General features: G+C 42.2%; 2 protein-coding genes across 2 annotated transcripts; both read left to right on the top strand.

The window, feature by feature from the left end:
• Positions 1 to 16,874: 16,874 nt before the first annotated feature.
• Positions 16,875 to 77,032, top strand: LOC135552350 (probable ATP-dependent RNA helicase ddx6). Its single transcript, XM_064983917.1, has 14 exons — positions 16,875 to 17,419; positions 18,400 to 19,332; positions 19,502 to 19,565; positions 19,681 to 19,785; positions 20,141 to 20,270; positions 22,010 to 22,156; positions 25,425 to 25,519; positions 25,818 to 25,940; positions 30,678 to 30,806; positions 55,721 to 55,837; positions 69,809 to 69,872; positions 71,969 to 72,070; positions 72,211 to 72,438; positions 72,796 to 77,032. Exons 2-13 carry the CDS (start codon positions 19,145 to 19,147, stop codon positions 72,423 to 72,425), a joined length of 1,479 nt encoding a protein of 492 aa, XP_064839989.1. The 5' UTR covers positions 16,875 to 17,419; positions 18,400 to 19,144; the 3' UTR covers positions 72,426 to 72,438; positions 72,796 to 77,032.
• A 7,261-nt stretch (positions 77,033 to 84,293) lies between these two features.
• Positions 84,294 to 97,619, top strand: LOC135552349 (mitochondrial import receptor subunit TOM40 homolog). The gene is made up of 10 exons (XM_064983916.1): positions 84,294 to 84,381; positions 85,224 to 85,441; positions 88,586 to 88,653; positions 90,874 to 90,966; positions 91,469 to 91,570; positions 91,779 to 91,884; positions 91,983 to 92,105; positions 94,304 to 94,380; positions 94,478 to 94,580; positions 96,202 to 97,619. The coding sequence occupies exons 2-10, from the start codon at positions 85,225 to 85,227 to the stop codon at positions 96,339 to 96,341; spliced, it is 1,029 nt and encodes a 342-aa protein (XP_064839988.1). The 5' UTR covers positions 84,294 to 84,381; position 85,224; the 3' UTR covers positions 96,342 to 97,619.
• The last annotated feature ends 10,622 nt before the right edge of the window (positions 97,620 to 108,241 follow it).

Raw genomic sequence — 108,241 nt, 5'->3', positions numbered from 1 at the left:
ATAACCTGAAAGGCCGCTCAGCAAGGAAGAAGCCACTGCTCCAAAACTGCCATAAAAAAAGCCAGGCTACGGGTTGCAACTGCACATGGGAACAAATGAGAAATGTCCCCTGGTCTGATGAAACAAAAATAGAACTGTTTGGCCATAATGACCATCGCTATGTTTGGAGGAAAAAGGAGAAGGCTTGCAAGCCGAAGAACACCATCCCAACCGTGAAGCATGGGGGTGGCAGCATCATTTTGAAGCAACATCTCCAGACCTCATTCAGGAAGTTAAAGCTTGGTCGCAAATGGGTCTTCCAAATGGACAATGACCCCAAGCATACTTCCAATGTTGTGGCCAGATGCTTTAAGGACAACAAAGTCAAGGTTTGAGTGGTCATCACAAAGCCCTGACCTCAATCCAATAGAAGATTTGTTGGCAGAACTGAAAAATCTTGTGCAAGCAAGGAGGCCTACAAACCTGACTCAGTTACACCAGCTCTGTCAGGATGAATGGGCCAAAATTCACCCAACTTATTGTGGGAAGCTTTTGGAAGGCTACCTGAAGCGTTTTACCCAAGTCAAACAATTTAAAGGCAATGCTAACAAATACCTATTGAGTGTATGTAAACATCTGACCCACTGGGAATGTGATGAAAGAAATAAAAGCTGAAATAAATCATTCTTTCTACTATTATTCTAACATTTCACATTCTTAAAAATAAAGTGGTGTTCCTAACTGACCTAAGACTAGAATTAAATGTCAGGAATTGTGAAAAATTGTGAAAAACTAAGTTGGTTAAGGTGTATGTAAACCTCCGACTTCAACTGTAGGCCTAAGAACGAGAAAAAGATGACACAGAGGCAGAATAATTTCAACCACACCTGCGTTTCATCTGTCCTGTGAGAGCAACATCTGTCCTGTGAAGTCCACAAAGCACATTGCATGTAATAAACAGTTATATGACCAACTATAGATTTAGAACCATGGAGAGTTAGGCATGTTGCAAAGAAAACAGGTGATGCCTCTAATATTCTAACGGCATTTCAACTTTAACATTTCATAATTATCAACTCATCTATGCTTAGTCTAATACAGTGACAGCGAAAAGATACCAAAAAACAATTGAGTCCAGTCAGTGTAAGCTACATACTTAAGCTGCATCTTGCTACATATTGAACTTCCATCCTCTCAGGCAAGAATAGCCGTCAGAATTATCATTGGCCAGTACAGAAAATTAAGTAAAACCACAAGTCTAAATCCATATCTCCATCCATGGCTAATTTAGGAAAGGGCCTATTTTGGCTAGCTATCCAGCCACCGGAGGACAACCTCACAATGAAATGCAACAATTCAAGTTCTGTCAATGACGTTTGGTTTTTGATGTGATGTGATTAGAGAGAAGCCAAATCCAAACGGGCTTCCCATCAGACTTTTTTTTTGCCAGGACCATTCACTTTTTCAGACTTTTTTTGCGCCAGGACCATTCACAGTTGAGCTCGCTGAATTTAGCTCAACGCTGATTGGCTATTATTATAATATTTTTTTTTATCAAGGGAGGCCAAATGCTCGCTGGCTTCCATTATATTCAATGCTACGGGCGGCAACAATATCATACTCTTTTTGACAAGACAGCATCAGATAGATGGGCTACACATACAGAGACAGAAGGGTGTTATTTCACTCAATCCGATGCTTTCTCCAATGAGATGCATTCAGCCTCTTATGAATTGAAGGAAAATTATGAAACACAGAGAGGAAAAATAAGTATTTTTTTCCTTTTTCCTTGGTAGATTTTCTGGGCAAGCCTGGATTCTCAACCATTGTGGAAGAAGAAATGTATGTGTGTGTGTGTCTAAAGTAAGAGAATCCTTAACCTATGTTTGAACCTACCCGGCTATAACTCTGTGGAGATAGAATAAGAGCGAGAGCCCCTCCAGGTTTTCTGTATCTGGGGGGACTGGAACTGTCAGCTAAGTGGTAATAAACTGTGGTGAGACTTCAGGAGATAAACCAGATATAGTGTGTAATGTATGTGCGCTAGTGGGTTGGAATGGACTTTAGAAGCAGCTTTGTCCTTGTCGAAGAAAAGGAGGGGCTATGAGGAAATGTGTGGAATATAAACCAATGTACGTGGTATTATGATCAGCGCTCTCGAGAATAAACGCTATTGGCTAATTTCAGTTGACTGGTCTATGTCTATTTTATGCAAATAAGGATCTTACAAATTCTTAGAAACGGACCGAGTGTTTTCATTTGAATTGGTTAATGAACACATAAGAACTAAATTAATCTACCAGTATGTTTCCCAATCAGAGGCAGCTGTCAATCGTTGACTCTGATTGGGAATCATACTTAGGCAGCCTGTTTTCCACCATAGTTTGTTGGAATCTTGTTTTCTGTTTAGTCATGAACACTTTCCACGCTGCGCCTTGGTCTACTCTTTCTACCACCAACGAGAGCCATTACAGCGATATCCCTGTGTGGATACAACACCCTGTTGTGGGACCACTTATTAGGCAATATTTTGATAATGGTATGGGTTTCCCTGTTCATATAGACAGGGTTTTGAAATCTAAGAACGGCACTAACTGGTTTTCCTTGTCTGTCTCATTCCCCTGTTTTTTGTTTGTGTTTTCTGTGACTGTGATACGAGAGTGGGTGAGTATGGAAATAAGATATAGAAATTTGCATAATAAGATGATTGAAATTTGGATAATGTGTTTTGATACAACGTTATCTTGGTGTTCCGTCCATCACTGCCCATCATAGAACATCTCGGGGTGGTATTGAGAGCGGGATTTTAGCAGCTAGTCTATAGAAGACTTTGCCATAGTTTCTGGGAGGATAGAGAACCATGTAGGATCCCATGACCGGGCGAGGCAGTTTCCCGGAAACTACAGTTTTTTTCTGCTGGAGAATGTTTGCTGAGCCAATGGATTGGTTGATAGTCTAACAGGCACACCGTGACAGAGAAAATAATTATATTACAGGAACACTACAGACAAGACAGAACTGTCCAATCTGAACAGCCATTCAGTGGTCCTGGTAGTCTGGGTAGAATAAGAACAGAAGAGAACATGAGCAAAATTGAAAAAACCGACAATAGTATATGTGAAATACTTAACATAATAAAGAAATAAAACGATGATGAGATTGGTAACAACATAATATACTTATACCAACCTATTCTGTATATTATAGCCTAGTGGTTAGAGTGTTGGACTAGTAACTGGAAGGTTGCAAGTTTAACCTCTTGAAACTCCCCATCCCGGATCCGGGATTGTGACTAAGCCTCAGGCTCATTAGCATAACGCAACGTTAACGATTTCTGAAAATCGCAAATAAAATTAAAATAATGCGTTTGCTCTCAAGCTTAGCCTTTTCTTAACAACACTGTCATCTCAGATTTTCAAAATATGCTTTTGAACCATAGAAATTAACTAATTTGTGTAAGAGTATGCTAAGCTAGCATAGCATTTTGTGTAGCATGTAGCACGCAACATTTTCACAAAAGCCAGATAACCAAATAAATAAAATCATTTACCTTTGAAGAGCTTTTGATGTTTTCAATGAGGAGACTCCCAGCCACATACCAGATGCGCAGTGTTTCCTGAAAGCGTCTGTGTGTAGGAGAAATCGTTCCGTTTTCTACATTGCGCCTGGCTACCGAAACGAACCGAAAATGCAGTCACCTACAACGTGAAACTTTTTCCGGATTAACTACATAATATCGACCGAAACATGGCAAACGTTGTTTGGAATCAATCCTCAAGGTGTTTTTTCACATATCTCTTCATTGACATGCAGTTCGTGGAAGCTTGCTTCTCTCTCTGTGCCCCATGGAAAAATACTGGCAGGTGACTTTTGCGCACCAATTTCGGCGCAGGACACCGGGCGGACATGTGGTAAATGTGGTCTCTTATGGTCAATCTTCCAATGATCTGCCTACAAATACGTCACAATGCTGCAGACACCTTGGGGAAACGACAGAAAGGGCAGACTCATTCCTCTTGCGTTCACAGCCATATAAGGAGATCATGAAAGACAGAGCCTCAAAAATCCTTGTCATTTCCTGGATGCCAAGTCATCTTGGTTTTGCCTGAAGCTCACGTTAAAGGGCACGCACAGAGAAGATATTTGTATTTCTGGACACGTCAGAGTGTTTTCTTTCGAACAGTAGCAATTATATGCATAGTCGAGCATCTTTTTGTGACAAAATATCTTGTTTAAAACGGGAATGTTTTTCTTCCAAAAATGAAATAGCGCCACCATAGGTGTAAGAGGTTAAACCCCTGAGCTGACAAGGTACAAATATGTTGTTCTGCCCCTGAACAGGCAGTTAACCAACTGTTCCTAGGCCATCATTGAAAATAAGAATTTGTTCTTAACTGACTTGCCTAGTTAAATAAAGGTAAAATAAAAAAAATATTTCTCAGAAGAATGTATCTTCTTCAGGATTGCTCTGTCTTTGGTCAGCTTCTCCATGAACTCCTGGCAGGGGAGGTTGAAGTTTGTCTTCACAATAAGCATGGCCTTGATGGTAGGAACAGTGAACCTATTTCTTGCTGCTGTCCATATATCATTCATTTGGGAGAACACTCTCTCGACTGGTGCATTACTTCCAGGTAAGCACATGACAACAGAGGCTAATCTAGACAGGTTAGTGTATGGGATGTCGTTCTCTTTGAAGTGGGTAACTGCTGTGCTCCATCTCTGACTAAGCGGTGTCTCAGATGTTTTCCATTCTTCAAGCGATGCCCCCCCTTTAGGAACTCTTGCTGGCCAGTAACCTCATCAAACAATGCATCCTCATTGATGGTCACATTGGGGCATATTGCCTGCAGTGTGCCTGCTGCCTTCTGGATCTCTTCACTCTGAGGTTTCCTTTTAAAAAGGAGACAATGTAAAAATTTTAGATTATATGTGTGCTTTCCCCATGCTTGCAAGTAGTTCACAACCGTAGTGATGAATGATTGGGATGTTTTAAGAAAGCCCTCTTTAGACATTGCTCCATTTTCCTCTAGCTCTCTCAGAAGTCCTCTGACTAAAACTGGAATGAAGTTGTCATCACATCTTGCAGTCAATTTTGCCTCAATGTTTCTCAGAATTGCAGCTGACTCCACAGCACAGTGGTCCTGGCCTTCAAGCATCTTGATCGTGTCACTGAATACGGTCAAGTTTCCATGGACAAAGGCCAGTCAATGTTCAGTCAGTGGATCTTCAAACATTGTTTGCAGGACAACAGGGCATTTGTCTTTAGAAAGAAAAAAGGATTTCAATGGCACATACATTTCGTTGGACAGCCAGCAAACATTGCTATGTCCTAAAATGTTATTGTACTCCTGGCCAACAAACTTTCAAAAGCTCTTCAGTCTTTATACTCTGACGGTGAAAATATCCAAATATCTTTGTGAGCAGGTACTCAACATCAAGGGGAATCATAACCAAAGCTGTTCTGGCCGTGTCATGAATGATGTGGGCAGGACAACCTAAGCCAATCACCTCCAGATGCAGAGCATTTTAAACTTTGGTATGGACATTGACCCTCCCCAGCCTATTCAGTCTTCCAAAGTTGGTATTTGTTGTCGGCAGAGAAAGCTACGACTTTGTTTTCCAGGTTACATTTTTGGATGACCACCAGGACCTCAGCTGCAATTTCCTCTGCTTGTTTCTCCTTCCAATTCAACAAAATCAAGCAGTTTTGTTTCCACAGATGTGTTGCCACCATATATCTTACAATATCTGACTACTATTGGCAGCAGCTTTACATGTCCATGATTGGACACATCAATGGACAGGGACACAAAATCAACCTGGTCTAGGTCCTGTGTTACCAAAGTAGTTGCCCATGATTCTAACACGTTACTCACTATGGCTTCACATTTTGTCCTAGCACATGTAAACTTTGGCTCATAAAGCTTTCGTGTCAGTTGTGCTGTGCAGCCCATAGATCTGTAACTATGATTGTGTCACATAGTGTGGTATCTTGGGAAGGCTCTACCTTCTTGAAGAATGTGGTGACAGAGGGCATACCAACACGGGCAATCAGAGAGGCTTTATGCTTTTTTGTCTGTTGATGTTCTACCACTGCCGTTCTTCCCCCTGCTGCCAATTGAAAAAGAGGAATTACAAAGGGTGCAGTGAACCATTCTATCGTCTTGACCTGAGCGTATAAACGGAAATTCTCTCATGTTGTTATTAAAATGGTATTTTGGTTTCTTGGAAAGAGCCATTGTACCTCCTCTGTCTGCTCTTCTTCACTCTCCTTGTGTAACTCTTCTAACTCTCTTAACTTTTACTTCTCCAATCTTTCTCCTCTTTTCTTCAATTGTCTTTCTGCTCTTTCTTCCTTTCCGTCTCTTTACCTTTCCACCTCACTCTTCCACACTCTCCTCGCTTCACTCTTTTTACTCCCTTAATTGTTCCTTCTCCTTCTTCTCCAATCTTTAATAATAAATGGTACACTATTAGATAAAATACTTTGGTTAACAGATTCCCATTGCTTGCCTCATTTTTGTATTTTATCTCAAAAACATTGATTGGAATAATAAATTGGCAGGCTCTGTAATCATATCTTTACCTTTCCCTCTCTCTCTTTCACTCTTCTTCCTATTCAGCCTTATTCCTCTCCTTCCTCTCCACTCTCTAACAGAAAACATTATGCTAATGATATCCATGAAATTTCAAAATATATTTTGACACTACTTATTATAATGCTAAAACACAAAAATTGTAAACTACAAATAAATATTGTCATAATACATTGTGCATTAATTTAATATAATCATATTTTCAAAACATCCCGTCCACTGCATGTTTACATGTGAATTTTTTTTAAATTCCATGTACAGTCGTGGCCATAATTTGAGAATGACACAAATATTAATTTTCACAAAGTCTGCTGCCTCAGTTTGTATGATAGCAATTTGCATATACTCCAGAATGTTATGAAGAGTGATCAGATGAATTGCAATTAATTGCAAAGTCCCTCTTTGCCATGCAAATGAACTGAATCCCCCCAAAACATTTCCACTGCATTTCAGTCCTGCCGCAAAAGGACCAGCTAACATCATGTCAGTGATTCTCTCATTAACACAGGTGTGAGTGTGGCCTCCCGGGTTGCGCAGTGGTTAAGGGCGCTGTACTGCAGCGCCAGCTGTGCCATCAGAGACTCTGGGTTCGAGCCCAGGCTCTGTCGTAACCGGCCCTGACCGGGAGGTTCAAATGTTGTGAAGAAGGGGTAAAGTCATTTTCTCTGATGAATCCCCTTTCCGATCGTGTGGGGCATCCGGGAAAAAGCTTGTCCGGAGAAGACCAGGTGAGCGCTACTATCAGTCCTCTGTGATGCCAACAGTAAAGCATATGGAAAACAGAGACCAGTCATATAATATATGGTAGTGAATTGTTAGATACAGTTGAAGTCGGAAAGATTACATACACTTTTGCCAAATACATTTAAACTCAGTTTTTCACAATTCCTGACATTTAATCCCAGTAAAAATTCCCTGTTTTAGGTCAGTTAGGATCACCACTTAATTTTAACAATGTGAAATGTCAGAATAATAGTAGAGAGAATGATTTATGTCAGCTTTTATTTCCTTCATCACATTCCCAGTGGGTCAGAAGTTTACATACACTCAAATAGTATTTGGTAGCAATGCCTTTAAATTGTTTAACTTGGGTCAAACGTTTTGGGTAGTCTTCCACAAGCTTCCCACCATAAGTTGGGTGAATTTTGACCCATTCCTCCTGACAGAGCTGGTGTAACTGAGTCAGGCTTGTAGGCCTCCTTGCTCGCACAAGCTTTGCGAGCAAGTGATGGCCACTCCAATACCTTGACTGTGTTGTCCTTAAGCCATTTTGCCACAACTTTGGCAGTATGCTTGGGGTCATTGTCCATTTGGAAGACCCATTTGCAACCAAGCTTTAACTTCCTGACTGATGTCTTGAGATGTTGTTTCTGTATATCAACATAATTTTCCTGCCTCATGAAGCCAACTATTTTGTGAAGTGCACCAGTCCTTCCTGCAGCAAAGCAACATAATGCTGCCATCCTCGTGCTTCACGGTTGAGATGGTGTTCTTCAGCTTGCAAGCCTCCCCCTTTTTCCTCCAAACATAACAATGGTCATTAGGGCCAAACAGTTCTATTTTTATTTAATCAGACCAGAGGATATTTATCCAAAAAGTACAATCTTTGTCCCCATGTGCAGTTGCAAACCACATTCTGGCTTTTTTATGGCAGTTTTGGAGCAGTGGCTTCTTCTTTGCTGAGCGGCCTTTCAGGTTATGTCGATATAGGACTCGTTTTACTGTGGAAATAGATACTTTTGTACCTGTTTCCTCCAGCATCTTCACAAGGTCCTTTGCTGTTGTTCTGGGATTGATTTGCACATTTCACACCAAAGTACTTCATCTCTAGGAGACAAAACGCGACTCCTTCTTGAGCGGTATGACAGCTGCGTGTTCCCATGGTGTTTATACTTGCGTACTATTGTTTGTACAGATGAACGTGGTACCTTCAGGCATTTGAAATTACTCCAAAGGATGAACCAGACTTGTGGAGGTGTACAACTTTTTTCCTGAGGTCTTGGCTGATTTCTTTTAATTTTCCCATGATGTCAAGCAAAGAGGCACTGAGTTTGAAGGTAGGCCTTGAAATACATCTACAGGTACACCTCCTATTGACTCAAATTATGTCAATGAGCCTATCAGTAACTTCTAAAGCCATGAAAACATTTTCTGGATTTTTCCAAGCTGTTTAATGGCACAGTCAGCTTAGTGTATGTAAACTTCTGACCCACTGGAATTGTAATACAGTGAATTATAAGTGAAATATTCTGTCTATAAACAATTGTTGGAAAAATTACTTGTGTCATGCACAAAGTAGATATCCTAACCGACTTGCCAAAACTGTAGTTTGTTAACAAGAAATTTGTGGAGTGTTGAAAAACGGATTTTAATGACTCCAACCTAAGTGTATGTAAACTTTGACTTCAACTGTGCATGTTGCCGTGTCAAAGGGTAGCGCATTGTAAATTAAGCACACATAACGTTGGAGTTCGTTAAAACAAACAATTAATGATTTGAGGGAGTACAGTAGCCTTATTATTATCGTGTTTTGTTTGTAGTTTAAAACCTTTGGCTTGCTGATTATGATATTAGTATAGTATAGTGAATGCTAAAGAAATGTACAGTTTCCTTTCCTGTAAAAATGGGGTAGTCATTTGATCTCTCTTTGGGAGAGCAGTTCTGCAATGTCGTTAGAAGAAAGGTATGCAGATTAGGCCGTAAACTATCAAATTATGGCCAATTTTGTTTGTATTTGACGTATTGTTTGCAGGCACCCACACACAACACACTTGAATATTATGAATATTTGTTTGTGTTTTTTAGATACTATGTCTGATTTATTGTGACCTTTCTATTTCATTTGGGGGTAGTGGGTTTCCCATTTGTCTTAGTGCCAAGGTATCCTAAAGGGTACACACACACACACACATGGAATTTTCGGAAGTTTCTGAGTTTTAATTGAACACATTAATTATTTTTATAAAAAATGTCCTGAAGAAACTTACTGTGAACCTGGAAATTGAAATGTATAGAATATTTGACTATTTTTTACATAATTCATTAAAACAGTAATACACACTTATTTGAAAGGTTTGAATGAACTCTGACCTCTGTCCTGACTTTCTAGTGTGGTTTGATCGCCCCCACTGGAAAGCCGAGACATTGGATGATGAAATGAAGCTCATTTGTAATACTGATAATTACGAAGAGGTTTATAGTTCATAGCACTATTTGTGATTTGATCCACATGGGAAAGAGAGGGCTGCCCTTGAATAAGGGGAGGCTGTCTAAAGTCTGTTTTTACAATGAAGTTATGGATACAAATGTTCTTTATGGTGTGATTATGGGTAGTGATTGTAATTCGATTTTGTTATTTTAAGTTGTTTTGTTTCATTTTTTAACCAGTAGTGTTGTTGTTTTTACACATTAGTCATGTGTCAAAATGGGGGAATTACCAGTCTTTTGAGGTTTTTGGATTGAAGTTTACACACCTTGAGTGATATGCAGGGATGTATTGAGTGATATATGAAGTAGTGTATTGTTGCGTTGTTTGTTCTGTTTTGCCAGCTTGGGTCTGCTGGATGACCGGGATAATTTCCTGATCTTATGACTCTGCGATGAGCTTGACAGTGTGATAAGGGGAGTAAGCTAATTTGGAAAAATTATTTCAATGGAATGTGTTGTTATTCTTTCTTTACTTTTGTTTTAGAAATTTGTATTAATAAAATTGCTCAATATTAGTAATAATTTGTCATATAGTCAATTCTTGTCTGTATTTCCTGATTCAGAAGTGAACTAAACTGTTGTTCTTATTTGTCCTTTCTCGAGATTATGGAGAGATGGCTACAGTTGGTATCTAAATGCATCCAAGGGTTATTTGACCAAATGGTGTGGACCTCAAAACACCTCTAACCGGCTGAAGAAATGGCGTTCACTACAGCCTTGTCCTGCACCACTTCTATCGAGAGACCTGAGTCCGAGCCAGCAACCAGTGTACAGCATCCAGTTGAAGCTATCGACATCCTTTTCTCTCATGCCTTTTCAATCAGGTGTACAACAGAAGTCCACGTGCAGTGAGAATGGAGAAGGATCCGTTCCAAAACATCTCATGTTGCTGGTGTACTGGTTGGCAAATGGACATAGTAGGAGTTGAGGTGGGGCTCAGGTGAGACATTGAAAACGGGACATTGTCATGGGCCATACACTTTGAACTGTGAAGCTATCTGAAGAAAAATTAATAAATGCCAGAAGATTACCAGGGGGTAATCAGGGGGTAATCAACAGTGCCTGTAATTGATTTAGACTGAAATTGTTAGTTGGGGTATCAGTTTGATTGAGGAGGTTTACACACTGCTACATTTATAGTAATTTAGGCTAAGAATGCATTGAGATACTGATCTGTATTTATAACCCTGATGAGATAGTTAATTGGGTTAATTATAAGGTGAATATATTGTATGTTAATATAAATGTACATTCACCCAGTGCTGATGTGTGTTAAGTTGAGGGTGTTAATTTTGAGGGACAGAACCAATGTGAATCACTGAGCAATGTCATTCTAAATGTTGGTAGGATAATTCGTTGGGTTTTAATTATGATTTGGAAGCTGAATGATTTTTCAGACTGACTGATTGATTTGAGTAAGTTTTAGTATGTTAATCGGATTGTTTTGATTATTGTTATGCTAATGTTGACATGGGTAAAGAAGTTGTGTACTATCAATCAATCAAATTTATTTATAAAGCCCTTCTTACATCAGCTGATGTCACAAAGTGCTGAACAGAAACCCATCCTAAAACAGCAAGCAATACAGATGTAGATGCACGGTGGCTTGGAAAAACTCCCTAGAAAGCCCAAAACCTAGGAAGAAACCTAGAGATGAACCAGGCTCTGAGGGGTGGCCAGTCCTCTTCTGGCTGTGCCGGGAGAGATTATAACAGAACATGGCCAAGATGTTCAAATGTTCATAGATGACCAGCAGGGTCAGATAATAATAACCAAGGTGGATGCAGAGGGTGCAACAAGTCAGCACCTCAGGAGTAAATGTAATTTGACTTTTCATAGCCTATTATTCAGAGTTAGGGACAGCAGGTGCGGAAGACAGAGAGTCCAAAACAGCAGGTCCGGGACAAGGTAGCACGTCCAGTGAACAGGTCAGGGTTCCATAGCCGCAGACAGAACAGTTGAGACTGGAGCAGCAGCACGGGCCAGGTAACCTGGTGGACTGGGGACAGCAAGGAGTCATCAGGCCAGGTAGTCCTGAGGCATGGTCCTAGGGCTCAGATTCCACCGAAAGAAGAGAGAGAGAGAGAAAGAGAGAGCGAGAAAGAGAGAGAATTACAGGGAGCATACTTAAATTCACACAGGACACCGGATTTAAACATGAGAAATACTCCAGATATAACAGACTGACCCTAGCCCCCCGACACATAAACTATCGCAGCATAAATACTGGAGGCTGAGACAGGAGGGGTCGTTTTAGACTATTCTCAGCATGCCTTGGTGAAATAGAGAGGGAGAACTCCGGTCCTGAGAGTGAAACTGATCCTAATCTATTTGATTTATATCCATTGCCAAATTGCAATTTTTGATGATAATAATAATACTCAGGAACTATAGCAGTCCATAGGCATTGCCTTATACATAGTGGGATCATGATGCTTGTCCTGGGTCATGTTCATTAGGCACTAAACAGAAAGAAATGTTACTTAAACAGGGAGTCTACCTGTATTTGTCCAACAAGATGTGCTCATTTGAGTATTTACAGATGGTGCTATGGGGATGGAAATAGTTATTTCTACCATGCTGACCAATGGGGTATGCTCAGTGTCGACATTATGATTTTTTTTGTACTGATGTAAAATGTACTCTGATTTAGATGGCTGAGAATTTCTTAAATTATAGTTTAATGTTCATACCAACACTGTTGAGTTGGCCGGTTTCATTATTGCAATAATTAATCGATATTAAATAAAGATCATGGTTTGAAGAAATGACCAAGTCTCTCTCAGTACTGAATTTCCACGACAAACTCCACTGAGTAGTAAACATGGGCATGATGTCCTCTAGTTGATGCTATCATAAAGATCATTCATTATATTTTAACTATGATTATTGCACTATTCTAGTGTAATGGCTTCAATATCTTAGCAAGAACAGAAAAACTATTATTGACCAACTATCCTGAAAATTACATTCATCAACCCCGATGCTACGGATGAGGACACCAACGTGTACAAGAAGTCCTGCTACAACCTCCACAGAGCAAACAGGAAAAATTACAATATAGGACAAGGTGGAATCCTATTACACTGGCTCCAACACTCAACACATGTGGCAAGGGCTACAGTACATTACAGTAGACCTAGCCGTTCTCCATCACTGTGCCTCTACTAGATGAAGTCAATGCAATTTATGTACGCTTCGACAAAAACAACACCGAGCAGTGCACGAGGGGCTCCGCCATCCCAGAGGACTGGGTGATCTCATTCTCCGTCAACACTTGCAAGGCCACAGAGCCATTAAGGTATTCCAGGGTGCATTCTCAGAGCATGAGATAGACTCACACTCATTTTTGACTGCTCCTTGTCTAAGTCTGTAATCCCCACGTCTCAAGCTGACCCCCATCATTCCTGTTCCCAAGAACTCTAAGACTACCTGCCACAATGACTACCGCCATGTAGCACTAACATCTGTAATCATGAGGTCCTTTGAAAGGCTGGTCATGCCACACATCACCTTCATTAAGCCATTTTAAGTCAAAACTCTAACTAGGCCACCTCGGAACATTGAATGTTGTCTTTGTAAGCAACCAGTGTATATTTGGCCTTGTGTTTTAAGTCATTGTCCTGCTGAAGGGTGAATTTGTCTCCCAGTGTCTGTTGGAAGCAGACTGAACCAGGTTTTCCTCTAGGATTTTGGATGTGCTTAGCTCTCGTCCATTTATTGGTATCCTAAAAAACTCCCTAGTTCTTGCTGATGACATAACACGATGCAGCCACCACCATGCTTGAAAATATGAAGAGTGGTACTCAGTGATGTGTTGTGTTGGATTTGCCCCAAACGTAACGCTTTGTATTCAGGACATGAAGTTAATTTCATTGCAGTTTTACTTTAGTGCCTAATTGTAAACAGGATGCATGTTTTGGAATATTATCCTTCATTTCACTCTGTCATTTAGCTTAGTATTGTGGAATAAATACCATGTTGTTGATCCATCCTCAGTTTTCTCTTATCACAGCCATTAAACTCTGTAACTCTTTTAAAGTCCCCATTGGCATCTTAGTGAAATCTCAAATGAGTTAGGAAAGACACCTGTAGCTTTGTAGTGACTGGGTGTATTGCTACACCATTCAAAGTGTAATTAATAACTTTAAAATTTCTCAAATTTGTATTCAATGTCTGCTGTTTTTTTATACCCATCTACCAATAGGTGCCCTTGTTTGCGAGGTATTGGAAAACCTCCCTTCTCTTTGTGGTTGAATCATTGTTTGAAATTCACTGCTCGACTGAGAGACCTTACAGATAATTGTATGTGTGGGGTACAGAGATGAGGTAGTCATTCAAAAAAACATTTTAAACACTATTGTTGTCCACAGAGTAAGTACATGCAACTTATTATGTGACCTCTTATTAAGAATCTATGGGATCGGTGTCCCTATACCGGAACGGTTGTTGCTAACGTGTGTAATGTGACGAGGATGGTGTTGTAAGTAACAGCAAACTTTCCAGGACATAGTGTCACGACTTCCGCCGAAGTTGGTCCCTCTCCTTGTTCTGCCAGTGTTCGGAGGTCGACGTCACCAGTTTTCTAGCCGCCACCGATCCACGTTTCATTTTCCATTTGTTTTGTCTTCATTGTACACACCTGGTTTCCATTCCCATAATTAATTGTTCTTTATTTAACCTTCTGTTTCCACCATGGTTTTGTGAGTGTTTATTCATTGTAAGTTGGTCTCATTTGTGAGCTTGAGTATTTTCCTTCGTGGAATATTTGTTGTTATGAGTAAAGTTACGTTTATTACTCATCTCTGTGTCCTGCGCCTGACTCCACTTTACCTGCTACACTTAGACGCCTTACAGAAAGACATGTCTTATATGGGCAGAACGCTTGCATTCTTGTTAATCTAACTGTAATCTGTCCAATTTACAGTAGCTATTACAGTGAACACGTACCATGCTATTGTTTGAGGAGAGTGCACAACAACAAAACACTTTTATAACGGCAACTGGTTTGATACATTCATCTCTGAAGGTAAATAATGTACTTACATTCAGTAATCTTGCTCTGATTTGCCATCCTGAGGGTCCAAGAGATAAAATTGAATATACACTGCTCAAAAGAATAAAGGGAACACTAAAATAATACATCCTAGATCTGAATGAATGAAATATTCTTATTAAATACTTTTTTCTTTACATAGTTGAATGTGCTGACAACAAAATCACACAAATTATCAATGGAAATCAAATTTATCAACCCATGGAGGTCTGGATTTGGAGTCACACTCAAAATTAAAGTGGAAAACCACACTACAGGCTGATCCAACTTTGATGTAATGTCCTTAAAACAAGTCAAAATGAGGCTCAGTAGTGTGTGTGGCCTCCACGTGCCTGTATGACCTCCCTACAATGCCTGGGAATGCTCTTGATGAGGTGGTCTCCTGAGGGATCTCCTCCCAGACCTGGACTAAAGCATCTGCCAACCCCTGGACAGTCTGTGGTGCAACGTGGCGTTGGTGGATGGAGCGAGACATGATGTCCCAGATGTGCTCAATCGGATTTGGGTCTGGGGAACGGGCGGGCCAGTCCATAGCATCAATGCCTTCCTCTTGCAGGAACTGCTGACACACTCCAGCCACATGAGGTCTAGCATTGTCTTGCATTAGGAGGAACCCAGGGCCAACCGCACCAGCATATGGTCTCACAAGGGGTCTGAGGATCTCATCTCGGTACCTAATGGCAGTCAGGCTACCTCTGGCGAGCACATAGAGGGCTGTGCGGCCCCCCCAAAGAAATACCACCCCACACATGACTGACCCACCGCCAAACCGGTCATGCTGGAGGATGTTGCAGGCAGCAGTACGTTCTCCACGGCTTCTCCAGACTCTGTCACGTCTGTCACGTGCTCAGTGTGAACCTGCTTTTATCTGTGAAGAGCACAGGGCACCAGTGGCGAATTTGCCAATCTTGGTGTTCTCTGGCAAATGCCAAACGTCCTGCACGGTGTTGGGCTGTAAGCACAACCCCCACCTGTGGATGTCGGGCCCTCATACCACCCTCATGGAGTCTGTTTCTGACCGTTTGAGCAGACACATGCATATTTGTGGCCTGCTGGAGGTAATTTTGCAGGGCTCTGGCAGTGCTCCTCCTGCTCCTCCTTGCACAAAGGCGGAGGTAGCGGTCCTGTATCGGAGGACGCATGACTTTCAACCTTTGTCTCTCCCGAGCCCACGAGGTACTGAGTTGTAGTGATGAGACAAGATAGTTGCTATTAAAACAATTGGATACCACGAAATTGGGGAGAAAAAGGGGTCAAAAAATAAATAAAAAATGTCCGGTGAGAGAGAGGCAGGTTGAGGTTTCCAGGGTTAGAGTAGTGCAGAAGTTGTCATATGCTGAGGCAGTGAAGAAAGTAGAGGAAGATGGGTCAAGGGGGAGGGATCCTGAGAGGAGTGGTGTGAGCAGTAGATCTGTACCAGAACAGAGGGATAGGCCAACAAGTGATATATGTTTCAGTATGATTGGATTTTTTGCATTTATAGTAACGGTTATCAACTGTATCAATCAATCAATCAATCAATCAATCAATCAATCGAATGTATTCATAATGCCCTTTTTACATCAGCTGATGTCACAAAGTGCTGTACAGAAACCCAGCCTAAAACCCCAAACAGCAAGCAATGCAGATGTAGAAGCACGGTGAGCTGTACTGCAGGGATGGAACGTAAAGTCGTAGAAAATTGAGGTTGTGGTGGTGCTGCAGAGAGGTATTTGTGTGTGCGAGACTTGGGTGTGTGAGACATCAGAAGAATTTCAGGGTGTGTTAAGTGGTGGTGTCCCATCCATCCAGGTTATTGGCCTGAGGTAGGACTAAATAGATTTTCATAGTGGAGTAGGGTGGTGTTATTTTCATATTATTTTTTATTTTATTTTATGTATTTTTTTGTGTGAGTGTCGTGTTAGATGGTAGGGTATTTGTTTATTTATTTATTTTTCAAGCAAAGTACAAGGGAGTTGTTCTCCAGTCTAGTAGGTGGCAGTAACGCAACATATTGGATGCCAACTGCTGTTAAACCTCATAGAAGAAGAAGAAGAAGAAGAGGAACAACAACAACATTATCATCATCATCATCATTATCAACAACAACAACAGGTTAGGGGAGCCCTGGGATAGAGAAATGTCTTAACTAGGAGATCGGAAATCGTGGCGAGTAGTGCGGACAAAATTGAGAAAAAATGTGGGGAAGCAACAGCTGTGTTGGAATGCTAACAAGATGGGTGTCAGATCTGATGACATGGAGTGGGAGGATGAGGGTCAAGGAATGAATGAAGAAGCAATGTGAAGGTTAAGTGCTGCAATTGGTGGTGTTGGGGATTTATTTGGTTTAGAATTTTATTTTCATGGTAGTACATAGTTGGTCTGATCATGATTGATCGACATTCCAGCACAGTAGGTGGCGGCATTCACTTTAAACGTTGGTTTGTGGCCCGCCATGATACTACAGAAGAAGAAGGCGGCGATGAAGAGAGGATACCATGTTGAATTAGTGTTTTGTATGGAGTGAATTTAATCGAACAGTGACATAAGTAATTGATCTGCCGCAAACATCTATGATATATAACATCAAAGTGAGAGAAAGGTGAGTACTTCGTGGTGTTCTATTCAATTAGTATTATACAGATATGATAAAGTCGACGTTAGCTTGTCAGCTAGATAATATAGCCAGCTAACATTCAGACATGGAAAACGACAGCCCAATGCACAAGCCATCCAAGTTAACTCATCTGACTAGCTAGTTTATAATAACCCCTTTCATCAGTGATGTAACGATACCTAGATGGCTTACTAAATTACTATTTAAATTATTCAGATCGCTTAACTTACTAGCCGACTTGCATGTTTATGTCAAAGCTATGTGGCTAACGTCATTAGATAGCCAGTTAACTTATATTACTAGCTAACTAAATATCTTCCTCTCAAGTTGGCCAGATAAATGGCCTTTTGTAGCGTCAAATCGCTATTCGTCAGGTTTGAATTACTTTTTGCAGTTGGCACAATTGAGATAAGTTGGCTAACAACTGACGTAACATTAGCTGTCTTTTTAAAAAACCTTTATTTGGCCAATAAGGACATCCCTGTTATTCGTTAATGTTAGCTAGCTAGCTAAAGACGGTGACGTGTTTGTTGTCCATACATTTGCAATTCACTTTCATTTAAGTTCAGATGCTTCTAGCTAACGTTAGATAATTTCCTCAAAGTAACTTCAAAGTTCGCAGGTGATTACGGCTATAAAGTAGTCCCACGTTGTTGACGACGTAGCCTAACGTTACTCTCCTGTTGTCTGGGCTTATACTGCTTGTAGTATAGGCAACTCCTATGTGCTCATGCAGTACACCAATGGGTTGGAGTACCTTACAGACTGATCCACCAAGCCAACACTAGAAAAGCAATTTTACCATGTGCCTGCCTGCCAAATACATGTTTGACATGATGTAGTTGGGGATTTGAGTAGAACATTTGTGCATCTATTGTATTATGCGGTTTTAAAGCTAGTCTAGGGCTTATATAGTATTCACTCTGACTTTACTTCTAAAATCAAATTCTCCTTCTTCCTGTCAGGTGGAACAGGTTTGAGTTGCTGAATACACCACCACTCACACACACAGCTACACACGTTGACAAAAGAGCTGAGAGAGGAGGGAGACTCACCTGGAACAGAGGGGACAGACCGAAAGGAGCCCAAGGGGAACTTAAAGCTGCGTTGCTTTTGGACTACAGTTACCCTTGTTTGATTTTCAACATCAGGAAACTACTTTAACACGTGGATGGACATATACAGACAGAGTGGAAAACAAATGTTGAACAATAAGGACATTATTATTTTGATGAAATATTTGTACAAAGGACATCGATGTTGAGCAATTCAAATGGACTTGATGCAAAACAAGGAAATAAAAATATGTAAATGTACATTTGATCAAAGATTATATTACAGATGCTATTTCCCCGCTTCAAATAGCAGTTCTATTGCAGGAATTAAACAATTTGATTCTTGTTCACATATAATGTTCTATATTGTGTGTAGTATATGTATGCATTTGAATGCATATATCTCTTCATTTGGGAGAGCTCTTGTATAAATACTATTTTTTTTCATACGGCAGTAAACTCTGTTGAAGGGGACCGAACTGCACGCACATATATATGTAAAAACGACAGACTTCTGTTGTAAAAGCTTTGGACAAAAAAACAAGAGAATATTTGTTAATGTTTATTAGACTCATCTACTTTTGAAGAGGCTTTTTAAGGGGGCAAAAAAAACAGAAAATATTAATATTTTGAGAATAAAAACAGGAAAGCGGAAATGGCAGCTGCCAGAACAGAGAACCTTGGTCCTGTCGTCATGGGACTGAACAAGCAGAACGGGCAGCTTGGGGGGCCGCCTAAACCGGCTTCACCCCAATCAGGACCCCTCGTCCTGGGCTCTCTGTCAGACGAGGCCACAGGTGCATCCCAGAAAGCGGGTGCTGCCCAGGAGGGAACTGGGATTAGGTACACATTTCTCTCGCACCACGGTTTCACCCAGTGACTGAAACAATTATGTTCTGCTCATAGTTTATTATACCTTCAAACCAGGTTTTAGAAGTGATGACCCAGTAGATTTTGTTTTAGAAATCAGTAGTGCAGGTGTTCTTTTAATTGCTCTCTTCTGCTCTGTCAGGTTTGGAGATGACTGGAAAAAAAGCCTACAGCTCCCTCCCAAAGACACCAGGGTCAGAACCTCTGTAAGTCATGGTACAATGCAGCATGCTTTTTCACTAGCTCATGGATTTTCCCGGTATATCATTTTAATCAAGTCTGTTACTTCTGTTGTCTAACCTCTTTCTTGCTGTGTCCCAGGATGTAACGTCCACTAAGGGAAATGAGTTTGAGGACTACTGTCTGAAACGGGAGCTCCTGATGGGCATCTTTGAGATGGGCTGGGAGAAGCCCTCTCCTATCCAGGTACGACACTCACTGGGAGTGTCTCTGCCCAAAGATGACCTGTTGAAACTGGGGAATTCCCTTGCTGTAAATTGGCTCCTGATTCTGATGCCTATAACCTATAAAGATGCTCCAGAACTTTTGTATAATTTCAGCAGGTAGTTTTGAAAGTGGTGCTCGAGCGTGTGTACTATGTCATCCAATTATCTACTATGTCATCCATTTTGTGTGATGTATTACCTCCCACAAAAATGTGTACAATATGTTGCAAATTTGTTGAGTTTAAGATCCCGGACTGCATCTTGAGTTATAACTGAAGTCTTTGGACTTAGCCTTTGTAGTTTGTCATAGTTAGATATTTTTTTGTCACTTTCAGGAGGAGAGCATTCCCATAGCCCTGTCAGGACGAGACATCCTGGCCCGAGCCAAGAATGGAACAGGGAAGAGTGGGGCCTACCTCATCCCCATGCTGGAGAGAATAGACCTGAAGAAGGACTATATACAGGGTGAGTCAAGGCTCTTCACGTTACTCTTTCCCTCCTTTTTATACTTGACTTGTCTACTACAACAGTAGTCTTATGTCATTCACAGTGCTTTATTAAAGTGTTATAGACTATTGAAAAGGTATTCAAGTTATGTTTCATCTATGTTTAAGCAGGAATGTGTGATTCAAGATATTTTGATGTAGAACGTAATCCAGTTGTTGTCATGCATTTTGGGTTGACAATTAGGCTATTGATACATTTTACTGTTATAGATGAATTTGCGTACACTAATTATAGGCATGTTTTAATTTGGGTCCAATTCACCACAGGAGTAATTGGAAACTCAAAACACATTAGCTAGATAGCTAACTTAAATATAATACCCACTGGTAGTAGCCATATTAAGCTTAACAGTACATTTTAATGTCCTAAAAATAACTTTGCAGTTGTAGCCTACTACCCAATCAGGCCCATGCTCTCGTAATGGCCAATGCAGATTTCGCACACTCCATATCCCAAAGCTTTATAAAATAGTTGCTATAGAGCTAAAAATTGAGAGTTGAGAAATAAAACAAATGCCTACAGAAATCGGAGAACCTCCTCTCTTCAACTGTGACAAGTATATTTTCCTGCAATTGTAGTTTTAAATGTTTTATACAATCAAAATGTATTTTTTTTCCCTAGAGCAAAGTGGGAGAGGTAGGGAGAGTGGGTTGATCAGCACAGCACCAGGCCCCAGGGAAATGGGCAGAGCGTCAGGGCAGACATTTTCATTACAGGAATCAAAAACAATGGAGAAAATGCATCCCATAACATTTTAACATGGAAATAACGGTTCTATCATTCAGCCTACATTAGCAGCAAATCTGTGGTGTTCAATGTTGGCCTACATTCCATGAGTCTTTTGGGGGAAAAACATGCAGGGCTTGACATTAACCTGTTTATCCACTTGTCCTTCAGAGAAGGAGGTGACTGAAAATGTTGTTTAAACCACTTTACAAAATAAAATGCATTATTATTCCCATACCATTATCACAGAGAATCAGACAAATGATGCTACCCTCTGCCTATTGGCTACTTAGCTTATTCAAGCCTGTCTGAAAATACAGCACTGCCCCTTTAAGACAAAACTATTTACCTGACTTGTTTTTCAAAGATGTCTAGAAATGTAAATATTTTGTGCTCTAGTAGGAAGCCATCACTCCACTATCGCTGACTACAAACCATCTATAACTGGGATAATGACTCACTAACTAGAAAATAATATGAACAAAATGTGTACATCTCAAAACAAGCGCATCTATTCACGACTGCTCATGCTGTAAACAGTTCAAGGTAAATGGCGGAGATCCATATATGGCAATAGTCTATTTGCATATAGGCCTAGTGCAGCTCTGATGGTTATACCACACCGGTCTGTGTAGAGTACGGGCTGAGTCTGTCAATGCAATAACATCATACTCCGATATATCCTGCCTACATCAAAATGTCTTGCCTAGTTAGTTTTGCATGTTTGGTATTGCATAGTTCATTTTGTTTCAGTATGTTGATAGTGTTAATGGGGAAAACTCTGGAAAGTTAAGTGAAGTTCAGTCTGGTGCTTAGAGAGAACCTTGACTGGGCAGTTTAGCTCACACAGTCAAGTCAAAGGGTTGCAAAATGCGACTAAATGGTCACTGTTTGGAGCCATACTCCTACTACTCTGTCAAATCACATTTGTCTTACACTTGCCCTATCTATACCTCTCCCCCTCTCCCAAGCCATTGTGATGGTGCCCACTCGTGAGCTGGCCCTGCAGGTTAGCCAGATCAGTATCCAGATCAGTAAGCACCTGGGCGGCGTGAAGGTCATGGCCACCACGGGCGGCACCAACCTGCGAGATGACATCATGCGCCTGGACGAGACTGGTAATTACCCAACAGCAGCATCACATTCCTAAATACCAACAATGGAACCTTGTGATAAATACAGTGCATTTGGAAAGTATTCAGACCCCTTGACATTTTCCACGTTTTGTTACGTTACAGCGTTACTCTACACACAGTACTCCACAATGACAAAGCCAAAATAGGTTTTTAGACATTTTTACGTTTGTGTATTCTACCTTTCAAAAGTTTGAGGTCACTTAGAAATGTCCTTGTTTTTGGAAGAGAAGCTAATTTTTTTGTCCATTTAAAATCACATCAATTTGATCAGAAGTACAGTGTAAACACTGTTAATGTTGTAAATGACTAATGTAAATAGAAACGTCTGATTTTTAATGGAATATCTAAACTCAGCAAAAAAAGAAATGTCCTCTCACTGTCAACTGTGTTGATTTTCAGCAAACTTAACATGTGTAAATATTTGTATGAACATAAGATTCAACAACTGAGACATAAACTGAACAAGTTCCACAAACATGTGACCAACATAAATGGAATAATGTGTCCCTGAATAAAGGGGGGTGGTCAAAAAGAACAGTCAGTATCTGGTGTGGCCACCAGCTGCATTAAGTTTTGCAGTGCATCTCCTCATGGACTGGACCAGATTTGCCAGGTCTTGCTGTGAGATGTTTCCCCACTCTTCCACCAAGGCACCTGCAAGTTCCTGAACATTTCTGCAGGGAGTGGCCCTAGCCCTCACCCTCCGATGATGCAATGACAACAAGCTCAGTCCGCTGATGCTGTGACACACGACAGACTAATCCAAGTTTATAATTTTAAAAGGCTAATTGATCATTAGAAATCCCTTTTGCAATTATGTTCGCATAGCTGAAAACTGTTCTGATTAAATAAGTAATAAAACTGGCCTTCTTTAGACTAGTTGAGTATCTGGAGCATCAGCATTTGTGGGTTCGATTACAGGCTCAAAATGGCCAGAAACAATAACTTTCTTTCTTATTATATAAACTTATTTTTCTACTGTATTATTGACTGTATGTTTGTTTTGCTCCATGTGTAACTCTGTTGTATGTGTCGAACTGCCTTGCTTTATCTTGGCCAGGTCACAATTGTAAATTAACTTGTTCTCAACTTGCCTACCCGGTGAAATAAAATAAATAATGGGACAATGTAGATATTCCATAAAAAATCTGCGGTTTCCAGCTACTATAGTCCTTTACAACATTATTAATGTCTACACTGTATTTTTGATCAATTTGCTGTTATTTTAATGGAGAGACGATTTACTTTTCTTTCAAAAACAAGGACATTTCTAAGTTACCCCAAACTTTTAAACAGTTTGTGTAAGATAAGTGTTCAGACCCTTTGCTATGAGGTGAAATATTGAGCTCAGGTGCATCCTATTTCCATTGATCATCCTTGATGTTTCTACTGCTTGATTGGAGTCCACCTGTGGTAAAATCATTTTATTGTACATGATTTGGAAAGGCACACACCTGTCTATATAAGGTCCCACAGTTGACCGTGCACGTCAGCAAAAACCTATCCATGAGTTCGAAGGAATTATCCGTGAAGCTCCGAGACAGGATTGTGTCGAGGCACACATATGGGGAAGTGTACCAAAACATTTCAGCAGCATTTGAGGTTGCCAAGAACAGTGGCCTCCATCATTCATAAAAAATGGAAGAAGTTTGGAACCACCAAGGCGCGGCCAAACTGAGCAATTGGTGAAGGGCCTTGGTCAGGGAGGTGACCATGAACCCGATGTTCACTGCAGATTGAAACCAAGATGGAACTCTTGGGCCTGGTTACCAAGTGTCGCATCTGGAGGAGAACTCGCACCATCCCTATGGTGAAGCATGGTGGTGGCAGCATCATGCTGTGGGGATGTTATTTACATTTACATTTAAGTCATTTGGCAGACGCTCTTATCCAGAGCAGGAACTGGGACTAGTCAGGATCGAGGGAATGATGAATGGAGCATAGTACAGAGATCCTTGCAGAAAAGCTACTCCAGAGCACTCGGGGCCTCGGACTGGGGCGAAGGTTCACCTTCCAACAGGACAACGGCCCTAAGCACAAAGCCAAGACAACGCACGAGTGGCTTCAGGACAATGTCCTTGAGTGGCCCAGCCAGAGTCCAGACTTGAACCAGATCGAACATCTCTGGAGAGACCTGAAAATAGCTGTGCAGCGACATTCCTTTTCCAACCTGACCGAGCTTGAGGATTTGCAGAGAAGAATGGGAGAAATTTCCCAAATACATGTGTGCTGAGCTTGTAGCATCATACCCTGAATATGTCTGAATACTTATGTAAATGGGATATTTCATCTTTTTTTTTATGTATACATCTGCAAACATTTCTACACCTGTTTTTGCTTTGTCATTATGGGATATTGTGTGGAGGTTGCAAGCTGAAGAATACCATCCCAACCGTGAAGCACAGTGGTGGCAGCATCATGTTGTGGGGAGTGCTTTGTTGCAGGAGGGACTGGTGTACTTCACAAAATTGATGCCATCATGAGGAGGAAAATTACGTGGATATATTGAAGCAACGTCTCGACATCAGTCAGGAAGTCAAAGCTTCGTCGCAAATGGGTCTTCCAAATGGACAATGACCCCAAGCAATACTTCCAAAGTTGTGGCAAAATGGCTTAAGGACAACAAAGTCAAGGTATTGGAGTGGCCATCACAAAGCCTTGACCTAAATCCCATAGAGAATTTGTGGGCAGAACTGAAACGGCGTGTGTGAGCTAGGAGGCCTACAACCCTGACTCGGTTACACTTGCTCTGTCAGGAAGAATGGGCAAATATTCACCCAACTGATTGTGGGAAGCTTGGGGGAGGCTGGCTACCTGAAACATTTAACTTGGGTCAAACAATTGAATGGCAATGCTCCCAAATACTAATTGAGTGTATGTAAACTTCTGACCCATTGGGAATGTGATGAAGGAAATTAAAGCTGAAATAAACCCTTCTCTCTACTATTTTTCTGACATTTCACATTGTTAAAATAAAATGGTGATCCTAACTGACCTAAGATAGGGAATTTTTACTAGGATTAAATGTCAGGAATTGTGAAACTGAGTTTTTAAATCTATTTAAACTTCTGACTTCAACTCTTTATAGCGTAGCTCTGTATTTTGTTTATTTATTTGAAAGTCATTTACTCATCTTCATCGAGGGTGTCAATCATTTCGGACCACACTGTACAATACAAACAAGTCACAAAACCGTAAAGCTGTACACAATGCCATATCTGTAATGATGGTGTTTCTGATTCTTTCTCAGTGCATGTGGTCATAGCCACACCCGGCAGGATCCTAGACTTGATAAAGAAGGGCGTTGCCAAAGTGGATAGAGTCCAAATGATGGTGATGGATGAGGTTAGTGTGTAAATACATGTGGTAGCTGAGTCCATCAACCTCCAGAGAATCAGTCCTCTTGATCTATTTTGTTACGAGCCACTCACTATTCTTCATCAAGGCCTTTCAAATCTCATCTGGTTCATCAACCTACCAAAGAGGTTAAAGGAGCTACATGTAACATTTCCCCGACAACCAGTGCTAAATATCAATTACATACCAGTGGTAGCAAATTTAATAGAAATACATGATTAAAACTGTTTTTTGAGAATACTGTGTGACTCTGCTAATGCTCCATTTGAATGTTTTCTCTTCTCAGGCAGACAAGCTGCTGTCTCAGGACTTTGTAGTGCTCATCGAGGATATCATCAGCTTCCTGGCCAAGGGCCGTCAGATCCTACTCTACTCTGCCACCTTCCCCATCAGCGTGCAGAAGTTCATGGTGAGTAGTGCCACATGTTGGCAGCCATGTGGTATCACTAACAGGCCATTCTGTTCTGCTATTCCATAACTAGAAAATATACTTTATTGTCCATTTACATGGAAATGTTGCTTTTCTTGCTGAACAGTGTTACCCTTATCTCCTTCAGGAGAACAGCAGCTCAAAACATTGGGCAAGATTGTGTGTGGGGTCACCTGATGCGCTTGGCCTTCTCCCTTGCCTGTTTATCAGAGGCCCTGATGCTCCCTGCACTGCAGCCCACAGAGCCTCGACCCCAGGTTCACAGCCTGCTTGAGGTTACCCTTATTAGCCAAAGTCAGCACACTCTAAATGGCATGTGTAGTACATTGAGCACAAATATAAATGCGAAATGCGTTAGTCAGGGCATAACATTTGTTTTTTTTGTCCTTCAGCCGCTCTAAAATGATACCAACAAAACATAAAAAATGGATGGTTCTTTGTAAAGTTCCAAAAACAATTTAATGTATTACTAGTAAGAAGTAATGTTGTGTATTGTTTAAGTTCATGTATTGTGACTTGAGTCTTTAAACCAAAATAGAACAGATGAGACAAATGTTCACCTGCCACTTTAAATGCGGGAGGTTCGTGCCTGTGAGATTGATCCTGACAAGTAGAAGCGTTGTCATCTCTTTCCCAGCAGTTGAAACTCGAGCATAGTAAAACAACCTAGCTTGTGAACAAAATAGTTATTTGACTCTTATGTTTTTATTTATCAGCTATGAAACAAAATGGTGGAAAGACTAAACCGCTACTGTAGCATTTACAGTACCAGTAAAAAGTTTGGACACCTGCTCATTCCAGGGTTTTTTGTTATTTTTACTATTTTTGTACATTGAGTAATAGTAAAGACCAAACTATGAAATAACACACATGGAATCATGTAGGAACCAAAAAAGTGTTAAACAAATCCAAATATATTTGAGATTCTTCAAAGTAGCCACCCTTTGCCTTGATTACAGCTTAGCACACTTTTGGTGTTCTCTCAACCAGCTTCATGAGGTAGTCACCTGGAATTAAAGGTCGACCGATTTTTATGATTTTTCAACGCCAATACCGATTTTATTGGAGGACCAAAACAAGCAGATACTGAATAATTGGCCGGTTTAAAAAAAAAAAAAAAACTTAAAATGTATTTATTTAATATATATATATATATATATATATATATATATATTTATTTATTTATTTATTTTATTTTATTTTATATACACTGCTCAAAAAAATAAAGGGAACACTAAAATAACACATCCTAGATCTGAATGAATGAAATATTCATGTGCCTTTATGACCTCCCTACAACGCCTGGGCATGCTCCTGATGAGGTGGCGGATGGTCTCCTGAGGGATCTCCTCCCAGACCTGGACTAAAGCATCCGCCAACTCCTGGACAGTCTGTGGTGCAACGTGGCGTTGGTGGATGGAGCGAGACATGATGTCCCAGATGTGCTCAATTGGATTCAGGTCTGGGGAATGTGTGGGCCAGTCCATAGCATCAATCAAATCAAATTTATTTAAATAGCCCTTCGTACTTCAGCTGATATCTCAAAGTGCTGTACAGAAACCCAGCCTAAAACCCCAAACAATGCAGGTGTAGAAGCATGGTGGCTAGGAAAAACTCCCTAGAAAGGCCAAAACCTAGGAAGAAACCTAAGAGAGGAACCAGGCTCTGAGGGGTGGCCAGTCCTCTTCTGGCTGTGCCGGGTGGAGATTATAACAGAACATGGCCAAGATGTTCAAATGTTCATAAATGACCAGCATGGTCGAATAATAATAAGGCAGAACAGTTGAAACTGGAGCAGCAGCACGGCCAGGTGGACTGGGGACAGCAAGGAGTCATCATGTCAGGTAGTTCTGGGGCATGGTCCTCAGAGAGAGAGAGAGAAAATAAAAAAATAAATATTAGAATTAGATCAATGCCTTCCTCTTGCAGGAACTGCTGACACACTCCAGCCACATGAGGTCTAGCTTTGTCTTGTATTCGGAGGAACCCAGGGCCAACCGCACCAGCATATGGTCTCACCTCGGTACCTAATGGCAGTCAGGCTACCTCTGGCGAGCACATGGAAATGCCACCCCACACCATGACTGACCCACCGCCAAACCGGTCATGCTGGAGGATGTTGCAGTCAGCAGTACGTTCTCCACGGCGTCTCCAGACTGTCACATGCTCAGTGTGAACCTGCTTTCATCTGTGAAGAGCACAGGGCGCCAGTGGCGAATTTGCCAATCTTGGTGTTCTCTGGCAAATGCCGAACGTCCTGCACGGTGTTGGGCTGTAAGCACAACCCCCACCTGTGGACATTGGGCCCTCATACCACCCTCATGGAGTCTGTTTCTGACCATTTAAGCAGACACATGCATATTTGTGGCCTGCTGGAGGTCATTTTGCAGGGCTCTGGCAGTGCTCCTCCTGCTCCTCCTTGCACAAAGGCGGAGGTAGCGGTCCTGCTGCTGGGTTGTTGCCCTCCTATGGCCTCCTCCACATCTCCTGATGTACTGGCTTGTCTCCTGCTAGCGCCTCCATGCTCTGGACACTACGCTAACAGACACAGTAAACCTTCTTACCACAGCTCGCATTGATGTGTCATCCTGGATGAGCTGCACTACCTGAGCCACTTGTGTGGGTTATAGACTCCGTCTCATGCTACCACTGAAGTTAAAGCACCGCCAGCATTCAAATGTGACCAAAACATCAGCCAGGAAGCATAGGAACTGAGAAGTGGTCTGTGGTCACCACCTGCAGAACCACTCCTTTATTGGGGGTGTCTTGCTAATTGCCTATAATTTCCACCTGTTTTCTATTCCATTTGCAGCGTGTGAAATTTATTGTCAATCAGTGTTGCTTCCTGGAGTTTGATTTCATAGAAGTGTGATTGACTCTGGATAAGAGCGTCTGCTAAATGACTTAAATGTAAAAATTGACTTGGAGTTACATTGTGTTGTTCATGTGTTCCCTTAATTTTTTTGAGCAGCGTATTATGAGTCGGATGGAGGATATTGAGCTTGAAATTAACGTTGCTGATGAAGTGTTCATCTGATTCTGATGTTGACTTCAAGCCTCCAATGCCCGGGCCTCGCTGCAGAAAAACCAGAACAGAGTCAGCTAAGACTGTGATCCCAACTGCCACGGTGAGACCAGTTTGGAACGGATGGCAGGGTTTGGGTAAAAAAAAAGTGAGGAGTTTGAATTACAGGTGTTGCAGCACATCAGAGATTGTACTGTTGCTCATGCGACAGAAAAGGAAACCATACGTGTTACATGTCTATGCACTAACTCAAAGCATTTATTGCACTCTTGTATGTCCGATGTGCATACGACAGAAGAGCATAGTCCGAGTCGAGTTAAAGATGAACAGAGAAAAGCATAGAGAGATCCTTGATGAAAACCTGCTCCAGATTGGGGCAACGATTCACCTTCCAACAGGACAATGTCCCTATGTACACAGCCAAAACAATTCAGGAGTGGGTTCGGGACAGGTCTCAATGTCCTTGAGAGACCTGGACTTGAACCCGCTCGAACATCTCTGGAGAGACCTGAAAATATCTGTGCAGCGACGCTCCCCATCCAACCTAACAGAGCTTGAGAAGAATGGGAGAAACTCCCCAAATACAGGTGTGCCAAGCTAGTAGTGTCAGACCCAATAGGACTCAAGGCTGTAATCGCTGCCAAAGATGCTTCAACAAAATGAATACTTAATTAAGTCATTTCAGTTTTAATACATTTGCAAAAAAATCTTAACCTGTTTTTGTTTGATTATGTGGTATTTTGTGTAGATTGATGGAATAAAGCACAAATGAATCCATTTTAAAATAAGGCTGTAACGTAGCACAATGTGGGAGGGGGGGGGGGGATCAAGGGGTCTGAATACTTTCCGAATGCACTGTATGGGGTGGACTTTTTCCGAGAGACCATGTCACTCAATCGTTTCAGAGAGATTCTGCCACACCAGGTGCACATGAAACGAGGCCCTGTTCAGTGCAACAGTTTTTGTTTGTGGGGCTTGCTCACACAAAGCCACGAAGCTGTGTGCTGACTGTGGGCCAGAAGCATAAAGGGAAGACAACATTGTTTCATGCTAAATACATGCATGCATGTAAGGACCCTACATTTTCCAGTACAATCAACAAATCATTTTGTCATGAATATATTTCCACAAATGCATTTATGCAGTTCATCCTTTACAATTGTTCATGCGCTGGTGGTTTTGTTTAGGATTACGGCAAATAATTTCAGCCGTGAACTTGGCTGGTTATATTAATCTTTTAAGTTTCTACTTTGTCAAAAGAAGCTATAACCGGACTTTATTTATTACTATAACCAGTTACTACAAATAAAGTTGATCAAATGGATTGCGCTAATGTTTTCTTTGCAAGGGGAATGAAATTACGGCTATAGGCCTATGTTTTGTCAAGGATATGTTTTGTATAATTATACAATCTAAACAAATACATTTTTTTGTTTATTTCCTAATTTATTCATGCAATTTATCCTTGACAATAGTTTATGCACTATTTATCAAGCATTGGTGTTCTTGTATGTCCGTTTCGTCGTAAGTTGCTGCAAGGGTCTAGCTGTGTGTGCGCCCATGCACATGTGTAGTTATCCTAGCATTGATTTACTCAGGCACTTGAATAACCCTCTCTCCTCCTTTTTTCTCTTTTCTTGTCCCCCTTTCTGTCATCACGCTCTCCTCCCTTTCTGCTCCCTCTCCACCAGGCCAAGCACCTGCAGAAGCCCTATGAGATCAACCTGATGGAGGAACTGACTCTGAAGGGCATCACCCAGTACTATGCCTACGTCACTGAGAGACAAAAAGTCCACTGTCTCAACACACTCTTCTCGCGGGTAAGCCTTGAAAACATTGGACGCATATACATGAATGTACATGTTGTCTGGTATGTGGGCGCTGATTAGTGTACCACAAAGCCTTTACAGGCAGCCTTTATTACCATCGGTAGTAATGAGTTTGACAATCTTTTAAGGCCGTGGCTGCAGATCCGACTTTTTCTCCCAGGACTAAAGGTCCCGAAGCTTCTGCACGTGTTCGGATCACATTTTCTTTACCTCTACTTTACCCACACATTTTATGGTCTCCTTCACATTTCTCACTGTGAATCGTGACTGAAAATTCTTCAAGTTTAACCTGTGAAAAGTCGTAGCATCCACATACTAAATGGGCTGTAGTGGTGACCGTGTTACCGCCACACCGGCGGTCACGAGTCATGACCACAGTCAAATTCCATGTGACCCGTTTAGTCACGGTAACTAGGCTTCTCCAAAACTGCGCTCTCATGCCGCTGATGCTCATTAGTAGCCTACCAATTGCAGGAGAACCGTTTTAATGGGCTCTATTTTAAAGAGGATCCCATCTTTCTATAGGCTAGGCCTGCTATATTTATTTATCAAATTTCCTAATATTAAGTGCTTTGCTTTATCACAGGGGTAGCCTACCTGCCTGGCATGACAGTTACCCGTGGGAAAAGCATCCTTGATTTGCTATTTAAGTCCATATGGGTGACGTGCTATTGTTCACCTGCCCCTGTTCCCCCAGGAGCCTGATAATGGTCCATTCTAAATCAAAAAGTGGCCAAAAGTTTTGAGAATGACACAAATATTAATTTTCACAAAGTTTGCTGCCTCGGTGTCTTTAGATATTTTTGTCAGATGTTACTATGGAATACTGAAGTATAATTACAAGCATTTCATAAGTGTCAAAGGTTTTTATTGATAGTTTACATGCAGTTGATGCAAAGAGTCAATATCTGCAGTGTTGACCCTTCTTTTTCAAGACCTCTGCAATCCGCTCTGGCATGCTGTCAATTAACTTCTGGGCCACATCCTGCTGGAAAAGGCACTGTTTGTCACCAAACTGTTCCTGGATGGTTGGGAGAAGTTGCTCTCTGAGGATGTGTTGGTACCATTCTTTATTCATGGCTGTGTTCTTAGGCAAAATTGTGAGTGAGCCCACTCCCTTGGCTGAGAAGCAACCTCACACATGAATTGTCTCAGGCTGCTTTACTGTTGGCATGAAACAGGACTGATGGTAGCGCTCACCTTGTCTTCTCCAGACAAGCTTTTTTCCGGATGCCCCAAACAATCGGAAAGGGGATTCATCAGAGAAAATTACTTTACCCCTGTACCTTTCGCAGAATATCAGTCTGTCCCTGATCTTTTTCCTGGAGATAAGTGGCTTCTTTGCTGCCCTTCTTGACACAAGGCCATCCTCAAAGTCTTTGCCTCACTGTGTGTGCAGATGCACTCACACCTGCCTGCTGCCATTCCTGAGCAAGCTCTGTACTGGTGGTGCCCCGATCCCGCAGCTGAATCAACTTTAGGAGACGGTCCTGGCACTCGTTGGACTTGAGCGCCCTGAAGCCTTCTTCGCAACAATTGAACCGCTCTCCTTGAAGTTATTGATGATCCGATAAATGGTTGATTTAGGTGTAATCTTACTGGCAGCAATATCCTTGCCTGTGAAGCTCTTTTTGTGCAAAGCAATATTGACTGCGCGTGTTTCCTTGCAGGTAACCATGGTTGACAGAGGAAGAACAATGATTCCAAGCACCACCCTCCTTTTGAAGCTTCCAGTCTGTTACTCAAACTCAATCAGCATGACTGAGTGATCTCCAGCCTTGTCCTTGTCAACACTCACTCCTGTATTAACAAGATAATCACTGACATGATGTCAGCTGGTCCTTTTGTGGCAGGGCTGAAATGCAGTGGAAATGTTTTTGGGGGATTCAGTTCATTTGCATGGCAAAGAGATTTTGTAATTAATCTGATCACTCTTCATAACATTCTGGAGTATATGCAAATTGCCATCATACAAACTGAGGCAGCAGACTTTGAAAATTAATATTTATAATATTCATTCTCAAAACTTTTAGCCCATGACGGTATATTTAAAGACTAGATTAAATTGACAATAGTCTGATGGTTGACAATATTATTGTTAGTTAATTATGTATTTTCATTTGTGAATTATGCCCAATGTGTGCAGCCTCTAAGGCAAGAAATGGCGCATACTTTTTCAAATCATAGTCGCACACATCTGTCTTTGGCCATAGGCCTGTATGTTTTAATAAGGTTTATATCGCAACTAAAGTGGCAAAATGACTCTAAACAACCTATAGATCTAGGACCCCTGGAACACGGTTGGAGAGCACATAGTGATACTCACACCTACTGACGACAACTATTGACCACGTCCATAATGTAGGCCTCAAAGAACCTGCAACACAACTACTGACAAATTACTAAACCACTATTGATAACGACCACATATAACGACCACTGCTGACCAGAACTACACAACTACTGACCATATCTACTGAACCACACACCTACTGACAACAACCACACTCCTACTGACCACCACACTCCTACTGACCACCACACAACTAATGACCACAACCACACAACTGACAGCACTACTGACCACAGCTACTGAACACACAACCACTCAACTACTGACCTCAACCACACTACTGACCACAATTACTACGGACCAACAACTACTGAACCAAAATCACTCAACTAATTGACCATAACCACACAACTACTGAATAAAACTAATGACTACAAGTACACAACTACTGAACTACTCAACTAATGACCACAAATACTGATGCCACAGCTGAGCAGCTTACCGATTGCTGCAGCTGTACACAGCCCATCTGTAAATATCCCATCCCATTAATTTACTTATTTGCTCTTTTGCACACCAGTATTTCTACTTGCACATCATCATCTGCACATCTATCACTCCAGTGTTAATTTTCTAAATTGTAATTACTTCGCTACTATGGCCTATTTATTGCCTCCTTACTCCATTTGCACACACTGTATATAGATCTTTCTATTGTGTTATTGTCGCCTTCGTCATAGTAATCGGACCAAAGCGCAGCATGGTATGCGTACATTCTCTTTTAATGAATGAACACCGAACAAACCAACAAAATGAACAAGCGAACCGTGAACCGAATCAATAAAGTGCAGACAGGCAACTACACAGTCAAGATCCCACGAAACACAAAGGTGAAATGGCTGCCTAAATATGATCCCCAATCAGAGACAACGATAAACAGCGGTCTCTGATTGGGAACCATATCAGTCCAACAGACATACAAATTCACCTAGATGACCCACCCAAGTCACCATCATGCCCCAACCAACACAGAGAAATAACAGCTTACTATGGTCAGGGCGTGACAGTTATTGACTGCATAAGTTTATCCAATGTGTAATTCTGGGTTTTTTGTTGCACTGCTTTGCTTTATCTTGGCCAAGTCACAGTTGTAAATGAGAACTTGTTCTCAACTAGCCTACCTGGTTAAATAAAGGTTATATAAATAAAAGTGTTCAATTATTTGTGTGATTGGGGTCAGTAATGGTAGTCAGTAGTTGTGGTCAGTAAATGTGTGGTTGTGGTAAGTAGTTGTATTCAGTAGTTTTGGTAGTTATTTGGTTATTAGCTGTGGTCAGTAGTTTTGGTCAGTATTTTTGTTGTGATTTAGTAGGTTTAGTTAGTAGTGATCAGTATTTGTGGGATTGTGTTGCAGATTCTTTAGCCCTACAGCATGGACGTGGTCAGTAGTTATGGTCAGGAGCTTTTTTACATGTATTTTTTATTTCACCTTTATTTAGCTAGGCAAGTCAGTTAAGAACAAGCTCTTATTTACAATGACAGCCTCGGAACAGTGGGTTAGTTTGTTCAGGGGCAGAACGATAGAATTTTGTCAGCTCAGGGATTCGATCTAGCAACGTTTCGGTTACTGGCCCAATGCTCTAACCACTAGGTTACTTACTGCCCCATGCACACAACTGCTGACCACTACTGCCTTCAACTACTGGACACAGCTGCTGACCACAACCACACAGCTGCTGACCACAACCACACAGCTGCTGACCACAACCACACAGCTGCTGGCCCACGCACGCAACTACTGAACACAACCCCACAATTACTGAACACAGCTACTGGCCCCCAGCTAATGAACCGCACAGCTACTGGCCTACAGCTAATGAACCGCACAACTACTGGCCTACAGCTAATGAACCGCACAACTACTGGCCTACAGCTAATGAACCGCACAACTACTGGCCTACAGCTAATGAACCGCACAACTACTGGCCTACAGCTAATGAACCGCACAACTACTGGCCCACAGCTAATGAACCGCACAACTACTGGCCCACAGCTAATGAACCGCACAACTACTGGCCCACAGCTAATGAACCGCACAACTACTGGCCCACAGCTAATGAACCGCACAACTACTGGCCCACAGCTAATGAACCACACAACTACTGACCATGTCCATGCTGTCGTAGCGTTTGCTCTCATTAAATATGAAGACTGTTATATCAGATCCATTCTCTGTGTAACTATTCCTTATTGCCATAACTATTGATTAAACGAATCACGGAATAGTAATTAAGTAAAAAGTCGGGGCACCACGGGAAAATTCTGTTTATAGAGTTGCAATTTCCCAACTAACTATTTTATCTTAACAATACATTAATAGAAGACTAATTGATATCTTATCAGTCTCATTCCTGAACGTCGCAAACCCTTGGATATCTGCACCAACCATAACATAAATCAGGAATCGGCGATAAACCAATTTGTATAATTATTTATTTACTAACTAATCAAATCACATAAACACACACAGTAGGCCATACATTGACTAACATGATACAAAGAAAAAGTCCCTCGTGGACGAAACCGATATGATGTCTTGGTAGACAAAGTAAAGGGGTGGGGACCGATAAGAAAGAGCGGGAGAACAAAATGAACCCACTACATACATGCATACATACAGTTGAATACGTCCATCGTAAATATGGATTTTTAGCACCCTAACAACCGCTCAGTTGGATTTTAGAAATCCAATGTACAATACATATTTTATGAGTGTAAGCCTTTGTTGTCCCTCTGATCGCCGGTCCGTCTGCTGGATAGATTGTCAACAGAAAGTCTTGGGTTTGTCCACCAGAGATCAGTCTTTTGTATTTGTAGCTTGTTATAATGGAGACATCAGAGTACCATTCAGAAATGTTCTTGAGAATGGATCTTTCCGAGTACCATTGTTCTTAGATCAAATGCCTTTACCAGACAAAAGTATTTAAACAGCTGCAGCCTGAATAATTGGTCTTTAGTTTGTAGATTTCTTAACTCTTTCAGTGTGGGGATGATCTCCACGTTCTTTGGTCTTGTCCTTTGGTAGAGTTGCCAACCATTTCAACATGTAGCGATAGCTTCCATGTTTTCTGGTCTAATGTAAATTTCGCTGGAAGTGGTTTTTATACTGGCGTAGAAAAAGGGGCGTTCCATATCGCCGATGTAAATGTCTGTGTTCACGGAGTGGGGTCACTGACGAGTTAAACTTTATTTGAAAAGGCCTTCTCAATGAGAAAATGTTAACATCTTTCATCTTCTCACATAGTTTCATATTTAATCATATACGTTCCACAATATTTAGATGCAAATCTGGGAACTGAGAAATATACACATTCAGAGAAACAGTTATGATGTTCTGTTGTGGTAGTTTGACATGTTTGTTCTTTGAGTACTACCCACAGACAATTTCAACTGGTTGACGACACCACAACCACAGCTGCTGACCAACACCACAACCACAGCTGCTGACCAACACTACTAACCACAACCACAGCTGCTGACCAACACTACTAACCACAACCACAGCTGCTGACCAACACTACCAACCACAACCACAGCTGTTGACCAACACTACTAACCACAACCAGAGCTGCTGACCAACACTACTAACCACAACCACAGCTGCTGACCAATACTACTAACCACAACCACAGCTGCTGACCAATACTACTAACCACAACCACAGCTGCTGACCAACACTACTAACCACAACCACAGCTGCTGACCAACACTACTAACCACAACCACACACCTGCTGACCACCACAACCACACAGCTGCTGACCACCACGACCAACCATACAGCTTCTGTCCACCACTACTAACCACAACCACAGCTGCTGACCACCACAACTAACCACAACTGCTGAAAAACACTACTAACCACAGCCGCTGACCAACACTACTAACCACAACCACACACCTGCTGACCACCACTACTAACCACAACCACACACCTGCTGACCAACACTACTAACCACAACCACACACCTGCTGACCACCACAACCACACAGCTGCTGACCACCACGACCAACCATACAGCTTCTGTCCACCACTACAAACCACAACCACAGCTGCTGACCACCACAACTAACCACAACTGCTGACCAACACTACTAACCACAACTGCTGACCAACACTACTAACCACAACCGCTGACCAACACTACTAACCACAGCCGCTGACCAACACTACTAACCACAACCACACACCTGCTGACCACCACTACTAACCACAACCACACACCTGCTGACCACCACTACTAACCACACAGCTGCCGACCACCACTTCTAACCACACAGCTGCCGACCACCACTTCTAACCACACAGCTGCCGACCACCACTACTAACCACACAGCTGCTGACCACCACTACTAACCACACAGCTGCAGACCACCACTTCTAACCACACAGCTGCCGACCACCACTTCTAACCACACAGCTGCCGACCACCACTTCTAACCACACAGCTGCCGACCACCACTTCTAACCGCAACCACAGCTGACGACCACCACTTCTAACCGCAACCACAGCTGCCGACCACCACTTCTAACCGCAACCACAGCTGCCGACCACCACTACTAACCGCAACCACAGCTGCCGACCACCACTACTAACCGCAACCACAGCTGCCGACCACCACTACTAACCGCAACCACAGCTGCCGACCACCACTACTAACCGCAACCACAGGTGCCGACCACCACTACTAACCGCAACCACAGCTGCCGACCACCACTACTAACCGCAACCACAGCTGCCGACCACCACTTCTAACCGCAACCACAGCTGCCGACCACCACTACTAACCGCAACCACAGCTGCCGACCACCACTACTAACCGCAACCACAGCTGCCGACCACCACTACTAACCGCAACCACAGCTGCCGACCACCACCACTAACCGCAACACCACAGCTGCCGACCACCACCACTAACCGCAACCACAGCTGCCGACCACCACCACTAACCGCAACACCACAGCTGCCGACCACCACTACTAACCGCAACACCACAGCTGCCGACCACCACTACTAACCGCAACACCACAGCCGCCGACCACCACTACTAACCGCAACACCACAGCCGCCGACCACCACTACTAACCGCAACACCACAGCCCCCGACCACCACTACTAACCGCAACACCACAGCCCCCGACCACCACTACTAACCGCAACACCACAGCCGCCGACCACCACTACTAACCGCAACACCACAGCCGCCGACCACCACTACTAACCGCAACACCACAGCCGCCGACCACCACTTCTAACCGCAACCACAGCCGCCGACCACCACTACTAACCGCAACCACAGCCGCCGACCACCACTACTAACCGCAACCACAGCCGCCGACCACCACTACTAACCGCAACCACAGCCGCTGACCACCACTACTAACCGCAACCACAGCTGCCGACCACCACTACTAACCGCAACCACAGCCGCCGACCACCACTACTAACCGCAACACCACAGCCGCCGACCACCACTACTAACCGCAACACCACAGCCGCCGACCACCACTACTAACCGCAACACCACAGCCGCCGACCACCACTTCTAACCGCAACCACAGCCGCCGACCACCACTTCTAACCGCAACCACAGCCGCCGACCACCACTACTAACCGCAACCACAGCCGCCGACCACCACTACTAACCGCAACCACAGCCGCCGACCACCACTACTAACCGCAACACCACAGCCGCCGACCACCACTACTAACCGCAACACCACAGCCGCCGACCACCACTACTAACCGCAACACCACAGCCCCCGACCACCACTACTAACCGCAACACCACAGCCGCCGACCACCACTACTAACCGCAACACCACAGCCGCCGACCACCACTACTAACCGCAACACCACAGCCGCCGACCACCACTACTAACCGCAACACCACAGCCGCCGACCACCACTACTACCCGCAACACCACAGCCGCCGACCACCACTACTACCCGCAACACCACAGCCGCCGACCACCACTACTAACCGCAACACCACAGCCGCCGACCACCACTACTAACCGCAACACCACAGCCGCCGACCACCACTACTAACCGCAACACCACAGCCGCCGACCACCACTACTAACCGCAACACCACAGCCGCCGACCACCACTACTAACCGCAACACCACAGCCGCCGACCACCACTACTAACCGCAACACCACAGCTGCCGACCACCACTACTAACCGCAAGTATTGACATGTCCATACTGTAGGGCCCAAATATCCTGCTACACAACTACTGAACTCAACTGACAAACTACTAAACCACAAGCACTGTTCACAACCACAAAAATTCTGACCAACTCCTGAGCAAAACCACACCACGACTGACCGCCCGCACCCACACGACTGACCACACCCACACGACTGACCGACCACACCACTACTTACCACAACCACACGACTGATGACAATTACTTGACCACAACTTCTGACCGACAACACCACCACAATCGCACAAGTAATTGACCACATGCACACAACTGCTGACCGCTACTGACCAGAACTGTTGACTGCAATACTACTTACCTGACAACTAATGACCACAAGCACTCAACTGCTGACCACAACTACCGACAACAACCTCACAACTAATTAACCACACAACTACTGACAAACGACTTACCACAACTACTGACCTGAACCACAACTACTGACCTGAACCACACAACTACTGAACCACAACTACTGACCACGTCCATACTGTAGGGTGCGTCAAGGATATCTCCCTCGATCCTGACTAGCCCCTCCCGCTGAATAAAATCCCCACAGCATGCTGCTGCCACCACCATTCCTCACCATAGTTAGGTTACCTCCAGACGTGATGCTTGAGATTCAGGCCAAATAGTTTAATCTTGGTTCCATCAGACCAGAGAATCTTGTTTCTCGTGGTCTGAGAGTCCATTAGGTGCCTTTTGGCAAACTCTCAGCGGGCTGTCGTGCCTTTTTACTGAGGAGTGTCTTCCCTCTGGCCATTCTACCATAAAGGCCTGATTGGTGGAGTGCTGCAGAGATGATTGTCCTTCTGGAAGGTTTTCCCATCTCCACAGAGGAACTCTGGAGCTCTGTCAGAGTGACCATCGGGTTCTTGGCCACCTCCCTGACCATGGCCCTTGTCCCCCGATTTGCTCAGGCGGCCAGCTATAGTAAGATTCTTGTTTCGAAACTTGTTGCATTTAAGAATGATGGAGGCCACTATGTTCTTGGGGACCTTGAAATCTGCAGAATTGTTTCTGTACCCTTCCCCAGATCTGTGACTCGACACAGTCCCTTCTCTGAGCTCTTCGGACAATTCCTTCGACCGCAAGGCTTGTTTTTTGCTCTGACATGCACTGTCAACTGTGGGACCGTATATAGACAGGTGTGTGTGCTTTTCCACATGTCCAATCATTTGAATATACCACAGGTGTACTCCAAGTTGTCAAAAGTTGTGATAAATGATCAGATGGTCATGTACAGGTAGAGCTATTGGTGTGCAAAAGAGCAGAAAAGTAAATAAATAAATAAAAACAGTATGGGGATGAGGTAGGTAAAATTGGGTGGACCGATGGACTAGGTACAGCTGCAGCGATCGGTTAGCTGCTCAGATAGCAGATGTTTGAAGTTGGTGAGGGAGATAAAAGTCTCCAACTTCAGTGATTTTTGCAATTCGTTCCAGTCACAGGCAGCAGAGACCTGGAACGAAAAGCGGCCACATGAGGTGTTTGCTTTAGGGATGATCAGTGAGATACACCTGCTGGAGCGCGTGCTACGGGTGGATGTTGCCATCGTGACCAGTGAACTGAGATAAGGCAGAGCTTTACCTAGCATGGACTTGTAGATGACCTGGAACCAGTGGGTCTGGCGACGAATATGTAGCGAGGGCCAGCCGGCTAGAGCATACAGGTCGCAGTGGTGGGTGGTATAAGGTGCTTTAGTGACAAAGCGGATGGCACTGTGATAAACTGCATCCAGTTTGCTGAGTAGAGTGTTGGAAGCTATTTTGTAGATGACGTCACCGAAGTCGAGGATCGGTAGGATAGTCAGTTTTACTAGGGTAAGTTTGGCGGCGTGAGTGAAGGAGGCTTTGTTGCGGAATAGAAAGCCGACTCTAGATTTGATTTTCGATTGGAGATGTTTGATATGAGTCTGGAAGGAGAGTTTACAGTCTAGCCAGACACCTAGGTACTTATAGATGTCCACATTCAAGGTCGGAACAACCAGGGTGGTGATACTAGTCAGGCGTGCAGGTGCAGGCAGCGAACGTTTGAAAAGCATGCATTTGGTTTTACTAGCGTGTAAGAGCAGTTGGAGGCCACGCAAGGAGTGTTGTATGGCATTGAAGCTCGTTTGGAGGTTAGATAGCACAGTGTCCAAGGACGGGCCGGAAGTATACAGAATGGTGTCGTCTGCATAGAGGTGGATCAGGGAATCGCCCGCAGCAAGAGCAACATCATTGATATATACAGAGAAAAGAGTCGGCCCGAGAATTGAACCCTGTGGCACCCCCATAGACTGCCAGAGGACCGGACAACATGCCCTCCGATTTGACACACTGAACTCTGTCTGCAAAGTAGTTGGTGAACCAAGCAAGGCAGTCATCAGAAAAACCGAGGCGACTGAGTCTGCCGATAAGAATATGTGGATTGACAGAGTCGAAAGCCTTGGCAAGGTCGATAAAGACGGCTGCACAGTCTTTTATCGATGGCCGTTATATCGTTTAGTACCTTGAGCGTGGCTGAGGTGCACCCGTGACCGGCTCGGAAACCAGATTGCACAGCGGAGAAGGTACGGTGTGATTCGAGATGGTCAGTGACCTGTTTGTTGACTTGGCTTTCGAAGACCTTAGATAGGCAGGGCAGGATGGATATATGTCTGTAACAGTTTGGGTCCAGGGTGTCTTCCCCTTTGAAGAGGGGGATGACTGCGGCAGCTTTCCAATCCTTGGGGATCTCAGACGATATGAAAGAGAGGTTGAACAGGCTGGTAATAGGGGTTGCGACAATGGCGGCGGATAGTTTCAGAAATAGAGGGTCCAGATTGTCAAGCCCAGCTGGTTTGTACAGGTCCAGGTTTTGCAGCTCTTTCAGAACATCTGCTATCTGGATTTGGTTAAAGGAGAACCTGGGGAGGCTTGGGCGAGTAGCTGCGGGGGGGGGGGGGGAGCTATTGGCCGAGGTTGGAGTAGCCAGGCGGAAGGCATGGCCAGCCGTTGAGAAATGCTTGTTGAGGTTTTCGATAATCATGGATTTATCGGTGGTGACCGTGTTACCTAGCCTCAGTGCAGTGGGCAGCTGGGAGAAGGTGCTCTTGTTCTCCATGGACTTCTCAGTGTCCCAGAACTTTTTGGAGTTGGAGCTACAGGATGCAAATTTCTGCCTGAAGAAGCTGGCCTTAGCTTTCCTGACTGACTGCGTGTATTGGTTCCTGACTTCCCTGAACAGTTGCATATCGCGGGTACTATTCGACGCTATTGCAGTCCGCCACAGGATGTTTTTGTGCTGGTCGAGGGCAGTCAGGTCTGGAGTGAACCAAGGGCTATATCTGTTCTTAGTTCTGCATTTTTTGAACGGAGCATGCTTATCTAAAATGGTGAGGAAGTTACTTTTAAAGAATGACCAGGCATCCTCAACTGACGTGATGAGGTCAATGTCCTTCCAGGATACCCGGCCCAGGTCGACTAGAAAGGCCTGCTCACAGAAGTGTTTTAGGGAGCGTTTGACAGTGATGAGGTGTGGTCGTTTGACTGCGGCTCCGTAGCGGATACAGGCAATGAGGCAGTGATCGCTGAGATCCTGGTTGAAGACGGCGGAGGTGTATTTGGAGGGCCAGTTGGTCAGGATGACGTCTATGAGGGTGCCCTTGTTTACAGATTTAGGGTTGTATCTGGTGGGTTCCTTGATGATTTGTGTGAGATTGAGGGCATCTAGCTTAGATTGTAGGACTGCCGGGGTGTTAAGCATATCCCAGTTTAGGTCACCTAACAGAACAAACTCTGAAGCTCGGTGGGGGGCGATCAATTCACAAATGGTGTCCAGGGCACAGCTGGGAGCTGAGGGGGGTCGGTAGCAGGCAGCAACAGTGAGAGACTTATTTCTGGAGAGAGTAATTTTTAAGATTAGTAGTTTGAACTGTTTGGGTATGGACCTGGAAAGTATGACATTACTTTGCAGGCTATCTCTGCAGTAGACTGCAACTCCTCCCCCTTTGGCAGTTCTATCTTGACGGAAAATGTTATAGTTGGGTATGGAAATCGCAGAATTTTTGGTGGCCTTCTTGAGCCAGATTTCAGACACAGCAAGGACATCAGAGTGTGCTAAAGCAGTGAGTAAAACAAACTTAGGGAGGAGGCTTCTGATGTTTACATGCATGAAACCAAGGCAGAAGTCAACAAATGAGGGTGCCTGGGGACATGCAGGGCCTGGGTTTACCTCCACATCACCCGCGGAACAGAGGAAGAGTAGTATGAGGGTGCGGCTAAAGGCTATCAAAACTGGTCGCCTAGAGCGTTGGGGACAAAGAATAAAAGGAGCAGATTTCTGGGCATGGTAGAATATATTCAGGGCATAATGCGCAGACAGGGGTATGGTGGGGTGCGTGTACAGCGGAGGTAAGCCCAGGCACTGGGTGATGATAAGAGAGGTTGTGTCTCTGGACATGCTGGTTGTAATGGGTGAGGTCACCGCATGTGTGGGAGGTGGGACAAAGGAGGTATCAGGGGTATGAAGAGTGGAACTAGGGGCTCCCATTGTAAACTAAAACAATGATAACTAACCTGAACAACAGTATACAAGGCATATTGACATTTGAGAGAGACATACAGCGAGGCATACATTAATCACAGGTGTTGAATTGGGAGAGCTAGCTAAAACAGTAGGTGAGACAACAACAGCTAATCAGCTAGCACAACAACAGCAGGTAAAATTGCGTTGACTTGGCAGGGAGGGTCAGATTAACTTCACACAGAGCCTGAGTGCGGCTGGGGCCGAAAGATAAAACATTAACAAGCAGAATGGAGTACCGTGATTAATAGACAGTCCAGCATGCATCAGCTATGTAGCCAAGTGATCAGTGTCCAGGGGGCAGTGGTGGATGGGGCAGGGAAGCTAGACTGGCGAGTATTATCCAGGTTAAAAAAAAATGGCTGGCTGTGCAGAAGGTAAAAGCCGCTAGCAGTGGCTAACAATGACTAAATAGCTTGTAGCTGGTTGGCTTCTGGAGGTTCTTGAATGTGTTCTAAAAATTAAAAATAATAGCGATTCCGTATCACATTGGGTGAGGCAGGTTACCGGGAGGTATAATCGAATTAAAAATCAAAAAGAGATTGAAAGTAAATTAAAAGAAATAAGGGGTTAAATACATGTCAAAATTGTAATAGTTTTCTGATATTATGTTACTCAGATATAGGACAGACACTATAGAACAAACTTCCTTCAGTTTTTTTGGTGGGACTGTTTATTAATGTATGAAGCTGTTATTCAATGTTTTTATGGGCTCATAGCAGTAAGGCCAAAATCACTGTTTAAAAAAAAATACATACATACAGTACTGGTCTAAAGTTTGTACACCTACTCATTCAAGAGTTTTTATTTATTTATTTTAATGATTTTTTACATTGTGGAATAATAGTGAAGACATCACTATGAAATAACACACATAGAATCATGTAGTAACCAAAAAAAGTGTTAAACAAATTCAAATATATTTGAGATTGTTTTGCATTGATGACAGCTTTTCACACTCTTGGCATGCTTTCAACCAGCTTCATGAGGTAGTTACCTGGAATGCATTTCAATTAACAGCCTTGTTAAAAGTTATTTTTTGGAATAACTTTCCTTCTTAATGCGTTAGGTAGGGGTGGTATACAGAGGGTAGCCCTATTTGGTAAAAGGTCAAATCCATATTATGGGAAGAACAGCTCAAATAAGCAAAGATAAGTTAACTTATCCTTTGCAGTAGAGGTAACTCTGGGTCATCCTTTCTTATGGTGGAGAGAGACAGTTTTATCATTGCGCTTGATGGTTTTTGCGACTGCACTTGAAGAAACTTTCAAAGTTCTTTAAAATGTTCCGATTGACTGACTTTCATGTCTTGAAGCTTGGGGGCACTATTTTCATTTTTGGAAAAATAACGTGCCCAAAGTAAATGGCCTATTTCTCAGGACCAGATGCTAGAATATGCATATAATTGACAGCTTAGATAGAAAACACTCTAAAGTTTCCAAAACTGTAAAAATATTGTCTGTGAGTATAACAGAACTGATATTGCAGGCGAAAGCCTAAGAAACATCCAATCAGGAAGTGACTCATGTTTTGAAACCGTTGTGTTCCTATGCACCCCTATTGGCCATTGAAAGGGATACCAACCAGATTCCTTTTTCTACGTATTCCCTAAGGTGTCTACAGCATTTTGATGTAGTTTCATGCCTTTATGTTGAAGAATGAGCGTAAACGACTACATTGCGTAAGTGGCCAGCTGAGGGCTCTGAGGGATTCTTGCGTAAAATACATCGAGGTAGTCATTTTTCCTCTCGCTCCTACTGAAAAGCCAATTGTCCCGGTTGATATATTATCAAATAGATATTTGAAAAACACCTTGAGGATTGGTTATAAAAAACATTTGCCATGTTTCTGTTGATATTATGGATATAATTTTGAATTGTTTTCACCGTTGTCGTGACCTCTATTTCCGGTGGATTTCTCAACATAGCGTGACCAACAAACAGAGGTTTTTTGGGTATAAAAATAATCTTTATGGAACAAAAGGAACATTTGCTGTCTAACTGGGAGTCTCGTGAGTGAAAACATCCGAAGCTCATCAAAGGTAAACAATTAATTTGATTGTTTTTCTGATTTTTGTGACCAAGCTTCCTGCTGCTAGCTGGACATAATGCTATGCTAGGCTATCGATAAACTTACACAAACGCTTGTGTTGTTTTGGCTGTAAAGCATATAATATGGAACTGGGCTTTTACCAAAAAGGTATATTTTCTGTATACCTCCCCAACCTTGTCACACACAACTGATCAGCTCAAACGCATTAAGAAAAGAAAGAAATTTGACAAATTAACTTAAAACAACAAACACCTGTTAACACTTTTTGGGGGGGGTTCTACATAATTCTGTTTTAATTCATAGTTTTGATGTATTCACTATTCTACAATGTATAAAATAGTAAAAATCAAGAAAAACCCTTGCATGAGTAGGTGTGCAAACTTCAGACCAGTACTGTGTGTGTATGTTCAAACTTTTGACTGGTACTGTGTATTATTTTTCTTTTTACCTTAACACTAGAACTGCCTTTCAGTATATACAGTGGGGCAAAAAAGTATTTAGTCAGCCACCAATTGTGCAAGTTCTCCCACTTAAAAAGACGAGAGGCCTGTAATTTTCATCATAGGTACACTTCAACTATGACAGACAAAATGAGAAAAAAACATCCAGAAAATCACATTGTAGGATAGTTAATGAATTTATTTGCAAATGATGGTGGAAAATAAGTATTTGGTCACCTACAAACAAGCAAGATTTCTGGCTCTCACAGACCTGTAACTTCTTCTTTATGAGGCTCCTCTGTCCTCCACTCGTTGCCTGTATTAATGGCACCTGTTTGAACTTGTTATCAGTATAAGAGACACCTGTCCACAACCTCAAATAGTCACACTCCAAACTCCACTATGGCCAAGACCAAAGAGCTGTCAAAGGACACCAGAAACAAAATTGTAGACCTGCACCAAGCTGGAAAGACTGAATCTGCAATAGGTAAGCAGCTTGGTTTGAAGAAATCAACTGTGGGAGAAATTATTAGGAAATGGAAGACATACAAGACCACTGATAATCTCCCTCGATCTGGGGCTCCACGCAAGATCTCACCCCGTGGGGTCAAAATTATAACAAGAATGGTGAGCAGAAATCCCAGAACCACACGGGGGGACCTAGTGAATGACCTGCAGAGAGCTGGGACCAAAGTAACAAAGCCTACCATCAGCAAGGGCATTGAAGATGAAATGTGGCTGGGTCTTTCAGCATGACAATGATCCCAAACACACCGCACGGGCAACGAAGGAGTGGCTTCGTAAGAAGCATTTCAGGGTCCTGGAGTGGCCGAGCCAGTCTCCAGATCTCAACCCCATAGAAAATCTTTGAAGGGAGTTGAAAGTCTGTGTTGCCCTGCAACAGCCCTAAAACATCACTGCTCTAGAGGAGATCTGCATGGAGGAATGGGCCAAAATACCAACAACGGTGTGTGAAAACCTTGTGAAGACTTACAGAAAATGTTTGACCTCTGTCATTGCCAAAAAAGGGTCTATAACAAAGTATTGAGAAACTTTTGTTATTGACCAAATACTTATGTTCCACTATAATTTGCAAATAAATAAATTAATCCTACAATGTGATTTTCTGGTTTTTTTTCCCTCATTTTGTCTGTCGTAGTTGAAGTGTTACTAGAGGAGGATACAGATATAGACCCAGACATAACAGAGTTACTGAAGGAGGATGAGGATACAGATGTAGACCCAGACATAACAAAGTTACTGAACGAGGATACAGATATAGACCTATACATAACATAGTTACTGAAGGAGGATGAGGATACAGATATAGAACCAGACATAACATAGTTACTGAAGGAGGATGAGGTTACAGATATAGACCCAGACATATCAGAGTTACTGAAGGAGGATACAGATATAGACCCAGACTTAACAAAGTTACTGAAGGAGGATACAGATATAGAGCCAGACATAACAGAGTGACTGAAGGAGGATGAGGATACAGATATCGAGCCAGGCATAACAGAGTGACTACAGGAGGATGAGGATACAGAAATAGACCCAGAGATAAGAGTTACTGAAGGAGGATACAGATACAGACCCAGACATAACAGAGTTACTGAAGGAGGAAACAGATATAGACCCAGACATAACAGAGTTACTGAAGGAGGAAACAGATATAGACCCAGACATAACAGAGTTACTGAAGGTGGATACAGATATAGACCCAGACATAACAGAGTTACTGAAGGTGGATACAGATATAGAGCCAGACATAAGAGTTACTGAAGGAGGATACAGGTTTAGACCCAGACATAAGAGTTACTGAAAGAGGAAGAGGATACAGATATCGAGCCAGGCATAACATAGTGACTGAAGGAGGATGAGGATACAGATGTAGACCCAGACATAAGAGTTACTGAAGGAGGATACAGATATAGACCCAGACATAACAGAGTTACTGAAGGAGGATGAGGATACAGATATAGACCCAGACATAAGAGTTACTGAAGGAGGATACAGATATAGACCCAGACATAACAAACTTACTGAAGGAGGATACAGATATAGACCCAGACATAACAGAGTTACTGAAGGAGGATGAGGATACAGATATAGACCCAGACATAACATAGTTACTGAAGGAGGATGAGGATACAGATATAGAGCCAGACATAACAGAGTTACCGAAGGAGGATGAGGATACAGATATCGAGCCAGGCATAACAGAGTGACTGAAGGAGGATGAGGATATAGACCCAGACGTAACAGAGTTACTGAAGGAGGATACAGATATAGAACCAGACATAACAGAGTTACTGAAGGAGGATACAGATATAGAACCAGACATAACAGAGTTACTGAAGGAGGATACAGATATAGAACCAGACATAACAGAGTTACTGAAGGAGGATACAGATATAGACCTATACATAACAGTGTTACTGAAGGAGGATACAGATATAGACCCAGACATAACAGAGTTACTGAAGGAGGATAAGGATACAGATATCGAGCCAGACATAAGAGTTACTGAAGGAGGATGGGGATATAGACCCAGACATAACAGAGTTCCTGAAGGAGGATGAGGATACTGATATAGACCCAGACATAACAGAGTTACTGAAGGAGGATACAGATATAGACCCAGACATAACAGAGTTACTGAAGACGAATCTAAGTTTGAGTTGTTCGGGTCACAAAGAAGAACATTCGTGAGATGCAGAAGAAATGAAAAGTTGCTGGAGTCCTTGATGCCATCTGTCAAGCATGGTGGAGGCAATGTGATGGTCTGGGGGTGCTTTGGTGGTGGTAAAGTGGGAGATTTCTACAGGTAAAGTGGGAGATTTCTACAGGACAAAAGGGATCTTGAAGAAGGAAGGCTATCACTCCATTTTGCCATGCCATACCCTGTGGACAGTGCTTATTTGGAGCCAATTTCTTTCTACATCAGGACAATGACCCAAAGCACAGCTCCAAACTATGCAAGAAGTATTTAGGGAAGAAGCAGTCAGCTGGTATTCTGTCTATAATGGAGTGGCCAGCACAGTCACCGGATCTCAACCCTATTGAGCTGTTGTGGGAGCAGCTTGATCGAATGCAACATAAGAAGTGCCCATCAAGCCAATCCAACTTGTGGGAGGTGCAACAGAAGCAGGAGCAGTATAGGTCTGACTCATTCCTGGCTTTCGTTCAAAATAAGTTATTTTTTGGGGCCATTTGGCTACACTTTACAATAGGACTTAACTCTGATTGACTGCAGCATCTATCGGTAGTCTAAACTGTGGCACAAATTGGGAGATTTTTCACACCTTGCCGAACTATTGAATTAACCTTTTGTAAATGAATGGCTCTCCAAGGTCAGGGCTTGTCATATTCAAACAAAATGGTGCAGTTTGATGCCATGTGACGGAGAGTGATGCTGGAGATGGGAGTGTGAGCAGGTGGGTCTGGGCAAGTGTCATGTAATTGTCGTTTGTATGTGTATGTTTTGTATTGTCTAAAAAGAAAATCTTACAAAAAAAATTATTAGGAAAAATGACAAGCTTCCAACGCGCATCTGATTATTCATTATGAATAGAATTTATTTGATTTATTTCGTTTACATTCTTCATTGTAACCACACTGTCACCAATAATTTAACACACACAACATGAGCAGGTTAACTTGGTCAAAGCATTTATTTTATTAAAGACTATCAGAAAGAATGTTGGTACTTATTTTGATCCAAAGCCATGAATGAGTGAGTCACTCAGCTCTATGTTGCAAAATAGCTGACTAAATAGGCCAAGCCTAAATGTATATTTTAAATTGCCTAAATAAACTAGTACATCAATAAATGAAGTAGCTCAGGTCTTGAAAATATGGGTAACCTTTTTCCCCTCTCTGGTCTCTCTTTCATTCAGTTTCTTCTTCACATCAGTGAAGAAGGACTCTGTGTTTCAGAAACTCACTAGATATAGAGGGGCTATCATTCATTCTATATCTAGCTATCACTAGATATAGAGGGGCTATTTAGAATGATTTATTTCTGTTTTTAGAGGGAAAGAAACCCACCGTGCCTATTTTTAGAAAATTGTCAGTCCACATGTCAAGTGTATCTGTGCCATTGTATTTACCCAAGTTCTCTCTCCGGGACCACCCGGCAGCAATTTTTTTGTTGTTGTTGCCTGATGCAGGACTCTAGTGCCAGAGAAGAGAGACTCTCGGAATGAAACATTTATACCTCCATTACTTTACAAGAAGATTGTCACGACTTCTACCGAAGTCGATGCCTCTCCTTCTTCGGGCGGGGCTCGGTGGTCGAAGTCACCAGTCTTCTAGCCATCATTGATCTATGTTTCATTTTCCATTGGTTTTGTCTTGTCTTCCTACACACCTGGTTCCAATCCCATTCATTTATTGTTGTGTATTTAACCCTCTGTTTTCCCTCATGTCCATGTCAGAGATTGTTTATTGTTATGTTCATGTTTTATGGATTCGTGTGCAACTGGTTATTGTACCCACATTTATTTTATTATGGACTTTGGTTTTGTAGTTTATGTTTTAAGTTACTCAAATTATACCAAGTTTAATTCTCCTGCACTTGACTTCCCTGCCACCTATATACACGACGTGACAAAGATTGTCAATTTGTGCCACAGTTTAGATTACCTATAGATCAGCATTCTAACTCTGCCTTGTGATAGTGTGGTGCAATGACAGAATGATACAATTTACCATAATCTGCCACAAAAGGTTGGGGTATAAGCTCTAAACCTTTAATTGAAGAACCACTGTCGAAACACCAAACCAACTTTCACATGTTCAGGCTATCCTAACTTCTAATTCTATTTTTTTAAATTTTATAAATTATAACTGTAAACATTTGCATAAACAATGGACTTTGCGGTAAGCCTTCAAAATAAAAGTATGGCATAATTCTACTATTTGTATTAATTTGCTTCACTGTCAATGACATACTTTTATTTTGAAGTCAAACTGCAAATTCCATTGTTGTGGCTAATCCGTATTGTGGCTAGCTTCACATAGATGGGTCCGACCACCATTAATCAAATAAGAACTGTCTTATAAATTAGGGTTCTCCCCAGACCTGACTGCCCTTAACCAACACAAAAACATCCTATGGCGTTCTGCATTAGCATCGAACAGCCCCCGTGATAAGCAGCTGTTCAGGGAAGCTAGAAACCATTATACACAGGCAGTTAGAAAAGCTAAGGCTAGCTTTTTCAAGCAGGAATTTGCTTCCTGCAACACTAACTCAAAAAAGGTCTGGGACACTGAAAAGTCCATGGAGAATAAGAACACCTCCTACCAGCTTCCCACTGCACTGAAGATAGGAAACACAACTGATCCACAGTCACCACTGATAAATCCACCATAATTGAGAATTTCAATAAGCATTTTTCTACGGTTGGCCATGCTTTCCACCTGGCTACTCCTACCCCGGTCAACAGCACTGCACCCCCCACCGCAACTCGCCCAAGCCTTCCCCATTTCTCCTTCTCCCAAATCCGTTCAGCTGATGTTCTGAAAGAGCTGCAAAATCTGGACCCCTACAAATCAGCCGGGCTAGGCAATCTGGACCCTTTCTTTCTAAAATTATCTGCCAAAATTGTTGCCACCCCTATTACTAGCCTGTTCAACCTCCCTTTCGTGTCGTCTGAGATTCCCAAAGATTGGAAAGCAGCTGCGGTCACTCCCCTCTTCAACGGGGGATGCTACAGACCTATATCTATCCTACCATGCCTTTCTAAGGTCTTCGAAAGCCAAGTCAACAAACAGATTACCGACCATTTCGAATCTCACCATACCTTCTCTGCTATGCAATCTGGTTTCAGAGCTGGTCATGGGTGCACCTCAGCCACGCTCAAGGTCCTAAATGATATCTTAACCGCCATCGATAAGAAACATTACTGTGCAGCCGTATTCATTGATCTGGCCAAGGCTTTCGACTCTGTCAATCACCACATCCTCATCGGCAGACTCGACAGCCTTGATTTCTCAAATGATTGCCTCGCCTGGTTCACCAACTACTTCTCTGATAGAGTTCAGTGTGTCAAATTGGAGGGTTTGCTGTCCGTGCCTCTTGCAGTCTCTATGGGGGTGCCACAGGGTTCAATTCTTGGACCGACTCTCTTCTCTGTATACATCAATGAGGTCGCTCTTGCTGCTGGTGAGTCTCTGATCCACCTCTACGCATACGACACCATTCTGTATACTTCTGGCCCTTCTTTGGACACTGTGTTAACAACCCTCCAGGCAAGCTTCAATGCCATACAACTCTCCTTCCGTGGCCTCCAATTGCTCTTAAATACAAGTAAAACTAAATGCATGCTCTTCAACCGATCGCTACCTGCACCTGCCCGCCTGTCCAACATCACTACTCTGGACGGCTCTGACTTAGAATACGTGGACAACTACAAATACTTAGGTGTCTGGTTAGACTGTAAACTCTCCTTCCAGACCCATATCAAACATCTCCAATCCAAAGTTAAATCTAGAATTGGCTTCCTATTTCGCAACAAAGCATCCTTCACTCATTCTGCCAAACATACCCTTGTAAAACTGACCATCCTACCAATCCTCGACTTTGGCGATGTCATTTACAAAATAGCCTCCAATACCCTACTCAACAAATTGGATGCAGTCTATCACAGTGCAATCCGTTTTGTCACCAAAGCCCCTTATTCTACTCACCATTGCGACCTGTACGCTCTCATTGGCTGGCCCTCGCTTCATATTCATCGCCAAACCCACTGGCTCCATGTCATCTACAAGACCCTGCTAGGTAAAGTCCCCCCTTAACTCGCTGGTCACCATAGCATCTCCCACCTGTAGCACACGCTCCAGCAGGTATATCTCTCTAGTCACCCCCAAAACCAATTCTTTCTTTGGCCGCCTCTCCTTCCAGTTCTCTGCTGCCAATGACTGGAACGAACTACAAAAATCTCTGAAACTGGAAACACTTATCTCCCTCACTAGCTTTAAGCACCAACTGTCAGAGCAGCGCACAGATTACTGCACCTGTACCTAGCCCACCTATAATTTAGCCCAAACAACTACCTCTTTCCCTACTGTATTTAATGTATTTATTTATTTTGCTCCTTTGCATCCCATTATTTTTATTTCTACTTTGCACATTCTACCATTCCAGTGTTTTACCATTCCAGTGTTTTACTTGCTATATTGTATTTACTTTGCCACCATGGCCTTTTTTTGCCTTTACCTCCCTTATCTCACCTCATTTGCTCACCGTATATAGACTTGTTAATACTGTATTATTGACTGTATGTTTGTTTTACTCCATGTGTAACTGTGTCGTTGTATGTGTCGAACTGCTTTGCTTTATCTTGGCCAGGTCGCAATTGTAAACGAGAGCTTGTTCTCAACTTGCCTACCTGGTTAAATAAAGGTGAAAATTTTTTTTTTTTTTTTTTTTTAATGATGACACCAAGCTATATAATGCCTAATCCTTATTGTGGCTTCACAACACATAACCTGGTCCGGTCGAGACTCACTCAGCTATTTATTTTCATGAACTGAAGTTCAATTTCAATAGGTGAAAAACAATTGGCAACCTAGCTAATATTTACATGGATTCCTAAATCATTGCTAAGAATAATGAAAATGACTGCAGTTTCTACTAGTCATTGTTTGAGGCTGGTTGTATTGGTGTTAGCTAGGTACCAAGCTAAAGCTAGCTACCCCAGAAGTTGCGGTCGAACAAATTATGCTTTATTACCAACGCGGTATTGAAAACACTTTGTTTGTGGCTGATGTTTGCTTGTTTGCAGACTTTTTTGTACAGCTTTGACAGTGCTACTGTATCTTTTTTGACATGCAAAGACCCAAACGGAGTTCCATAGTATGCATGTCGTGAAGCTAATAGCAGTGACGCTATTACTGTGTAACTCTGGTAGGGTACCATCTGAAAAATAGCGCACTTAGTAGTGTGTACTGGTGCTCGACCAGTCGGCGAAAGCCAACATCACCCACGACAGAGATGGTTGATTGTCAAGGGCAATGAATTCCATTATCTTGGCTTTAATGGATTTTGCCTTTCATTTGTCTCTCTGAAATGTTCTTACTCCATCAAATGACTGCTCGCCTTGTTGACTGCTCGATCTAGACAGCAGACATTGTAGGCAAAGTTAGGAATACTGTGTTGCACGTGTTGCGCAGAATTTTACGTGCCGTCATTATGTCATGTACCTACGTTTTATAGGTAGCTTTGACATCGGTTTTGCAAATCGGCATTAAACTAGACATCGGGCCGATAACGATGTTGGCCAATTCCGATATGTTCACCGATACCGTGCATCCCTGCTAATTAGGCTATATCATTTTGGCGATTTTAATTCAGTTTACATTAGGTAAAGCTTAGCTTCCCCTAGCCTTATGGACATGCTTGCGTATTAAAAACGTAACTGCACGTAAACTGCATTAGCTCTTCGGGTGTAAGCTAAGGATGGTTTTTGTAACTTTTTCAAATCATCATTAGTTGTTGCATCATGCATCCTTAGAATGTGTTAAAATTCAAACATATGGCCCAACATTTGTATCACAACTAAAGTTACATAAATAACTCTAAATGAAGCATATAGGGGGACATGTTTCTTTGTTAACCGCTCAACACAGAATAACCGCATGTGTGAGGTCCATCGCAAATCATTTGGGGAAAATATCCTTTCTATTTATTCAACTATGTTCAATTGTAGGCCTATTCTTCATACTATACAATAATGCTAAGGTTTTTTTTTTACCTTTATTTAACTAGGCAAGTCAGTTAAGAACAAATTCTTATTTTCAATGACAGCCTAGGAACAGTGGGTTAACTGCGAGTTCAGGGGCAGAATGACAGATTTGTACCTTGTCAGCTCAGGGATTTGAACTTGCAACCTTCCGGATACTAGTCCAACGCTCTAACCATTAGGCTACCCTGCCACCCCTACAGCCCCACTATACAATAATGCTACGTAATTCTAACCTGTCTGCTAAATGAACTAGTGTAGCCCACAGCCATATTGAAAAAGTGGTCAGGTCCTAATGGCACAGGTCTGGCCCTAACTTAAGGACAACTCAGAATCTGCTAGAATCTGGTGTTTGGATCCGCAGCCACTCTGATCTTTCAATCCCACTTCAGAAATGGTTACATTCATGTTAAACCATCGCCTAAGACCTGCCAGAACTCAATATTTTTGTTTTGAGATTCTCATGAAAAACGTTGTATAAAGTGTTTGTTATTGTTTGTTCGTTTTAACATTTCCTTTCTCTTGTGGTTTGTCTTTCACAGCTGCAGATCAATCAGTCCATTATCTTCTGTAACTCCACCCAGAGAGTTGAGCTGCTGGCCAAGAAGATCACCCAGCTGGGCTACTCCTGCTTCTACATCCACGCCAAGATGATGCAGGTGAGCCATTTAGATTCACGCTTATTGTTCTACAAGAGAAAAATCTGCATCTTTCTGAAAAGAGGTTAAACATTATTATCGGGTTGGAACCCGATTCTTTTTTCCCGTTCCACTGTTCCGACCAGAAAAATAAAGTTCTGAATGGTTTCGTACAAAAAAATAAATAACGTTTTTTATCGTTCCTTTATGTTCTTTTTTTATACCTCTGAAATATTTGTATTTTTTTTTTTACATTTACTGTGCCATCAGAAAGTATTCATGCACACACCCACCCACACACACATATTTATTCTCACTGTTAGTAGTTGATGTTATTCCTCAATATCACAGACCCCAAAGCAAATCAGGGGGAAGAAAATAGGTTTATTCAAAGAGGACAAATCATGCTTGGAAGTAGATGGTAGATGGTCATTTCTTCCCTGTCCTCAGGGATTCTCTCCACAGAACAAACCGACAGGGTGTAATTTACAACCCCCAGCCCTAGCCTGTGGTTGACCAATTAGAATTAGAATTATTTTCCGTAAAATATGGCCAATGGCCAAATAACAAGTATCCTGCTCCAGTACAGCCGATTCAGACCAATGAAAACGTGGCACATGTAGCTATGAGTCCAGGACTGACATTCCTACACAGATTCTAAACAGATGTTGAACTGAAAACCAACTATTTCCATTGATAATTCCCTGTTGATCGTTGGTACACTCTTGACCTTTAGTCCTCCTAACCTTTAGTCCTCTCGTCCTTTCCATTGTGTATTTATCTTCAGAATATTCTTACACCATCCACGTAATTTTTGAGTGGTAAAGTGGTATTGCATCCATCTACCCGATTCCAATATTGGGAGTTTCATTTGTCCTTGCATCAACCTTGGATTTGATTAATAATGAAGATACAATTTGTTTTCTATTGGATGATTACAACATAAACTTATTGAAGAGAACCACTCACTGACACCTGACTTGTTGAATATTTTATACTGGATCTATAAGACCACTCACTGACATCTGACTTGTTGAATACTTTAACTGGATCTATAAGACCACTCACTGACACCTGACTTGTTGAATACTTTATACTGGATCTATAAGACCACTCACTGACACCTGACTTGTTGAATACTTTATACTCCCATCTATCTGTGTCCCCTCATCTATAAGACCACAGACTGACCAGTTCACTCTGTATCCCCTCATCTATAAGACCCCAGAATGACCAGTTCATCTGTATCCCCTCATCTATAAGACCACAGACTGACCAGTTCACCTGACTTGTTGAATACTTTATACTCCATCTATCTGTATCTCCTCATCTATAAGACCACAGACTGACCAGTTCATCTGTATCCCCTCATCTATAAGACCACAGACTGACCAGTTCACCAGACTTGTTGAATACTTTATACTCCATCCATCTGTACCTCCGCATCTATAAGACCACAGACTGACCAGTTCATCTGTATCCCCTCATCTATAAGACCACAGACTGACCAGTTCATCTGTATCCCCTCATCTATAAGACCACAGACTGACCAGTTCATCTGTATCCCCTCATCTATAAGACCACAGACTGACCAGTTCATCTGTATCCCCTCATCTATAAGACCACAGACTGACCAGTTCATCTGTATCCCCTCATCTATAAGACTGCAGACTGACCAGTTCGTCTGCCACCCTTATTGATCATATTTTTACTAATTATTTAAATAATGTTGCTAATACAGGTATACTTTATACTGACATTTCTGACCACTTTCCAATTTTCAACTTCTCTTTGGCCGCTGGAAATGAACAGATGGTATTGATTAGTAGCAGTAGATGTAGAATTTTAAACTAAATTAATTGTGAGCGCTTTAAGATCAGCAGCAGCATGATGAGATTGGGGCCTTTTTGGTGAAGTCAGTGTCTTCCTCAATTACTGAGCTTCGCAAACTCGTATTGTTTCTAAATATTTGTCACGCCCTGACCTTCGAGATCCTTTTTGTGTCTCTATTTGGTTTGGTCAAGGTGTGATTTTGGGTGGGTATTCTGTGTTCTATTATTTGTGTTTCTATGTTTTGGCTGGGTAGTGTTCTCAATCAGGGACAGCTGTCTATTGTTGTCTCTGAGAACCATACTTAGGTAGCCCTTTTTCCACCTGTCTTTGTGGGAGGTTGACTTTTTATAGGGCACATAGCCTTTAGCCTCACGGTTTGTTTTGTAGTGTTTATTGTTTTGTTCGGCGTCTTTTCTAATAAAAAGAATATGTACGCTCACAACGCTGCACCTTGGTCCTCTTCATTCAACGGCCGTGACAATATTTGATATTTTACAAATGATTGCCCAATATCTGTACTACCATGTTTTTTTACAGAATCCTTGTAAAATGTGTCTATGAGAATATTGAAACATTTAAATAAACACTGTATTCTATATGAGCTACAAAATGGTTTTGGTAAAAAGATCTATCCAAAGCGTTTGACAAGGTTGATCATGAAATATTACTTTCTAGATTGCAATACTATGGTTTTCATGATTATACATATAATTGGTTATATAATTATGTTTATGATGGAGACCCATTTGTTTATGCAAGGGCCAAGGGCCAAGATATTCTGTGACATGCCACAGCGTTCGATAATTGGACTTTTGTTATCCCCAATCTACTGTGTATCCGGAAAGTATTCAGACCCCTTGACTTTTTGCACATTTTGTTATGTTACTGCCTTATTCTAAAATGGACTAAATATTTTTTTCCCCCATCAATCCACACACAATACCTCATAATGACAAATCAAAAACAGGTTTTAGAAATGTTTGCAAAAAATAAATAAAAATCAAATATAGTATTTACATAAGTATTCATACCGTTTACTCAGTACTTTGTTGAAGCACCTTTGGCAGCGATTACAGCCTCTTCTTGGGTATGACGCTACAAGTTTGGGGAGTTGTATTTGTATTTGTACCTGTATTTGGGGAGTTCCTCCCATTCTTCTCTGCAGATCCCCTCAAACTCTGTCAGGTTGGATGGGGAGCGTCGGTGCACAGCTATTTTCAGGTTTCTCCACAGATGTTAGATCGGGTTCAAGTCCGGCTCTGGCTGGGCCACTCAAGGGCATTTAGAGACTTGTCCCGAAGGCACTGCTGCGTTGACTTGTCTGTGTGCTTAGGGTCATTATTCTGTTGGAAGGTGAACCTTTGCCCTAGTCTGAGGTCCTGAGCGCTCGCTCTGGAGCAGGTTTTCATCAAGGACCTCTCTGTACTTTGCTCCGTTCATCTTTCCCTCGAACCTGACTAGTCTACCAGTCCCTGCCGCTGAAAAACATCCCCACAGCATGGTGCTGCCACCACCATGCTTCACCGTAGGGATGGTGCCAGGTTTCCTCCAGACGTAATGCTTCTGTCTGGCCTGATTGGTGGAGTGCTGCAAACATGGTTGTCCTTCTGGAAGGTTCCCATCTCCACAGAGGTACTCTGTAGCGCTATCAGATTGGCCATGGGGTTCTTGGTCACCTCACTGAGCAAGGGCCTTCTCCCCCGATTGCTCAGTTTGGCCGGGTAGCCAGTTCTAGGAAGGGTATGAGTGGTTCCAAACTTCTTCCATTTAAGAATAATGGAGGTCACTGTGTTCTTGGGGACCTTCAATGCCCAAATAAATATTTTGGTAGTCTTCCCAAGATCTGTGCCTCGACACAGTCCTGTCTCGGAACTCTACGGACAGACTGGGGTCAGCCTGATGAAACGAACTGCTCAGTCATATCCTCCGTATAGCCTATCTCTCACACACACATGCACACACACGTTTAAACAAAACACATTTTTTTCTTGTGATTACTGATCCATTAATTTATGAATAGTAGGTTTTCTTTTTTTTTTCTTTTTGGTACTTAATTACCTCCTACGTTTAATTATTACTCAATTAAATGAATCATGCAACTAATTCATTAGTAATTTGGGGCATCATGGGAAAAGTTTATTTAATGAGTTACAGTTTCCCGAATTAACTCAAGAATATATCGATATACCAGTTATCAATCAATAATTTCCTCATATCAGTCTCATTCTGAACTTCGCAAATATCTTAATCCACAAGAACCTTAGCCTAAGTGATGAATCAGTGACACACAAATTGGCTTAATTGTTTATTTAACCTCTCTGGGCAACCCGACGCGCTAGAGTCCCACCTTGCCAACAATAAATGCAAATGCACTACACCAAATGCTAATAGCACTCGTTAAAACTCAAACGTTCATTAAAACACACATGCAGGGTACTCAATTCAAGCTACACTCGTTGTGAATCTAGCCAACAAGTCAGATTTATAAAATGCTTTTCGGCGAAAGCATGAGAAGCTATTATCTGATAGCATGCAACACCCCGAAATACCTGAAGGGGACATAAACAAAAGAATTAGCGTAGCCGGCGCTACACAAAATGCAGAAATAAAATATAAAACATTCATTACCTTTGACGAGCTTCTTTGTTGGCACTCCTATATGTCCCATAAACATCACAATTGGGTCTTTTTTTTTCAATTAAATCGGTCCTTGTATACCCAAAATGTCCGTTTATGAAGACTGTGTGATCCAGGAAAAACACTGTTTATAAACGCAACGTTATTTTTTTTTATTAAATAAGTTGCCTATAAACTTTGACAAAACACTTCAAACTACTTCTGTAATCCAACTTTAGGTATTAGTAAACGTTAATAAACGATCAAATTGATCACGGAGCGATCTGTATTCAATAGCAACAAGTTTGGAAAACATAGTCCACTTTCCCCCTTCCATTTCTTCCTGCTGTGTACCCGACGAAAGGCTGTGCCTATTACTCATATGACCAAGGATTTAGCTGCATAGAAATCACAACACTGGCGACATCGTGTGGAAGCTGTAGGAACTGTAAGCCCATCGTTATCTATTATACCTTGCAATAGACAATACAGAGACTGGCGGATTGATTTTTTCTTCGTCGATTTTGTGATCAGGTTTCCTTGCGATTTTGACCACGAAACACGTTCTGTTATATTCACAGACATCATTTAACCAGTTTTAGAAACTTCAGAGTGTTTTCTATGCACACATACTAATCATATGCATATACTATATTCCTTGCATGAGTAGCAGGACGTTGAAATGTTGCGCGATTTTTAACAGAATGTTGAAAAAAGTAGCCCGATCTCTAACAGGTTTTAATGGAAGCTTTTCTCATGTCAAACATGTAAATTGTGGTGTACCATAGGGCAGCTCTCTAGGCCCTCTACCCATTTCTATTTTTATCAATGACCTGCCACTGGCATTAAGCAAAGCATGTGTGTCCGTGTATTCTGATGATTCAACTATATACACATCAGCAACCACAGCTAATGAAGTCACTGAAACCTTTAACAAAGATGTGCAGTCTGTTTTGGAATGGGTGGCCAGTAATAAACTGGTCCTGAACATCTCTAGAACTAAGAGCATTTGGTACAAATCATTCCTTAAGTGCTAGACCTCAGTTTTATCTGGTAGTGAATGGTGTGGCTGTTGAACATGTTGAGGAGACTAAATTACTTGGCGTTACCTTAGATTGTAAGCTGTTATTGTCAAAACATATAGATTCAATGGTTGCAAAGATGCTCTTAATTGTAATCTTGAGGACTAATATTCAGTTGAAGTCGGAAGTTTACATACACTTAGGTTGGAGTCATTAACCTTTTGTGACTAGGGGGCAGTATTTTCATTTTTGGAAAAATAACGTTCCCGTAGTAAACGGGATATTTTGTCAGGATCTTCCTTCCATCTCCTATTGCTAAAATAAACAGCAAACCTGGTTTCAAAAAAACAGATAAAGCAACATGCGGCACAACGCCTAGATAGTTTGTGCGTATGCATTGATCTGTAGGCTACGTGTGCCTTTTAAAACATGTATGTAGTTCTGTCCTTGAGCTGTTCTTGTCTATTGATGTTCTGTATTATGTCATTCTGTATTAAGTTTCATGTTTTGCGTGGACCCCAGGAAGAGTAGCTGCCGCTTTTGCAACAGCTAATGGGGATCCTAATCAAATTTAAAAAATAAAATAAATAAATACCAACTAAATAATCACACAGAAATACATAAACACACATGGTATATGTTATCGATTACTAACCTAATGCATATGAAAAGTCCCTAGTGGACTAACACAATATGACAGCTTGTTACACAATGGAAAGGGGGTGGGGAAAGATAAAGAGTAGGAGAGACAAAGATATGTGGAAGCTATGCTCATGGGAATATGAATACTCATTCTAAAATAATTGCGATGTATATATTTACGCGTGGATGTCTTTGTCATCTCTCTGTTGAATTCGATCCGTCTATGGGAAGTGTTTCGATTTAAGTCTCTGGTTGTCCCCCAGAGGTCACAATGCCCTTCTTAGTTGTATGCTTCTTTTGTTCTGGAGTGTTTGTTAGAATGGATACATCAGAGGTCCCACACAGTGTTGAGAGGGATCTGTATTTCCCTAAGTTTGTTAGAATAGATACCTCATGATGGTGAGAGAAACTGTTCTTTGCCTCCCGTCTTTGGTCGAGTTTCCTAGGCTATTTTACATATACAGCTGCAGGCTGTGAATGTGTAGTCTAGTCTTCCTTCACTCGTTGAAAGTTTCAGAGGGTCTTACCATTTTCTGGTCTTATAGTTTTAAACCATTTAGACCATTTTGGTCTAATATGTACATTTTTCAGCGAGTCCTCTTAAGCACTCTGGTCGGAAAGCCGGTTCCGTCATGTTGAAACGATGCCTGTACTCACATGGGCGTGGTTACCGACTTGGCCCAGGTTTATATGAAAAGGGTAATCACATTTCTATCTTTTCAAAAGTATTCTTATACTTAATCATTTATTTTAGAAGCAAACCTGATCACTAGGACATGTACACTTTCAGAGTCACAGTTAGCATGTTATACAGTCTTTCTGACCATTTTAATGACATCACAAAATAGACATTCATTTCTATATTACATTTGTCATAATTCCCAACATTTGGATATTGAAATATATTGTCCCAATGTTCATTGTTTGATGTTTGAAGTTTTGGCAAAGTCTGTCCCTGTTACAACAAAGGGATTTTTAACTTCTCCATACTGCAGTGCAAGAGAGAGAAAGTTTACGAAGTTAAGTCATAAAACTGGGCCAACTCCCCCAAGAGAGAAAGAGAGTTTGTCTAGCTGATCTGGCACCTTTTATTCTCACCAAAGAGAGAGTCATGACATATTGTATATTGCTTTTGGTTGTTGAACAATTGCTAGACAACCAGATTTAAGTTAAAACTGTAACTCGGCCACAGGAACATTCACTGTCTTCTTGGTAAGTAACACAAGTGTAAATTTGGCCTTGTGTTTTAGGTTATTGCCCTGCTGAAATATGAATTAATCTCTCAGTCTGGAAAGCAGACTGAGCCAGCTTTTCCTTTAGGATTTTGTCTGTGTTTAGCTCCATTCCATTTCCTTTTTATCCTGAGAAACTCCCCAGTCCTCAATGATTACAAGCTTATCTATAACATGAACCAGCCACCACTATGCTTGAATATATGGAGAGTGGTACTCAGTAATGTTTGCGTTGGATTTTCCACGAACATAACATTTTGTATTCAGGACAAACAGGGAATTGCTTTGCCACATTTTTTGTAGTATTACTTTAGTGCCTTGTTGCAAACAGGATGCATGTTTTGGAATATTCTGTACAGGCTTCCCTTTTACTCTGTCAATTAGATTAGTATTGTGGAGTAACTACAATATCATTGATCCATTCTCAGTTTTCTCCTATCACAGCCATTAAACTGTTTTAAAGTCACCATTGGCCCTGTGGTGAAATCCCTGAGCGGTTTCCTTCCTTTCCAGCAAAAGAGTTAGGAAGGACGCCTGTATCTTTGTAGTAACAGGATGTATTGATACACCATCCAAAGTGTAATTAATAACTTCACCATGCTCAAAAGAATATTCCATGTCTGCTTTAAACAACAACAAAAAATGTATCTACCAATAGGTGCCTCGCTCTTTGGTTGAATCTGTGTTTGACATGTACTGTTCGACTGGGGGACCTTACCAGTGGAGGCTGCTGAGGGGAGGACGGCTCATAATAATGGCTGGAATGGGGCAAATGGAATGGTATCAAGCCATGTGTTTTGAAGTATTTATGTAAATTATGGTGCCACCAATCTCTTGCGGACCTTACAGATAATTTTTATGTGTGGGGTACAGAGATGAGGTAGTCATTCAAAAATTATGTTAAACACTATTATTGCACACACAGTGAGTCCATGCAACTTATTATGTGACTTGTTAAGCAGATGTTTACTCCTGAACTTATTTAGGCTTGCCATAACAAAGGTGTTGAATACTTATTGACTCAAGACATTTCAGCTTTTCATTTTAATGAATTTGTAAATATAAAAAAAATCCACTTTGATACTATGGGGTATTGTGTGTAGGCCAGCGATGAAAAAAAAATCACAATTTAATACATTTTAAATTCAGGCTGTAACACAACAACATTTGGAAAAAGTCAAGGGATGTGAATACTTTCTGAAGGCATTGTTGCTCGACATTAATTACTTCACCAATCAGTGCGGATAGAGCAGCTTGCTATGGAGCGGGCAAGCTATTTACATGGATTGGACAGACTAGAGTAAGGCGCGAGATGAGACTGACATTTGGCGGGTGGGGAGAGAGTGAGAGGCGATACAGGAGAAGGCTTAGCTTGAAGCACTGTGAATCTTGTTGTTATGACAATTATCATAATTAGGCCCACAGAATTGTACCTACAGAGGATTGCCTACACACTGGCAAAGATTTTCTGTCAGACAGACACTGGAATAAGTTTCTGAGTGACAGAGTGAAGGCTTTGCATAAGTGCTTTGCTTTTTGTTGGACTGGGAAAAAATGACTGCAACTTAAAATAACTTTGTTAACCAGTTCCCTTGGTTTTAAAATAACAATTCTGTTCCGGAACAGTATAGATTACTTTAGTTCGTGGTTCTGATTCTATTCCTGGAAAAAAATATTTTCCAGTTTTTGGTTCTGTTCCCAAGACCGGTTCCAACCCATTATTATTATTATTAACATATTTAGTGGGTCTACAAACCATACCAGATTTAATGATGATTCAGATTCATGTTATTTGTCCTATAAGAAAAAACCTGACCAGAGAGGAGATTATGTCTCCAAGATGGCGTAGCAGTGAAGACGTGTTTGTTTTGTACTCTCGTGTACTTGTATTTTTCATATTTTTTGTATATATATCTCAATTTATTTTCAATCTGTTTTCGATTTTTTATTCGATTATACCTTCCAGTAACCTGCCTCACCCAATGTGATACGGAATCGCTATTATTTTCAATTTTAGAACACATTCAAGAATCTCCAGAAGCTAACCAGCTAATTAGCTACAAGCTATTTAGTCATTGTTAGGCATTGCTAGCGGCTTTTACCTTCTGCACAGATACCAGCCCTGTTTTTAGCCTGGATAATACTCGCTAGTCTACCAATATCGGACTGTCTCTCCACAACAACGCCGGATTCCTGCCGTAATCCCTGGACCACTAGCTAGCTTTCACACACCGTGGCACCCAGTACCGAAGCTATCCCTGAGGCCCACATCCCGGCCTACTCAGCTGTTCACCCGAACCCCACTCATACACGGCTAGAGCCCAAAACTCCACCGGATCCTTGCTGTAAACTCTGGACCTTGGCACCGGATCACCGCTGCTACCGATTGGATATAGTGGCTAACGCCACTGCCACGAAGCTAGAAACAGTTAGCTGTGAGCCAGGCACATCTCCCGGCTAGCAAACTAAATTCCACAATACCTCTTTCGCCATCTGGCTTGGATTCTCTGTCGCCACGGCGCCCCTGCGCACCACCACGACTGGTCTGCCGACGAATACTCCATCCGCTGTGCCTTCATCCGGCCTCCGTCAGAGCAGACGCTCCTACTAGCCCGGGGCTACTAACTTTAAACGCTGTGTCGCTAGCGTAGTGGCGGCTCCCCTGTTCCATCTACTGCTGCCCACTGGACACTATGATCACTTGGCTACATAGCTGATGCTTGCTGGACTGTCCATTAATCACGGTACTCCATTCTGTTTATTTATTTTTATCTGTCGGCCCTAGCCGCGAACTCAGGCTCTGTGTGTAGTTAATCCGACCCTCTCTGCCTAGTCATCGCCATTTTACCTGCTGTTGTTGTGTTAGCTGATTAGCTGTTGTTTTAGCTAGCTCTCCCAATCAACACCTGCCATTACTTTATGCCTCGCTGTATGTCTCTCTCAATTGTCAATATGCCTTGTATACTGTTGTTCAGGTTAGTTATCATTGTTTTAGTTTACAATGGACCCCCCAGTTCCACTCTTCATACCTCTGATACCTCCTTTGTCCCACCTCACACACATGCGGTGACCTCACCCATTACAACCAGCATGTCCAGAGACACAACCTCTCTTATCATCACCCAGTTCCTGGGCTTACCTCCGCTGTACCCGCACACCACCATACCCCTGTCTGCGCATTATGCCCTGAATATATTCTACCACGCCCAGAAATCTGCTCCTTTTATTCTTTGTCCCCAACGCTCTAGGTGACCAGTTTTGATAGCCTTTAGCCGCACCCTCATCCTACTCCTCCTCTGTTCCGCGGGTGATGTGGAGGTAAACCCAGGCCCTGCATATCCCCAGGCACCCTCATTTGTTGACTTCTGTGATCGAAAAAGCCTTGATTTCATGCATGTCAACATCAGAAGCCTCCTCCCTAAGTTTGTTTTACTCACTGCTTTAGCACACTCTGCCAACCTTGATGTCCTTGCTGTGTCTGAATCCTGGCTTAGGAACGCCACCAAAACCTCCGCAATTTCCATACCCAACTATAACATTTTCCGTCAAGATAGAACTGCCAAAGGGGGAGGAGTTGCAGTCTATTGCAGAGATAGCCTGCAAAGTAATGTCATACTTTCCAGGTCCATACCCAAACAGTTCGAACTTCTAATTTTAAAAATGAATCTCTCCAGAAATAAGTCTCTCACTGTTGCCGCCTGCTACCGACCCCCCTCAGCTCCCAGCTGTGCCCTGGACATTGTTTGTGAATTGATCGCCCCCCATCTAGCTTCAGAGTTTGTTTTGTTAGCTGACCTAAACTGGGATATGCTTAACACCCCGGCAGTCCTATAATCTAAGCTAGATGCCCTCAATCTCACACAAATCATCAAGTAACCCACCCGGTACAACTCTAAATCTGTAAACAAGGGCACCCTCATAGAGACCTACTGGCCCTCCAAATACACCTCCGCTGTCTTCAATCAGGATCTCAATCACTGCCTCATTGCCTGTATCCGCTACGGGTCCACAGTCAAACGACCACACCTAATCACTGTCAAACTCTCCCTAAAACACTTCTGCGAGCAGGCCTTTCTAATCGACCTGGCCCGGGTATCCTGGAAGGACATTGACCTCATCCCGTCAGTTGAGGATGCCTGGTCATTCTTCAAAAGTAACTTCCTCACCATCTTAGATAAGCATGTTCCGTTCAAAAAATGCAGAACTAAGAACAGATATAGCCCCTGGTTCACTCCAGACCTGACTGCCCTCGACCAGCACAAAAACATTCTGTGGCAGACTGCAATAGCATCGAAAAGTCCCCGCGATATGCAACTGTTCAGGGAAGTCAGGAACCAATACACGCAGTCAGTCGGGAAAGCAAAGGCCAGCTTTTTCAAGCAGAAATTTGCATCCTGTAGCTCTAACTCCAAAAAGTTATGGGACACTGTAAAGTCCATGGAGAACAAGAGCACCTCCTCCCAGCTGCCCACTGACCGATAAATCCATGATAATCGAACACTTCAACAAGCATTTCTCAACGGCTGGCCATGCCTTCCTCCTGGCTACTCCAACCTCGGCCAACAGCTCCACGCCCCCCGCAGCTACTCGCCCAAGCCTCCCCAGCTTCTCCTTTACCCAAATCCAGATAGCAGATGTTCTGAAAGAGCTGCAAAACCTGGACCCATACAAATCAGCTGGGCTTGACAATCTGGACCCTCTATTTCTGAAACTATCCCCCGCCATTGTCGCAACCCCTATTACCAACCTGTTCAACCTCTCTTTCATATCGGCTGAGATCCCCAAGAACTGGAAAGCTGCCGCGGTCATCCCCCTCTTCAAAGGGGGAGACACCCTGAACCCAAACTGTTACAGACCTATATCCATCCTTCCCTGCCTATCTAAGGTCTTCAAAGGCAAGTCAACAAACAGATCACTGACCATCTCGAATCCCACCGTACCTTCTCCGCTGTGCAATCTGGTTTCCGAGCCGGTCACGGGTTCACCTCAGCCACGCTCAAGGTACTAAAAGATATCATAACCGCCATCGATAAAAGACAGTACTGTGCAGCCATCTTCATCGACATGGCCAAGGCTTTCGGCTCTGTCAATCACCATATTCTTATCGGCAGACTCAGTAGCGACTGCCTTGCCTGGTTCACCAACTACTTTGCAGACAGAGTTCAGTGTGTCAAATCGGAGGGCATGTTGTCTGGTCCTCTGGCAGTCTCTATGGGGGTGCCACAGGGTTCAATTCTCGGGCCGACTCTTTTCTCTGTATATATCAATGATGTTGCTCTTGCAGCGGGTGATTCCCTGATCCACCTCTACGCAGACAACACCATTCTGTATACTTCTGGCCCTTCCTTGGACACTGTGCTATCTAACCTCCAAACGAGCTTCAACGCCATACAACACTCCTTCCGTGGCCTCCAACTGCTCTTAAACGCTAGTAAAACCAAATGCATGCTTTTCAACCGTTCGCTGCCTGCACCCGCACGCCCGACTAGCATCACCACCCTGGATGGTTCCGACCTAGAATATGTGGACATCTATAAGTACCTAGGTGTCTGGCTAGACTGTAAACTCTCCTTCCAGACTCATATCAAACATCTGCAATCCAAAATCAAATCTAGAGTCAGCTTTTTATTTCACAACAAATCCTCCTTCACTCACGCCGCCAAACTTACCCTAGTAAAACTGACTAACCTACCGATCCTCGACTTCGGCGATGTCATCTACAAAAAGACTTCCAATACTCTACTCAGCAAACTGGATGCAGTTTATCACAGTGCCATCCGCTTTGTCACTAAAACACCTTATACCCCCCACCACTGCGACCTGTATGCTCTAGTCGGCTGGCCCTCGCTACATATTAGGCGCCAGACGCACTGGCTCCAGGTCATCTACAAGTCCATGCTAGGTAAAGCTCCGCCTTATCTCAGTTCACTGGTCAAGATGGCAACACTCACCCGTAGCACGTGCTTCAGCAGGTGTATCTCACTGATCATCCCTAAAGCCAACACCTTATTTGGCCGCCTTTCCTTCCAGTTCTCTGCTGCCTGTGACTGGAACGAATTGCAAAAATCGTTGAAGTTGGAGACTTTTATCTCCCTCACCAACTTTAAACATCTGCTATCTGAGCAGCTAACCGATTGCTGCAGCTGTACATAGTCCATCGGTAAATAGTCCACCCAATTTACCTACCTCATCCCCATACTGTTTTTATTTATTTACTTTTCTGCTCTTTTGCACACCAGACAGAGTATCTCTACCTGCACATGACCATCTGATTATTTATCACTCCAGTGTTAATCTGCTAAAATTGTAACTATTCGCCTACCTCCTTATGCCTTTTGCACACAATGTATATAGACTCCTTTTTTTATATATATACTGTGTTATTGACTTGTTTATTGTTTACTCCATGTGTAACTCTGTGTTGCTGTCTGTTCACACTGCTATGCTTTATCTTGGCCAGGTCGCAGTTGTAAATGAGAACTTGTTCTCAACTAGCCTACCTGGTTAAATAAAGGTGAAATTAAAAAAATTTAAAAATTTAAAAAATATGAGTTTGTGCTAGTCAATGTATGGGAGCCATGAGAAGAGATGCTTTTCTGAGGTTGTGTGTTCAGTGCTCTCATGCAGTGTTATTTTAATCCTCACAGGAGTACAGAAATCGTGTGTTCCACGACTTCAGAAATGGACTCTGCAGAAATCTTGTCTGCACCGGTACGTGTCCACAGGTTTCTAAAGTGTAACCATTTTGGTCGAATGTGCTTCTAAATATTATATGTGCGACCTGGAATATTAATTTGAGAGCACCAGTGCGCCTAGAAAGAAAAGTCCACCAAATAATTTTTGTAAAGATTAGGCTTCACACTACCTTTGTTTCTGAGTGCCCTAGAGAAAAAGCAATCACATATTCATTAGTTTCATGGTCGTACCCAGGCACATAACTTGCGGGTTATGTGCCCCTTCAATATTATACCTTGATGAGTTTGATTGATTGGAAATTATTTATAAACGTAAAGCGCAGGCAGCTACTGGCTTTCTATGGCTTTCAACCTACACCACACAGTGATACCTTATTTTATGATTGAACCCCCCTCAACTCCAATTATGCCTTTGGTCCGGTCCTCAGAGGCCGTGGTTTGTGAAGGAAAGAAAGTTGCGTAAGACTTGAAATGTGCAATATCTCCTCTTTCGCTCTCTCTCCTCTTTTCTTAGCCCACATATTTGCGGGTTTGTTAACTTGGAACAAATAAAATTGTGCAGTCAAATTTAACATGGTAAATTCTTTCAAGCACAAATAATAATTATATTGAAAAGGATTATTTTTCAATTGGAGAAAGTTTCTATTGCTAATTGACAAGATGTGCATCTTGTGTGTGAGAGCTATTTCTCAAAACGAGTGATAATTGGTAACAGTCATATTCGGCTCAATTTTGAGTATTATAAATATTAAAATATCTGGTTTCTAGTAGGCTACAGAATTAGACATGGCTGTTTCTCTGAACCTCAGGCAGTAGGCTCAAGCAACCCTGTTTCTCTCCCCAGTCAGGGGCAGCCTGCCTCCCAGACAGCAGCAGCAACCTATTCTCTTTATTTAGTTTAGTAAACAAATTTGAAGGCCAAAATTGTGAGGGGAATGCACTAATCATGTTTATGCAACCTGATAATCATCCTTAGAATACCTACAGAACCAGCTTCAATTTGAAAAAATCCGCAATAAAATTTGGCCAAACCTAGTCTTCATTGATAGGGATGCGTGTGACATTGCACGGTAAACATGTTTATTTCTCCTTATTTTTTCTTCTTCTTGATTTCAATATGAAAAGTATGAAAAGCTAAAATTAGTAAAAGTCGACATTTTTGGGTCACAAATCAAATCACATTTTATTGGTCACATACACATATTTAGCAGATGTTATTGTGGGTGTAGCAAAATGCTTGTGTTCCTAGCTCCAACAGTACAGTAGTATCTAACTAAATGCTTGTGTTCCTAGCTCCATCAGTACAGTAGTATCTAACTAAATGCTTGTGTTCCTAGCTCCATCAGTACAGTAGTATCTAACTAAATGCTTGTGTTCCTAGCTCCATCAGTACAGTAGTATCTAACTAAATGCTTGTGTTCCTAATTCCATCAGTACAGTAGTATCTAACTAAATGCTTGTGTTCCTAGCTCCAACAGTGCAGTATTATCTAACTAAATGCTTGTGTTCCTAGCTCCAACAGTACAATAGTATCTAACTAAAAGCTTGTGTTCCTAGCTCAAACAGTGCAGTAGTATCTTACTAAATGCTTGTGTTCCTAGCTCCAACAGTACAGTAGTATCTAACTAAATGCTTGTGTTCCTAATTCCATCAGTACAGTAGTATCTAACTAAATGCTTGTGTTCCTAGCTCCAAACAGCGCAGTAGTATCTACCAATTCACAACAGTACACACAAATCTAAAAGTAAAAGAATGGAATGAAGAAAAACATGTATATTAGGACGACCAAGGTCTGAGTGGCATTGACTAAAATAGAATACAGTGTATACATATGAAATGAGTAAAGCAGGATGTAAACATTATTAAAGTCACTAGTGTTCCATTATTAAATGGCAGCAGTTCATTCAATGGGGGGGTTCAATGGATGCTCTGGTGCTCCTAAATTTTATGTTGTGCTCTTAAACTTTTATAAGTTGGGAGCACCAGGGCTACCAATGACACGTCTTTATGTAAAGCACTGCGTGTCCATATGAATTGTTTCTGTATATTTTGTCTGGTACTATCAGATTTTACTTGGGTATGTAGTACAGTTGATTTTACTGTTTGAAACAGATCTGTTCACCAGAGGTATTGACATCCAAGCCGTCAATGTCGTCATCAACTTCGACTTCCCCAAGAACGCCGAGACATACCTGCATCGCATTGGAAGATCAGGTATAGAACTTTCTTGTGTTGTTTATGTGCTTCTTGTGGTATTATGTCAATGCTTTTTATCAACTTTTAATATCTGAATGCTCTGTTTTGTATCCTGGCAACATGTCCATTCCATCCCTCTGTGGTATTGTCTCTCTCAGGGAGGTTTGGTCACCTGGGCCTGGCCATCAACCTGATCACCTCTGAGGACCGCTTCAACCTGAAGTCCATCGAGGACCAGCTGGTCACCGACATCAAGCCCATCCCTGGCAGCATCGACAAGAACCTGTATGTGGCCGAGTTCCACACCGCCAACCTAGACTGCGAGGTGGAGGGGGAGCTGAAGGAGACAGGCTGCCAACAGGAGGAGCCCTAGATCCCCTCAACTGGTGAGTCATTCACTCTGACATGCTACTGAGCCGGTTTAGCAATATGTAAAATTCCTCCGAAGATGAGATGGACCCAGTGCTTTATTGCTTATATGGGCATATACCTGTCAGTCGGACATGCCAGTGAGAATGCCTAATATTTTAGGTCGACCCTAACTTAGATCTGAAAGGGTCGTAAGCAATTTGGTAAATTCCTGATAAGGCAATATGGCTCAATACCATATTTCTTACGTCTATCAAGTAATCGTGGATCTACACAAGGGGATAAGGGATATATCAAATTGGGAACCCATCTTGTGATGTGCATGAAGTGTGAGACCCATCTTTTTAATCCTTGCCACCTTATCTTCCATCCAGGACAATAGGACATACTCGGCTTTTGCACAACATTCAGCTCTTGCACACAGGCACCTCTTCAACTTCTCTTTTCTCAACCTTCAAAACCTGGCACATGGACGTTAAGGTCGAGTTGACTTTTTGCTGATTTGTATATTCTGTTCTTATTCCCCCTTATTATTTCATTAAGACCTGCCTGCATTTTTAAAAATTTAAATTGGTTTAACCATGTTGTTTTGCACCAAAGGTAGCTTGCCCAATGCACACTGAATGAGATCAATCAATCCTTTTTTGGCTTAAGACATGTAGGCTAATGTTTTTTGGATTGTATCCTGGTATTACAAGGTAACATATCAGCTGAAAAACTTCAGAGATAGGTGAGGAACATTGTCTTAAAAAAGTAAGAACCATGCAAAATATTGATCAAGTTGTACTGTTTCCAGCTGAATATGTCGTCCATTTTTATGGCCAGCTTTGGAGGAGGACAGGTTTGTGTCATCAATGACATGAAGCCTATTGTTAACCTTAGCAACGACCACTAAGGGTAAAGAAAGCTTCAGAATGTTGGAAAGCTCATTCACTTACATGCATTTTTGATTGGAATTAAGGTTTTAAAGGTTTTAAACTTATTAATAAATTCACAAATGGTTGGATAATAAATCCTTTGCTACAGCACTACTAATATCCAACCTCGACTTGAATAACTTATCTTCTGTACTACATACACTGAGCGTACAAACCATTAGCAACACCTTCCTAATATTGCGTTGCGCCCCATTTTGCCCTCAGAACAGCCTCAATTCGTCGGGTTTCGAAAGAGTTACACAGGTATTCTGGCCCATGTTGACTCCAATGCTTCCTACAGTTGTTATGCACTTGAGTGAGGACCCAAAAGCGGTTTAACAAAAACAGAGTCCTTTAATGTAAACACAGGGAAGACATAGATCCTCTTCAGATGTAGATAATGGAAAAATAGACAACCCGCAGAGAGGGCAACAAATGAAACAAAAAGTCCTTCTGATAATTACAAAAGAGCCCCCTTCTTAGCAGCAGAGGAGAATAGCTGGGTTAGCGGCGACAGGCTGCAGGTCGCTCTGGGTAGGCGCGGGTCGTAGAGGAACAGTGGTACCTCATCCCACATAGCATCAGATGAACTGGACACAGTACAAACGATAAGACAGTTAGCTGAGTACAGGATGCACTTGCCAGGCAGATTCCGACAGGACAAGGATGAAGCAAACGAGACGATAGTTTGTTTCTGGCATGAGAAACTCAGACGAGAATCTGACACAGAAAGAAGCAGGAACAGAGAGAGAAATAGAGACCTAATCAGAGGGAAAAAGGGAACAGGTGGGAAAAGAGTGAACGAGGTAGTTAGAGGAGATGAGGAACAGCTGGAGGAGGAGAGAAAGAGAAGGTAACCTAATACGACCAGCAGAGGGAGACAGAGTGAAGAGAAAGAACAGGAACAAGACATAATATGACAAGACATGACAACAGTTGTGTCAAGTTGGCTGGTAGGTCCTTTGGGTGCTGGACCATCCTTGATACACACGGGAAACTGTTGAGTGAGACAAACCAGGCAGCATTGCAGTTCTTCACACACTCAAACCGGTGCGCCTGGCACCTACTACCATAACCCGTTCAAAGGCACGTAAATATTTTGTCTTGCTCATTCGCCCTCTGAATGGCACACATACACAATTCATGTATCAATTGTCTCAAAGCTTAAAAATCCTTCTTTGACCCATCTCCTCCCCTTCATCTCCACTGATTGAAGGTGACATCCAATAAGGGATCATACAGTAGCTCTCACCTGGATTTACCTGGTCAGTCTGTCATGGAAAGAGCAGGTGTTCCAATTGTTTTGTACACTCAATGTATATAGTTAGCTGGGTTATCAAAATAATGCCTGTATTGTAAAATAGTTACATAGATTGATGGCTTTAGGTTGCTTAAAAGTGGTCATGTTCAAAACGAGCAGCTTGAGTCATGTACACTTTCAGAGGTGCAGTCAGTCCCGACCGTAAAATAAATGTTTACGGTAGGTTATTCAAACCTGATTTGTTACCGATGACAACTAGCTGGCTCAGGTCTTTGAATTGCACACAAAGTAATGTTGTTTTTTTCCAACAATATTTCTGCTGATTAAAAGCAACACTGCTTGTGCCTTGCCTCAGGCTACTGTAGCTAGAGTTACCGAGGTATACATGACATGCATGTCACGAGACAAAATACATTTTTTGTTTATCTCAAATTACGGAGATGCAAATGCCTGTGGTAGTGTTCCCACTCACACTAGATAGAAAACCACCAAACGTATATTTTTACAGTGGTACACCACACCTTCATTCATACAGTTGTATTGAATTACTAGTATTTCACTGGCTTTGATACGTAGTTTGAAATTAGTGGTCAACGTTTGTTTTTGTTTTTATTCAACATAGACGCCCACACATCAGGCATCAACTCAGATATAGATAGAATTCATTATTATATGAAAATAAAAACACTTTTAGCCATTTAACACTAAAATGAATGCATTTCAACAAGAGATTCCTTTTTCTTTACCCTTTGTGGGCGGGACCAAAGCGGTTGCCAGGGACACAAGACCCAAACGCATTCACACATTTAAACCGGTCTTCCTCCATTGTAGAGACAAGATGGACTCTTTTATATTGGCTCATTTACACTAGCCATCTTGCCCGCTTACATTCACATGCCTTTTGTCACTCAAGTGCCTAAATTACTCTCCCACGTGCTCTCTTATCAGTTCATCCATCTGTCTTTCTCTCACACAACAGACGGAATACAATCACAATTAAGCTGAATTGTAACATTGGTTGATTCAGATATATGCAAGTAGAATGTTCGTTGTGCACTTTCCTTCTAGGGAATCTTGTTCATGTTCAAGATGCTCAATAATCAAGGCTCAAACTCTGACGAACATCATCTAGAATGCCAAAGTACTTTTAATGTAAACTTTGCAATAAAAAAGGGCAGCTTTTACTTAGACGCAACGTGACTGTCACTATGAATAATCAATCATGTGAATAAGATATAAATATGATATAAGACTACTTAAAGAAGATAAGACTGGGCCCATTGTAAAAACTGTGGATGGTAAACTACAATCAAGCTAATATAGCACCGGACAAAAATATATATAAACGATCTCAGACCAGTACAGGAGCAGTTCATGAAAACACAGTAGCATCCAATTACTGAGCTTGTGCAGCATTTTACTAGTAAAACTATTTTCTGAGCTTTCATACTTATGTTGTGGTGGTGATGTGATTATGGGTCAAAATATCACCCTATTCCCTATAAAGTGCACTACTTTTGACCAGGACCCATAAAGTAGTGCACTACTTTTGACCAGGACCCATAAAGTAGTGCACTACTTTTGACCAGGACCCATAAAGTAGTGCACTACTTTTGACCAGGACCCATAAAGTAGTGCACTATGTAGTAAATAGGCACATATGTCTGCAGCTATGGAAAGAACAGGTAGAAATTACAATATATTCAGTCATATGCATCCAATTTCTGAAAGACGCACAAGGTGTTGTTGGAGATTACGATCAGCATGGGATCTTTTTTTTTTAACCACTGTCTCTTTCACATATGAGCCCTGCATGAACACCTCAATAAACAACAATTACACTATAAATATCTATATACACAATACATTAAAAACAAACACAAGGAAACAAACACATTATTCAGTAAAAAGGCCCTCTAACATTGGCCTGAATTGAGGCAATCTTGACGTTTTCTTTGTACAAAACAACATGGTTCAACATATTTTTGAGACCTGCTTTTTCTTCCTCAATGTGAGGGTCCCTCAAAGTAATATAATGTGTTTTTTAGAGGCAGACATTTCATGTTGGTACAGTTTTGTGGGTATGTCCTTTGGTTTAGGGTCTAATTTGAATCAATCTAAATGACTCAAATGTAAAAATGTTATCTCCAAAGTGTTGTGAATGTATTAATTGCCAATATGTACTGTGCAGCCAAATGGTACATGCAGCCCATTGGCACAAAATATAGTATATTTAGACTAAAAACTAGGTAACAAGAAACCAAGCTTTTATTTTTAAAACCTCAGAGCTCTTGGGTGATGTTCCTCAGCCTGGCTCCAAGAAAGAAGGGAGGGTATTTTGATATGATACATACAGAGCAGAGAACTTGGCAGAACTCTCATTTGTTATCTCTGCTATTCATTAGGTTGGGAAAACCCTGAGGTTTTTTGGGGGGGGGGTCGTACAGTTTTGTTATGATTGTGAAAAGCTGAGGGACTATTCTTGTGTGTGGGGTGGGTTGGCTCACATCAGAATTATATTTGAAAGCGAATTGTAGCATCTTCAAACTGGCAGCTGTAATCTTTTTTTTGGTCCTGCTACAAATGTTTAGCTGATGATGAAAGCAGAGGAAAATATGTGATGTTTTTTTTGCTTCTCTTTGAAATAATTTTTGACAATGCTTGCTAATCAGGGAGGGGGGCAGAGCAAGGTTTGATGGATCTGGTTTTGTGTGGGTCTGCGAGTCATCTTGAATCTTTTCTTCTCTCTAGTACTTAAGAACTCCAGCACAACAGTGGACCAACCAATATGGTTTGCAACAGATCTGAAACTCAACACATTTGTAATTTTTTTCCCGAAGTACAAAAAAGTATTATATTTTGACCATTAGTTTGCTTGTTTTAAGTACTGGAGAGAATGCTATCCACGCAGTCATACTGGTTATCTTGGTCAATCTTTTTACGAGGTGGTTGGTATCATTTTGAGGAAATTGGTTTGTAAATAATTCGTTGTTTACACGATTTGTTTACAATAACAAACAAAAAATATGAATTTGCTTCATTGTGGAGGTAGTTTTGAATATTAGATTTTTTTTTATTTTGTTTGATTTTAAATATTGACTTTCAGGATTTATATTGAACCGAAACCAAAAAAGTGTAATGTCACATCATGGCATTTTGTGTGCTTTGCGTGAGTGACTGTCAGTAAGTGTGTGTGTGTGTGTGTGTGTGTGTGTGTGTGTGTGTGTGTGTGTGTGTGTGTGTGTGTGTGTGTGTGTGTGCATGCGCGCGCGTGAGCACGTGTGTCATAGAGAGAAACTTGGTGTGTGAGAAACAGGGTTGGTTGGTGTGTTTTAAGTGTAAGTTAGTGTCCCGTCTCATTTGTTTGTTGGTATGAATGTGGTTGTCTGTGTGTCTGTATATGAATGGCTGTTCTGTACAATTGTTTGGTTGGGTGTTCAATTGGCTGAAATGTGAATTTCTGTATGCAATTGTGAATGTTTCTGTGTGCTTGTTTGTCTATGAGTGACATACAATGTCTTAATACCTGTATGGCTGTTGTCCATAGCCTGCTTTCTGGTCTACTTTGTGACCCATACTGTGCAAAGACAGAATAGGTCAACACTAGCCATATAGTGTAAACCCCAAACTAGCCCAAGGCAGAGTTTTTTCAAATTCCTTTCACATACTGTTCTTTCCGATCAGTGGTCACAAAGGGGACTAGAAAACAGGCAATGTTAAGAGTGTAGAGATGGAATATTCAGTCTATGTCAGTGGGTAAATGTCTGTATACTCAGTTTATTAGGTACACCCATCTAGTACCTGGTCAGACCCCCCTTTGCCTCCAGAACAGCCTGAATTATTTGAGGCATGGAAACATTGCTCAATTCCTATCAAGGGACCTAATGTGTGCCAGGAAAACATTCAGCAAACCATTACACCACCACCATCAGCCTGTACTGTTGACACCAGGCAGGATGTGGCCATGGAATTGCTTACGCCAAATCCCGACTCTGCCATCAGTATGACGCAACAGGAACCGGGCTTCGTCGGGCCAGGCGATGTTTTTCCACTCCTTAATTGTCTAGTGTGGGTGATCACGTGCTCATTGGAGCCACTTCTTGTTTTTAGCTGATAGGTTTGGAACCCGGTGTGGTCGTCTGCTGCAATAGCCCATCCATGACAAGAATCCACAAGTTGTGCTTTCAGAGATGCCGTTCTGCCACCACTGTTGTTCTGCGCCGTTATTTGCCTGTTTGTGGCCTGCCTGTTAGCTTGCATGATTCTTGCCATTCACCATGACCTCTCATCAACGAGCTGTTTTCACCAACAGGACTGTCCCTGGATGGATGTGTTTTATTTCTCACACCATTCTTGGTAAACCCTAGACACTGTCTTGCATGAAAAGGAAGCCGGACATTTATTTTGAAATACTGGAACTGGCGCGCTTGACACTGACGATCATAACACGCTCAGATGCTTAGGTCACTCATTTTTCCCAGTTGACCAGTAACTGAATGCGTCGATGCCTGTATATGCTAAAATTGCCTATATTTAGCAAGCCACGGCCACGTGACTTGTTGTCTGTAGGAGCTAACCATTTTCGTGAGCGGTGTAGTGTACCTAATAAACTGGCCACTGAGTGTATGTCACTGTCTAATCCTGTGTGGATCTGTGTGTGCGTGCTCTTGGCCATTGAGTCAAGATGTGACTGTGTGAATGAATGAGTACAAATGGGGGAGGGAAGGTTCACTTGTGATTTACTCCAAGATGTTTGGAAAAGGTAATCATGTCCTTAAAAACAGGAGTAAGAGCTAGCCTATATGGTCTATGATGGGGAAAGGTAAAAGGGGTTTGGGGTATAATACAATTAATATATGAATTGTGGTATTGCAGCATGGGGTTTGGAGAAAATAAACTGGTACAGAAACCAGAATACCCATGATTCCCAAATTGCAATAGAGCTAATACAGCGAAGCCTCAAATGTACAGTGGGGAGAACAAGTATTTGATACACTGCCGAATTTGCAGGTTTTCCTACTTACAAAGCATGTAGAGGTCTGTAATTTTTATCATAGGTATACTTCAACTGTGAGAGACAGAATCTAATACAACAATCCAGAAAATCACATTGTATGATTTTTAAGTAATAATTTGCATTTTATTGCATGATATAAGTATTTGATCACCTACCAACCAGTAAGAATTCCGGCTCTCACAGACCTGTTAGTTTTTCTTTAAGAAGCCCTCCTGTTCTCCACTCATTACCTGTATTAACTGCACCTGTTTGAACTTGTTACCTGTATAAAAGACACCTGTCCACACACTCAATCAAACAGATTCCAACCTCTCCACAATGGCCAAGACCAGAGAGCTGCGTAAGGACATCAGGCATAAGTTGTAGACCTGCACATGGCTGGGATGGGCTACAGGACAATAGGCAAGCAGCTTGGTGAGAAGGCAACAACTGTTGACGCAATTATTAGAAAATGGAAGAATTTCAAGATGACGGTCAATCACCCTCGGTCTGGGGCTCCATGCAAGATCTCACCTCGTGGGGCATCATTGATCATGAGGAAGGTGAGGGATCAGTCAAGAACTACACGGCAGGACCTGGTCAATAACCTGAAGAGAGCTGGGACCACAGTCTCAAAGAAAACCATTAGTAACACACTACGCCGTCATGGATTACAATCCTGCAGCGCACGCAAGGTCCCCCTGCTCAATCCAGCGCATGTCCAGTCCCGGCTGAAGTTTGCCAATGACCACCTGGATGATCCAGAGGAAGAATGGGAGAAGGTCATGTGGTCTGATAAGACAAAAATAAAGCTTTTTGGTCTAAACTCCACTTGCCGTGTTTGGAGGAAGAAGAAGGATGAGTACAACCCCAAGAACCCCATCCCAGCCATGAAGCATGGAGGTGGAAACATCATTCTTTGGGGATGCTTTTCTGCAAAGGGGACAGGACGACTACCGTATTGAGGGGAGGATGGATGGGGCCATGTATCGCGAGATCTTGGCCAACAACCTTCTTCCCTCAGTAAGATCATTGAAGATGGGTCGTGGCTGGGTCTTCCAGCATGACAACGACCCGAAACACACAGCCAGGGCAACTAAGGAGTGGCTCCGTAAGAAGCATCTCAAGGTCCCGGAGTGGCCTAGCCAGTCTCCAGACCTGAACCCAATAGAAAATCTTTGGAGAGAGCTGAAAGTCTGTATTGCCCAGCGACATCCCCGAAACCTGAAGGATCTGGAGACGGTCTGTATGGAGGAGTGGGCCAAAATCCCTGCTGCAGTGTGTGCAAACCTGGTCAAGAACTACAGGAAACGTATGATCTCTGTAATTGCAAACAAAGGTTTCTGTACCAAATATTAATTTCTGCTTTTCAGATGTATCAAATACGTATGTCATGCAATAAAATGCAAATGAATTACTTGCAAATCATACAATGTGATTTTCTGGATTTTTGTTTTAGATTCCGTCTCTCACAGTTGAAGTGTACCTATGATAAAAAATTACAGACCTCTACATGCTTTGTAAGTAGGAAAACCTGCAAAATCGGCAGTGTATCAAGTACTTGTTCTCCCCACTGTATCTCCAGTTGCACAAATTCTGAATTGCATGAATGACTGTGTTGTGCTTCTCTAATGCAGACTCCTCTTACATGCAGAGATGCTACATTCAATAAACTGAGAGACTGAATTCTGCAAGAGCTGGAAAGAAAATAGTGTATTCTGTTCCTGGAAACTGGATGAATGACTGGTACTAAAATTCTAATTTGCTAAATTTAATTAATTAATTAAATTACTTGTTTGGAACTTTTAAACATAGCCACGGTTAAATTTGTCACATAAGTGAGTAAAACATTTTCTGTGGTCATTAAGGGGGAGAAGCCATTTCAGAATTCAGTTGTCCTGTGTTTTCTGTAGTTATTGTACAGTGCCTTCAGAAAGTATTAATACCCCTTGACTTATTCCACATTTTGTTGTTGCAGCCTGAATTAAAAATGGATTAAATAGATTTCTTTCTCACCCATCTACACACAATACCCCATAATGACCAAGTGAAAACATGTTTTTAGAAATGTTTTCAAATGAAATGCATAAATATCTCATTTACACAAGTATTCACACCCCTGAATCAACACTTTGTAGTAGCACCTTTGGCAGCGAATACAACTGTGAGTCTTTCTGGGTAAGAGCTTTCCACACCTGGATTGTGCAACATTTACCCATTTATTATTTTCAAAATTCTTCAAGCTCTTGATCATTGCTAGGCAACCATTTTCAGGACTTGTCATAGTTATCAAGTAGATTTTAATGCAAAACTATAACTCGGCCACTCAGGAACATTCACTTCCTTCTTGGTAAGTAACTCCAGTGTAGATTAGGCCTTGTGTTTTAGGTTATTGCCCTGCTGAAAAATATCTCCCAGTGACTGGTGGAAAGCAGACTGAGCCAGCTTTCCCTTTAGGATTTTGTCTGTGTTTAGCTCCATTCCGTTTCCTTTTTATCCTGAGAAACTCCCCAGTCCTTAATGATTACAAGCTTACCTATGACATGATGCAGCCACCACTATGTTTGAAAATATGGAGAGTGGTACTCAGTAATGTTTGCGTTGGATTTTCCACAAACATAACACTTTGTATTCAGGACAAACAGTGAATTGCTTTGCCACATTTTTTTGTAGTATTACTTTAGTGCCTTGATGCAAACAGGATGCATGTTTTGGAATATTTGTATTCTATACAGTCTTCCTTTTCACTCTGTCAATTAGGTTAGTATTGTGGAGTAACTACAATATTGTTGATCCATCCTCCAGTATATTTATGCCTCAGTCAAGCTGTCAATTTCAAACACAGATTCAACCACAAGTGTAATTAGTAACTTCACCATCCTCAAAGGGATATTCAGTGTCTGCTTTAGGTACCCTTCCTTGAGAGGCATTTGAAAACCTTGTAGGTTTTTGTAGTTGAATCTGTGTTTGAAATTGACAGCTTGACTAAGGGATAAATATATGTGTGAGGTACAGAGATGAGGGTAGTCACTAAAAAATCATGTTAAACACTATTGCACACAGTGAGTCCATGAAACTTAAGCACATTTTTTTTCTCCCAAACGTATTTTGGCTTGTCATAACAAATGGGTTTGAATACTTATTGACTCAAGACAATTCAGCTTTTCATAAAATGTGGGAAATTTCAAGGGGTGTGAACACTTTCTGAAGGCACTGTATGTGGGAATGTACACACCTTGGTGGCTATTCCTTTTACTTTCTCATTTGTTATTTTCAAAACTGTCCAGCCCCATTTAGAGTGAGAATTACAAACGGAGGTCTTAACACTGAAACTTTGACGAGGTAGTTTGTCTTACAAATCAGACAGCCGTAGTCAGCCACTATATTGGAGCATACATGTATGCTTGATCTGATTATAGAGAAAGTCGATGGGTAAAGTTGCACCATTAATTTTCTTACAATATTACAATTTTAAATGCAACTATGTCAATTTGGCTTGTTACACCTCCCCCCTCGGTAACCCTAGAAACAGCCAATACAAGAAACGTACTTCAATTATCTACTTCTATCAGAGTCTTAAACTGTACTTTAATGACATTGGAATTAATACAGGGGGTTATAAAATGTAATAAAAATGAACTCAATTGAAAGTGTGGTGTTTTTCATTGTTCCTGTCTTGTGTGCTTTTGTGATACTTTTACACATTGCTGTCTGCACTCAGGTGTTTAGGCCGTTCTTACATTCAAATTAAGCAGATTCTCTTATCCAGAGCGATGTAAAGTTAGTGACTGCTCAGGTCATTACTCTAACTGAAAGGTAAAGCTTCCATAGATATTGACGGACGTGTGTCAGCACAAAGCACACATCCACAACATTGCTGCGTTTGTTAGTGGTTGAAAATTGTTGCAAGTTAAGTCCACTCATTTCGTAATGGTGCAGAGTAAAATGTGCAGTTTTATAATGCCATTCTACACATGTTGTCATGTTTTAAAGCAAATTGTCTGCAATTCTACACTTCTTTTTATAGCACATCTTATTATTTTGTTAACAATTTGAGAGAGAATTTTGCAGTTTTAAAGCAAATTTTCTGCAATTCTATACATTTTGCTATCATGTGCTGTCTGACCCTTCACCCCCACCAGAAGGGCCCCAACCTCTGGAGGTCAGTGATCCCAGAGCATGTGGTAATCCGGCCCTGCGGGAAAAAGTGGTGTAGGAGATATTCCATTCGTTTTTCTGAATTTGACCCAAGACCCTCCTGCTGTCTCTGACCTTCACAGGCAGCATAATTTTACATCCCTGAACTGCAACCAACCCCAATGACTCTCCTTGTCCACCAATCAGCAGCCTCCAAACAGTGATGACCCCACCTTCAGCCCTTGAGAACCTTGCTGTCTTTTCCAAATCAGAAAAAGAGTCCATTTTGCAATCTATCAGCAAGCGTTGGTTGGGTAAGGCATATATTGCATTTGTCCAATCTTATTGCAGTTCTTTTGTGACTGAAACGTCTAATAACCAGTTGGCTACAAATGGAGGTGTGGTCGAAATAACAAAACCATGCCTTCGAATTATCACGCTTGAGTTTTCTTTTATCTCAGTGGTGCCATGCTGGTTGTTTACGCTGAGATTGACATGTATTTCTGCCACACGTTGTTCAGAAGTGGGCTCATTTGCCCAATCCAAGTGCCACCTCAAGTAAGTAGGCGAGTCTTCGCTATGACGCATGGCAGTTTGAGGTCTTCTTACGTTACTGCCGGGTGTTGCATCGTCCTCTGGAAATCACAACGTGAGTAGCAATTTCAGCGAGGTTTCATTGAAAATAGACAGCCTAAAGATTGTACTTTTTGCGTTGTTGGGGATCTTGTGAATTAGGCTTTTAATTATTTCCCGAGAAGGTGTTTCATCCGTGTCTTCTATAAGAACATCAGGATATAGTAGTTGTGGAGAGCCTATGCAGCTAGCGAGCTAACGTTTCATTGCCGTCGTTTTACAACATACCGCCTACACCATTCGTTAGCTAACTACTAGTTACAGCAAACCAGCTAACGGGTTGGCCATCTAGATACATGTTAGCCGATTTAATTATTTAACTTGCTAGCTGTCAGTAATAGCCAGAAATAATCCCAATTAATTCAGCACCATAGCACTGGGTGAGATGGTAACTGCTACAAGAAATCATTCATTACTGGCATGGTTTTTGAGCTACCCATTCAATGATGTCCATCACGTAAATGCAAGCTGTGCCAACTAGCTATGTTGCTAAAAAACATGCTTTGTATGTAAACCTCTAATGATCCAACTCAATCTTTGGGCATATGTTATAAAACTCATGATCAGCATTCATGGCTAGGCCACAATTGTACTTTATAGGCGTTCCCTCTGTAAATTGAACACTACAATGTAATCTATGTTGACATGTAAACAAGTGGTGCGCTTTTGTTGTCTTTGCTGTTCTTTTGACAAACAGCCCCATCTCTTCCTGTACCAGTTTTCTATCGCCCCTACATGTGAACTGCCCAGAGATAGCTAACCGTCTCTGAATACACCCAGCATCTTCCAGCAAACCGTCACATATATCCTCCCCCTTTTCTACCTCCACCTCTCTCATCCTATCATATCCTCTCACAGAATGGGCAGTGTTTTGGCAGCCAGCTCCCCCAACCCGCCACCGGCTCCTGCTGGTGGTAGTCCTGGCGGCCCAGGGATGACGGTACCCCCAGGCTTCTCAATGCCCCCAGTATCACCTGTACTGCCTTCAGGCAATGCGGCACCCGGTCAGCAGGTGGAGGCAGACGGCCCTCTGTCCAACCCTGGCACGTTTGAGGAGTGCCACCGCAAGTGCAAAGGTAAACAGATTAGTCCATGAAAAATGTAGAGAAAGTCCTCCACCATGTAGATGAGATCTGTGAATTGAATAGTGCAAATGTAGGTGACTAGGCCAACGGCCACTGACATTTATTTTATAAATACATTTTAAAAATCCTGCTCCTTCCCTGACTTTTCCAAAATTTTTGTATTTGACTCTGCTCATTTGTCTGAATTTTTAAATCACAAACAGAAGTATTTAGAGCCTTTTTACCAGTTTTTCTTCTTGTTTCTCACCTATTCCCAGCTTAACCTGCCAAAACAATGTGCTGTAGGATGTTGGTACCCAGCCAGGCACTAATCTAATGTCTCTCTATGCTCACTGAATGAATGATGAATGGGTGATAATTGTGCACCTTACTCCACAATTGAATTTAAATTGGGCCTAACTGAATGATAAGGAGGTTGATTTAATTTAGAAAGACAATAGTGTAATGTTTTGTTTTTTATACGCATTTATCAGCAGCAAATAATTTCGCAGCGTGCCTTGGGGGTTGATACTTTTCTCTCTTGTTTTACTTTGTAAAAAAAAAAGCTGTTATTGGACTTTAATTTACTATAACTCTTTTAATTACATTTATTGTAAGGGAAATGAAAACATGTTGCGTTATTCTGAAGGCCAACTGCAAAACATATCCATGACTCTATCCAGCAAAGCAAATGACACCAGCCCACTGAATTAATGGAAAATGTAGGGAATGGGCGATAATTGTTCAAGTCTATGAACTCCAACGCTGATAAATGTTATTCATTTGACAGCGTGCCTTGCAGGTTGATACTATTCCCTTTTATGTTTAAAAATAAGCTGTTATGGGACTGTTTGTTACAATAAATGTGATTAGTAATAGTTACAGTAAGGGAAACAAACCCATGCCCTGTGTTGCAGTAGGCCTTTAGAATAAATAAACATATCCTTCACTCTATCCAATTTTATGAGCAGGAAACAAACAATGCCAGTGAGCCTGCACAGCTGGCCCATCGAAACTATACCAAAACTAATTTCACACACAAGTTAGCCTATAGGCAAGATTCAATTGACAATAACCTGATGAGTGACAATATTAGGCCTATCATTTGTCAAATTGTACATGAGGAGATGGGAGCATCTTGTAATTTACAGATGCAGTGAAAGGAGTATCACTTTATCAAATCCTCCTTCAGTCACATGCAGATACAATATAGTAATCAAAATGTTTTATCGGAGAGCATTTTCTGCCGTTTCAGTTACACTTACCTTTATCAGATAACCCCTAATTCAAGAGGCGCAGCTGTATTTCCAAATTTGACTTTTTCTAGGAATATCAGTGCTGCATTCAGCACATGATCACTCATGCTACAGCATTGCTCTGGCTGCTAAGCAAAAACTAGCAAAACTAAAATTAGCAAAAACATAATAAACGTAACATTTTAAATATTCTATTCTGTCGTCAATGGATGAATGGGCGATAGAAGCTGATAATAATGCATGTGACTTAAAGTAACTAAATGATGAGGATGACTGAATTTAGAACAATAGTGTAATTTTGATGAATAGCTCTAGGTGTTGTTGGGGGTCTAATTGTTTTATAATGAAAGGTTGGAAATTGTATATAATTTCCCCTCTGAGTCAAATCAGACACCGAGTACAAAATACAATGTGTGTAGTTCACAATGGCAAGCCGATGCAAATGAATGGACTCGCTGACGGCATTGCAAATGGTGCAGAATTTAGATGAGTTGGAGTCGAGCTTAAAATCGATGTTGCTGATTTTAAGAGTCTTCATCTGATTCTGATGTTGACTTCAAGCCTCCAATGCCCGTGCCTCGCTGCAGAAATAAACAGAACAGAGCCAGCTAAGGCTGTGATCCCAACTGCCACGGTGAGACCAGTCTGGGACGGATGGCAGGGTTTGGGTAGAGACGAGTTGATGTGACATGCAGATGTTGCAGCACATCAGATTGTACTGTTGCTCATGCGCACAGAAAAGGAAACAGGTGGAACATGTCTATGGATGAACTCTTTTCTGAGAGACCGTGATACAGCCCGTGATCGAACCATACAGTGTATGATACGATCAACAAATTAGTTTTTATATCTTGGCATTAATATATTTCCACAAATATTTATTTATACAATTCATCCATTACAATTATTCATGCACTGGTGCTTTTGTTTGCTGTTTTTATTATAAGGTAAACGAAAATACGCTATAGGTGGGGGGGGTTTCCTAGGACTTGGTGGAATTATACAAAACATCCTTGACGATCTAAACGGTTTTATATTTTTATGTATGTGTATTTCTATATGCAATGCACCAACACTTGATAAAGGATTCATATGTTTGCTGCACTGTACCGGTTGATATGCATCCGATGCATATGCTAAAGGTGATGGCTGGCAACATTCTGTAGCAGGTACTTATAGGCTGAAAGGCCAGGCAGTTCTAGTGTTAAAGGATTGGTTCACTTTTCTAGAACCATATCTATATTGTTGACATAAATGGCATGTGATAGAAGGGTCCAGGCACTTTTATTATCATTTTTTTGTATCTTTTCTACTTGGTTTTGAGAAACTTAACACATCCACAATAGACTTGCTCGCTCTGCAGTGTGTGGGCTCTGGAAAAACACGAATGAAGCCTCCCAAAACATCCAAACACATCATTTTAGAAAGGGTAAAGCTGTCAGTATAGTTCTGCAGGTCTTTAGATGTTGTACACATGAGATTGTGTAATTCCAAACGTTATCGGCAACATTATTAAATATTTGTGAAGGTTCCCCTTAGCAGCAGTGCTCCCTTTCCGTGTAGCCCTCGCAGCACAGCTGGTAAGGGAAACCGCTCGAGTCACACAATATGGAACCTAATTTTGCGGTTAAAGTTTTGGAATTGCACAGTTTCATGTGTACAACATCTAAAGACCTGCATCACTATTGGGTGTTTTTGTTTTTCCAGAGCCCCCGTAATGCAGAATGAGGAAGTGAGGTTAGTTTCTCAACCAAGTAAAATCGCAAAAACAGGTCTTGAACCCTTCTATAACACACAATATACCAAAATAGTGAACCACTCCTTTTTAATGATTCTGTGTCTTCATGTCGTAGGCCTACACGTAATCTCAATCAGTTCCCATTTCTACCTGTCTTTCCAGAGGTGTTCCCCATGCAGATGGAGGGTGTAAGACTAATCGTTAACAAGGGCCTGAGTAATCACTTCCAGGTCAGTAAATGTCACTACATCTCTATTTTCTACTGGTAAAATGATGTTGTGAATGGCCTTTGATCCTGAGCCTCATTTCATCATTCCATCTAGAGATAGATCTCCCCTGGCAAATAATTTCATTAAGTTTATGGACTTCGAGTAAAGTCCCCATCACGCTTGTAGGGAATGTCATGGAGACGTTGGCTAGCTATGTTCATGCTCAGAAACACGCAGTCAGGTCTAACGGTTGTCTCGCGCCGAACTGCGCTTGTGCAGGCAGTCAAAAATCAAAGGCACTCCTTCGACAAAGTTGTTATTGACAAATACACTGCTCAAAATAAAGGGAACACTAAAATAACACATCCTAGATCTGAATGAATGAAATATTCTTATTAAATACTTTCTTCTTTACATAGTTAAATGTGTTGACAACAAAATCACACACACATTATCAATGGAAATCAATCAACCCATGGAGGTCTGGATTTGGAGTCACACTACAGGCTGATCCAACTTTGATGTAATGTCCTTAAAACAAGTCAAAATGAGGCTCAGTAGTGTGTGGCCTCCACGTGCCTGTATGACCTCCCTACAATGCCTGGGCATGCTCCTGATGAGGTGGCGGGTGGTCTCCTGAGGAATCTCCTCCCAGACCTGGACTAAAGCATCCGCCAACTCCTGGACAGTCTGTGGTGCAACGTGGCGTTGGTGGATGAAGCGAGACATGATGTCCCAGATGTGCTCAATTGGATCCAGGTCTGGGGAATGGGCGGGCCAGTCCATAGCATCAATGCCTTTCTCTTGCAGGAACTGCTGACACACTCCAGCCACATGAGGTCTAGCATTCTCTTGCATTAGGAGGAACCCAGGGCCAACCACACCAGCATATGGTCTCACAAGGGGTCTGAGGATCTCATCTCGATACCTAATGGCAGTCAGGCTACCTCTGGCGAGCACATGGAGGGCTGTGCGGCCCCCCAAGGAAATGCCACCCCACACCATGACTGACCCACCGCCAAACCGGTCATGCTGGAGGATGTTGCAGGCAGCAGAACGTTCTCCTTGGCGTCTCCAGACTGTCACGTCTGTCATGTGCTCAGTGTGAACCTGCTTTCATCTGGGAAGAGCACAGGGTGCCAGTGGCGAATTTGCCAATCTTGGTGTTCTCTGGCAAATGAAAAACATCCTGCACGGTGTTGGGCTGTAAGCACAACCCCCACCTGTGGACGTCGGGCCCTCATACCACCCTCATGGAGTCTGTTTCTAACCGTTTGTGCAGACACATGCAGATTTGTGGCCTGCTGGAGGTCATTTTGCAGGGCTCTGGCAGTGCTCCTCCTACTCCTCCTTGCACAAAGGCGGAGGTAGCGTTCCTGCTGCTGGGTTGTTGCCCTCCTATGGCCTCCTCCACGTCTCCTGATGTACTGGCCTGTCTCCTGGTAGCGCCTTCATGCTCTGGACACTGCTGACAGACACAGCAAACCTTCTTGCCACAGCTCACATTGATGTGCCATCCTGGATGAGCTGCACTACCTGAGCCACTTGTGTGGGTTGTAGACTCCGTCTCATGCTACCACTAGAATGAAAGCACCGCCAGCATTCAAAATTGACCAAAACATCAGCCAGGAAGCATAGGAACTGAGAAGTGGTCTGTGGTCCCCACTTGCAGAACCACTCCTTTATTGGGGGTGTCTTGCTAATTGCCTATAATTTCCACCTGTTGTCTATTCCATTTGCACAACAGCATGTGAAATGTATTGTCAATCAGTGTTGCTTCCTAAGTGGACAGTTTGATTTCACAGAAGTGTGATTGACTTGGAGTTACATTATGTTGTTCAAGTGTTCCCTTTATTTTTTTGAGCAGTGTATAAATGTCAGTTTCACTTTCATGAGGTTGGAGTAATAACATGTTCAGCTACTTAAGACATTGGTTCGAATTTAGGTTTTGAGAATTAACCAAGGAAGAATTTCTCTTCGCTCATTGACTTCTCAAAGTCCGGTCTGGTCTGCTTCGGAAGCGTTCCCTGAAGTCTTACGATGTTAAGCCTCTGGGTTTAGAAACTTTGATAATACTGTGTTAGGATTACTTCTGGTCTTGCGCTCGTAACCAAATAAGGCAACAACCAAGCTCGTGGGAATCTTTTGTCTTTTCAATTTACACGACACACAGATGTTTGCTTGAGGAGCATTGCTGACAGAAACATGTAATGTTGTCCTCCCTCTGATCGACCCCATCAGGTGAATCACACAGTAATGCTCAGCACCCTAGGCGATTCCAGTTACAGGTTCGGTGCCACCTATGTGGGAACTAAGCAGATGGGTCCAGCAGAGGTGAGTCCGAGCCAATTCGCTAATACCACAACCTGAAGATTTGTTTGATACATTAGCCCTGTACACACTACAGCTATATAAAGTTGTAACCCTTCATTTGAATGCTTAAAGGGGTGCTTTGGGATTTTGACAATGAGGCCTTTCATCTACTTCTCCAGAGTCGGAAGAACTGGTGGATACCATGTCGCTGTGTCCAGAATGTAGTTTCGTGAGCCGATGCTAACTAGTGTTAGCACAATGACTGGAAGTCTATGGGAATCTACTAGCATGCTACCACAAAAATGGTGTCCGTGAGTTCATCTGACTCTGGGGAAGTAGATAAAGAGCCTCATTGCCAAAATCCCAAAGTATATATTTTTTTTTATACATTCAAGTTCACACACTACCAGTCATGAATGAGAATGACAACTATATTACCGTTATTGTTGCTGGTATTTGTGAAATTAGCTTATTCTGGAAAAGTTTTTACCTGTACTTTGTAACTATTGTTTACTGCCTGCAGTCCTTCCCAGTCATGGTGGGAGACATGGACAACAGCGGCAGCCTCAATGCCCAGGTCATTCATCAGATCTCCAACCGAGTCCGGTCCAAACTAGCCTTCCAGGTACAGATATTTGGATTTCTATGGTAGTTTTTGTTTAGTCTGCCATTTACCTTGGCAGTTGAAATTAGGTGATAATTAACAATACTTTGAAGTAAAGCTTCAACGCCTGGACCTTACATTTGGATGCTTGGTGACCGTGTATAGCCCACTTCAGTTACTACATCAGACTGATTGATGACATGTTTATCAATGTGTGTCCTGCCATCAGACGCAGCAGCAAAAGTTTGTGAACTGGCAAGGAGATTGTGAGGTCCGAGGAGAGGACTTTACTGCTGCTGTTACCCTGGGCAACCCAGATGTCCTTGTAGGCTCTGGTAAGCTTTGTGAATGGAGGTATTTTGTAATACTGAAATGTACCACCAACTGTAACTATCTTAAGCTTATCATTTTCTCTTACTACTTCGTCTGTCAGGTATTATTGTAGCACACTACATCCAGTCCATAACCCCATCCCTGGCTTTGGGAGGGGAGCTGGTTTACCATCGCAGGCCAGGAGAGGAAGGCACGGTCATGTCTCTAGCTGGCAGATACACAGGTGAGGCATTGGCCACAATCACACTGAAGTATGGGAACAACCCAGTCTCTGCGCCACCCTTAGATTTCAGGAGTTAAAGTGTATTCTAAGCCATGTAAGGGAGTTTGTACACTTATAACTATAAATCAGAAAGAAACTATAAAATAGTTAACTTATAATTCTGAAGTCATTTTAACTTAATTGCCAAGGCAATGTATGCTTGGAGACAGTAGATATATTTACAAAGGACTTTAGAAATAGCCAGGATAAAACAAATGTACAGGATGAATGAATAGTGGAGATATTTTATAGACTAATAAGAAAAGTATATGGGCGTTTGTCTAACCTTTTTATAGCATGTGATTCAAAGGACAAACAAGACACTTAAAATATAAAGTAACCGATTGAAGCCTACAGATGACACGCTCACATCAATTCAGGGAGAAGAAAGTGAGGTTGAGCTGAAACTCTTACACATCTGTCTGGGACAGTCTTCAGAGAACTCTCCATGCCAGCAGAGTCCAAAAATAAGAATTTCAGTAGGACACAGAATTCCACAAGGTCCCCGCCATGGGACGTCCTTGGGATTGTTTTGTGGTTCGTAAAACCGAACAGTGAGAGCTGAGCCCTCCTGTCAGGAGTGCTGTGATTGGCTTAGGTGATGGAATAGTTCCTGGGGTTGGGTCAGCCCCCGTTCATCACCTGCATTGTTCTGTGACTATTCAGACCCCTGGACTTTTTCTACATTTTGTTACGTTACAGCCTTATTCTAAAGTAGATTACATTGTTTTTTTATTGTTTATCTTCATCAATGACAAAACAAAAACATTTTTTTAGAAATGTTTGCAAATGTATTCAAAAAGAAAAAATCCTATTTCATTTACTCAATACTCTGAAGCACCTTTGGCAGTGATTACAGCCTTGAGTCTTCTTGGGTATGACGCTACAAGCTTGGCACATCTATTTGGGGAGTTTCTCCCATTATCTACAGATCCTCTCAAGCTCTGTCAGGTTGGATGGGGAGCGTTGCTTCACAGCTATTTTCAGGCCTCTCCAAAGATTTTAGATCAAGTTCAAGTCCGGGCTCTGCCTGGGCCACTCAAGGACATTCAGAAACTTGTCCCTAAGCCACTCCTGCATTGTCTTGGCTGTGTGCTTAGGGTCGTTGTCCTGTTGGAAGGTGAACCTTTGCCCCAGTCTGAGGTCCTGAGTGCTCTGGAGCAGGTTTTCATCAAGGATCTCTTTGTACGTTACTCTGTTCATCTTTGCCTCAATCCTGACTAGTCTCCCAGTCCCTGCTGCTGAAAAACATTCCACAGCATGATGCTTCCACCACCATGCTTCACCGTAGGGATGGTGCCAGGTTTCCTCCAGATGTAACGCTTGGCATTCAGGCCAAAGACTTCAATCTTGGTTTCATCAGACCTGAGATTCTTGTTTCTCATGGTCTGAGTCCTTTAGGTGCTTTTTGGAAAACTTGAAGCGGGCCATCTTTACTGAGGAGTGGCTTCCATCTGGACGCTCTACCATAAGGGCCTGATTGGTGGAGTGCTGCAGAGATGGTTGTCCTTCTGGAAGATTCTCCCATTTCGACAGAGATGAGCTGCAGACTTTTTTGGTGTCCTTCCCCAGATCTGTGCCTCAACTCAATCCTCTAGGGACAATTCCTTCAATCTCATGGCTTGGTTTTTGCTCTGACATGCACTGTCAGCTGTGGGACCTTTTTTATATAGACAGGTGTGTGCCTTTCTTTTCAGTCCGTTTAAGCTGTTTGCTTGAGAAAATAAGAGTTTGACGCACTTTTGCGAGCAGTGTAATGTTGTCCAATGGACAAGTTCCTTGGCTGAGTCATGGTCACTCTTCGTCAGAAACATGTTGTGTCCATGTCTCTGGCAGAAGTCTGGGTGCCCTTTTGGTTCAAACCTGCCGCCCTTTTTGTTGACAGAAGCGTTGATGTAGACTAGAGGGGGGCCACTCACAGCAAGCACCCAGCAGGAGTTGTCCTTCTCATCTTCCTTTGTTCTCTGGCCACTGAATGGGTCCGTGTGTGTTCTTATTGTAGTTGACATCTGGCAGGGATGTGTTAATTTGACACTCTACAAACATGTATTTTTGATAATGCAGCGATAGTCCACTAACTGATATTTTTCCATAGTGGATAGGATAGATGTGTGTGTTACACTATGCCATTTTAAGATGGGTGTGTCTTGCTATTTCAGGCAGTAACTTCATTGCCACATTGACACTAGGGGGAGCAGGGGCACATGCCTCCTACTACCACAAAGCCAACGACACGGTATTGCTCAATTCCATTGGTTTTCTTCTGTGTTTTACTTTTTACCAATGTGTTGGTTAGTGTCTTCATCTCTCTCACTGTTATTCTTATCCCACAGTTGCAGTTGGGTGTTGAGTTTGAGGCTAGCACCCGAATGCAGGAGACCAGTGTATCATTTGGCTACCAGCTAGATGTGCCTAAAGCCAATTTGCTCTTCAAAGGTATGGCTTCTGCTTGTATGGACACTGATTTTAAAGTATTTGTATATTCCTGTATATTAGCCTTTTGTTACATTGTTTGCTGTTTTTGAATTTTCATATACAGTTCCTTCAAAGTATTCACACCCCTTTACTTATTTGACATTTTGTTCCAGCCTGAATTCAGAATGGATTAAATGTCTTATTTCTCACTACCCCATAATGACAAAGTGAAAAAACCTTTTTAGAAATTGACAAAGTTCTTGAAAATTAAATATCTGATTTACATAAATATTCAGACCCCTTTGTAAGAAGAACCATTGGCTGTGATTACAGCTTTGAGTTGTCTTGTGTATGTCTGTATCAGCTTTGCACATCTGGATTTGGTGATTCTTCTCCCATTTCTTCCTGGCAGATTTTCTAGAGCTCTGTTAAGTTAGATGCGGAGTAGCAGTAAACAGCAATCTTCAAGTCTTCCCACAGATTTTCAATAGGATTCATGTCTGGACTTTGGCTGGGCCTTTCAAGAACTTTCACATTTTTGTTCTGAAGCCATTCCAGCATTGCTTTGGCTGTATGTTTGGGGTCGTTGTCCTGTTGGAATGTAAATCTTTGCCCCAGTCGAATGTTGTTTGAACTCTGAAGCAGGTTCTCATCAATGATGTGCCTGTATTTGGCTCTGTTCATTGTTCCCGCTATCCTTACAAGTCTCCCTGCCCCTGAAAGCATCCCCATAGCCTGATGATACTGTCACCACCATGGTGTTAGACGGGTGATGAGCTGTGCCTGGGTTTCTCCAGACATGGTGCTTTGCATTCAGGCCAAATAGTTAAATGTTTGTCTCATCAGACCACAGAATATTTTTCCTTATCTTCTGTTTTTCATGTGCCTTTTCACAAACTTCAGTTGTGCTGTAATGTGCCTTTTTCTCAGGTGTGGCTTCTGTCTGGCGTCTCCAATAAAGCCCAGATTGATGAAGTGCTGTCGAGACTGTTGTCCTTCTGGCATATTCTCCCATCTCAGCTAAGGAACTCTGTAGCTATGTCAGTGGGCTTTGGGATCTTGGTCACCTCCCTGACCAAGGTCCTTCTTGCCCGGTGGCTCAGTTTGGTTGCACGGTCAGCTCTAGGCAGTCTGGAACTATCCATGTGTTTTTCCAATTTCCCAATGATGGAGGCCACTGTGCTCTTGGAAACTTTCAATACTCTAAATCTATACCCTTCCCAATATGTATATGCCTGATCACAATTCTATCTTGGAGATCTAGGGACAGTTTCTTGGACTTCATGCTATAGTTTCTACTCTGACATGCACTGTCAACTGTGAGACCTTATATAGACAGGTATGTTTCTTTCTAAATCATGTCCAAACAATTGAATTGGCCACAGGTGGACTCCAATCTAGTGGCATCTCGGGGATGTTCAAAGGAAATTGAATGCACCGGAGCTCAATTTGGAGCGTCATAGCAAAGGGGTGTTAATACTTATGTCAATTTGATTTCTGTATTTCATTTTCAATAAATGTGCAAAATGTATAGATTTCATCAATTTGTAAATAACAGAACAAAATGTGGAATAAGTCTAGGGTTATGAATATTTTCTGAAAGTACTGTTATCCAATTCTGTTTTTCTCCCCAATGCTCCAGGCTCCATAGATAGTAATTGGGTGGTGGGGGCCACACTAGAGAAGAAGCTACTTCCTCTGCCTCTTTCTTTGGTCCTGGGGTCCTTCCTCAACCACAAGAAGAACAAGTTCCAATGTGGTTTTGGCATCACCATCGGTTAGACTTACCAGAGTGGGGGAAAGCCTATAGGCAATCTTCACAGAAAGGACAGACCAACCCTGGACTCACCACTGCGTCTCACATCACTTCAATTTGTCCCCATCTGACTACTAAGAAGTTCATTGTTGTTGGTTCCAAAGGTTCATTTTTCCTAAATAATGTGTTAAAATATACACTATATATACAGAAGTATGTGGACAACCCTTGAGATTAGTGGATTTGGTTATTTCAGCCATACCCGTTGCTGACCGGTGTATAAAATCGAGCACACAGCCATGCAATCTCCATAGACAAACATTGGCAGTAGAATGGCTTTACGGAAGAGCCCAGTAACTTTTTCAATGTGTCACTGTCATAAGATACTACATTTACAACAAGTCAGTTTGTCACCTTTCTGTCCTGCTATAGCTGCTACTGTAAAGTGGAAACGTCTAGGAGCAACAATGGCTCAGCCATGAAGTGGTAGACCACACAAGCTCACAGAACAGAATTGCAGAGTGCTGAAGTGCGCATAAATTGTCTGTCCTCGATCGCAACACTCTGGAAGCAAAGTCAGCACTAACTGTTTGTCGGGAGCTTCATGAATCCCATTGAACACCTTTGGGATGAATTGGAACGCCGACTGCGAGCCAGGCCTAATTGCCCAACCTCAACTAATGCTGTTGTGGCTGAATGCTGTGGGGACTTGCTTCCAATGTTCCAACATCTAGTGGAAAGACTTCCCAGAACTGGAGGCTGTTATAGCGCCAAGGGGGACCAACTCCATATCAATGCCCATGATTTTGGAATGCGATGTTCAACAAGCAGGTGTCCACATACTTTTGACCATGTAGTATATAATCATTGACAGGTTAAACAAAGATATGTAAATAAGGTGCATCTTTAGGACTAAAATAATCAAATTATCAAAATTGGGGTTAAAATGCATGGGTCAGAGATTGAGGACAATGTGGTGATGAGATTGGACAATGGCCATATACTTCAGAGACTAACATATTGAGACCAACATAGCAGACAGCAGTAAAAGAGGACTCAGTAAAACACTTGCTGTTAGGAAACTATCAAATTATAGTACTTTTGTTTTTAGGTCTGTGCCGGTCCAGTTTTGTTTTGGTCGGTTTGTTTTTATTTATTTTGTGTTGTATGGTCTATCTGCTTCTTTTCACTTTGTTTGTTTTTTAGGTCGGGGGGGCAGAGGGCATGAAAATCTTTTTCATAATCGAATATATTACCTGTATATATCTATTGGGAAAAGGATAAATGCCATTTCTTACAAAATACTGAGAGAATTGGTTTTGTTTCTTATTGCTTCAAATTCTCTGCTCATAGTTGACAGAGCCTGAATTGTATCAATTGATGAGAATAAGCTGAATGCTGTTCATGAGTTTAATTTGTTTAAATCACACATGATAATACTGACAAATATGCTGATATGTAGGAAAGTTTGCTTAAAGAAATTGAGACCCTTTTCTAGAGGGCAACAGTAGATGTGATTATTCTATTGACGATAGAATCCTGCACAGCTTCTGTAATATAGTCCTGAGTCACATGTAGATATTGGTCAGGAGATGGAGAGTCCGATAACTGATCATGTGAAACAACAATAGTGGTACATACATTTACACAACAAAGATATAGGTGCAACATGGAAAGTGTTGGTCCCATATTTCATGAGCTGAAATAAAAGATCCCAGAAATGTTCCATACGCACAAAATGTATTTCTCTCAATTTGTGCACAAATTTGTTTACATCCCTGTTGGTGAGCATTTATTCTTTACCAAAATAATCCATCCACCTGACAGTTGTGGTATATCAAGAAGCTGGTTAAACAACATGATCATTACACAGGCACATCTTGTGCTGGGGACACTAAAAGGCCACTCTAAAATGTGCAGTTTTGTCACAACACAATGCCACAGATGTCTCAAGTTTTGAGTAGGCACGCTGACGGCAGGAATGTCCTCTAGAGCATTTCCTGTTAATATCACGACCTACCATGAGCTGCCTCCAATGTTGTTTTAGAGAATTTTGCTGTACGTCCGACCGCCTTCACAACTGCAGATGTATGTGGTTGAGCGGTTTGCTGATGTCAATATTGTGAGCAGAGTGCCCTGGGATGGCGGTGGGGCAGGCATAAGCTACGGACAACGAACATAATTGCATTTTATCGCTGGCAATTTGAATGCACAGAGATACCGTGACGAGATCCTGAGGCCCATTGTCGGGCCATTCATCTTCCGCCAACACCATGTTTCAGCGTGATTATGCATGGCCCCATGTCTCAAGGATCTGTACACATTTCCTGGAAGCTGAAAATGTCCCAGTTCTTCCATGGCCTGCATACCCACCAGACATATCACCCATTGAGCATGTTTGGGATGCTCTGGATCAGCGTGTACGACAGCGTGTTACAGTTCCCGCCAATATCCAACAAATTCGCAGTGATTGAAAAGAAGTGGGACTTCATTCCACAGGCAAATGGTCACATCAGATACTGACTGGATTTCTGACCCACGCCCCTACTTTTTTATTTAAGGTATCTGTGACTAACAGATTCATATGTGTTCCCAGTCATGTGAAATCTATAGATTACAGCCTCATGAATTTATTTCAATTGACTGATTTCCTTATATGAACTTTAACTCAATAAAATCTTAAATTGTTGTGTTCATTTTTTTGTTCAGTGTTATAAATTTGATAACATATGATACTATTTTTAAGTCGATTGTTATTGCGTTAGGCTTAGTATTTAACTGTTGAAACAGAGATGTTTGTTTATTATGTATGTATGAGACAAACAATACTCTGTCAGTATACTGTACATATTGCCCCTTCTGGACTTTGATGGAAAATTATTAATCAGTACGCAGTTCTAGTAGAACAAGTCAAATCAGTCTGATTACTGGCACTTCTTGGTGACAGTTGGGTCGTCAGGTCCTCTCCATATGGGGCTAGATTCTGCTGGAGCTCCTGTGTTCTCTGAGTCAGCTCAGTCTTGGTGCTCTGGGTCAGGGAAATCATGATATTCTGGAACTCCTCCAGGTTCTGGTCACTTCTGCTTCAGCTAGGGGCCCAGCTCGGCCTGTAGCTGCTACATACTCTTCTCCAGGCTTCCCTTCAGCTCCTCACTCTTCAGGAGAAGAGTGGCCTTCAGCCAGTGCTCAGTTCCTTCTCCAGGCTTCAGAGTGTACTGGTTCACAGCATAGGCACTCTCAGAGACCGAGAGAAAGATCAGTATAGAGGCCAAGTCACAAGGTTAACAAACAAGTAGATTGTTACTCAACAGTTTTCAAACTCCAATATAGTGTTATTTTCTACTTATTGAGATGAACTTGACTGTGTGGCACCACTGTCTGATCCACTTAGACTGGTCCTGCTACAGAACATAAGTTTTGCACCCTGTAGGACAGACCAACGATTGTGAAATGTTCGGTCTAGACTGGAGGGTATTTGAGATTATACATTTACTCCTTTCATTGATATTACCTTACTGTTACATTTAGTATTATCAATTTGCTTCCTTTTTTAAAAATACAAACACTAGTCACATGTTGAAGAATGAAAACATTTTTCCCCCACCAGTGAAAACAGCAAGCGCAAGAAGCACTAGGACCTTTATGACTGGCTGTTAATGGACTGGCTGTTAACATCCAACTCTGTTTCTCATCCCAGATATTGTAGCCAGTGTGATAAAAAAAGATACCTGGAAGCAGCTAGTGGCTTCCCAGCTAACAGTTTGAGGGAGAGAACGTTTGTATAATGTTCCCCTAATGCTTTGAGTGTCCAGTTAATTAGGGGAACATTCTATGTAACAAAAACCTTATGAGAACCTTTTGTGTTAGTTAGAACATTCCCTTAAATGTCAAGCAGAACATACAATATTCTCAGAATATACAACAATGTTCTAGATGCTTTTTATGGGACGTTCGAAGAACATGTGTCCAGTTTCTTTTAAAGAGAATATTCTATCACCATTCCACCAAACATACACAGAACATGATTGTGTTCTCAGAACATAAGATATTAATGTTCTAGACATGTTGGGAACGTTGCAAGAACATTTGTGTCCAAAGAAAAATGTATTACACGTCACTTTTTGTTACTGTTGCCTAGCCAATCAAGGCCCTGATTGGTGAACCACTGACCCATTCATAACTCTATCTTGTGGCTCTATCTATCATAACTCACACATTCAGTGCTTTTACCTTGTTTATTGGACATACAGTGAGGGGGGAAAAGTACTTGATCCCCTGCTGATTTTGTACGTTTGCCCACTGACAAAGAAATGATCAGTCTATAATTTTAATTATTTGTTTATTTGAACAGTGAGAGACAGAATAACAACAAAATCCAGAAAAATGCATGTCAAAAATGTTATAAATTGATTTGCATTTTAATGAGGGAAATAAGTATTTGACCCCCTCTCAATCAGAAAGATTTCTGTCTCCCAGGTGTCTTTTATACAGGTAATGAGCTGAGATTAGGAGCACACTCTTAAAGGGAATGCTCCTAATCTCAGTTTGTTACCTGTATAAAAGACACCTGTCCATAGAAGCAAGCAATCAATCAGATTCCAAACTCTCCACCATGGCCAAGACCAAAGAGCTCTCCAAGGATGTCAGGTACAAGATTGTAGACCTACACAAGTCTGGAATGGGCTACAAGACCATCGCCAAGCAGCTTGGTGAGAAGGTGACAACAGTTGGTGTGATTATTCGCAAATGGAAGAAATACAAAAGAACTGTCAATCTCCCTCAGCCTGGGGCTCTATGCAAGATCTCACCTCGTGTATTTGCAATGATCATGAGAACGGTGAGGAATCAGATGATCTTGTCAATGATCTCAAGGCAGATGGGACCATAGTCACCAGGAAAACAATTGGTAACACACGACTCTGTGAAGGACTGAAATCCTGCAGCGCACACAAGGTCCCCCTGCTCAAGAAAGCACACACTGTACATGCCTGTCTGAAGTTTGCCAATGAACATCTGAATGATTCAGAGGACAACTGGGTTTAAAGTGTTGTGGTCAGATGACACCAAAATGGAGCTCTTGGCCATCAACTCAACTCGCCGTGTTTGGAGGAGGAGGAATGCTGCCTATGACCCCAAGAACACCATCCCCACCGTCAAACATGGAGGTGGAAACATCATGCTTTGGGGGTGTTTTTCTGCTAAGGGGACACCGCATCAAAGGGACGATGGACGGGGCCATGTACCATCAAATCTTGGGTGAGAACCTCCTTCCCTCAGCCAGGGCATTGAAAATGGGTCGTGGATGGGTATTCCAGCATTACAATGACCCAAAACACATAGCCAAGGCAACAAAGGAGTGGCTCAAGTAGAAGCACATTAAGGTCCTGGAGTGGCCTAGCCAGTCTCCAGACCTTAATCCCATAGAAAATCTGTGGAGGGAGCTGAAGGTTCGAGTTGCCAAACGTCAGCCTCGAGACCTTAATGACTTGGAGAAGATCTGCAAAGAGGAGTGGGACAAAATCCCTCCTGAGATGTGTGCAAACCTGGTGGCCGACGACAAGAAACATCTGACCTCTGATTTCCAACAAGGGTTTTGCCACCAAGTACTAAGTCATGTTTTGCAGAGGGGTCAAATACTTATTTCCCTCATTAAAATGCAAATCAATTTCTAACATTTTTGACATGTGTTTTTTTGTTGTTATTCTGTTTCTCACTGTTCAAATAAAGTCTCAGCTCTTTTGCAGACTCCATCAGGTTTTCTTCCAGAATGGTCCTGTATTTGGCTCCATCCATCTTCCCATCAATTTTAACCATCTTCCCTGTCCCTGCTGAAGAAAAGCAGGCCCAAACCATGATGCTGCCACCACCATGTTTGACAGTGGGTATGGTATATTCAGGGTGATGAGCTGTGTTGCTTTTACGCCAAACATAACGTTTTGCATTGTTGCCAAAAAGTTCAATTTTGGTTTCATCTGACCAGAGCACCTTCTTCCACATGTTTGGTGTGTCTCCCAGGTGGCTTGTGGCAATCTTTAAATGACACTTTTTATGGATATCTTTAAGAAATGGCTTTCTTCTTGCCACTCTTCCATAAAGGCCAGATTTGTGCAATATACGACTGATTGTTGTCCTACGGACAGAGTCTCCCACCTTAGCTGTAGATCTCTGCAGTTCATCCAGAGTGATCATGGGCCTCTTGGCTGCATCTCTGATCAGTCTTCTCCTTGTATGAGCTGAAAGTTTAGAGGGACGGCCAGGTCTTGGTAGATTTGCAGTGGTCTGATACTCCTTCCATTTCAATTTTGTCGCTTGCACAGTGCTCTTTGAGATGTTTAAAGCTTGGGAAATCTTTTTGTATCCAAATCCGGCTTTAAACTTCTTCACAACAGTATCTCGGACCTGCCTGGTGTGTTCCTTGTTCTTCATGATGCTCTCTGCGCTTTTAACGGACCTCTGAGACTATCACAGTGCAGGTGCATTTATACGGAGACTTGATTACACACAGGTGGATTGTATTTATCATCATTAGTCATTTAGGTCAACATTGGATCATTCAGAGATCCTCACTGAACTTCTGGAGAGAGTTTGCTGCACTGAAAGTAAAGGGGCTGAATAATTTTGCACGCCCAATTTTTCAGTTTTTGATTTGTTAAAAAAGTTTGAAATAGTGGGTCAGAAGTTTACATACACTCAATTAGTATTTGGTAGCGTTGCCTTCAAATTGTTTAACTTGGGCCGTTTCGGGGAGCCTTCCACAAGCTTCTCACAATAAGTTGGGTGAATTTTGGCCCATTCCTCCTGACAGAGCTGGTGGAACTGAGTCAGAGGAGAGGCACTCGAGGCGGCCTGCTGGTTAGACTTAGTAGGCGCACACACCACCCACCACTTCCGAGTATATTACTCGCAAATGTTCAGTCTTTGGATAACAAAGTTGATGAGTTTAGAGCAAGGATTTCTTTCCAGAGAGACATCGGGGCCTGTAACATACTTTGTTTCACAGAAACAAGGCTCTCTTGGGATACTCTGTCAGAGTCGGTAAAGCCAGCAGGATTCTCAGTACATTGCACAGACAGGAATAAATATTTCCCCAGGAAGCAGAAGGGCGGTGGGGTGCGTTTGATGATTAACGATTCATGGTGTAATTCTAGGAACATACAGGAACTCAAGTCCCTTTGTTAACCTGACCTTGAATACCTCACAATCAAATGCCAACCACATTATCTCCCAAGAGAATTATCCTCCGTCATTGCCACGGCCATTTACATCCCCCCTCAAGCCGATACTACGACGGCCCTCAAAGAACTTCACTACACTTTATGCAAACTGGAAACCACATATCCTGAGGCCACATTAATTGTAGCTGGGGATTTTAACAAAGCACATCTGAGGACTAGGCTGCCAAAGTTCTATCAACATATCGACTGTACTACTCGCACTGCTAAGACTCTCAACCATTACTATTTAAACTTCCAGAATGCTTACAAGGCCCTCCCCCGCCCTCCTTTCGGCAAATCTGACCATGACTCCATCTTGCTCCTCCCGTCCTATAGGCAGAAACTCAAACAGGAATCCACGCTTCAGGATTGTTTTGATCACGTGGACTGGGATATGTTCTGGGTAGCTTGTGAAAGTAATGTAGATGAATACATGTATATGGTGACTGAATTTATAAAGGAAGTGTATAGTAGATGTAGTACCCACTGTGACTATTAAAACCTACCCTAACCAGAAACTGTGGATAGATGGTAGCATTCGCACGAAACTGAAAGTGTGAACCACAGCAAATAACCATGGCAAGGTGACTGGGAATATGGCAGAATATAAACAGTGTAGTTATTCAATCTGCAAGGCAATCAAACAAGCTAAACTCAGTATAGAGATGAAGTGGAGTCGCAATTCAACGTCTCGGACATGAGACATGTGGCAAGGACTACAGACAATCACGGACTACAAAAGAAAACTATTCACGCCCCCGAGACCGACATCTTGCTTCCGGACAGGCTAAACATATTCTTCTCACACTTTGAGGATAACACAGTGCCACCGACGCGGCCCGCTACCAAGGATTGTGGGCTCTACTTCTCCGTGGCTGAGGTGAGTAAAACATTTATAACGTGTTAACCCTTGCAAGGCTGCTGTCCCAGACAACCTCCCTAGCCGCATCATCAGAGCATGCACAGACCAGCTGGCTGGCTTGTTCACGGCATATTCAATCTCTCCCTATCCCAGTCTACTGTCCCCACATGCTTCAAAATGGTCACCATTGTTCCTGGACCCAAGAATGCACAGGTAACTGAACTTAATGACTATCGCCCTGGAGCACTCATCACTGTCATCATGAAGTGCTTTGAGAGACTAGTCAATGATCATATCACCTCTACCTTACCTGACACCCTAGACCCACTTCCATTTGCTTACCGTCCCAATAGATCCACAGACGATGGAATCACCATCACTCTGCACACTGCCCTATCCCATCTGGACATGAGGAATACCTATGTAAGAATGCTGTTTATTGACTATAGCTCAACATTCAACACCATAATACCCTCCAAGCTCATCATTAAGCTCAAGGCCCTGGGTCTGAACCCTGCACTGTGCAACTGGGTCATGGACTTCCTGACGGGCCGCCCCAGGTGGTGAAGGTAGGAAACATCACCTCCACTCCGCTGATCCTAAACACTGGGGACCCAAAATGGTGCGTGCTCAGCCCCCTCCTGTACTCCCTGTTCACCCATGACTGCATGGCCAAGCACGCTTCCAACTCAACCAACTCAGACCACACTACAGTAGTAGGCTTGATTACCAACGATGACAAGACAGCCTATAGGGAGGAGGTGAGGGCTCTCAGAGTAGTGGTGCCTGGAAAACAACCTCTCACTCAACGTCAACAAACAAAGGAGATGATTGTGGACTTCAGGAAACAGCAGAGGGTGCACCCTCTATCTGCATCGACGGGACCTCAGTGGAGAAGTTAGTCAGAATCACCGACAAACTGAAATGGACCACCCACACAGGCAGTGTGGTGAAGAAGGCGCAACAGGGCCTTCTCCTTCAACCTCAGGAAGCTAAAGAAATTTGGTTTGTCACCTAAAACCCTCACAACTGCACCACCTGCAACTGCAAGGCTCTCCAAAGGGTGTTGCGGTTTACCCAACACATTACCGGGGGCAAACTACCCGCCCTCCAGGACACCTACAGCACCTGATGTCACAGGAAGGCCAAAAAGATGATCAAGGACATCAACCACCCGAGCCACTGCCTGTTCACCCTGCTACCATCCAGAAGGCGAGGTCAGTACAGGTGCATCAAAGCTGGGACCGAGAGATTGAGAAACAGCTTCTATCTCAAGGCCATCAGAATGTTAAACAGCCATCACTATCACATTAGAGGCCGCTGCCCATAGGCATAGACTAAAAGTCACTGGCCACTTTAAGGAATGGAACACTAGTCACTTTAAAAATGTTTACACATCTGTCAGTACTCATCTCATATGTACATACTGTATTGTATACTATTCTACAGTATCTTAGCCACTTAATAATGTTTACATACAGTGAGGGAAACAAGTATTTGATCCCCTGCTGATTTTGTACATTTGCCCACTGACAAATTTGCCCACTGACAAAGAAATGATCAGTTTAATGGTAGGTTTATTTGAACAGTGAGAGACAGAATAACAACAAAAAAGTCCAGAAAAACGCATGTCAAAAATGTTATAAATTGGTTTGCATTTTATTGAGGGAAATAAGTATTTGACCCCTCTGCAAAACATGTCTTAGTACTTGTTGGCAAAACCCTTGTTGGCAATCACAGAGGTCAGACGTTTCTTGTAGTTGGCCACCAGGTTTGCACACATCTCAGGAGGGATTTTGTCCCACTCCTCTTTGCAGATCTTCTCCAAGTCATTAAGGTTTCATGGTTGACGTTTGGCAACTCGAACCTTCAGCTCCCTCCACAGATATTCTATGGGATTAAGGTCTGGAGACTGGCTAGGCCACTCCAGGACCTTAATGTGCTTCTACTTGAGCCCCTCCTTTGTTGCCTTGGCTGTGTGTTTTGGGTCATTGTCATGCTGGAATACCCATCCACGACCTATTTTCAATGCCCTGGCTGAGGGAAGGAGGTTCTCACCCAAGATTTGACGGTACATGGCCCCGTCCATCGTCCCTTTGATGCGGTGAAGTTGTCTTGTCCCCTTAGCAGAAAAAACAATCCCAAAGCATAATGTTTCCACCTCCATGTTTGATGGAGGGGATGGTGTTCTTGGGGTCATAGGCAGCATTCCTCCTCCTCCAAACACGCCGAGTTGAGTTGATGCCAAAGAGCTCCATTTTGGTCTCATCTGACCACAACACTTTCACCCAGTTGTCCTCTGAATCATTCAGATGTTCATTGGCAAACTTCAGACTGGCATGTATATGTGCTTTCTTGAGCAGGGGACCTTGTGGGCGTTGCAAGATTTCAGTCCTTCACGGCGTAGTGTGTTACCAATTGTTTTCTTGGTGACTATGGTCTCAGCTGCCTTGAGAACATTGACAAGATCCTCCCGTGTAGTTCTGGGCTGATTCCTCACCGTTCTCATGATCATTGCAAATACACAAGGTGAGATCTTGCATGGAGCCCCAGGCCGAGGGAGATTGACAGTTCTTTTGTGTTTCTTCCATTTGCAAATAATCACACCAACTGTTGTCACCTTCTCACCAAGCTGCTTGGCGATGTAGCCCATTCCAGCCTTGTGTAGGTCTACAATCTTGTCCCTGACATCCTTGAAGAGCTCTTTAGTCTTGGCCATGGTGGAGAGTTTGGAATCTGATTAATTGATTGATTCTGTGGACAGGTGTCTTTTATACAGGTAACAAACTGAGATTAGGAGCACTCCCTTTAAGAGTGTGCTCCTAAATTCAGCTTGTTACCTGTATAAAAGACACCTGGGAGGCAGAAATCTTTCTGATTGAGAGGGGGTCAAATACTTATTTCCCTTGTTAAAATGCAAATCAATTTATAACATTTTTGACATGCTTTTTTCTGGATTTTTTTGGTTGTTATTCTGTCTCTCACTGTTCAAATAAACAAATAATTAAAATTATAGACTGATCATTTCTTTGTCAGTGGGCAAACGTACAAAATCAGCAGGGGATCAAATACTTTTTCCCCTCACTGTATCTTGCGTTACTCATCTCATATGTACAGTCGTGGCCAAAAATATTGACACCCTTGCACCATCAAATAATGCACCATTTCTTCCAGACAACTGTTGAAATTAATACATATTTTGGTATCCACATATGTATGTCTTCAGTGTTTCGTTTTTTTTTTTTTTTTTATCTGAATAATTTTCTACATTTTTGATAATTCCACAAAGAAATCCTAAAATGGCCCGGGTCAATATTATTGGCACCTTCTAGAAGTATTTAGAAATAATTATATTTCAAGCAGGTGATTCTCATTTACTTTGGAATTGAACTCACCTGTGGTGAGTTGAAGGTGCCTGTAGTATAAAAATTACGTATTCAAAAGAGAAAAGGACTCATTCTCCTGTTTTGTATCACTGTGTGTACCACAATGAGCATGGAGAAAAGAAAGAGCCAGAGAATTATCTGAGGACATCAGACACAAGATTATAGCCAAGCATGGACAATCTCAAGGCAACAAGTCCATCACCAGAGACCTTGATGTTCCTGTTTCCACCATACGTAATGTTATCAAGAAGTTAAAGGCCCATGCCACTGTAACCAACCTCACTGGACATGGCCACAAGAGAAAACTTAAGCTGACCTTCAGACACAAGGTATGACAGTTTCAACTCGCACCATCTGTCGCCAACTCAATGAAAGGGGATTATTTGGTAGGAGACTCAGGAGAGAAAGACATAAGAAAAAAACATAATACCTGACTGCAATTTGCCAAAACATACCTGAACATG

Source organism: Oncorhynchus masou, chromosome 13 (assembly GCF_036934945.1).
Source record: "Oncorhynchus masou masou isolate Uvic2021 chromosome 13, UVic_Omas_1.1, whole genome shotgun sequence".
Taxonomy (NCBI): Eukaryota; Metazoa; Chordata; class Actinopteri; order Salmoniformes; family Salmonidae; genus Oncorhynchus; species Oncorhynchus masou.
The sequence above is the reverse complement of the archived record's forward strand: the minus strand, read 5'-3'. Positions and strand labels throughout refer to the sequence as shown.

Coding starts and splice junctions, on each gene's coding strand:
- LOC135552350 (XM_064983917.1), top strand. CDS start 19,145: ATGGCAGCTGCCAGAACAGAGAACCTTGGTCCTGTCGTCATGGGACTG. Junction 19,566..19,680: donor ACACCAGGGTCAGAACCTCT/GTAAGTCATGGT, acceptor GCTGTGTCCCAG/GATGTAACGTCCACTAAGGG. Junction 20,271..22,009: donor GAAGAAGGACTATATACAGG/GTGAGTCAAGGC, acceptor CCCTCTCCCAAG/CCATTGTGATGGTGCCCACT.
- LOC135552349 (XM_064983916.1), top strand. CDS start 85,225: ATGGGCAGTGTTTTGGCAGCCAGCTCCCCCAACCCGCCACCGGCTCCT. Junction 91,885..91,982: donor AGATGTCCTTGTAGGCTCTG/GTAAGCTTTGTG, acceptor TTCGTCTGTCAG/GTATTATTGTAGCACACTAC. Junction 94,581..96,201: donor AGCCAATTTGCTCTTCAAAG/GTATGGCTTCTG, acceptor CCAATGCTCCAG/GCTCCATAGATAGTAATTGG.